The sequence below is a fragment of the Lotus japonicus genome, chromosome 1, assembly GCF_012489685.1.
Source record: "Lotus japonicus ecotype B-129 chromosome 1, LjGifu_v1.2".
Lineage (NCBI taxonomy): Eukaryota > Viridiplantae > Streptophyta > Magnoliopsida > Fabales > Fabaceae > Lotus > Lotus japonicus.
This window is the reverse complement of record NC_080041.1, coordinates 7,105,534-7,243,082: the sequence shown is the minus strand read 5'-3', so window position 1 is coordinate 7,243,082 and position 137,549 is coordinate 7,105,534. Positions and strand designations below refer to the sequence as shown.

Below are 137,549 nucleotides of genomic sequence, written 5' to 3'. Positions count from 1 at the left end.
GGGCATGTGCCGCACTTCTGTGTTATACATGAAACATATCTTATAACGGTGTCTCGTAGGTTTATAATCCCCGCTGCTATCCACCAAAACGAAAGAGGACAAACTGTAGGCATTGCCCTCAACCAGTAACTTCTCAAACTTGTACATCAGGGTCTTCTTGATAATCGCATGGATCTTGGAACCCTGAAATGTATAACAACAACAACCAACCATTAACCTTATTTAGAAATTAAAATTCAAACAATAAACGGAAGATTACTGTCATACCTTGTTATCCATCAGCACCAACTCAAGAGAAAGGGGCAACTTCGATGAGGCAAAACCTTGGCTGTACTAAATGCGAACCACCTTCACCAAAATCCTCCAATGTTGCTTCCCAGAACGAAGCTCATCAACATTGTGGTAAACAAACTCCATAGCGGATCAAGAAAGGTACAGGTGAACTCAAGATATAGAACACAACTAAACCAGAATGGAAGGGTGTGTAATTTTGATGAAATGTACAGCGTTATTTATAGTACAAAGAAGCATATGAAGGAGTAAAACTTGAGATTCAAATAATGGGACAAAACATATACCAAAGTTCCAGCACGAAACATATACCAGACTTAGATACCAGACTTAGATTTAAAAACCTATCTTTGTACTGGAGGCACAAAATATATACATATATATAGCCTTTGACAAATACAACCTTTGAAAGAAAAGGAAACCAAGGAAGTCTGCTAAACTGACGCGTGGCAAATTGTTGAGGGAAGGCCACGTTGGATTTTTGTCTTGGTAAAGGGCTTGTGTTTTGTATCTAGTATAGATGGAGCCCAATAATCAATATGTGCTTGGTTTCTTTAAAAAAAAAATTGATAAGAAAAATTTATGAAAATTTCAAACTGTGGTGCCAGAAATATGACAGTAGAACAAATATTATTAGATAGTTGACCAAAATAAAATTGTAGAGATAATTTGATGAAAATTTCAACGATGGTGCCAGAAATATGACTGTAGAACAATATTATTAGATAGTTGACCAAAATAAACCCAAAAATAGGACTAATACCAAACAAGCATTCTTTCATCTCATGTCACAGCTCACAAGCTACATATCAAAGTTTTCCATAGATTAAATTTTATCTTAAAATTACGTTACAGAGTGGAAGTGTTTGCTTACCCAAAAATACACAGAAACACTCGTTAACAAGGTTGTACCATCTCTGTATATCCATCTCCATTCTGCTATTTTAGGACTTTTGAGTGTTTATAAATTGGCGTTGCTCTCAGTTTTTCATATATCACTTGTGCTCTAACCTTCAAGAGATAAAGCCTATTCTATAGCATTCTTCTTGCACCATTTCTAATTAGCTTTTTACTTATTCTCATTTGACTGCAATGGCTGATTATTCAGGAAGCAACGAGGTGATTTTGAATGTGAACAATGAAACCTCCAAAAAATGTGATAGCATTGAGGAAGACTGTGTGCCACTTTTGCAGAAGGTGCCTCTCCTAATCTTTTCTTTCCTTCTCCATACAAAACAACAATTGAAATGCTATGTTTCCCAATTAATCCCAACACATATGGTTTCATAACATAAATTATTGTCTAATGTCTATTATAAAATTCCAATAGTTTTTAGAATGTAGTCTCTTTGGCATTCAGTTTTTGATTATATGGAGCTGGAAATTTTGGTTAGAAATTACAACAACAAAGTAATGCTTTTGTTGATTGTTGAATGCAGTTGGTAGCAGAGGTGTTGGGCACATATTTCTTGATATTTGCAGGTTGTGCTTCGGTGGTGGTGAACCTTAATAATGATAAGGTGGTGACACTTCCTGGGATTGCAATTGTTTGGGGACTTGCTGTTATGGTTTTGGTTTACTCTATTGGTCACATCTCTGGTGCACATTTTAATCCAGCTGTTACTGTTGCTCATGCTACCACCAAAAGATTTCCCGTGAAGCAGGTGAACCAAATATAACCTTTTTTCCACTTTCACTTTGGTTTTTTTTTAATTGAACCAAATATCCTCCGATGATCAATCATATTCGCGCTGGTCTGGTGGACCCTTATGGACACCAAATCTCTCCTTACCAAGATTTAACATAGTTGCATTCACAACAGAGACCTGAACCTTGACATTTGCATAAACTAAAGCACTCTTGCGGCATTTGATCTATGTGTTTGCTGGTTTCACTTAGGTTATTTAAAGTGCTATATAGGAGAATGTGATTTTCTTTTTGTATTGATACATAATAGGCACCTTATTTTGGTACCTCTTTAATCTTAAATTATTGAATTTTGTTTTCTTTGAATCACATTGCAGATACCAGCTTATATAATGGCTCAAGTTATTGGATCCACACTTGCAAGTGGAACTCTTAGACTTATATTCAGTGGAAAGGATAACCATTTTACAGGAACACTTCCTGCTGGTTCTGACCTACAAGCTTTTGTGGTGGAATTCATAATCACTTTCTTCCTCATGTTCGTCGTCTCCGGAGTTGCCACAGATAACAGAGCTGTAATGTCTCATGTTCTTACATTAAACAAAAAATGCTTTTATTGGTGATAATATATATACTAACTTTATAAACAAAATTTCCATAACTTTGCTTAATTATTCAATTTTTTCCTTGAATCCTGCAGATTGGCGAGTTGGCTGGGCTTGCAGTTGGATCTACCGTACTGCTAAATGTGTTGTTTGCCGGGTAATTTAACCTATCTCAATACCTAATTGAATTAGACAATTTTAGTGTAGGTTTTAACCAAGAATTCAATAAAATAAAGATGTTACACCCTTTTGGAAACGAAGTTAAGCTAAGAACTTACAGATAATTATGCGTGAAATTAAATCTGACAGGCCAATTACTGGAGCATCAATGAATCCTGCAAGAAGCTTAGGGCCTGCAATTGTCCATGGTGAGTTCAAAGGATTGTGGATATACATGGTCGCACCACATCTGGGTGCTATTGCTGGTACATGGGCCTATACTTTCATCAGATACACAAACAAGCCTGTGCGTGAGCTCACCAAGAGTTCCTCTTTCCTTAAAGGAGCTGAATGATACCCAAGAATTTATTATTTTCTCTTATTCATTTTGTTGTTTTGAAGATCACCATGTATTAAGGTTCATCTGTAACTGTAAGAAAGAATCACTAGCTAGTGTCTAAGAAATAATCAAGGGGATTTTTGCAAATATATAACCCTGTAATACATGACAGCTAGTGAAAATGTACACAAATGGTTCTATGAATTTTTGGTTTTGTTTGTTAATTACACTGGATTTTTAATTTTTCTACTTACCAAGTATGTAACGCGAATGTATTCACAATGACTCGCTCGACTCGAGACCTCTGCTTAAGCTTAAGCTAGAACAATCTGAAGTTAGTTTACGCGTTTAGTCCAATCCCCTTACCAATACGTGGGAAAAATGTCCGATCTCTGAATCTCTCTGTTGCTTGCATAAACTCCAGTGCTCTTCGAGACAAAGCAAATCATTCTTCTGGCACCATATTTTTTTAGCTTTTAAAATGGTACCAAACAATTTGGGCAACATCAAATGAGAGTTCTCTAAAACATTAGATATCTCCTCATTTTCTATTTTCTGCTCCAACTTGCAGCACCTATTAATATATATAAATCTTGAAGCTGAAGCCTGAAGTAGAGTTCTAGCAGCAGACTTTATTAGGAACAGGCACTCCTTCTATAGGCAAATGAGAAACCCAAGCACTCCTTCTATAGCATTGTCCCAAGTTGTAAAACTTCTCATATTGCAGTGTGCCACTTCTAGGCCCTGCAGGTATACAAGTTGCCATTGCGATGCCTCTGTACAATTACCAACAACCATGAGCTATGCAGAATCAAGTACCACTGAAATTCATATAAAACACTGATGGTGGGGGGTTGAAGAAGAACAAAAAATCAATTTTTTACCAACAAACAAAAAACAAAGCAGACATAAAAAGATGACTTTTTAGGATTAAAAATTGACATAATATAGATTATTTTATTTCCCAAGAAGAAGCGAGATTGGAAACAACAAATACAAGTTGAGTTTTTTGAATCATGAACATGAAATAGAATGCAGAAATGATAAACGCTGAGAGGGAAGAAGTCACTGCATACCATACTTGAAGCATTTAGAATTTCACTGTGATTCAAAAACATTTTAAGTGAGACCAGGCTTCATATCCATATCCATGGCCAACTATTTTCCATCTAACTTCATGATCATCAATTTGTTGATTCAGAAAAATCAACAGATTGATTTGCAGTGGTTTGGAAAGTAGCTGGGGAAGATCAAGGAAACAGTTGGAATATACCACCTTAAAACTGTTGTTGTCTTGGCATCTCTAAGTCCCACACCGCTTAAGTTCTAACACAAATGAGTCTTTATAAACCTCTGACAAGGACTGCTGTTCGCCGAGCTAAGTAACGAGAGCTTGTAACCCAAGTGGGGGCACCAAGGTGATGGAACATGGCTCTGGTGTCGTTGGGCTGGGCTGTTAGCTGCAATAAGTGGCCTGCCCACTCCAAGTTGAGAGTTGGGCCATGGGGCTTTAGCGAAGGCTCTAGCTTCCTGGTTCCTAAACTGGAGGGCACGGCGTGAGGCTGGTTTCACAGAGCAGCGATAACCTCCGGCTCCTGACAGTGGAGGGATAACGGGCCGCTGCACTCTCAGCCCACTACGCCCGGTGAGCCTGGCCTCTTGAACCATCATTTTTTTTCAATTCCTTAGGACTAATAAAAGCCCACATTGCAAAACTTTCCTTTGCAAACTTAATTGTGATCTGGAGGAAGCATACCAACCCCACCATAAAGATTGTCATAGGCCATATCTATCTGCCTCAATCACCTTCTTCTTATGATTTAATGTCATTATTTGGAAAAAAAACTAAGCCACACACTATCACATAACTTTTAAGTGCATGTTTGGAAATCATTCTATAATTAATTTTAAAGTCAAAACTAATTTTGGGAAAAATGTTTTTGTAAGTAGCATATATAGAAGACAATGGCCAAATCAATTTTTTTTTCAACACAACCTTATAATCTTAGGATAACGTGGTCGTTTGTTTATCTACCACGATCGTTGACCAGGGGGGACTGATTGGGCTATCGTAATTATCAGTGATTTCCAACAATTTTTTCTTCAGTCATGGTGTTGTGTGATAGTTAATTTGCCATTCACATTGCTTCGAATTTTACATTTCATAAAAGGGCTAAGCATATTTGTCAGGATCCTCTCTCGTGATTTATCTTAACTTTTATACAGTGGACATTTGTGGCGGTTTCTAATGGCCATAAAATGTTGCCAGCTGCCACAAAATGTTGCTGTAAAAAAAATTGACAAAATTTGTAGCGGTCTGACAACATTTTGAGAGAAATCCACGGGAGAGGATCCCAACCCCTAAGCATATAGACAGAGATTGTGTTGTGTGCAAAAGAAAGTTCAATCAGAACTCATTAAGCTTATACATGTTCAGTTTTATCATCAATTTCTTAGTATCCTATGCTCTATCCAAGATGGTCTTGATCAACATCTATATTCCATTTTGATGGGGAGTACTGAAATACAGTGTAAAGTTAAATAAGAGATTAGTTGTTAATGAGCTAATAATCAATTAGAGAGGTTAGTTTTGTTAGTTCCTTTTTATAGTTACTAAGCATATTGCTACCTATCACTTAGTTATAATTGTTGAGCTGTTGAAAAATGTATATAACCATGTAAGTCACAATTTATCGATGATAAATTTAATTTTACCTTCTTTAATATATATTTCCTATTCTCAATAAGAGCAAATTAATTGTCTCATATAACTTACGGTACAATCAAACTGAGTAATCATCAAATTAACCGTGAAGACGGTTTACCGTTGACAAGCATGTCATCTAGTTGACATTGAAGCTTTATCCTTGGTTGACCATAGTTCTATCAACTTAATTACCTTTGTATCTAATAAGTTGGTGAGAAAAATAAAGGTCATGCTTTGAACTTAATTACAAGTGTACTTGATCGTCTTGGTCGACCAACTTATCTGATAGTGATTGTGTCATTTAGACTAATTAAATTGATAATGTGTTATTTCTTCGTTTCGGCTGACGCGAATACCTTTCGTTTTAGAGTTAATTTAAACCTCATATTGTACTTGCTCTAATCCATTTTTCTTTAAACAAACTTTTTCATGTGCCACCGTTGATTAAGGCCACGAGTGGTAATGGTGTCGAGTGTGATGGCTTGGGTACCAGTGATTGCAAAAGCTACCCAAAAGACAAAGGCTGGCAAGTGTTGCAACACTCATTCATTCATCCTTTCCTTGTTCTAACCGAAGATGACAAATTGTCCAGAGCAGCAATCCACCTGCTACTTACAAAACCGGTCACCCTTCAACTGCTCTATCATATCATTTCATGTGTTACTACTTGTTTTCTTCCCCCACAAAGGGGACCAATGAAATGCTCTCTATTGTTATCACAATGTATATGATACTCCCTTTCTTCTAAGTTCTAATTTATATATCAATATCAATGTTTTATTTTTGCAGTACAAGCCAAGGTTCCATAAATTGATGATTTTAATTTAACTTTGACAACTTTCTTCACGATGAAGACCATAAAAGAAGCACACAAAATAAAGAAGGGTATAATATTCCTGCCTCTTATGTAAAGCTACAATTATATATAATGTTTCTTTTCCATCACTTTTTGCCTTTTGATTTTTTAATGTGTAAGTGCGCTTCTTGTTACTGTCTGTCTTCTGGCATCATGATTGAAAATGAGAGAATCGACTTGGATAGTTCAAAATCATTTATAAAAAAAGGGGCTATATATATTAAATCAAGTTTGCAAGTTAGTTGCTGGTTATATTTTGCCATCTAAAGTTATCACATGCATATTCTTAAATGCAATTTCAATATTTAAGTTTTTTGTCACTAATTATATCTGTTTACTTTATATTTAATCTCAAATTTTAGGGTCATATATATGCAATAGAATGTCTCAATTTCATCCCCTGCATTGCATAATTAATCATAAACACTACTGATGTTAAACATCAATCACTAACCAATTAGTTGATTCTACTCACCATAAACTACAAATTTCCCTTTTTAAACAAACTGGATTAAAAACACATAAAACATATAGCATGTTCTAGTAGTAGAATCATAGGAGTTCATCATAGAGCTTAGGCTTAGCTAGTCATATGCAGCACAGAAGAGGCAATTAATCACGGAATAACAGGGACATGTTCCCTTCATTATTTATCCCAAGTCCCAACCCTCCTTTTCTCCCCCATAATTAATTCCACATATTCTCCACATCTACAAAATTTAATCCCAATCAAATAAATTAATTGTTTTTCAATAATTTTAAACATGAAACTCAACCTACAAGTCTCTTTTAAAAAAAAAACCTACAAGTCTGTTTGGTTACACGTTTCGTTTTTCTTTAGTATGTTTACATATTTTTTTTAAGAAAAAATATCTCAAAAATTTATTAATCTCTCTAAAATAAAAAATAACGATCGAGAAATATCTGTTTAAATAGAACTACTACCTTAATATGATCTCATAATCTCAAGAGATTAGTGCTGCCGGTTGTTGGTATATCTGTGAAAAATAAAATAAAATAAAAAGTAACACATTTTTTTTTGTTGCAAAAAGTAACACATTTTTAATTACCAATATATGTATTTCCATTTACAAAAATATATGTATTTCAATATTTTTCAGTAAAATACATATTTTTTTTGAATAGGGTAGAGAATGAATGAATTTGAATTACCAACACAAACCAAAACCCAACCATAGGATTTATGTACTTAGGTAACATTCATAATTTACAGGCACAAACTCAGCTTATGTTTGTGACGTGTCACATTCTCATTGGTCAACCACCTGACAAGACTTAAACTTGACTGTTTCGGACCCTCATCTTCTCTCTCTACCCTTCTTTCTCTCTCTACCTTCCCAAGCCACTCACAGACTCCAGAAGTAGGTGAAAAGCAAACAACCCCTCAGATTTTTTACATTACCATCTTCACCATAACCACTGTTGCTTCTTCCTCTTCCAAGTTCCAACCTAATTCCCTCAGCAACCGCGAGAAAATCGCCCAGAAAGTGCGAGAAAATCAAGGTAGAAGGGGTTACCTACCCTTTTGTGGGGGTGAATCAAGTTGGGATCTTTGAGTCACGGGTGAATCATCAGATGTCACCATTGAGCGTGGAGCAGTGAAAGGTTGTTGCTTTTTGGTCAGATCTCGGTGATTTTTGTGGTGGGGTGGATCTCTCTGATGGGTTGACTGAATGAGGAACTGGGATTGGTTTTCTGTGGTTTGAATTTTGAAATGTTGTGGGTTTTCTTCAATTCGTAAACTTGTGATGATATGGGGTTGAATTGAACTCAATGTTAGTGGTTCAGTGATAGTGTGATACTGTGTGTTGTATGTGTTTGTGGAAATGTCTGCTTCTTTGGCGGCTTTCGAGCGACCTCGACCTGTGGCATCCAATACGGTATGTGTTCTTCTGGTGGGAATTAGTCAGATTCAATGATTGTTTGGATTTGTTTAAAAAAATTGGATTTTTAGCTAATGCTGATTACTTGTTAGTGAAAATTGGAGTTTGAGGGAAAAGTTGTGTTTTTTGGAGGAGATGGGTTATTGCATGAACTGGGATGTATTTGGATTGATTAGTGTTTGCTAGTTTTGTTGAAGGAGGGGAGGAAGTTGAGTTGGCCTTACTGGTTTGTTCTCCTATGTTAGAGGTTGATGAGGAAGTGTGTGCAGACTGCAGAGTGTATTTAGCTTGTTCTAGTTGTAATTAGGATTGTTAATTGTACAGGAAGCAAAGCACCAGCTTAGTTTTGTTAGATTTTACCCTATGTGATTATTTGTTTTAGTTTCCTTTGGATATTTGTTCGGAAATTCCAGAGCATGTCAGGATTAGTTTATGATGAAGTTTTGCATTTAGAATTTCGTGACAATGAAAGGGGTTTATGTGGGGATAGTAGCTGGGGTTTTGGAGGCTGTGATTTGCACCTTGCATTCATTTTTTCTATCTGCTTACCCTTTTGTCAAGTTTAGCATTGGGATTACCAATTTGGAGGATGAAATTATATGAATTGCAGATTGACGACGAGACAATGTAGACTCATTTGCTGAACTGTGTTGCCGAAAAGTGGCTAAGCTAGTAAAATAATATAGGAGGATTGATACTTGATATGTCTGAATAAGTGATACGGTTCTTGAATGATGACGATCTGTTTATCACCTTTTCTTAGATTTCTGGTGCTGTTGGGGCTTACTAAAGGAAAAAGCGTCTTTTTGTCTTTTTGTTTTATTTGTTGGATATGTATTTTGGACACAATTGTTTGATTGAATTTCAAGTTGAACTTACCTTGTGGTTCTTAACATATGTTACTGTTTTGCAGGTTTTCAAAAGTGGCCCACTTTTCATATCTTCCAAAGGTTGGTATCCATATCCTCCCAAGTATTCTTGTGAGAGGATAAATGATTTTTTTTAAACTTTGGTTGATCCTGTTTTCTCTCAAATGTATTTACTTTATCCAATAAATCGATGATATAGTAACTTATCTTTGTTTTATTGTTTTGAACTTTTGTAGGAATAGGCTGGAAGTCTTGGAAGAAGCGGTGGTTTATACTTACACGGACATCATTGGTTTTTTTCAAAAATGACCCTGTTAGTATCACTCAGACCTTTCCCATTCTTGTTAAGATCTTTGCTTGGATATTTTCTGTGTTAATTTCTTCTTTTATTGTTTTGTATGTTTCAACTCTCTGATTAAGCAGATATGGTTATAGTCTAGGTATTATTTTGTACAAGAGCAGTGACATAGTGATTGATTAAGCTTACTTCTTATATGAACATCATTTATGGATATACTTTGTGGCGCTAATTTTTTTTTTTGAAAAATATCATTTAGTTATTGGAGATTAAGTTGTGACTGTAGACCTTAGATGATTGGATAATACTACAAAAAGAAAATTACTTAGCTGATGCTTTTCTTCGTTTACTCAAATATATGTGAGTTACTTTTGTCATATCTATGATTGTCTCCCCTTTGATTGGTCATGTAGAGTGCCCTTCCCCAGAGAGGTGGTGAAGTAAACTTGACTCTGGGGGGTATTGACTTGAACAATTCCGGGAGGTATGTTTGGCAACTTTACTTTTTGTATTTTTAAAATTTCATGATCTGTTTTCTAATTGTGAATTTTATTTTCCAGTGTTGTTGTTAGAGAAGACAAAAAGCTACTTACGGTATTATTTCCAGATGGACGTGATGGGCGAGCATTCACCCTTAAGGTGATTCATTTACTACTATATTTTTAATCAGAACTCAGAAGGATTAGAATTAAGTTATCCCTACTTGTAAATTGTATTTTAATTGTTGGGTTGTGTGAATTCCCTTTATTTTTTTAAAATACCAGGCTGAGACATCGGAAGACTTATTTGAATGGAAGACAGCTCTTGAGCAAGCCCTTGCACAAGCACCAAGTGCTGCCCTTGTCATGGGACACAACGGGATTTTTCGGAGTGACGCGAGTGATTCTATTGAAGGGTCTTTCCATCAATGTTTGTACTCATTACATATTATATCTTATTCATTTGTTTTATGTTTATAACTTATGTTAGTTATATGTCAATACTATTGTTGTAGTTGTTGATGTTTTTGTTATTTTGGGTTAGAACTTCTGCAGTTCGGAGCTTTTTTTATATGATTAGCATTTATTTATTGATTTATGTAGATTTTTGACATCCTAATTTTATATTTTATGCAAAAGAACCTGCCTTCATGATGTTCACTATATTTCTTCTTGTGCTTCTAGGGAGGGACAAGCGTCCAGTTAAGTCTTTGGTTGTTGGAAGACCAATTCTTTTAGCACTGGAAGATATTGATGGAGGTCCATCTTTCCTTGAGAAAGCTCTTCGGTTTCTGGAGAAGAATGGTAAGTTATGATCTTCTATTACCCAGTGCATCTGCATTTCATTTTATTTATTATCGTCCCATGCTTCAAATTAGTAATTACTTGTTAAGTTTTATTTCCTCAGTAAGCTGTTTGTTCAGAACTAATTGGCTAGTAGGCCTAGTGAACCCCATGCCTTTTCTCCTATGGCTTGTTAGCTGGAGAGCATGTTGTGTCGGTCTTTTATCTTGGTTTTTTTTATTATATTGTTTTGACTAGGTTAAAATGCAAATTAGCTCTTCAACTTTCGCCCTTTGACAAATAGCCTTTGATTTCAATTACAGTAGTTGAACTTCTTAACCTTTAAATAACAACATTGGAGAAAATTGCTTAGTTGATAAATTGGAGTTCCTTTTCACGCCATGTTTTCTAACTTGGACATGCATCCGACTGTACAATGGGAAAAACTGTTAAATGCATAAAACATGTTCTGCCCTATTTTTCAGTAAAGGGTTTATGGTGATTTTACTAATTTTCATTTTCAGGAACTAAAATTGAAGGAATACTGCGGCAGTCTGCAGACGTTGAGGAAGTAGATCGGAGAGTTCAAGAATATGAGCAAGGTAATTAAATTCCCTACCACTAAGTGCATTTAAAGAGAGTAGTTTATAGGCACATATAACATCAATATAGTTAATTGAGCCTCAAAGGAACAGCTAGCAAAGAACAAAAAATATGGAGGAAAGGAAATCTTGATTTCATAAATCCAAACTATCTAATATTGGTTAGAGATTTCTAATCAAGCATAGCTTCGCACTTGTTCTAGGACTTTGAATTGTTCTGATCATCTGATGTAGTTATTCTTTCTTGCCTTCCAAAAATCCATATTTTAAAGTATGGACCCACTCTTCATATCAGTCACCCTTTGTATTAAACCAATATTGTGATGATTTTCATTGTTCAAACTTTTTTTTTTAAAGACGGCATCCACGTTTAAATACTAAGTTTATTTTTTGTGAAACTTATAAATCTCTTATTTTTAACTGATATTACCAGGCAAGACTGAATTTGGTCCTGAGGAGGATGCCCATGTTGTTGGTGACTGTGTCAAGGTATTTATCTGGGTTTTTGATAACTGTTGCGTTTATGACTACATGAAAAATGAAACAAACTATATGTTGAACATACTGTACTTAAGATTCTCCTCAAGCTATGGTATCCCTAGAAACTCTGGGAAAGTTGATGGATTCTAAGAAACACGACATTCAACTGTGGATTTGTGTGATGGAAATTTTTAAGATATCCGGAATTTTAGTTATTTTTCCCCTGTCAATTTTATCATGTAAAAAGAAGGATCACAAAGAAATAGGATTTGAAATCGTAATTAAATAACGGCAAAAGATCACAGAACAGAAAACCATAAAAGCATGAAATGACAATGAAATTAATTCAAAAGATCTCTATCCCTCTGATTATCTACCCAGTAAAAACTCTGAGTTTAACTGTATGCTGAACAGGGAAGAGAAGGCATTACATAAACAAGTTTAGATTTGATAAGGTTTCCCATACTTAGCCTTCATGTTCTTGCAACCAGTGTTCAAACTACCCATTCTCCCTCTGCTTGCACCATGGATATCGTAATAGTTCCAAACCTGCCTATGATCCTGTTGTGTGCTTCTACAAGGAACCTTGCTGCATCAATTAGCTGAACAAGAGCAGTGTTAGTGAAACCTAATTTTTAATCATGCAAATCTTCCCCTCGCAATAGCAAACCCTAGTTTTTTCGTAGTGCTTGTTACCATTAGCTACAATACAAATATACGACCGTAGAGTGTAAACTGAATTCTGGTTCACTATAGAAGTTTTATTCACATATGTGAGCATTTGCTTTATCAGTTATTTTCTACTGCTTACGGTTAAGAACCTGAGTCTTGAGGCCATAAACAATCACATTTAATATATCCTGGATTTTTCTGAACTGACCATTCCTGCACCATTTTATCAGATTTAAGGATTTAAAACTCTGATTTGGAAGCAGTTATTATTTCGTACAATAATATAGATCTTGGAATTTTCTAAACTGAATCATTGTTAGTAATTTCCCTCATAATCTGGTTTTTGATTGAGCTCAATGGCATAGTATGATCCATATAGCCGACCTCACTTAGTGTGATAAGTCATTTGTTGTTATTTTGTTGTTGTCTATGCATTTTGTTTAATGGCACTCTACTTGATTAATTTACAGCATGTTTTAAGAGAGCTGCCCTCATCTCCAGTTCCAGCTTCATGCTGTACTGCTTTGTTGGAGGCCTATAGTAAGTTTAGCTCTATGTTTTCTTTATGACGATATGCTTCGAAGTATAGATGGTATTTGTTTGCTGGTCTTTTTAAATGCTGCTTCTTGCTCTATTTGTTTTTCGCTTTTTCTAATTTGTTTTAATTTTTACTTTTTTATGATCATATCAGTAAAGAAACTTCTATTGAGACCATATTGATTTGTATAATGGAAATTATAGAATGGAAGTTTTAATGTTTATTAAGGATAAACTACTTGTGATACTAAGAACTATCCATATTGGTACTAGGAATATTTTATGCGCTTTTCTGTATATTCGGTTATTGATGAATAATTTTACATTTTGAAAATATGAATTTGCCTATCATTTGGTGCTATTTTTTTCTTATATGGAGTATGTTTGTACTTTTGAAAAATATAATTGAACTGTTATTTAATCTGAAGGTTTGCTGCTAAATACTGAAATGTGTAGATAACTTGAGTTTTTTAGCGCAATTTCTTAAATGTGTTGTCACTTAACACTTGTTTTAGTGAACGAAAGCATTCATATAATAAGCAAAACATGTGTCTTTTTTCTATTGAGCAGTTTTTGCAAGTAATTGAAGTAATGTTTTGGTATAAACATGCAGGTCAAATGAGTGTTTGGTCTCTGTTATTTTCCTTGACAATCCTGTTTGATTCTTCTCTTTCTTCCTCTTTCCTCACCTTTATTGCTTCTTGTCTCTGCTGCACATAATTGCTGATGTTGATATGTCAAAGACTTTTGTTACTTTTTCTTCCTGAACTTTCAGTTATCAAGTTTTGTTTTATTATTCTAGTTATTTGGATGTCAATCTATGCATTAGAAGTTCATGTTATTGTTGCCCTTTTATTTTACAAGAAATTGACCGCAAGGAAGCTAGGATTAATGCAATGCGCTGTGCAATTTTGGAGACCTTTCCAGAACCAAATCGACGTTTGTTACAGAGGTTTCTGTCTCTTCTCTCTGCTACCTTACCTCTGCCCCCTCTAGTAGATGATAAATAACTTCATTCTTTTCTTTATTTGCATATTGTCATCCTAGTATTTAAGTTTGCAGTGGAATAGTTTTCATTCATGGTTTATAATATATATGCTTTTTTAAACAATAGTAGAATAATCTTAAAATATTGGACTTTAAGAAAGTAAATGCTGGGGTTTTTCTTAATACGGGTTGTTTTTGTTATTTCTGTTTTAGTGTGCTTTTTATGAGATACGAATCTAGGTGTTTTGGGAGTTTCAATATTTTATATAGGTTTTTATGTGGCCTTAGAAGAAAAAGCTGTGAAAGATACATCTCAAGCTCTCCGTTTCTGTGAAATCTTACATAGTTACCTCTGATGATAATTTTCTAAAATGAATGATAAGCAATGGCCTTCTGTTGTAAATAAAACCTTTGATCTGCTTGTAAATTCATTTTCAGAATCTAAAATGACAAATATATCGATTGTAATGGCACAAACAAATACCTTAATTTTTATCTAATTGTTGTAATCTCTTCATTTACAGAATTCTAAAGATGATGCACACAATTGCTTCTCATTCTCAAGACAATAGGATGACTGCTTCTGCTGTTGCTGCTTGCATGGCACCCTTGCTTTTAAGGCCTCTACTAGCTGGAGAATGTGAACTGGAGGATGAGTTTGATGTCAATGGTGATAGTTCAGCTCAGCTTCTTGCTGCTGCTAATGCTGCAAATAATGCTCAAGCAATTATTACCACATTGTTGGAGGAGTATGAAAACATTTTTGATGTAAGAAAATCTCAATCAGACTGATTTTTATTTATTTATTATTAGTTGCTTTCATGTTTATTGATGCATTTTATGTTGCTTTTGTTGTAACTTGTGAGTTATCCTAACTAGTTTCATTCTTAAAGTTCATTTTTGTTCGTTACATCGCCTTTTTTTAGCTTGCATAAAAGTAGTAACGGTAAAGTTTTACCATGGGATTGAGTCATTAGCTTTTGCTATATATTTCTAATGCATAGTATACTGAGGTAAAAGGGTTTGCTCTCTTGCACTAGACATCGTTCCTAAACAACTAAAATTAAATATGCGTGAGTCATGATTTACCCGTGTTCATTTGGCAGATGTTTGCTAACTTGTTGCTTCTAGGAACAACAATTTCTCATTCCTTGATTCAATTCCGGTACCTAATTTATATCTACTGTTTCAGGAAGAAAACATTCAGAGATGTTCTATGTCAGCAGACTCTCGGGTTGAAAACAGCGGGACTGAAGAGTCGACTGACGATGATAATATAGATGTGAAAGAAAATGGTTACCATGATGCGGAGAATGAAGTTGATCAAGAGACAGATGATGATGCTGATCGTGTTCACAGTGGAAAATCGAGTGAAAGTAGTGGTTATGCTGGTAGTGATCTTTATGATTATAAGGTTGTCTTATGCTGCCTCACATTTATTTTCTTCTTCTGCTCCTGTCATTTATTCCAATCTATTTTTATTTTATTAAACAAAAAATATTCAATGAGTAGTCAATTTTTGCTCTCTTCCACTATGCAAATCTCTACGCTCTCATGAAAATTCCCACAGAACTCCTTTTTACTTATAAAATGCTAAAATTCCACAATGCTGTGTCAAACCTAACAGATTCATTAACAAAGCAGTTGGGTTATAAATGTTTTCTTTGTTCAGTCTTCTATTATAATTAGAGGGGAAGTTTAACTATATTTACTTCACCTGAATTTACTCTTTATTTGATGCTGCCGTTTTAATTGACTGTTCATCTACCATAAAATAATGCATTCCTCTCTTCTCCCCAACATGATACTCGAGTAGACAAAGATATGAATGGCATTTGACCACAAACATCTATAAGCTAGTGGTGGAGTCAATAAATCTGTTAGGCTTTACAGCATATTGGGTTTAGTTGTACAAAGGAGTTCTATGTTTACTTGATAAGGGAGGGATCTGTGTAATAATTACTAAACCCAAAATATGGGAGAGGGTAGTTTATTTTTCTGTTACTTTAGCCGTATATTCAAATTATTAGTGTTTTTCTTATATATTTTTTCATCAAATATCAGGCTAGGAAGAGAGATTTATGTGAATGTCAGAAATATGATTTAAAAAAGCTCACATGTCTTCACTCTTCACTCAATTGCTTAATCTTTCAGGATAGTTGGTTCATGACATGGTATTTGTGCTTCAGGACTTCCATCCTTGTTGCCCTCATTTTTGTAGTAAAAAGTTAAATTTCAGCACAAAGTAGGTAGCCGTTTGCAATGTTCATGCAGCAAGCCAAAATGGCTCTTGCGGAGGTGCTTGTTAGAAATATGGTGTAAAACCATTTATGTGTCTATATCCAATAGCTTAAGCTTTAGGGATTAATTAGCAGTGTTTCTTGTATCCTGCAGTGATTAGCAATAATCATTTTACTGTTTTCCTCATAATTTTTTTTTTGTGTCCTTATAGGCATTTGGAGCTGATGATTCCGATGTTGGATCCTCCAGTAGTAATCATGTTAAGGCTGGAAATTCAAATTTGAATGCTATTCCTGATATCCAACTGTCTGAGGATCAAAATAAGCAAAGAAAGAGCAAGGAGAACTCTGTTGATGAGAAGGATGCTCCAAATGTGTTGCCTTCCACAGAGTCATATCGTTCTATGGGTGAGATTTTATCTTCAATGGACCCTGGCAACCATTTACCTGTGCCTGGGATTGAATCAGGTTCTGGAAAGCAAACCAGTAAAGCTAGTAGCTCAAATTTAAGTTCTAAGCGGTCAACATTCTGGGGAAGGAGCAACGTGAGTTGTTATTTTTTGAAGATTAGCTACTAACAACTTTGTAGGATACGTTAAATATTATAAATGTGTTATGTGACTATCTCAGTAGTTATTAGATTCATGGTGACAATTCGATAACCATTTAAAGGAGAATGCTATTTTTTCTGCTTGAGAATTTGTGGCATGAGACTATGCAACATTGATAATATACTTGCTATGATCTTGCAATTAATATATGCTGACTTAATATGTTAGCACTAGATTTACTTAACTTTCATCACGGGAGGCAAAACTGATTATTCTGTCCCAGTTTTTGTAGTTGTGTCTCCAAGGTCAATATTTGCATCTGATAATTTTGTCTTATTTGAGCAGCCGAGGAAGACACCGTCCGTGGATTCCGTTGATTCTTCCGGTGAAGAGGAGTAAGATACTTGGCTTTTTACTTGTCTTTTCTGTTGTAGAATATGATGTTGTAATGTGATTTTTGATATAATGGCAGAATTTTTTTCTTGCTTAACAACCATTCATTGCTAGCAATATGTGGTTTGCTTCATACATGTTTCCCTTTTTCACTTTCTTTCTTCCCCCTTGAGAGTGAATAACCATAAAACTTTGATGTTTGTAGGCTTGCTATTCAGAGACTAGAGATTGCAAAAAGTGACCTGCAACACAGAATAGCAAAGGAGGTACTTTTCATTTTCCAACTCATTTTATGCCAAAATCATATAATGTGGATGTTCCTACTTAACGGTGTTTGTTCTATTTTCGTTTTAGGCGAGAGGCAATGCAATTCTGCAAGCAAGCTTAGAGAGAAGGAAGCAAGCTTTGCATGAGCGGCGCTTGGCACTTGAACAAGATGTACTATTAATACATCTATCTCTCTGAATAAGACATTTTAATTGGATTTGCTGTTTTAACCTACTTTTTGATATATTATTGTTTAATATGGAGTCCTACATGCAATATTTTCTTACTTCCTTTTTCATTTTGTTTTGATTTCCTTAGTTTTATTTTAATTCTTATCTTCTTCCACCCTCATGCTGTCATATTTTCTCAAACCTTTTCAAATTTGAAGTGGATATACATTGCCAGTTGCCACATAATTCTTTTTTGTTCCTCCATAAATAAGATCTAACTAAATTTTTTATATAAAGGTTTCAAGATTACAAGAACAGTTGCAAGCTGAGAGGGACCTTAGAGCTGCATTGGAAGTTGGTTTGAGCATGTCTACTGGACAGCTTTCGAGTTCACGTGGCATGGATTCCAAGGTTCTTGCATATTCTTTTGAAATTTGCTTTTCTTTTGATTGCTTTCGTAGTACACATAATCTTACAAAAAAATTGCCTGTGTGAAGACTAAGGCTGAGCTGGAGGAAATTGCACTTGCTGAAGCTGATGTGGCCAGGTTGAAGCAGAAGGTTGCAGAGCTGCACCATCAACTTAATCAGCAACGACAGCATCACTATGGTTCACTTACCGATGTGGGTGATCGGTACCAACATGCCCAAAATCAACCTCAGCCGTGAGTATACAGACATGTGTTATCTTTAGGCATTGCTTAGATTATCATGCTGAACCTTGCAAGTCATCAAACAACTTTTAATCCTAGGTATTCTCATAATGTTGAAAAAAATAGAAAGAAAGAAAAGGAATACATGCATTAGGTCTCCAGAGTGTATATTGTTATTACTGTTTTTGAGGAACTTTAAGTTGTGCAGTTCATTAATTTGACAACTAGTCCAGTTTATATGTCAAAGAGTTTACTGGTTTAGTGGATGCAATGTGAATGGACTTTTATCAGTCTCGTTCACTTTTTGTCTCGAAGTAAGTTGCTAACACTCGTGTGCACGGGTGCCAACGAGTATCCAACTTCAAACACAGCCTTAGTACCTACTTCAAAGTGTTATAGTCACTACCATTGATATTAAGTATATTCCAGTTGTCATCCAATAATTTTTCCTGAAAAAGAGAAAACATGTTGTAATCTTATAGTTCTCTGTGTTTCTTCGGTTCCTTATCGAGGAATTCTTGGTATGCACTTTGTGCTTGGACTCATTTTAAATTTTTAACCAACATTTGTGATTACTGGAACTGAACACTTGTCTTATGATATATTTTATTCACCTTTATGAGACCTCCCTCTTAATTGAAAAACCTTTTGAAATTATTAAGTTCGATAGTAGCTATAATAAAATTTATCCGACTTCTGCAGGAGATTTCTTCAGCAAGATTTTGATTCAACCCTTGCGTTTTGTAATCATGAAAGGAAGCAAAGGACTGAGGTATGTTTTTTAGTCAACATGTCTTACTCACTAACTAACTAACTATTATTCTGTTAACTGACTAATTCTTATTAGCTGACTGTACCTATCAGAATAGTCCGGTGCTTGTGGATGATCTATTCTTAATGGTTATGACTTGTGAGCGCTTTTTCATCAATAACTCATGTAAAATTTGCCTTTTCATTTCAACAGGAGAGTGTATTGGGCACTGATTGGAGAAACATCAAAGGACAAATATTGGCATCTGGTAATGGTAGTAGGCAGCCTTCTCGCAAGCAATTTATAGATTCAAGTCCTAGCGATTCGAAGAGTACTGAAGCATCAACAAGCATGTCAGTGGATGAGCTTGGTGTTGTTGATTCTGCAGCCTCGGTGCCCTCCACCTCAAGAGCTGCAGAGGTAAGAATTCAAGAAATGTGCTTTGCATAGTTGTCCGTGTTTGGATCAGCTTTATCTCAATTGATTTTGGATAAAATTGATTATGGTAGAAGTGAGGTAAAAGTGAATGTTTGGATACATTTATGAAAAAAGAAAATTATGTGGAGCAAAGTTGTGAAAATTCAGTTGTAAAATTTTTCAATTGATTTATTAACTGCAGAATATAATTCTACGAGATATTTCCGAAACATCTATATTGTCATCCTAAAGGGATTAAACTCAACTAGAATTTATTTTGAGGTTCCTATCGGGGAACCAAACTCTTATTCAAAAGTCTATTGACATCATTTTATTCATTTGTTATAAAACTGTTATTTCCTTCTAGGTTAAGTAATGTGTGGTTAGTACATTCTGCAGTAGCATCTTTGTTTCCAATTTATTAGGAACTAATCTTGCAGCATTGGTTTCAGGTGACTGAATTTGCAAGACATCCTGTAGCATCTTCGACATTAGTAGAGTTAACCACTCGTCTCGATTTTTTCAAGGAACGTCGTTCCCAGTTGATGGAACAGCTCCATAACCTTGATTTGAATTATGGTTCTACAACTTCCCAAGACTTTGTTTATAAACCATCATCACCATCATGGAGTTGACTTGGCCAAATAAGGTGCTTCATAAAATCCATGGGAAAGAATTTTTTGCTGACATGTTTGTATAGCCTTTGTCTCATTGCATATATTTATATCCTTTGTGGTCCATGGATTGTTTCATTCTCTAAGTTCCTATTTAATTTCTTTGTTCTTGTTTTCTTTTGCTAGTGAAAGGTCATTGGAGTTGAAATGAGAATCTTTACTTTAGTCTTTTTGCATTCCTTTTTCTCGTTAGGTAAGGAGTGTTGGAGTTTGGTGTAATTATTGTGTTATAGATAGGGGAATTTTGTTGAACCAAAAAATCACACTGAGGAAATTTTAGTATCGTTTTGGCATATTCTTTGTACGTAAGGAGATGCAGTTCCAAGGATATGTCACTCATGTTGAAATGATTATGATTGTATATCTTAGAAGGTTATTTGTGAATTGTGATGCTATTAATAACAAAGTTCTTACCATTGTCAATGAAAATGAAAAAGCGGGTATTTATTGAGTTTTGGTATTTATTGAGTTTTGATTCATTCACATCTTACCTTCTTTTGCATTTCATTTCCACAAGTTTTTTCTTCTCTCTCTCTTCTTTTTATATCTCATCATTTATTAGATTTCTTCTTTTTCTATCTCTCATGGTGCAGTGTTTTTGAACTGGGAAGAAAACATTATCAACAATGTATTTGTTCTATATTCATCAAATAAATAATCATCAATCCCTAGCAATCTTCCAACCTTCGTTCCTTTAACTTTAGGCTTGACCCCTATCCATGTTTCCGGCTTTGCCGAACTTACTGTCCAAGTATGCTCCAATTCGGCCAACATAGCTATAGTTGAGGAGTAATCTTCCACATGTAAATCACTCCCTCCAAATCGATTTTTCGAATATTTTGAGCTTGCCCTTTGACGGTTGTTTGGCCGCTTTCTAACAGCCCTGTTTTCCCCAGTTCCTATTCCCTTTTTTTGGTTCATATTCAACGTCTCGCAAAGCTCCTTAAAGTTAGGGAAATAAAAAGAAGCTCAGTGACTATTGGGTTTTATTATATTTTTCTTTACGGCTCGCCGAAATCTTGTCAGAGAGACATGGAGGGGAAAGAATGAATGAAATCCTCTAGAGTATTGGGTAGCAATTGTATGTATGACTATAAATTTAGCTAACTTGAACATTATATTTATGGTTAATGGCTAAATTAGTCCATGATTTTGTAAAAGATTTTGATTTTAGTCTCTCGGCGGAGAAATGACGTTTAGTGGCGGTCCATTTTATAATTACTGGCTGTTTTTTACTGTCCTAAGGCTAAAACGTCATTTTTTCACCGAAGAGCCAAAATCAAACTCGCTTATAAAATTAGGGACTAATTTAGGGACTAATTTTACCATTAACCATTATATTTAGTTGTCTAAGACCTTGATTCGACTGCATACTATAATTTATTAAGTGATCAAGTTATTTAGTCTAACTCAGGCATTTGCTCACTTCTATTCCGATTTTTTATGCTACAGTTTTTCCTTTCCCTCTCAACGTGTGAAATCAATCAATGACCCGGCCATAATTTATTTGTAATTTACGCTAGTATAGTAAAATTTTTTGAACTCGCTAGTATAGTAAATTAGTAACACATCAATTCCATGTTGACATCATTCTTTATGTTGAGTATAAAGGGGGCAAAGTATAGTTACGTATGTTATATTAGACTTTTTCTTTGAAATCTATATTAGATATTTGTTAAAATAATGTATAATATTTTTTTGAAATAAAATAATGTATAATAATAATAATGATTACTTCAATTTATTATCCGTGTTCTTTTTGAGAAAATATAAGCGAAAAGTAATTTGAGATTTTTTTTTTCAGCCCCTACCGCTTAGTGCGCTGACCGTGTGATGAGGAATTAGTCTCACGGATGTCGGTTGTGGGGATACTTTGGTCAAGACCAAAAAAAAGATTATTTCTTTTTTCCATAAATCTGAAAACTAATTTGAGATTATTTCTGTTAGATATTAATACCATCATGATTATCGGAACTTTTTCTATAAGTTTTAAAGCATAAATCAAATTTTTCTAAAGATTTTTGAAAGGAAATTTGAGAAGTGTAAATGAAGTGGAACTGTGAATGAATCATAATTGCCCTTATCCTCCTGCTAGTTAATATTAGTCAAACACAATAGAAATACTAATGTAACAAGAAATTAGAGATTAAGTTACACCATGACTCACACTGGTGAGGTGGGTTGTTTAATAGAGCAGTGAGCTTGGGCAGATTTGAAGGCTTCAGATTTGGAAACACTGGTGAGGTGGAAGTGTCAATGTTACAATTTGCAGATGACACCATTTTTGCGGGTAAGGCAACAACTCAAAATGTGTTTACTTTGAAATGTGTCCTGAGGTGTTTTGAGATGGTGTCAGGACTCAAAGTCAATTTCTACAAAAGCAAACTAGCAGGCATTGGGGTGGATGGTGGCGAGATGAGGAGGTTTGCTTCAATCTTACACTGTAAATTAATGGCAATCCCCTTCATCTATTTGGGAGTTTTAGTTGGAGGGCGATCAAATTCGCTAGCACTGTGGGAACCAGTTATTAAGAAGCTAAAAGGGAAGCTTTCAGCGTGGAAACAAAAACACATTTCCTTCGGGGGCCGGATTTGCCTCATTCAAAGTGTTCTTTCTGCAATTCCATTATTTTATCTGTCCTTCTTTAAGTTACCGTGTGGGGTTCTCAAGGAATGCACTAGAATAATGCGTAATTTCCTATGGGGCGGTAAGGAGAATGAAAGCAAGATTGCTTGGGTGAAATGGGCAAAGATTTGTTTGCCTAAGGACTATGGCGGTTTGGGCATTAAGGATTGGAGACTGTTTAACATGGCTTTACTCAGTAAATGGCTTTGGAGGTACCTACGGGAGCCACATAGTTTATGGAGTAAAGTGATTCAAGTGAGGGCTGCTGAACAAGGGGGCTCTCCATGGTGGAATGACGTCCAGGCTTCATGTGTACTTGATGGGTGGAATTGGTTTGACACATGTATTCAGAAGCGAGTCTTGAGCGGCAATCATACAAAATTCTGGGGGGAAAATTGGACTGGTGACGGATCCCTAGACCTGCGTTTCCAAAGGTTATATAACCTTTCAAGACAGAAACGAGACTCTATTGCTAGTATGGGACTCTGGATTGAAGGGGATTGGCAGTGGAACTTTAAGTGGAGAAGGGACTTGCGAGGTAGAGAGGTGGGCTGGCTGGCGGAGATGGTGGGTTCATTGGGGAGTATTCAGTTGCAAGAAAACAAAGAAGATGAGTGGAGTTGGAAGCTTGAGGGGGAGGGAATTTTTTCGGTTAATTCTTCTTATAATTTTTTGCAGGAACAATTCCTGGAGACTAGTGATCCAGTGCTCAAGAAGATTTGGACAATTCCAGCACCTTCGAACCTGCGCGCATTCACTTGGAGAGCATTACAGGACCGCATTCAAACGAGAGACAATCTTAGAAAGAGGAATGTTATTACTAGTGATGAAGATGCACTATGCTCTTTCTGTTTGCAGGTGGAAGAATCAGGCTCACATCTATTTTTTCAATGTCCAAATGTCGTTCGAATTTGGTACGGGATATATGCTTGGAGAGGGATATCTGTAGTACCCCCGTCCACTGCAAGGGAGCATTTTCTACAATTTCCCTTACCTGGTTCTTCTAATTCGCAGCAAGTGGGGGACTTCACTATATGGATGGCTACTCTTTGGTGCTTATGGCTGTTAAGAAATAGACATGTTTTCAACGGGGCAACAGCGGATTTAGAGAAAACACTGGAGAGCATTCAACTCTTGGCTTGGAAGTGGTTGAAGACAAAGGTGAAAAACTTTAATTATTCTTGGTATGAATGGCTTTCAAATCCTGGTATATGTCTGCAATCATTATAATGGCCTGGGAGATGTCTGATGAGGCATATGAATTTGAATGTGTTGGAGCTGGGCATATCACATGGTATCATGGTGGTACTCTTGGCCTTTTGAATGATTCGTGGTTTTCAAGCCTTTCTATTTGTACAAGTTTTCGATCTGGTACTCGTGGGTGGTCAAAGCTGGCTCTCATTGATGGTGATAAGTCCACGCACAACCTGATATGTGGATATGGGGGTGGTTTTTAGTTGGGTTCATTCTCTAATTGTAAACCTCCTTGGAAATTTCATTTTGGCTTTACAATATTGATACTCTTTTTCCTTGCCAAGGTTTTCCCAAAGGGGGTTTTATCCTTGGAAGGTTTTAATGAGGTCTGTATTATAAAGCCCATTTCCCCGGAGGTACGCGGTGGGGTTGGGTTTGGTAGTAGCATGTTTTTCTTCTGTCTTTGCACTTTCTTTCTCTTTTCTTCTATCTGCTTCTTTTATCATTTCTCCTTTTGTATTGGGTTGAAGTACCCCTTGTACTTCTATTCAATATATTTCTTATTGATTATAAAAAAAAAACACCATGACTCACACTTAATAATTTTTTTTTCTCCATCGGAAAGCCTTTATCATGCCATCTTGACACCATAAAATCATGATTAAACTATATTAAAGCAATAACATGAAATTCCACATCAATAGCTAATCAAAATAAACGTCAAATGTTAATGAAACTGAGCATATCTTTAGTAGAATGAAAACAGGGTCAACAACAAAAAAATTAACACAAGATCGAAACTGAAAGAATAGATAATACGGTAAAACGGGGAGGGGGGGGGGGGGGAATAGTTCCAAATTGCTCCACTTAACATATAAAATCACTATCCATTTGATGATTGTGACACAAAAACAACCACCTTAATACACCGCAGAAATGCTTCCAAAATGTGTTTTCCGATTGGAATTGTAATGCAAAGGAAGTTGCAGAATTGACAACTCCCAAGATAGATTGATTTTCCACTTAGCATTAGAACCAAAAGGAGCAAAACGAGTAGTAAAGTTAAAACCAAAACCTCTTCCCTAAGCTATTTTCTTTGTAATAAATGATTATCGTGATAAAACGACAATCATTTTCTCCCATCAGAATGTGAACTCAATTCAGGTCTCCAACATGAGAGTAGTTTCTTTACATGAACTTACAAAAGCACTTGCCAGCAGTTACATATGGTGTCAATAGATTCCTCTGTTACACAGGCATTCGTTTGCCTCTATAGCGATCAAATAACTGCAAAGAGAACAGAGAATTACCAAGGCTCAGATTGAAATTAGCATGTTTGCAAAACCATTCACACATTATGAGGCACCATAAATGAAAACACACTTTGTAATGCAATAAACATAAAGTCGATTTGCATATTTGGAAATCCTTCTACAATTGATTTTATAGCCAGAATCAATTACAGGGAGGAACTTTTGTGAGTAGCTTCTGGGTTTTAGAATTGATTATGAGGAAAGAGAAGCTAATCCAAACATGCTAGTAGGTTGGCTGCTCCATCGAGATAAAAAGTCAGTGATCCTACGGTAACAAAAACACGCTCGAGGAAGTGAGGCAAAACTTCCACATTTAATTGAGCAATATATCTAGAGATTGCTCAAACAAAATATTAACACCAGATTTTCCGTCTCGTCCTACCAGGAAATTTATTTTGTTGGGTATTCCAGGAAGAAGTTTTATAATACATGTAAAAATCAGTGGATTTGCCACCTAACTTGTAGCTCAACATAGCCTTATTGAAAACGTTAATGTTATTAAACCTAAGCTTAAACAGTACTTTTCCAACTTCAGAATTGTAATATTGTAGTTTGACATTCTCTTCATACTGCTACTTCTACTCACTGTCCTGTATCATTTTTTACATCTATTAATGTAAATTAAGATGCCCCAATCAGTCACAGCAAGTCAGTGACTAAAGATTTCTAAATGACGTTGATAATTAATATGGTAGCACCCAGACTAGTAAATGCCTAAGATGCTTCTGAGAAGATTTAGATGGAAGACATTTCAATTTATCACAAATGCTTACCGATCGGATAAAAGGAAGTTGAAACACCCAACCAAGAACAGGAATCTTCTGTGCGAAAACAGACAGTGTAGGCCAGAAACCACTGCACAGCATAATCCATCATTAGCTTTAAGCACATTAACATAAAAATATCAAGGAGTTTCTATAAAATTCCACCAAACCTGAAAAGTACAATGAACCCATAAGCCTCAACAATCATGCCCAAAATTGGCCATCCCATTATGAGAATGAAGAACCCAATACCAAATGAGATTGTTCCCTTGAAGAAAAGAAAAAGGTGAGTGGGGGGAAATTACCATAAAGAGAGCACAAGATATGGAGTAAAAAAACAGTAAATCAGTCACAAATTTACCTTGAAGTTACTACGTTTCATGAAAAACTGCATAGTGGATTTCATCCCAATGGTTAAGGACACTCCCGAAATGAACAGGATCTGATTTGAGTGGCAAAAAGACATCATGGCAAAAGAAAATATGTCATTAAGCAAAATCAAATTAGAAGCAATTACTTAAGCAAGAAAACTGTAATAAAATGAAACTTACATTTCCCATTGCTAGCAATCCCTTGTCAAAGAAGAAGATAACCCCAAGGACAGAGAAAAATATACCAAAGCCAGTTAATCCTAATCCAATCTCTGTAGCACATGCCAAAAACATACATTAAATAGACAATACAAATGAAAATAAGTTGACAACTAGAACATTAGTATACCAAATATGCAGTGCAGAAAAATAAATAATACACAGTTAAGGTAAAACAAAGCTACTGCCTGCTTGTATGATACCACAACATAAAGGCATTAATATATATCTTGAACACTGTATCATTTTATCATTATGACAATCGAATAACATATTATGTGTTAAGAATGTTTCTTCCTCCAGTCTAATAACATATAAATCATAATTCATAGTTCATAAGAATTTCAAGCATAAAACATGAAGTATTGAAAAGCCTAACAACTCAAAGCATTAAACATCAAGTTTTTGACAATTCACAAGATATAGAACTTAAACACCAAAACTAAGTAGACAGTGATATCCTAACTAGAATCTAGATGTCTAATTTAGAAAATGTTCAACACGTTATAATCATAAGGATCAGTGTTGTTAAATAGCGGTTATAGCGCCGCTATGCCGCTATAACGTAGCGGAAATTCGCCGTGCCGCGATCGCGACGCCGCGACGTAGCGGCAAACGCGATAAACGCAATAGCGCCGCAAAACTGAATAGCGCCGCGACGGGCAAAGCGAAAATAGCGGTGGAAGAGAAGATCACGTGTGATTTTAGGACTTTTTTTCAAAAAGGCACCGCTTGGGAGGTGGGAATCAGCCACCGACTGAATTAATTGTACCCAATTAATGGAAGAAAAGTTTTATAACTTAAAATCTTCACTCTATAAAAGCCTCAAAACCTTTCGAGTTTTCCCTTCTCTCTTCCTACTTCTACATCAAGCTTCTGACCCTCATCTCCGGCAACCCCAATAGCTTTTCTGATGACTTTTCCGGTGAGTTTCTGGCTCCCATCTCTTCACTCTGCCATGCTCTGTTTTTTTGTTTTTTTTTTTATTTCTTTCTTTTTCTTTTACGTACTCTTCCGTTTTTTGTTTTTAGCCTCTGTTTACTTTTTTCATACCCTGTTTTCTTTACTTTTCTTTTTCCCTTCCTTCTTTCTGCACATTTTCAGACTCTCTTTTTCTTTTTTTTTCACACTCTGTTTTCTGTTTTTTTCCGTCCTGTTTTGTTTCTAATATCTGTTCTTCCTTTTTCTCGTCTCCCATCATGATCTGTTCTGTTTTTCTTCTTCCATTGTGAATGTGAACCTATGTTTTTAATATTTGTTCTTTCTTCACATCATCTTTTGTTTATTTTTGCCATTACATACAATGTTTTTTTATTTTCTGTTTTTTTTCCCCTGTTTTGTGTCTAAAATTTGTTCTATCATGATCATTTTATGCATTTCATTAGATGTCTTAATTTTATTTATTTTTTGCAACTGTTTTTTACTAGCACAAACAGCACAACAAGCTGTTTTTCTATAATTTTTTTTACTTATTTTAACCGCTATGCGGATACCGCTATTTGCCCGCGACGCTATCCGCTAAATGAAATAGCGGATTTTGGCCTCGCCGCGATATTCCGCGATCGCGATTTGACAACACTGATAAGGATCAATGTTGTCAAGATATGGATCTTACTTAGGATTGGGAGGGGAGTGAAAGAATGTAAATCGGAGAACCGTAAATCAGAACGTAAGAGCCGTAGCTAACTTAACAACAATTCATTCTTACACATAAGCATTAAAGACAGAAAATCACTTAATATAATATACTTGTTGTTGATACAAAAACGGAAAAATATCATATTCACTTACTTTTTCGGTCATTCATCTCAAAGGAAACCATTTTACCAACAACCCAGATGTTCAATCTCGCCTTCTCTGAAATACAAAATAACCGAACTCGTTAATTCATGACTGAGAATCATCTTCTCTATGGACAGTTTAGTTAAAAGATCACACTGCAACATCACCACCCAGGAAAATCTTAATCCAAGGAAAAATGCCAGGAAATCCAACTAGTAAGAAATCAGAGAAGAGAATATATTTACACAGCAAGTGAACTCGAAACTTGAATTTATCCACCCATAAAAATCAGATAATTTTCAAACCCTGGAATAAATCTGAAATATAAAGAACCTTGCTTTCAAAGAAAGTAAAGTACAGGCAACAATATACGTCCAGGTGTAACAGTAAAAGAAAAGAGCAATCACAACCACCCATGAGGACAGGTAGGAACATACATACAATGTAAAACTTCCTAACAAACAATTTTAGCTGGTTTGAATTAATAAGCCCAAAGTGAAGCTTTGGTGCAAAATTTGAAGTTTCTGCCTTGTGAATTGTGTTTTGGAGATTACAGGTTCCGAGGTTCAAATGGTGGAATCAGCCTCTTACTATCGCAAGGTAGGGCTGCCGACAACAGACTCATAATGGTTCCAACATTTTCCAGAACCCCACCTTGACTTAATAAGCCGACATCAGTTAGTCAACCTAAATAAATCATACCATTATGCCATTCGCTAGAAATTACAATCTATGAATTCTGTAAGAATACTCCTAAGCTTTTCCATACTTAGGAGCCCCAATATGAATATGTATTAAAAACTTCTAACCAACACTTTCTTCAGTTAAATTCCACCAGTTAGCATCTATTCACCTTAGGGCAAAATGCAAGTCAAGAAATCAATGAAAATCAAACCACTTGTCAAATAGCGGTTATAGTGGCGCTATAGCGCAACGCTCACCGCTACTCTGCTATTTGCCGCTATTTTCCGCTTTGAGGGTTTGAAATAGCGGATTTTCCGCTATTTTCCCCGCGATCCGTGATTAACAACACTAAATCAAACATAAAAACACCGACAATCCTGATAATCCAAACCTGTCGGCAAATATACATATCATGGATATCGTTCGTATTAACAAAACTATCAACTTCAACATAAAATTCATACAATGAAAAAAAAAAACCTCACAGTACTACTAAACACTAGATCTATCAAACTAAAATTCAATATCCGCTACAAGCGCATTACTTAAAAAAGGAAGAAAAAAAATTAACAAATAAAGTAACAAACTAAGAGCTGAAAGCTTTTATGCCAAAATACACAAACAAAACATTTTCTACTTTCTAGCTTTCTTCGATTTCAAAATACTCGAAGTTGAGCAGAGTCGTCAAACGCCGCGGTTTCTTAGCATTTAACGAGGAATGAGAAAATTATTCTACTTTTCTTCTTCAGTGACAAACACTGATGACAACTACGATCGAAGTATGGAAAATTCATGCAACAATTGTGGAATTGAACCGAATGGTACAGAGAAAGAGGAAATTCGAGGTTTGTGAAAAGCAAAACGATGAGAAAGTGAAGATGATTGAAGCAGTGAGATCTTAAATCTTAGTTTCTAGCATCAGAAGGAAATCGATTCGAAAGTACAAACAAATATAAATTAAATATTCACAGAGAGAGAGAGAGAGAGTTGGAAAGGTTACCGGTGTCAAGAGCGTAACGTCACCGGAATTCGGAGGAAGGGTCGCCGGAATTGGTGGTGGTGGTGGTGGTGGTGGTGAGGTTCGGATTCTGAGATGGAGGTGGTTACGTTACACTGGTTGGGAGGAGCATGTGATGTGAGCTTCAGAGAATATGTATATATAAATTGAAATTTCATATGGTGTTTTTTTAATTTTCTATGATTTATTTATTTTTTAAAAGATTTATGTGAAGAAAATTGAATTCGATTTTTTCAAAAAAGTGAATTTACAATATATCAAGGAAACTTAAACTTGTAATAACTATAAAGATAATATTATTCGAGTCGAAAACAACAACATTATGACTTATAGCTAGTTTTCGAGCCCTATTATAAATTTTGAGGTTATATATATATTATGGTATGAGTGTAAGGTTTAGTTGAAGTGTCACTTTATGCTACAAAGTACTAGTTCAGGTTAGTTACGATTATAACTAACTTTGTATATTTAGGATTCAGTTGGCTTCTTTAGCACACTACTGCTAGACTATGAAGAGTTTATGTTGTAAATGTTAGCATTCTTAATAGAATATGAAAATACATTTATTATTTTTCGAGATTCAATATCTCTCTTTCTTTCACATTGTACACATGGTAACATAAGCTAGTTTTTCGACCCATACATGACTTCTCCGCACAGTCCTTTTTATTCTAAGGATAATCGTTCTTCTGAGATATGGATCGACTATGTTTTCGTATCAACTCTTCGATCAAGCTTTGATAAAAAGAACTTCTTCGCTTGGAAGCCGCGGGTATAAAGTGTAATTCGAGTTCATCATTTGTAGAATTTTGTTGTCAGCCCAACAATTCCATTGCGATTCTTAATAGATGCAAATCACAAGCCCGAAAAAGATTAATCCTAGGTATTCGACTTGAAATCAACCATTTTTGTTGCTCTCTATGTTGTTTGATTACATCATCCCTCACGTTATTACCTACGTGCATTCATGGCAAATTTGGGATTAATTGCACATCTACTTTCATGAATTGTCCAAGGCAAAATTTGGTGAATTGCAACTGATCATCAAAGGATCTCCATCCAATGAAGGAGTAACTTCAGCGCATCAAAATCATTGTGAATACTATGTATGGCAGCCATTGTCAATGGACTTCTAGAGGAGCATAGCTCCATTCTTGTTGTTCTTCAAGGTCTTTCGAATGCTTCATCTATTACAAAGGATAGTGTGATGTTTATTGTGCCTGAATCACGTCTTGAAAAGCATTGCATGAAGATCATCTCCGACACCACAACTTTGTATGTAAATGTTGCTCAGATACCTCTATCTTATTCGCCCTCACCAGATTTTGTCCTTTTACGATAACAATCAATAAAAACAATCCATGGTTAAACCTAGTTCCCAATTCTGTGGTACTAATCGCGGCAGAGGACGTTGTGGCTTTGGATGCGAAAGTGGTCGCTTTAGTGTTCGGTATAATGTCCAGTATCAGATTTGTCACTGTTTTGATCACGATGCAAGTGTTTGCTATTATAAAGACCCAACATAAAAAGGGAATGAATCATTGAAAAGAGCAATTCCACATTACTTAAACATATATATCAATATTTGTCTACTTTTCAATTATTCTTGATGCTCCTTGATTTCTACGCCTTGTTGGCTTCGCACCACAACTACGCCTTTTGGCAGAAGAATGGGTGGCTCTATCGCAGAAGAATGGGTGACTTTATCATCAAATGATCTTCATCCAATGAAGGAGTAACTTCAGCGCATCAAAATCATTGTGAATACTATCTATACAATTGGAGATCCGATTTCGATTCGCACTCATATGGAAGCCATTGTCGATGGACTTTTGGAGGAGCACGACTCCATTCTTGTTGTTCTTCAAGGTCTTTCGAATCCTTCATCTATTACAAGGGATAATGTGTTGCTTATTGTGCCTAAATCACGTCTTGAAAAGCATCGCAAGAAGACTTTTTCTATGAATGTTGCTCAAGTACCTTTGTCTCATTCACCCTTGTTATCTTCTAATCAGGTTTTGTCCTCTTTCGGTAACAATCAATAGAAACAATCCCTGGTTGAACTTGGTTCCCAATTCTATGGTTCTAATCGCGATAAAGGACGTTGTGGCTTGGGACGTGGTTGTTTTGGATGCAAAAATGGTCGCTTTGGTGTCCGTTATATTGTCCAGTATCAGATTTGTCACTGTTTTGACCACGATGTGAGTGTTTGTTAATATAAAGACCCAACATGAAAAGGGAATGAATCCTTGAAAAGAACAATTCTACATTACTTAAACATATATCAATCTTTGTCTACTTTTCAATTATACTTGATTCTCCTTGTTTTCTACGCCTTGTTGGCTTTGCACCGCAACTACGCCTTTTGGCCAGAAGAATGGGTGGCTCTGTCGCAAATCTCCGAGACAACTTGAGGAATGACACGCGCGACAACCTGATTGAAGAAGTAGAACCCTAACAGAAGCACAAAATTTAAAATCCTACATAAGAAATAGAAAACTCTCACATAAAAAAGGGAAAAAGAACCAAAAAAGAGTAAGAAAGCCCCCATAAAGGGGAATAAACCACATAAGAGGTAGGTGATAAAAGGGAAATAAATGTTTTTTTAACGGTCGGGAAATAAATGTTATCTTCGCATATTTAACTAATTTCATTATTAGCATAATCAAATGCTATCTTCACATATTCTTTTTTGATTTTATTATCAACTTGATTGAAAAAACACATTATTTAAATAATTAATTGTCGACATAAAACACTTATATAATTTATAAAAATACTAATTCTTATTCATTCACCCAATTTTGATGAAAAGCAAATTTACTTTTACTATGACTATAAAAAGAGAGACAAAGAGGGTGATTGAGTCAATTGGATTCAAAGTTTGATTTCTCATGAAGGTCTAAACGGCGTCGGTTGACCCCTCAACGCTTGCAACTTAAGAAAGAAACGAACACGAAATTGATTCATATCATATTTTTGTATCTAATCTATTCTATATATCCTTTTCAACACAAACCACCCACGCCTCTTCCTCCACCAAACCCTACACCTTCCCTGATTTCGCACTGCACAGGTTCGATTTCTCTTCCCCTTTTTCCACAATTCCCTCTTTCTCTTCGAATTCGCCATGCTTTGATTATCAATTATCAATCGTTTTCGAAGCTAATTGATCAGTTTTTTCAATCTGTTCATATGTATCGATTTCACCGACCTGGTCTCGTTTTTCGCTATTCATCTCACTTTTTTTTTTGTCTAATTAGGCATTGGGTGGTGTCAATTGTCAATTTTTGAGAATATTCAAGTTGATGTGTTAAGTTGAATTTGATTGAGTAGGGTTTTCATCACAAATTCCGTAATTGTAATGATAAATAGAAAAAAATAGATTCTTGAATAGTTTGTAGTTGTACTGAGTTTGTTTTGTTGTCTCTTTGGACCAGCTTCATCAAGTAGGGTAAATTGGTTTTATTGAATTCTAGTTTTGAGTTTTACTTTTAGTGGGGGCATTCAATGGGTGATCGTCTTATTGTGTCGGTTGCGCGGGAATTCGGTGAATAACAGTGTTACTTTTTTTTCAATTTGTAGTTACTTCAAACCTGATACTTGGAAGTTGGAACTAACCTATTTCTTTGGTTTTTGATTTGTAGGTTTTATGTAGCTTGAGTTGTGTCGGTGAATATTTGATGCATGATGATAGTTGAGATGGATAAAAAATCTGCTTCCCCATCATGGGAACGTGCAAAACGCCTTTATGAGAAGGTACTCTCTCTCTCTGTATACGCAGACTAGGTCATGAATTTGATCACCGAATAAGGGCTTATCTTATCTGTCTGAATCTCTGTTAATCTGCCAGTTATTTTCCCGTGTTATAATATCTCTGTCAGTGTTATCAAATAGCGGCTACGCCGCTATAGCGTAGCGGATTTTTGGCTAATCGCGACACCGCTAGTGCCCACTATAGCGGCCGAAATAGCGGATTTTTGGCTCACCGCGGTGGTCCGTGATCGTGATTTGACAACACTGATCTCTGTATATATAGTAGGTTACAATTTGGAGGATATGGCCTGATTTTCGTATATCTGTTTAAAATAATGAGTTTTTTTTGATTGGGGAAATTCTTCTTCCACTAATGGCAAGATAACTCCATTTTGCAATGTTGGTTTTGCTGTCTCTGCTATGGTTCCATTTTGGAATTAGTGCTATACCTTATTATCAGTAGTTCAGTACCCTCTGGTGTTGTTGCCTAGTACTGTCACATATTTTGGTGTTTTTGTCCCTTTGAATTTAGGTGGCCTTTTGCAACCAGCACTAGAGATGGCAAGAAAACCCAAACCCACGGGCCCCAACCCGAACCTGACCCAAAATTGTAGGCGAAACCCGATTTCTTTGGGTTTCACCCAAATTTTAAAACATGTTTGGGTTTGGGTGTGGGATTGATTAAACCCGCACCCAAACCCAAACCCAAACCCGAAGTCTTATGCATGTAATTACCAACCCTCATATATATACTATTAAAGCTACTAAGTAGAGTTTTCTTTAAAGTTACTAAGTAGGCTTATGTTCATGAACTATATTATTTCCTTTGTATTGGAATGATAATGAGGTTTAATCAGCTTATGTTCATGTTGTTCTCTTATGTACATGTTGTTTCCAGGTTGATATTTTTGATTTTTTGTCAGTTCGGTGCTCACATTGGGTTTTGGGTTTGGGTTCGGATAACCCGAAACCCAGGGGTTTGGGTTTGGGTTTGGGTTTAACTTTTGCACCCATATTGAATTTGGGTTTGGGTTTGGGTTTGAGTGGTAAGTTTGGGTTTGGGTGTAGGAATGGTCAAACCCGCACCCACGGGGCCCATTGCCAACCCCACCACACTGGTGGCATGTACTTGTGAAGTTTTGAAATTATAAATATAAATTTAGTTTAAAATTTAGAACCTGTTATAACCTGCTTTTTATACCATGGCAAACCGTGAAGATTGCAGAATGTATAATCCTGTTGTTTGTGTGCTGTGGCTTACTTGTTCTTCTAATTACCTCATACGCAATTTTTTTCCTGTGGAATGAATTCATAAGGCATCCCTGCAATCTAATATACATATTTTTAATTTAGAACCTTGAATTGGAGAATAAGCGCCGAAGATCATCTCAGGCGCAGGTCCCATCAGATCCAAATGCTTGGATGCAGATCCGTGAGAATTATGAAGGAATAATTCTTGAGGATTATGTTTTTTCTCAGCAGCACAATATTGAATGTGCTCTGTGGCAATTACATTATAAGCGTATTGAAGAATTACGGGCAAACTTTAGTGCTGCTGTTACTTCTGTAAGCTCTAAATCATCTCAAGGTGGGAAAGGTCCTATTCGACCGGATCGGATAACTAGAATAAGGCTGCAGTTTAAGACTTTCCTTTCAGAATCGACTGGATTTTACCATGATCTTATTATGAAAATCAGAGCAAAGTATGGACTTCCTCTTGGTTACTTCGAGGACTCGGAGAATCGGGTTGTGATGGAGAAGGATGGAAAGAAATCTGCTGAGATGAAGAAAGGTTTAATATCTTGTCATCGTTGTTTGATATACTTGGGTGATCTTGCTCGCTACAAAGGATTGTATGGCGAGGTTGACTCCAAAAAACGCGAGTTTACAGCAGCTTCGAGTTACTATCTACAAGCTGCATCTATTTGGCCTCCAAGTGGGAACCCCCACCATCAGGTATTTTGCATGTTTTGTGGTTTTGTTTTGGTTATTTCACGTCTCATATTTTGAACTGTGGTTTATAGCTATTGTAATCCATTTTGATGAATCTGTTAATTTCAGCTAGCTTTAGTGGCTTCATATACTGGAAATGAGTTGGCTGTTATTTATCGTTATTTTCGTAGTCTAGCTGTGGACAGTCCATGTACAACTGCCAGGGACAATTTGATAGTCGCATTTGAGAAGGTAATACGACCATGTACTTGATTTTGAAATGCTCAACATTTTTAATATTCAGAATTCTCCATTGTTTTATAAGTATATATCTTGTGTTTTTGTTTTTTATGTGCTATTCAACTTTGGTGCTCTTTTAATGTCCTGGCAACCTAAAGTGCGATTATTATGTTTCAAGTTCGGTCATTTGTACTACTTCTACTGTTTGATACTCAAAGCTTAATCCATTGAAGTTTAAGTTGTAAATTTCAGACAGGCTCGTCCATTAATTTTCATATGTTATTAAGACATGTGTTAGGCAGAGTTTGCGCATGTATTACTGGTGATACTAAACAGTAGTGTTTGAGGAAGTGTGAGAAGTTAAGGGAAAAGAAAGAAAATGACATGAGATAGTTTTATGAATTGTCCCATTTTACAACATAGACCAGCTTTATAGAGAATTAGGGAGGAAACTAATTGCGTAACTACTCAACTACCTATCAGCTGTTAGTCTGTTACAACAACCTAGTAACTACTCAACTACCTAAAGCTGTTATAACAACCTAGCCGACTCAGCACGAGTCTAGTATAACAGACTTCAGTAACTACAATCCCAAATATATAATTATACACAATGTTCTTAAAAACTGTGATGTTCACATAAAGAAAGTCTCGTTTTTCTTTATACATTATGTATAAAGAACGTCCATTTGACTCTATACTATCGAACCATCCAATTTTACAAGCATTCTATAACATATATTGTCGTCATGAAATTCACAACTTGATAAATGTTATGGCAACTTGATAAATAAAGAAAATCTTTTTATTTGGCAATTGCCTGTTGGGGATGAAGAATTTGCCTGAGCTTGATCCTCTGTTTATTGCTGTGGTGTATGGTGCTGGCCATTTTGCCTTATTTATTGATCTTTTTGACATTCTTTTATTGGTTTGCTAACTATCTAATTTTATAATACCATGATAGAATCGCCAAAGTTACTCTCAGCTTTCTGGTGACGTTAAAGCTCTTGCAGTCCAGGAGTCTTCTGGGAAATTAGCTGGCAAAGGAAGAGGAAAAGTGGAAACCAAACATGTGACTAAGGGTGATGGTGTGGAACCTTTACCTAGAAAGGCAGGAGCATCAAATATACAAGTGACCTACAAGTCCTTCTGCACTCGCTTTGTCCGTCTGAATGGAATCTTGTTCACTCGTACAAGGCACATATCTTGATGCACACTCTATCTTACCTTTTATGAATTATACCATTAAGGATTAATACATTCTGACCTTTTCCCTTTTCTTTGTTTCTCATTTCATGACGATAGCCTTGAGAACTTCACTGAAGTACTCTCTCTTGTTAGAAATGGCCTGCGTGAGCTTCTTTCTTCAGGTCAAGATGAAGAGCTGAATTTCGGCATGGATATTCTTGAGAGTGGTCTTGCCATTGTCAGAATTGTTTCCATTATCATATTTACAGTTCATAATGTAAATAAGGAATCTGAAGGTCAAACCTACGCAGAAATAGTACATCGTGCTGCACTACTTCAGAATGCATTCACAGCAGCTTTTGAGTTGATGAGTTTCATAGTAGAGAGATGTTTGCAGCTGCAGGATCCTTCCTGTAGTTATCTTTTACCAGGAATATTAGTTTTTGTTGAGTGGTTGGCATCTCATCCAGATCTTGCTGCAGGAAATGATGTGGATGAGAATCAAGCAATTGTTAGATCAAAATTTTGGAATTCTTGTATTTCCTTCTTGAACAAGCTACTTTCAGTTGGGGCTATTTCTATTGAAGACAATGAGGAGGAGACTTGCTTTAATAACATGAGCCGGTATGAAGAAGGGGAAACTAAAAACCGACTTGCTTTGTGGGAGGACTTCGAGTTAAGAGGATTTGTTCCACTTCTCCCTGCACAAACAATCTTGGATTTTTCAAGGAAGCATTCCCTTGGAAGTGATGGTGAAAAGGAAAGAAAAGCTCGAGCCAAAAGAATTTTAGCTGCAGGAAAGGCTTTAGCAAATGTTGTTAGGATTGATCAGAAAATGATATATTTCGACTCCAAGGGAAGGAAATTTGTAATTGGTGTGAAGCCTCTAACTTCAGATGATTTTGTTCTTGCCTCCTATTCGAGCATACCTGATGTAAAAGATCTATTGAAAGAAAATACAGCAGACAAGACAAAGGCAGGAATTGTTCAGCCAGACCACCACCAGCATACGGAAGAAGAGGATGATGATGAGATTATTGTTTTCAAACCTATAATGGCCGAGACACGAGCTGATACAGTGGTTGTCTCATCATGGGCATCCCATGAAGGCTTAGAGTCAGTTTCAACAGCTTCCGGAGGGAATATAAAACTTAATGCTATTTGTACTTCCAATGCTCTCAATGATGTGAACCATCAAACTACTTTACCTGTTTCTGTTAGTGGCATGGTGCCTCAACACTTACAACCAGTTCAGCCACATTATTCGAGCTGGTTAGAGGAAGAAATATCTCTTGCCAACAGTTTTAAAGGTCTTGGGTTTTTGGAGAATGGGCACATGATGAAACCTGACCTGACACTTCAAGAAACTGTAGCAATCTCAAACCATGCTGCAACTGGAGTTCCTATCCAGCAATCTAAAAGTACTGCCACTGGTGTATTTTATGGTATCTCAGGAGCTGAAGACTTAACAATATCATCCAAAGTTGATAATATCAATACTGATAACTCTGTTGTGAAGACATCATCAGCCTTGCAAGCTGGTTTGAAAAAATCTCCTGTTAGCCGACCTTCTAGACACCATGGACCTCCTCCTGGTTTCAGCCATGTACCTCCTCCTGGTTTCAGCCATGTTCCTCCTCCTGGTTTCAGCCATGTTCCTCCTAAACAAGTTATGGATGATTACAGTTGGATGGATGGATATCATTATCCTGCATCAACCAAAGATTTAGGCCCCAATAGTACTCTTACTTACTCTCAGTCAAATCCTCAACAAGTCAGTAACAATGGATTGAGTGGGTCAGTCTGCTTTCCCTTCCCTGGAAAACAAGTTTCATCTGCACTGCAGGGGGGAAAACAGTATGGTTGGCAAGATTATCATACTTTTGAGCTTTTAAAAGCACACCAGAATCAACAGCTGCAGCCACAACAACCACTCACAACAGAAAATCAGCATTCCACTCAACTGCCTGAGCAATTTCAAGGACAGTCAATCTGGACTAGTCATTCCTTTGTGTGATATCAGTATAAGAATATTGATGGTATGTTCTGATCTGGATTCATTGCTTTTGTTTGATGAATACCTTATTTTTTGTTTAAATTTTGTACATCTAACATAATTACATATTGGAGGTCCTTGAAGGATTATTACAAATGTGCCATGCCTTCTCTGCCCATTCAAACTCCAATTCTGATGGCTTGTCATTGAATGTTGTTGGAGTTTTTTTGGCCTAGACTTGGTTCCAGGAACTTGTTACTACATAAGGTGAGTTCCAAATTATTCTTCGCACTGATAATATCTGTATTCTGTAGTGAACACAGCTTGAAATTTGGACAATCTTGTATGGCAAACTTATCCACTTTCATTGAATTTTAGAATTCCCATCTCGTGTTATACCTGACTGAATGAGCTACTGCTTTTGTTTTAGCCTGTCCTATATACTACTATCTTCTACAATATTGCTGGTTTGAAGTCTCAAGTATCATGGCCTTTTCTCCTCAACTTCTAAACTGGTGATTGATTGTTGAGTGGCACAATTTTCTTGGAAATTATTGCAGGTTTTACTGAGCTCTCAAGCCTGAACAAGGAAGATAAGCATGTTGTTTGCGGTTCAAATTTCATAACTAAAATGCGTTGTCTGGTTTGGGGTTGGATAGAAGGTGATATATAAAAGATTATCCAGCATGATGGAGCTTCTATCTTTTAGTATTGGTGCGTATGACTATGGTTTGTTCACTTCTCCAGTGGAAAATTTTCATAACAGTGCTCCTATACGAAATATTACCATCATCTAGGTACCAATGATCCACTCTGCTAGCCCCTTTTGTTGTCTGAAGTTGCGGGGCATGTTCAAGTAATTACATGTGTTTAGTGGTTGCAACTTCATTAAGTTCTTATAATGTGTTCACATTATCCATGAGATACGGTTCACTTGTTTTTTTGCCAAGTTGGGATTTACTCAATCTTTTAGCTAAATAATGCCTGTTGGATGGTTTGATTGTTGATGTCGAGGTTTATATGAACAGAATATATCTATCTGTAATGATATTTAATTGCATCTATTTTCTCTCCTGGTGTGTTAAATTATTCACTATACCTATTGAAAAAATGGTTCCTAAATATTTTTGGGGAGATACTAACCTCTTAAAGCAATTTTACACAAAATAGGTTGCCGTCAGCCTTGCGTATAAAGATATTCGGGTCATCGGGTGCATAAGTTTGTTTGCAATCAATGAACAAAACTAAAACTGAATCTTTGAGCTAAAAAAATGTGTTAATTAGATATGTTCCTACACAAAAACGTACTTCGTTTCCATTCTAAAAAAATTGTCACCATGAATGTCACATGTTTCTAATCAACCTTGTTTTGCAAGTAACTGGGGGGAGAGGATCGTTGCTGCAAAACAGGTTTAGTTAAAATTTCATTTTATGCACATTCGAAAAATCAGTATTTTCCGTTTTTAACTTGTTTCTGTTTGAATTCTTTCTCCTTATACAGTCAGCAAATCGAGCAAATTTTCAGTAATATAGTAGTATTGAACACTCAATACATCTTCCTCGCCAATATTCAGTTTTCTTTAATTTAAAAAAAAAAAATGAAAATGTGGGAAAACTAGTGGTTGTGAGTGTTAGAAGTTAAATCAAAGCAAGAAACGGGCTCAAACAACTAGTCATCTGAGCATCCACAAGGTTATCTATAATGAGGAGGAAAAGACAAGGTTTCAAAGTTGAAGAAAATGCTTGGAATGATGAAAGCCATGTTTAAGGGAAGATGCTGGAGATCAAACTTTTTCATCATGTAGTCAAAAGCAGGGACGCACAATTTAAACAAAATTTACAATAACAAGTTTCTTATATTAAAATGGTACTTTATTCGCTTCTATTTATAAGTTACTTTTTAAGAGTGTTTTTCCTATATATAAGTCACTTTATATTATCAATAAAACATTTAATGATTGTTTTCCAAAAGTTACAGTCATAATTTAATAAGATAGAAATAGTGTATTTTTGAGAAAAATTCATGAGTAATCTAGAAAAGTTAATAATTTTTTTACAATTTTTTTTAATAATTTCTTTACTTAGTCCTAGAGAATTAGTTAAAACTTAAAAGTGACTTGCAAAAAGGGACAATGGGAGTGTAAAAGTTAGTTGAATAAAAGATAAACTATAGAAAATGACAGACTTCTTTTTTTCTTTTTCTTTTTCAATTTTAATATTTAATATTCCTTAGTATTTTATAAAATTCATTTAGTTTTCCTTAAGTATTATTAATTTTAGTTATAATCATATTCAAACTATTTCTTTATTTAATTTAGCTTACAATTGTTTTTTGAGAACAAACATATTATATTAATGATAAAAAAATCATGAGAACAATCCTTTCATGTAGATTGAGAAAAAAAGACATAACAAGGGAAAGCAGCCTACTCTCACCCACCAATCGTACAAGCCTTTGAGCTATTTAGGTATAAAATAACCCTAAGGGGGAAAGCTTACAAAAAATTTAAAACTATAAAAAGGACATGAACGTTTTGTTTTGTATTATGATATATATATAATTTTATTTATTTATTTCAATAATTTTAACAACTAAATATTTTTTGAATTTCTTATAGTAGCTTTTCTTTTCGTTAGAGTTAGAGGTCAATGTATAAAATATAAAATGTGAGATTTTATTTGTAAGAAGAATAATTGAAATAAAAATTAGAAAAAGCCTGAAAATTATGAAATATCCATCAATAAACTAAAAACAATCTCTGGATTAAACACGTAACGAGCTATAGGCTAGACTTCGAAATTGTTTGTTCTGTCTATTAACTTTGTATGTTGTGAGTTTTATTGCTTCTAGGGAGATAAAAAAATGAGGTTACACCTGAATGTTTCTTGTCCAAGTTAAAAAGAGTTTGAACACCTGTCAAATGTAAATTTGTAAAGCAAACCGTGTGAAGCGGTAGTGTATAAGGTAATCCTATGAGTTGTAACTATGAATAGTCAAATGTTTTATTTAGTAATATTGTCGGTTAGGAAGAATGTAACCGATTTGTTACTAGTATAAATAGGTCACATTGTGAACAATGATATGCACAATGAATTTAAAAGAAAAGTGAGAAACAATGTATAGAGTTGAATGTGTCACAGCTTGTCAGGTTCATATACCTGAGACACATATAAGGTGCAAACAAAACATGCGTCATCCATCTATCACAGAAGCTATCACAACCGCATTATATTCAAAATCAGAATCCATGAATTTTCCGGGAAAAGGATTTGAGGTTGGGTGAAGTGTCTGACAAAGAAAAATGCAATATATAGTTGCATAAACTCCGGTAGGAGATTGTAGATCCAATGCAATTATAGATGAATTTATGTGTCTCTGTTCTAAACGGAAATATTTTGGTAGAGTTTATAAAAAATCCTCAATATTGCCATGAAAAACATCAGCACATGAGATGTTTCATCACGCATTGCTGTTTTTTGTGACAATGTTGGGTTATAAACTTCATCATAATTTCCTTTAATTAGGGCATAGACACGTAAATGCATTTATAGTTTTGTTGGACCGACATTCTGCCCCGGATTTTGTGCAATTATCACATTTATCTTCATCGACACTTCACCCAATCTCAAATATTCCTTTTCCTACAGGAAAATTATGGATTCTAATTTTGAATGTAGTTGTAGTCAGAGATTGATGCATGTGTAATGGTAAGGGAGTAATTTTCCCGTAACATTTCTCACTTCTAATACATATATGCTATATTATATATTGTATGGTTAGAGTGTTAAGTATTTAACTGCTCCCACAAAATAATAAATTTCCTCATTCCTTTACATTTTCGGTTCTACATATATATCTTTACAATTGATAATTATGAAATTAATCACTCGAGACTCTAAGGTTAAATTAAGTGATTCGACATCTTCAAACAAATGCTCCCATGCCCTCAAAATTTTACTTTCTCTAAAAAGTTCAAACTTTTTACTTTATTTACTTCTATCATGTCTTCCAAGAAAAACTTTTTTATGATTTTTGTGATCATTTGAGCAGAGCTTCCAAAAGAAGAATATCTGAGTAATTATTTTTTCCTCAACCTTAGTCACTTGATAAAAAAATTGGGTAAGTTCATGAAAAAAAAAACATATTTTTGGAATTTCACAGAGAGAAACTTACTATTGAATAAGAAGGAGGGAGAAGAGGATTAAGAGAAGTAGGACGCCACCACGGAGGGGCTTTTTGCAGAAAATTAAATTGCAGAAATTAAAACAGGAATTAAAACAGGAGGCTTAGCCTTCCATAAACAGAAAAATAAAAACAGGAATTAAAACAGGAGGCTCAGCCTTCCATAAACAGGAAAATAAAACTTGAACAAGATATATATTACATAAACATAGATTACAAAACTGAAACTTAAAAACTGAAAAACTTAAACTTAAAAACAGAAAAGATTGAAAGAAAGGAAAACTGAAGGAGAACTTACAGAAGGAATTCTCTCAGTGTTTCTCTCTCTAAACTCTCTATCTAAGCTCTTACCAAACTCTCCTTAACAAGGTTCAGAATGAGCCTATTTAAAGAAAAGATTGGGCACTGTTTGAATAGTTCCGGTTGAATAGTTCCGGTAGACGGTACTATTTGACTGGCACTATTTGCTACAGTAAAAAGTCAATTTTACTATTTGCTACAGTACAAAAATTGAATTATTACAGAATAAAAATGATTACAAGACGACAAACTTAGCAGAAGTCATCATCATCTGATTCTGTGGTTTGGACAAAATCTGACGACCCAAGAGAGGATGGCTCGGAGACTTTGTGTTGAGGGGCCTTTGAAGATGAGGCTTGCTTAATTGGTTCCTTCAATAATTGAAGAGCAGATTGAAGATTTCTTAGCAAGTCTTCTTCTGTTGAAGCTCCTGCAAGGGCCGCTGTGATGTGGGCCTTTTGATTTAGCAAGAGGCTGGTTTGCGGACTTGCATGCTTGAGATATTTCTGGTTGTTTTTGAACCATTGAATTACTTTATCCTTGTGAGCTTTGGAAGCATCAAAAGCCTTCCACCACTTGATAAGGGCATGTTTGTTGAGAATTGGTTGGGGTTTGGCTTTAAGACCGTACCTCCAAGAGAATACCCAAGAAAGGGAAAAGATTGTATAAAAGTTTAAACAATCAGGATAATTGTTAAACTCTTTGTCCCAATGTTTCAGGAAAAGATTGTATCCCTCCAGAACTTCAGGGGGAAAGATTTCAGTAGTTGGACCAAAGAAGCTCCACCAAGAATGGAACCAAATTGGAAAGGAATATTTGTTGGTCCATTTGAAGTAAATGAGCCAAGAATGCTTGAAATTTTGGTTTTGCAGGCCAAGGATTGTAAATTCCCAAGCTTTGATGTAATCCCAATAATTAAAACCTATAGGGTCAAAATTCTGGGAAAATTTTCTGTAGGTGTTTGGATTGGGTCCAAAGTCAGTGGGACGAAGGACACGGAGAATTTGGAGTGTGGAGTGGGTAATTAGGGAGTTGTCATTTTTATCCCTAAAATGCTTAATATCCACACTGTTTGTATCAACCAAGATAAACTCATAGAATCTCTGGGTTTTGTTTGGGTGGATTGGATCAAGATAACCAGGGAAAAGTTTAGTACCAATTTTATTGGCGAGGTTCCCTCCTGAATGGTCCCACCATTCTGGTTCAATCAAGGTTTGGAATTTGGAGATAGTTTTGGTCAAATATTCCGATTTTGGGTTAGATTGGGTAACTGGGCTAGATTGGGCAACAACAACTGGTTTCTTTCCATCATGAGTTGCTAAGCTTTTTGTTCTTTCAATAAAAGATTGGAGGGATTGGAGATCTAGGTCATCATCTTTATCAGCGATGCTGGCCCAAGATTTATTTGGTAAATTGATGAGTCCCTGAGGAACATTATCCAGGCCTGCTTGTTTGAAGGCAAGGAGAGTTGGAATTGATAAAGCATAATCAGCTTTGGTTTGTTTTGGTTGTGAAGATTGGTTTTGAGCAGTGGGCTCAGATTTTTGGACAGTGGGTCCAGATTGATGGGCAGTGGGCCCAGATAAGATTAAAGAGTCAGAGATTATAATACCTTTGCTTTTTTCTTTGTTTCTTCCTCTTCCTCGGGAGGAGGAGGATCCTCCTCTGGAGGACATCTTATGATCTTCCCTGCAAATATTCACGAGTGAGGAAATCAGGGAGAGAATTGTTAGATCCTTTTATATATTCAATATCGAAGTCAAAAACGCTTAAAATAGCTTGCCATCTGGCAAAGATATGTTTTGAAGCTAAGTTTTTGACATCTTTTTGTAAGATTTCTTTCGCAGATTTGCAGTCTACACGGACTAAGAATTTTTGATTAATCAAATCAGATTGAAATTTTGAAATAGATAAAACGATTGCTAAAACTTCTTTTTTGACAGTAGAATAATTCTGTTGAGCAGGATTCCAATGTTTTGAAGTAAAAGCAATAATTTGTTCCTTGTCAAAAACCTTTTGTTTCAAAATACCACCAAAGCCAATATCAGAGGCATCAGTTTCAATAATTTTGAAAGCTTGAGGATTAGGGAGATAAAGACAAGGGAGATTCTTGACACGAAGTTTGATTTGTTTGACCACATTGGTATGAATATCGGACCAAGGTGGAGGATCCTTCTTGAGTCTATCATGAAGGGGTTTGATTATGGTACTGAGTTGAGGACAGAAGTCCGCAACATAATTGAGACAACCCAGGAATCTTTGTAGTTGGGTTTTGTCAATGATTTGATCAGGGAATTTATCCGTGAACTCGATGGCTCTATTGATAGGAATGATGGTTCCTTGGTGGATGTTGTGACCAAGAAATCTGATTTTGGTTTGGAACAAACTGACCTTTGTCTTGGATACAGCCAAGCCATTCCTTTTGATTACAGAGATGTTTGAAATGTTGATCTAAAGTTTGGGAAAAGATTAGAACATCGTCAATGTAGACAATAGTGAATTTGGAATAAGGATTGAAGATTTCGTTCATAATCCTTTGGAATTCAGATGGGGCGTTCTTTAGCCCAAAAGGCATAACGTTCCACTCATACTGCCCAAAAGGAACAGTAAAAGCAGTTTTATACCTATCCTTCTCTTGCAATTGGATTTGCCAGAATCCAGATTTCATGTCGAATTTTGAAAAGACCTTAGCATCATGCAGTCTGGCTAAGAGATCTTTCTTGTTGGGGATAGGATATCTAATCCAACAAAGGGCTTGATTGAGAGGTTTGTAGTTAATAACCAGCCTAGGGGTTCCCCGTTCTATCTCAGCTTGTTTGTTGACATAGAAGGCTGCACAGGACCAAGGGCTCTTACTCCTGCGAATAAGTTTCTTTTCAAGGAGATCATTGATTTCCTTTTGGCAGAAATGAAGAAGTTCTTCATTCATTTGAATAGGCCTAGCCTTGGTTGGAATCTGTTTGTCTGAAAAATCTTTTTCATAAGGAAGTTCCACCATATGGCTCCTTCTTTCCCAAAAAGCGTTGGGTAGATCAGAACAGATGCTGGATTGAATATTTTCCAAAATATTCTCAATCCTTGATTTAACAGAAGGTTGTTGCAATTGATCCTCAATGGTTCTGTAAGAGATTTCTTCCCTGAGGAAGTTGATCTGCTTCTCCTTGTAGGATATGACGTTCAAAGTCTTATCTATGGGAGGTTCAGAGAATTTGAACAAGATAGGCTGTCCAAGATGCTGAACAGTGATGCCGTTTTCGTCAGTATTATAGGGGAAGAGCTTCTTAATGAAAGGGGTCCCTATAATGATTTTTTGACTCAAATTTCTGACTAACAGAAATGGAGTTTCGATTTCAAGACTACCATTTTTTATGATAGCTGAGGGGATTTTATACTTGATCTTTAGTCTAGATCCTTCAGCAGCGCTGAGCTTCTCAGTGGTTTTCTCAAAATATCTGGTGGGAATGAGTCCCTCCGAGATACAACTGGAATCTGCCCCTGTGTCAAAGAGGGCAGGGATTTCGAGAATAAAATCTCCTATGAGGATTTTGACATGGATGAAGAATTTCTGAATGGTGACCTGGTTAATATTCTCCAGAAAGTCTTCGCAATTGTTGTTAGGAGCAGGATTGGAATCAGGTACAGAAGAATCATCTTCCTCATAATTTCTAGTCAGTTTTTCTAAGATAAGCTGCTGACTATTTTGGATTTGTTTGAGACTTTTAACCTCAGTCTTGAGGGAATTGACTTCAGATTGAAGGTCTTGAATAGTGACGGGTTTGACCGTAGATTTCTCAAGACGCTTGAAAGTATCTCTAAGATTGAATTTATTGGTGGTTATAGGACTTTTGGGAGGCCTATCTTCAAGAGTAGACCTGAGGCGTTCCAAATAGATTTTCTTTTCCTCAGGATCAGGGATAGAATTAATGGCCCTGAAGAGAAGGTCTTGTTCATTGGTCAAAGTGTTGATGGACAAGGTATTGACGGAAGATGATGATTGAGAATCATCATTCTGAATTTGATTTAGGTCTTCAGAGACCTCAGAATCCGAAGGATTAGATTCTTCTTCATCAGAAGTTTGAATGAGGAGATTATTGATCTTGTCCTCGATCTCAGGTTCAAGATGAAGCTCAGAGATTCTCCTTTTGAGTCTGCAATACCTGCTAATATGGCCCGGCTTGCCGCAGTTGTAGCAGGTAACATCTTTTCCTTGAGAGGGTCTAGTCTCAGGAGGGTTCTTTGGAATTTGCGAAGATTGGGGTTTTGATCTAGGCTTGGGTTTCCTATGATCATTCCTGCTAGATCTCTTTCTCCATTGTTGTTTGGGAGGAGGATCTTGCTTTCTGGGTTTAGGTTTCTTGGGACAACCTTGAATTCCGAATTGTTCGCAGAAAGTACCCAAATCCCTGCGATTCTGAGACTTCTCCTTAGTGAGTTGCTGTTGGATTTTGTCATCCTGACAGATTTTGAGAGCAACTCTTTGAATGATAGCTATGAGCTGTCCATAACTAAGGGTGTGATATGGGATTTCTCCCCCCGGATTTTGGCTTCTAAGTTTCTCACGAACTTTGTCGCCAAAAGATTTAGGAAGACCGGCCAGGAATTTCTCTTTCCAGAAGGCTTGTTGGCTGTCTTCACGGGTGTAAACCCTGGTCAGGAAGGTATCCTTATACCATCTGAAATCACCCAAAGATTTGCACTTCAGATTGGACAAAAGATCACCAGATCTGTCCTTGATGAGGGAAGGATCTCCAACAAAATGTTGGGCTATGGTAAAGATTAAGGAGTTGACAGCATCAGAGATGAATTTGCCATCTTCCATGATAGGATTACCTTCTTCATCAGTCTTGACAGCGGTCAAGATCTGATCCTTCTCGTCTTCAGTGAGATAATTATCCCACCAACCTTTGAGCTGGCCACAGAAACCAGCAACCAAGACTTCAACGATAAGAGATTCAGGACAATTGTTGGCGGTAACATAGGCAGTGGCTACCATAGTCATATTTTGGAGGATTTTGGTGATGCCATACTCGTTTTCACCATCAATATTCCATTCATAGACATTGTTGGCACTGAAGCTTTTGAAGTTTGAAGATTCTTCTAAAAGAAGATCAGGAGCAGTAGCTCTAGGATAGTAGAGCTTGGTTTCTTTTCTCCACTGATTCTTAGAATTGTGAATGACAGTATTGACCGGAATACTCTTGATAGATTGAACGTCAGACTTCATAGATTGAATATCAGAATCAGACTCAACCTTACCATCTTCAATATTATTTAAAGAAGTAGAGGTATTACGAGTAGAAGTACGAGTTTTTGGAGGAGGAGGAGCAGTAATAGTGGGATTAGAAACTGCTTCCGGAGTAGGTTCCGGAGTCTCAGGAGGTTCCGGAGTCTCAGGAATAACTTGTTTGAGAAGCTGAAGTTGCTCTACCACCTTTTGGAGGAGCTCATTGTCAGATTCCTTTTTTGCTCGAAGAGTTTGAGCCGAGTGTCTGGAACGGCTACTGATTTGAAAAGGTTTGAAAAGAGGTTTTTCAAGTTGACATCCTTTAGGGATATCAAGATTAGAAGAGGAAGGTTCAATCTTGACCTTTTCTTTTCCTTTCTTGGAAGAGGAATCCTGCACTTGGGATTCTCCAAGAATTTGAAGATACTTATTGGTATAATTGGATTGTTCCATGAGGTCTTTGATGTCTTTACCAGTGACATCACCTTCTTCTTTCCTAGTCTTGAAGGGAGAAGCTAGGACAGGTGTAGATTGAGCTCCTTTAAGAAGGAAAGGAGTTTTAGGTGGCAGGTTAGAAAGGGTTTCTTTTCCATCCTTATGCTGCCATTTAACCATGTCAATTTGGAAGGGGTAAGATTTCCAATTCTTGTTGGCATAATCTTGAAACCATTCAAAAAAGAAGATGTTTTGCTGGGTTTTCTCAAGGAACCCATAGAATTTTTCTTGGATCTTCTTTCTCTTTTCACCCTGATACTTTGCAAAGAACCATTTTCTTTGCTGAGTCCATCGGTCAGAGTAGAAATCTGCCTTGATACTTCCTTTGTCGATGACGAATTCAGTAGTGATTGCTCCAATGAAATCAGAAGTTTCTCCAGGGGTTTCTAGAGAAGAATATGTTGGAGATAAGGTGGATTGATGATCTTCATCACCCTTGTCATAGGTAGTCTTGACAGGAGTGGTATTGACATATCCAGCTAAATGGATAGTAGATCCGTCATGAGAGAGGGAAGGTCGAGCACTAGACTCAGGCTGGTTCCTTCTAGTCATAGAAAAAGATCTTCTAGACATGGCGGATTGGAAATCATTTGAGGACGTCCTAATAGATCTAGGGATAGAGAAGGAATTTCTCCTATCAAAGATGAGATCTACTTGACCAGATTGGTGTTGGATGATTTCACGAAACTCAGGAGTTTCAGCAGGTTGGGCTGGAGTAGCCTTTTCCAAAGACCATTTTTCTGGAAGGGTGATATCACTCCATTGGATGGTTTTGGGCACAATAACATTGGCCTTATCATAATCTGTGAGGAAGAGGGTAGTTTCTCCAGATTTCTCACAATTGGTTCGCAAGAAATAAGATTTGATAGAGTTCATTACCTTGTATTGAACCCTGTAGATCAAAGAGATTGGAATGGAATCTTCTTTCATATCAAGGCCGTGAAGCTTGATATTTAGGAAGAGGACATCAAGGATGTTTTTATCTTCCAGACTAACAGTTAGATCTGGGAAGCAATTGAAAAAGATTGGTCCATTACTCAGGCTGGTTTCAACCGTTCCTAAGAGGGAGTCATGGAATTGATTATGTCTAACATCCCTAAGACAAAGGAGTACAGCGATGTCAAGAGATTTCCTGGTTAGGGGTTTAAGACCAACTTGAACACTACCTATATGAAGATAGTTGAAGTTCTTGCTGATATGTTCTTTGATGCTTTTCTCGGAAAGCAGATGGATTTCTTCATCATCAGATCTGAGCTTGTAGGTTTGCTCAACGGTTTTGATAATGAAATCTGATCGTTTGAAAAAGGATCCGTTTGGTTTGTAGATCTCAGCATGAGAAATTTTTGGAATTTCCCAGTTGTCAAGATCTTGATTGATATCTTCAAAATGAATTTCTTCTTTGAAGACAGATTTGGATAATTGATTGGATTGATGAGGATGATCGATAGAAGAAGAAGAGGGTTGGGAACATTTGAAAGAAAGCTTGGAGGAAAAAGAGCGAAGCATCATAAAAGACAAATCTTCCTCACCCGTAAGTATCATCGCCATCACCTGGTTCTATAGAAACAGATAAATAAATTAGAAATATAGGTTAGGTTCTGTGTTGTTCTTAATAGTTGAGCAGTATAGATCTGGATCAGACTAAAGCCACCACAAAAGAAAAGCTAAACAAGGACATTAAAAATATTCTGAACTTAACATATCATATCTGTAGTATGGCCAATATAGACTTACTGCCACACAGGGACTTACTGCCTTCAACGCCTCCGCTGCAGATATGATCATAAGTCTGAATATAAATAATCCTGAGAGATCTTCAAAAAGGATTTCATTTTAGTTTAGCTGAGTTGTGTACTTACCAGTCCAGATCCCGACCATAGTGCTTAATTATATAAGAACAGAACAGAGAAATAACTTATATCTAACATATTTAGCATGTTCCTACTTCCCCATCAGGCTCTGATACCAAGAGGGGGTCTGTTAGTCTGGAAGATAAAAACATCCTTGATGTCCTCTTCCTAAATATCAAGCTTCACGGCCTTGATATGAAAGAAGATTCCATTCCAATCTCTTTGATCTACAGGGTTCAATACAAGGTAATGAACTCTATCAAATCTTATTTCTTGCGAACCAATTGTGAGAAATCTGGAGAAACTACCCTCTTCCTCACAGATTATGATAAGGCCAATGTTATTGTGCCCAAAACCATCCAATGGAGTGATATCACCCTTCCAGAAAAATGGTCTTTGGAAAAGGCTACTCCAGCCCAACCTGCTGAAACTCCTGAGTTTCGTGAAATCATCCAACACCAATCTGGCCAAGTAGATCTCATCTTTGATAGGAGAAATTCCTTCTCTATCCCTAGATCTATTAGGACGTCCTCAAATGATTTCCAATCCGCCATGTCTAGAAGATCTTTTTCTATGACTAGAAGGAACCAGCCTGAGTCTAGTGCTCGACCTTCCCTCTCTCATGACGGATCTACTATCCATTTAGCTGGATATGTCAATACCACTCCTGTCAAGACTACCTATGACAAGGGTGATGAAGATCATCAATCCACCTTATCTCCAACATATTCTTCTCTAGAAACCCCTGGAGAAACTTCTGATTTCATTGGAGCAATCACTACTGAATTCGTCATCGACAAAGGAAGTATCAAGGCAGATTTCTACTCTGACCGATGGACTCAGCAAAGAAAATGGTTCTTTGCAAAGTATCAGGGTGAAAAGAGAAAGAAGATCCAAGAAAAATTCTATGGGTTCCTTGAGAAAACCCAGCAAAACATCTTCTTTTTTGAATGGTTTCAAGATTATGCCAACAAGAATTGGAAATCTTACCCCTTCCAAATTGACATGGTTAAATGGCAGCATAAGGATGGAAAAGAAACCCTTTCTAACCTGCCACCTAAAACTCCTTTCCTTCTTAAAGGAGCTCAATCTACACCTGTCCTAGCTTCTCCCTTCAAGACTAGGAAAGAAGAAGGTGATGTCACTGGTAAAGACATCAAAGACCTCATGGAACAATCCAATTATACCAATAAGTATCTTCAAATTCTTGGAGAATCCCAAGTGCAGGATTCCTCTTCCAAGAAAGGAAAAGAAAAGGTCAAGACTGAACCTTCCTCTTCTAATCTTGATATCCCTAAAGGATGTCAACTTGAAAAACCTCTTTTCAAACCTTTTCAAATCAGTAGCCGTTCCAGACACTCGGCTCAAACTCTTCGAGCAAAAAAGGAATCTGACAATGAGCTCCTCCAAAAGGTGGTAGAGCAACTTCAGCTTCTCAAACAAGTTATTCCTGAGACTCCGGAACCTCCTGAGACTCCGGAACCTACTCCGGAAGCAGTTTCTAATCCCACTATTACTGCTCCTCCTCCTCCAAAAACTCGTACTTCTACTCGTAATACCTCTACTTCTTTAAATAATATTGAAGATGGTAAGGTTGAGTCTGATTCTGATATTCAATCTATGAAGTCTGACGTTCAATCTATCAAGAGTATTCCGGTCAATACTGTCATTCACAATTCTAAGAATCAGTGGAGAAAAGAAACCAAGCTCTACTATCCTAGAGCTACTGCTCCTGATCTTCTTTTAGAAGAATCTTCAAACTTCAAAAGCTTCAGTGCCAACAATGTCTATGAATGGAATATTGATGGTGAAAACGAGTATGGCATCACCAAAATCCTCCAAAATATGACTATGGTAGCCACTGCCTATGTTACCGCCAACAATTGTCCTGAATCTCTTATCGTTGAAGTCTTGGTTGCTGGTTTCTGTGGCCAGCTCAAAGGTTGGTGGGATAATTATCTCACTGAAGACGAGAAGGATCAGATCTTGACCGCTGTCAAGACTGATGAAGAAGGTAATCCTATCATGGAAGATGGCAAATTCATCTCTGATGCTGTCAACTCCTTAATCTTTACCATAGCCCAACATTTTGTTGGAGATCCTTCCCTCATCAAGGACAGATCTGGTGATCTTTTGTCCAATCTGAAGTGCAAATCTTTGGGTGATTTCAGATGGTATAAGGATACCTTCCTGACCAGGGTTTACACCCGTGAAGACAGCCAACAAGCCTTCTGGAAAGAGAAATTCCTGGCCGGTCTTCCTAAATCTTTTGGCGACAAAGTTCGTGAGAAACTTAGAAGCCAAAATCCGGGGGGAGAAATCCCATATCACACCCTTAGTTATGGACAGCTCATAGCTATCATTCAAAGAGTTGCTCTCAAAATCTGTCAGGATGACAAAATCCAACAGCAACTCACTAAGGAGAAGTCTCAGAATCGCAGGGATTTGGGTACTTTCTGCGAACAACTCGGAATTCAAGGTTGTCCCAAGAAACCTAAACCCAGAAAGCAAGATCCTCCTCCCAAACAACAATGGAGAAAGAGATCTAGCAGGAATGATCATAGGAAACCCAAGCCTAGATCAAAACCCCAATCTTCGCAAATTCCAAAGAACCCTCCTGAGACTAGACCCTCTCAAGGAAAAGATGTTACCTGCTACAACTGCGGCAAGCCGGGCCATATTAGCAGGTATTGCAGACTCAAAAGGAGAATCTCTGAGCTTCATCTTGAACCTGAGATCGAGGACAAGATCAATAATCTCCTCATTCAAACTTCTGATGAAGAAGAATCTAATCCTTCGGATTCTGAGGTCTCTGAAGACCTAAATCAAATTCAGAATGATGATTCTCAATCATCATCTTCCGTCAATACCTTGTCCATCAACACTTTGACCAATGAACAAGACCTTCTCTTCAGGGCCATTAATTCTATCCCTGATCCTGAGGAAAAGAAAATCTATTTGGAACGCCTCAGGTCTACTCTTGAAGATAGGCCTCCCAAAAGTCCTATAACCACCAATAAATTCAATCTTAGAGATACTTTCAAGCGTCTTGAGAAATCTACGGTCAAACCCGTCACTATTCAAGACCTTCAATCTGAAGTCAATTCCCTCAAGACTGAGGTTAAAAGTCTCAAACAAATCCAAAATAGTCAGCAGCTTATCTTAGAAAAACTGACTAGAAATTATGAGGAAGATGATTCTTCTGTACCTGATTCCAATCCTGCTCCTAACAACAATTGCGAAGACTTTCTGGAGAATATTAACCAGGTCACCATTCAGAAATTCTTCATCCATGTCAAAATCCTCATAGGAGATTTTATTCTCGAAATCCCTGCCCTCTTTGACACAGGGGCAGATTCCAGTTGTATCTCGGAGGGACTCATTCCCACCAGATATTTTGAGAAAACCACTGAGAAGCTCAGCGCTGCTGAAGGATCTAGACTAAAGATCAAGTATAAAATCCCCTCAGCTATCATAAAAAATGGTAGTCTTGAAATCGAAACTCCATTTCTGTTAGTCAGAAATTTGAGTCAAAAAATCATTATAGGGACCCCTTTCATTAAGAAGCTCTTCCCCTATAATACTGACGAAAACGGCATCACTGTTCAGCATCTTGGACAGCCTATCTTGTTCAAATTCTCTGAACCTCCCATAGATAAGACTTTGAACGTCATATCCTACAAGGAGAAGCAGATCAACTTCCTCAGGGAAGAAATCTCTTACAGAACCATTGAGGATCAATTGCAACAACCTTCTGTTAAATCAAGGATTGAGAATATTTTGGAAAATATTCAATCCAGCATCTGTTCTGATCTACCCAACGCTTTTTGGGAAAGAAGGAGCCATATGGTGGAACTTCCTTATGAAAAAGATTTTTCAGACAAACAGATTCCAACCAAGGCTAGGCCTATTCAAATGAATGAAGAACTTCTTCATTTCTGCCAAAAGGAAATCAATGATCTCCTTGAAAAGAAACTTATTCGCAGGAGTAAGAGCCCTTGGTCCTGTGCAGCCTTCTATGTCAACAAACAAGCTGAGATAGAACGGGGAACCCCTAGGCTGGTTATTAACTACAAACCTCTCAATCAAGCCCTTTGTTGGATTAGATATCCTATCCCCAACAAGAAAGATCTCTTAGCCAGACTGCATGATGCTAAGGTCTTTTCAAAATTCGACATGAAATCTGGATTCTGGCAAATCCAATTGCAAGAGAAGGATAGGTATAAAACTGCTTTTACTGTTCCTTTTGGGCAGTATGAGTGGAACGTTATGCCTTTTGGGCTAAAGAACGCCCCATCTGAATTCCAAAGGATTATGAACGAAATCTTCAATCCTTATTCCAAATTCACTATTGTCTACATTGACGATGTTCTAATCTTTTCCCAAACTTTAGATCAACATTTCAAACATCTCTGTAATCAAAAGGAATGGCTTGGCTGTATCCAAGACAAAGGTCAGTTTGTTCCAAACCAAAATCAGATTTCTTGGTCACAACATCCACCAAGGAACCATCATTCCTATCAATAGAGCCATCGAGTTCACGGATAAATTCCCTGATCAAATCATTGACAAAACCCAACTACAAAGATTCCTGGGTTGTCTCAATTATGTTGCGGACTTCTGTCCTCAACTCAGTACCATAATCAAACCCCTTCATGATAGACTCAAGAAGGATCCTCCACCTTGGTCCGATATTCATACCAATGTGGTCAAACAAATCAAACTTCGTGTCAAGAATCTCCCTTGTCTTTATCTCCCTAATCCTCAAGCTTTCAAAATTATTGAAACTGATGCCTCTGATATTGGCTTTGGTGGTATTTTGAAACAAAAGGTTTTTGACAAGGAACAAATTATTGCTTTTACTTCAAAACATTGGAATCCTGCTCAACAGAATTATTCTACTGTCAAAAAAGAAGTTTTAGCAATCGTTTTATCTATTTCAAAATTTCAATCTGATTTGATTAATCAAAAATTCTTAGTCCGTGTAGACTGCAAATCTGCGAAAGAAATCTTACAAAAAGATGTCAAAAACTTAGCTTCAAAACATATCTTTGCCAGATGGCAAGCTATTTTAAGCGTTTTTGACTTCGATATTGAATATATAAAAGGATCTAACAATTCTCTCCCTGATTTCCTCACTCGTGAATATTTGCAGGGAAGATCATAAGATGTCCTCCAGAGGAGGATCCTCCTCCTCCCGAGGAAGAGGAAGAAACAAAGAAAAAAGCAAAGGTATTATAATCTCTGACTCTTTAATCTTATCTGGGCCCACTGCCCATCAATCTGGACCCACTGTCCAAAAATCTGAGCCCACTGCTCAAAACCAATCTTCACAACCAAAACAAACCAAAGCTGATTATGCTTTATCAATTCCAACTCTCCTTGCCTTCAAACAAGCAGGCCTGGATAATGTTCCTCAGGGACTCATCAATTTACCAAATAAATCTTGGGCCAGCATCGCTGATAAAGATGATGACCTAGATCTCCAATCCCTCCAATCTTTTATTGAAAGAACAAAAAGCTTAGCAACTCATGATGGAAAGAAACCAGTTGTTGTTGCCCAATCTAGCCCAGTTACCCAATCTAACCCAAAATCGGAATATTTGACCAAAACTATCTCCAAATTCCAAACCTTGATTGAACCAGAATGGTGGGACCATTCAGGAGGGAACCTCGCCAATAAAATTGGTACTAAACTTTTCCCTGGTTATCTTGATCCAATCCACCCAAACAAAACCCAGAGATTCTATGAGTTTATCTTGGTTGATACAAACAGTGTGGATATTAAGCATTTTAGGGATAAAAATGACAACTCCCTAATTACCCACTCCACACTCCAAATTCTCCGTGTCCTTCGTCCCACTGACTTTGGACCCAATCCAAACACCTACAGAAAATTTTCCCAGAATTTTGACCCTATAGGTTTTAATTATTGGGATTACATCAAAGCTTGGGAATTTACAATCCTTGGCCTGCAAAACCAAAATTTCAAGCATTCTTGGCTCATTTACTTCAAATGGACCAACAAATATTCCTTTCCAATTTGGTTCCATTCTTGGTGGAGCTTCTTTGGTCCAACTACTGAAATCTTTCCCCCTGAAGTTCTGGAGGGATACAATCTTTTCCTGAAACATTGGGACAAAGAGTTTAACAATTATCCTGATTGTTTAAACTTTTATACAATCTTTTCCCTTTCTTGGGTATTCTCTTGGAGGTACGGTCTTAAAGCCAAACCCCAACCAATTCTCAACAAACATGCCCTTATCAAGTGGTGGAAGGCTTTTGATGCTTCCAAAGCTCACAAGGATAAAGTAATTCAATGGTTCAAAAACAACCAGAAATATCTCAAGCATGCAAGTCCGCAAACCAGCCTCTTGCTAAATCAAAAGGCCCACATCACAGCGGCCCTTGCAGGAGCTTCAACAGAAGAAGACTTGCTAAGAAATCTTCAATCTGCTCTTCAATTATTGAAGGAACCAATTAAGCAAGCCTCATCTTCAAAGGCCCCTCAACACAAAGTCTCCGAGCCATCCTCTCTTGGGTCGTCAGATTTTGTCCAAACCACAGAATCAGATGATGATTCCAACCGGGACGGATCCAAATTAAAAATTCTAGCTTGTGAGGGCAACATATACATATTAATCTATCGCATAAAAAGTATAACATATTATTGTCAAAAGTTTGAATATATATATATATGTTTGGAAATTATAATACTACCATAGCTAAAAGTTTATGTGTACTGTTCTGCATAACAATGCATATTAATGGCAAATGGATGGAAGACCCATGGAGCACAAGAGGTTCTTCCCTTCGGATCATAAAGTGATCAGAAGCACTGAAGCAGCAGTGAAACAACAGGCTGCTATTTGTACGAGACTCTCATAAGATGGAATAATCCTATGTCATATATAGAATTAGCTCATGTTACTTTTCTGTTGTTGAAAGTGTGGTTGGTTAAATTGTTTCAACTTTAAGCTTAGAAATCTTTGTTAGACTTAGACTTGGATGATTGTGGTTGATGTTGAACGAGTTATGAACTTATGATACATACACACTGACACACACCTCCACCTCTTTTTCACTTTCATTTTTTTTTATCTATTTTTCTCTCTTCTATTAATTAAATCATCTATCTCATTTATCACATCTTTACATTTTCTCTCATTTCTTCCTATTTCTCTCTTCCTCCACCTCTTCACCCCTCACTGAACAAAACATTATTCATGTCGGACAATAGCAGTACTCATGTTTTCAAGTAACACTGAAGTTATTGTAATGCTTTATGATATTGCTATTGGCTTTCAATGATTGAAGTTTTGGTTTCATGTTGGTAGAGGGTGTGATGTTGAAAAGCGTCCGGGTTCATTTTGCCATTAAAATGAAGGTTGAAAAGTTTGAATTATTACATTTTGGGCACACATTTGCTCTTTCGATCCAATGATTTATGATTCATTCAAACCTTCAGTTTATTTTCACTTTACTTTTTATTTATTTAATTTTTTTTCAATCGAATCACATATCACTATCTCTTGATTAATTTCTCCTTTTTTTTCCTTCCTGTCTCCCTTTTTTCACCACTCTATTTTCATTTTTCAGTGAGTGCGAATGAAACTTTACTCTTCTGCCTTTAATAACTTATAACTTTCAAGTTTAGCATAAAGATAAAATTATAACTTTTTGTAGTGAGTAACAAATTAAGGCAACAATATGGAGGTCATTGTTGTAGAACTGTTATTGTTTTTTTTTCCTTCTTCTTTTTCTGCAGCTTGCAGAAATCTATTTTCATTTTTAGGAGAGGAGAGAATGATTTTGAGCATATTCATATATACTACATTGGTGCAAACTTTGGAATTGCCCACATATTTAACAGTGCTGAGGTAATCCATTTAAAGTATAATTAATTAAATTATTTTTGAATTATGATCATACATCAAGGTGAAAAATTTAAGGATTTTGTTTTTATCTTATAAAGAAATTATATGGTTATGTTCATTTGGTGGTGAAATGGAGTTAAGGTTGCCACATTTGGAATAGTCCTCCTTCTTATAAGGTAATCAGGTGAACTATCTTTCTAGAATCATATGATTTCCCTGTTCAAGTTATAATTGTTAGATAAATCGAGCCAAACAACAACCTCATTGAACAGAAAGAGCAACAACACGAATATAACCCGCAACAAAACAAGCTGAGTCATCAGCCAAATCTCATGCAAGCAGCTCCACTTGACACTCATATATGTGATTTCATCAAGTATATGCCGCACTTCATATACCACCCACAAGGACTATGGAAATCATTAGAAGCTTTAAGCTTATCCTCTCAAAACGCAGCACAACACTTACACCCTAGGAATGAACTATACAATAAAATTATTTAGTGTTGTCAGATCAATATGAATAACCCGAACCTTCATTATGAGGTCTCCAATCAAAGGTTGGGTTACCATTACTCACTTGGTTCAAGTCTCATTTCTCTCGATGAGTCAATAATCAATTTTCTACCCAAGTGTTTTGTCAAAGGTTCGGCCAACTGATTTTACATAATTTATGGACCAAGTTCCTCTCAATTGCTAAGGGCTTAATCCAATTTAATGTTCTTTTATTTCTTCAATGATTAAACACAATTAATCAATGGTGAAATGGTGAAACTCAACATGGTCAATTTTTTATTTTTTTTTTATAAAACAGGAAGTACAAGACAAAACACGAAAAGGAAAAAGAATAAAATTAAACCCCTAGACGAACTTGTAGAAGCAAGGCCTCAAGCTCAATAACATTTAAGCAATGACAATCAGTTGGCAAAAATTGTAAGTGTCTTGTACATGTTTGAATCCAAAAGAATTAACTGGCTATTAAAAATAAATAAAAACAAAAAAAACCATTTCCACTTTCCAAGCAAGCACAATATCATCCTTTGTATTCATCATAATTCCTCTTTGCGTAAGCTAAACTAATTTGACATGTATTTTTGGTCCTCATCTTAAAGTCACTAGCATAAGGAAGTAAGGTATAATGGTTTATTATTATCTTTCCCTCAGCTTCTATTTAATGAATCCCATTCAGGTATGTTTGCAGTGGCCTCATTGACCATCTTTACAAGCCGCACCTACAAATTTGATCATTGTAGAATCTATTAATTGACAAAAACTAGCAACCGCAAAAGTAATACATACATGTTTTAGGCCCCGTTTGGAGAACTTAATTTGAACATGTTTTATAGCCTAAGTGGCTTATGAAAGAGTTTGAGAAAAGCTTATGAAAATAGCTTATGGCCTACCCATAAGTTGTTGCGAGCTTATTTTCACAAGTTGCTCATATTAGCTTATGAATAAGAACTAATGCTTATCCACAACCTACTTTCAACTTATTCAATAAGTTTCGCAAATTAGTTTATGAATAAGCCCTTATGCGATAAGCGCTTAGTTAAGCTATTTACCCAGACGCACCTGCGCCCGTAATGGCATAAAAGAGTGAATCACCATTTTGGTCCCTGAGATTGTAAGCGTCGGTCATAGTAGTCCCTGGGTTTCATTAATGGTGAAAAAAATCCCTGAGTTTGTCTCCGTCGGTCATAGTAGTCCCTAACCACGTTGGGCCGTTAGTCCCTAGGACAAAATGACGTTAAGTGACACATAAGATCACACACGTGGCTGCCACGTGTGTAAAAGAAAAGTTAAAAACATGAAATCCATCAATTTGGTCCCCGAAATAAAAAACCCTTATGTCTTCATCTTCTTCAAACATCTTCCTCATGAAACCCAGAAACTTCTAAAAAATAAAAAACAAATCTCCTCAAACCTACCCATCATCAAACACATGAATGATATATATGAAATCTAAATTTTTCATCAAACCAAACGTTTGAATCCCAAACATTATACAATTACATCTTTATGTCCACCTCAGATTCACAGAGAAAAGGAAAGAAACAGTGGTATCAATCTCTCACCTTGTCTCTTTTCCACCTCCATGCTTCCATTGGGAGGAGACCAAGGAGACCTCCAACCAAAAATCCAACAAAGTGGAAAGAAAAGACAAAAAGACAGCCGCTGGAAAGGAAAAGCAACGCTGGCAATGTGACATGCTTCCATTGTTGATTCTTCCTCCTCCTCCTCTCTCCAATTGAAGAAAAAACTCTGCCCTCCTCCTCCTCTCCGGTCAGATCTGTACAAGTTCACCCAGAGAAGACAAAAAGAAACCCATGTTCACCTCTTCAAACCCAGATTCAACCCTAGAAAAAAAGCCCAGAGTCAATTCAACACTTGAGGTTGGTGGAAGGAGAGAGGGAAGCAGATCTGAGGCTCAAATACACTTGTTGGGGTTTGGATCTGAGTCTTGAGAAAGAGACCGATAGAGAAAGAGACCAGAAAAAACCCATCTTCACCTCTCCCCTTTTCTCCCGCCGCTATCTTCAATAGCTCTCTTCGTCACGATCTCGCTCTCTCCATCTTCAATCACTCTCTAAAGGTTGTGCCTTTTTGAAGGATTTGTTGATATGGAGATGAAAGGTTGTGGCTTTGGTCGAGAGTTGGTGACTGGGTTTGAGTTGATGACTTAGAATCCTACTGTGTTGAGAGAGTAGCAATGAGGGATCAAAGAGAGGGAGAAGAAAGATGCAGGTTGAGTGGCTTCGGTGTTTTGGTTGGGTGGGAATTACATCGATTTGTTGCAGAAGAGAGTTCATAACAACAACTGGATTGAAATTTGAGGCTTTGAATTTGGTTCCTTCGTCACTAATTTGGGATTGGAAATTTGAATTTTAGTTTTCTGTTTTGAATGATTGGGAACTTTGATTTGTTTATTTGTTGGTGTCTGGCGTAGAAATTGAAAAAAAGTTTCAGTATATCTTCAAATCTGAAACGTTTCTAGAAAAGTATAAATAGGACTTTCCTAATTGATTTATGAGAATTTGGGATTGTTTTTTTTTTTGAAACGTTTCTTTTACACACGTGGCAGCCACGTGTGTGATCTTATGTGTCACTTAACATCATTTTGTCCTAGGGACTAACGGCCCAACGTGGTTAGGGACTACTATGACCGACGGAGACAAACTCAGGGATTTTTTTCACCATTAATGAAACCCAGGGACTACTATGACCGATGCTTACAATCTCAGGGACCAAAATGGTGATTCACTCGGCATAAAAACTAGCAAAAAGTTAAAATGATGGAGGCTAAAATATAAGGGCAAGTGTGAAAGATAACTACAAAGAATGCCAAAACTCCTCTTTTTGTTTTTTAGAATTTAGGAAACAGAAAAGGCATGATAGTAGAGGATTGATCAGTAAATCAGTGTTAAGGAGGATGATTTAGGAGACTACACAGGCATCATCAATATCTGTAATTATGATCAAGCTTAATATCAGTTAGCATTCTTAAGGTGAGATTATAGTTATTTTCGAAGGATAAGGCTCCTCCAAAGTGAAATTGCCTATGAAGAGCGCAAATATATGAAACTATTTGAAAATCTTTCTACAATTAATTCTGGAGCCAAAATCAATTCTGGGGAAAAGCTTCTGTGAGTAGCTTTTGGGTTTTAGAATTGATTCTGAGGAAAAAGAAATTGATCCAAACATGCTATAAAATTCAAGGGTGGATAAACTCTTACTTAAGAGACCATTTAAGAAATTGCAACTTTGAAACCTCAACTCCTCACTAATATAGATTTGATTAATAATTTCAAAGCAAGATACCCAGACATTCGAAGGACTTACCACACTTTCAGGAACTCCAGGAGGTGGTAAGGAAAGGTTTTTGGGTGGAGGACCCATAAGATATGATCTCTTGTCGAAACGCCATTCTCCAATCTTCCCATATGTCAGTTCCCCCTGGATGAATAAGGAGCAAATAACTAATGCATCAAACAACTAAGCACAGAAGATTCATTTTTTTTTAAAACAAAAACACAGAAGATTCATTTTATACATGATCGACAGACAAAAGCAAATGGAAAGCCAAGGAAATACAAGGCTTGTTTGATTTCCTTCTCAACTTTCTGAATTTAAAAATACTATTTTCAGAAACAAATTTTAAGACCTAATTTAATAATACTATTTACAAAACTGAAATACGTTTGAAAACTAATCTCTGATGTGTTTTGGGATTTTAGCTTTAAAAACTGAGAATAAGAACTGTTTTTTAGAACAGCTTAATATCAAACAAGTTTTTCTTAATTATCTGTTTTTAAAAACTAAAAACTGTTTTACAAAACAGTAATCAAACAGAACCACATTCCTCGACCTTACTTTAATATCAATCAGGAAGTAAGGAGAAATGAACTCACCTTCAAATTGTAGTCACATCCATATGTATAATGGATGATGAATGTCTTCCCTACATGTCTGTCCCAAGGTGGCTGAAAAATTCAATGACGCATGTTATGAACTTTGTGTGACTTCCTTAAGTAACAAAACAATCCCCCTTTCACAAAAGAAAGGGAAGAAAATGAAATGAAAATACAAGAGGAGATGAGAATTTAAACCTGCAGCATAAAGTCTTTTCGAAGAATATGCTTTACACCATGCAATGCAGATGCCACAGCATAAGCATACCTTTACTCAACAGAGTTAAAGCAGTAGAAGGTTAGACCTATCAATACTGACCAATGTCCATGAGAAATTATAAAATGAGAAGAACATTAGTTAATGATAACGAATAAGAAATAAAGCCCTCACATCTTAAATTTCTACAACAACTACTCATACTCACATTTCAAGCACCCATCCAAAAGCTTTATCTGTCTCCGGATCATCTTTCATTCTCAATGAAACATTCACCCAGGTGGGAGCTATTTCCTCAATCAAAGACTGACGGCAAAGGTCAAAGAAAAATCAATGCCTTAAAGAAAGACTTTGTTGCTTGCAGGAAAACAGGTAAATCTGATAATAGTTCTAATAGTAAAGCAATCAACCACCTTATGCAAGCAATTATTAGTTGAGACTTCACCTTCTGAATGATTACAGGAGAATTGCCAATCGGATCAACGTCAGTAACGGGACCCTTGTCCTTAGGATAGAACTTTCTAATTATTTTTTCATTTTCAGCAGGTTTTATGTAGAAAAATGGATACCCTGCTGGTTGGGTTCTAGAAGCCAAATTAGGCAAAGGATTTACAAATATGTGGTCAGGTTCTGCCATCAGAATATATCTGCACCAATCATAAAATGCACTAAACCTCAGATTTCATTTATGGAGAGCATAAAAGTTCTAGAAAACGAAAATTGAGATACATACTCTTCTTCAATATCTGCCTTCTCCAACCACTGAACAAAAGCCCATGGTCTATTTAGGACAATATAACCCTGGACCACAAAAAAAATTGATGACAGCATGAACAGCAAGGCCAAATATAGAAAGGTCACAAATGATTGACATTCATGATAGAGTTGATAACTGTAAACAGTTAAGTCACAAACTTGCCACTGGAAAGGTAAAATCCATCGACATAGAAAATGCAATCATTTCATTGTATGAATCAAGTATGAAATAACATCTATGACCATAATATGGTTTCCAAATATATCTGTTCCCCTTCTGTTAGAGACTTCAATGTTGCTTTCACGTTTAAACATCTTTTAAGCATACCAATCAAATCTGAACCAGTGAGTACACGCACCCCAGCCCAACTTTGACGGGAAAAACCTATTTTTACTTAGTTTGGGGAAAAGTCAAACCTTGGGACGCAAATACCCACCAAGCCCTGAACTTACCCCGATATATAATTTAAATTGTAGTAAAGTGATATCCCTGCCATATCTACATCTGTTTAGATTAAGGTGATATCCCTGCCACATCGTGACTGCAGTCATATGAATCCAAATCAAGTTCATACAAGCTCATTGTTCAAATGCAGCTTATTTGGGCATTCACTCATAGAAACATGTGAGCTAGCATCCTAATCTCAGCTAAAAGTCACCTTGTGTGCAAAACACTAACAAACACAACATGTACATGTTTGAAATTTGGAATAAACAAGGTGAGACACATTAAATAGGATAATGCTCTTTTGATCTGAAATTGCCAAGCTTAGAAAAACTACACAAGTTTGAGAAAAGAGTGAGAATACATGGATTTAAACCAAACAATTTTCTAACTCTTCCCTCCTACTGTTCTATCTCTAATTCTCTATATTGTGAAAGGATACATGATTGTTTTGTTTGTCCAGATTTGTAAGCTTTCAAGCATTCACCAGAAGAAACATGATTAAAAGGTACAAAAATAGAAACAAGAGAATTATTTTACCCGGTCCAAGCCCTCAGGAAGAGGATCAACCACAAAAGTTGGAATTTCATCCATCAACTGGTCTGTCCTTCCTGAATGCAAAATCCGAGTGAACTTCCCCATGTTTGATCCAGGCATGTCCTTCACCTTCTTATACCAATAGTACATGATCCGGCATTGCCATTGGCTGTAAGCAGCATCAGTTGCAGTCAGGGCAACATGGTATTTCGCATTAGTGCTTGCCGAACCCAACATTTTTCTATCAAAAGATTCCAACCCATCTGCAACCCAATTTCCAGCCCTATGGTCCATGATCATAGACACCAGATTATAAGTGGCGAAGAAAAACCCAAGCACCATGAGCAGCATAAGAAGTGACTTTGCCCTTCCCATGTTTTTCCTCACAATCATTTTTACTATCTTCACCTATTCAGTTACTCAAGTTATGAATACTCTAAATCTCCAAAAGTCAACCCTGCCTAATTCTGCTATCAGCAATTGCTTAGAACTAAAATTAAGATTTCAAAATCACAGCTTTAGTTTCATAGCTATAGTCTTTTGCTCCACAAGAAAAACCAGCATAACAGCAAGTAACAAAAGCAATTACATATCAACCAATGTGCCACTGAACCCCATAAGCCTCTGCACAACAAGAAGTTGAAACCAAGCAAGCAGAATTAATTAAAATCACAACATAAGACCCCAGAATTGAAAACCCAAATAATAAAACAAACACATACTAAATTAATACAGATCTGATCTTGTGCATCAATTCAAGGCACCCCAAATGGAAAAGACTGAAGCTTTAAGCCTAAACAGATGTAAAGGGACGAAATTTTGTAAGGGGACAAAAAGGGTAGCAAACGTTTGAATGAAGCAAAGAACAAGGAACAGGTGAGAAAAAAAGAATTGTGGGGTTTTGATTTTTTCAACGAGGAACACAAGTGGCAGCTGGAAAACGCGGAGGTTTGAAGATTGAAGAGTGTGAGAACATGAATCAGAGTGAATGTGTGTGTGAAGGGTTGATGATGATGATGGTGGTGGTGGAAGAATGGAGTGGGAGAAGGGTCAGCAGTCAGCAGCAAAAGGAACAAATGAAAATATAGAAAGCAAAAGAGAGGTTGGATTTTGACACAAATCCTCGTCAGTTTACAGATACTTACATTGGAGTTTGTCTCCATCTGAATCTGAATATTCAAAAAAGCCACTGACTGAAACAAAGAAAGGGTGCAGTTGCTGTTCACAGGTGTAGCCCTGTCATGTTCTGTGTTGCTCTACTTTTGGTGTGCATTATAATATTATGAGCAACTGAAAAACTTGAGTTATAAGTATAAGTATAACATCCTAATAATGAAATTTATAACTTATCAATCAATATATATTAGAAAAGAAGAACTTCTAGCATGACGTGTCGCTCTCACAGGCCAAGTTAGTGACGTGTCGCTCCGAGATTAATTCTCACTTAATTATTTACACGTCAGCTTTTCCACCTATTAATTTTCATTTAATAATTTACACATCAGCTTTTCCACCTTGGCCCTATTTGTCACATTAAATTTTAGATTTGATTAGGATTTATGTTGTTTATTTCTTGATTTAATCTTAATTTATTTTTAATTTATTTTTAGAGCATTAATTAATTTTTATGATATTTTTATTGAATTTTCGGATTTTTAATTAATTCAGAATTTTATGAGTTTTTATTGTGATTTGCTAGATTTTGATAGTTTTTATCTATATTTATTTAGTACCTTTTTAAATTTTAAATTTGATTAGGATTTAGGTTGTTTGTTTTTATGTATCTTTGTTAGATAGTTTCTGTTAAAAAAATCTTCCTAAAAAATATTGTTTTTTATATAGAGTATCAATATCAATCTATATTAGAAAATAAAAAGGGTTAGTAGAGCAAAAAAAACCTTCATACGTTCTCTATCTCTAAATACTCACACAATTTTCTCTATTTCTCCCTTCTTCATCTCAACCATGGCAAACCTCAAATCATATATGCTTCAAAAACAACATGGACCTTCACTCACTTCAATTAAAATTTTCATTATAAATTTATCCCCATCACAATTGAGAATTTTTTTTTATGGTTACCAAGGGAAATCACAATTGAGATTTGAGAGTGCATGTTCTTCAAACTCAAAAACGAGTTTCTCACTTCTTGCTTCAGCCTCTTTGTTCAAGGTTTGTAAAAAACAATGCTTTGTGGCTTTGTAGACTAAGAATTGTTATCACTCAAAAGTCAAAGGCATATCATTTTCCTCATATCTCTGGTAGTCCTTCTTCTTCAATTTTAATGATTCTTTCATGTAGTTCTAGAAGTGTCTTTTGTTCGCCAAAGCATGTTAAGGGGGGATTAAAAGTTTTTTTTGATGTTGTAAGCTTATGAATTAGGCTAACCAGATCTTACTGCAGTGTGTTATCCAAATCTTAAGGTTAATGGCCATAAGTACGTACTTTAATTTGAGGCATGAAAGATTGAGATATAGGTGCATTTGAATGTATGTGAACATTTATACAAACATAGTCTTAGTGACTAACATAAGCAAGGTGAGATCAATAAAAAAAATATTGTGCATATAAAATAAAAATCAGAAAAATTCACTAAAAATACCATAAAATTTAATTAATACTCTAGAAATAAATCAAAAATAAATTAAGATAAAATCAAGAAATAAACAATCTAAATCATAATCAAATCTAAAATTTAAATAGGTATTTTTTATGAGAATATAATTAACTTGAGATCAATAAAAAAAATATTGTGCATATAAAACAATAGAAAATATATATTTTTTAATTAATCGAGGTATGTGGAAAAGTAGTGTGATTCATTTCACCTTGCAATTTAGATTTTTTCATAGTTTTGGTGGGATTCTTCTACAACTGAATACCTATAGGTTAGTGTTAATTTGGAATTACCAAATCCTATTGCTAGGTTGCATTTTTTTTCTTCTAGAATGGTGAATTTTCTTTAGAATTTTATGGTCCCTTATTTGCTTAAGCTAAATCTTGAGAACATTTATTTGTTTGCATATGAACTTTTTGTTGTATATTTTATTAATATTTCAAAAGATTTAAAGTGAATTTAAATTAAAAATATTTATCTATTTATGATTGGCATCCCGTTTATGTTTACAATTAAAATATTGATTACATGGTTAATATGTTACCATTCAATATTTCCCTCTCTGTTCTTATATAAGTTTTCTTTGTGCCAAACGTTACCTTCCCTCTCATAATGTACATGGTAAAAGGTTTTCAATTCTCGTGAAAAACATACCGCCAGTCTACCAGCACCTTTCATAAGTTCTAAACCATATAGTTACATATTCCCTTAAGAGTGTTAATTAATTTTTATCGTATTTTTATTGAATTTTCGGATTTTCATTTAATTCAGGGTTTTATGAGTTTTTATTGTGATTTGCTAGACTTTGGTAGTTTTTATCTATCTTTAATTAGTACCTTTTTAAATTTTAGATTTGATTAAGATTTAAGTTGTTTATTTCTTGATTTTAGCTTGGATCTTTTATTTTATTTTGAGAGTATTAATTAATTTTTATGGTGTCTTTATTGAATTTTAGGTCTTTATTTAATTTATGATTTTATAAGTTTTTATTGTAATTTGCTAGATTTTGAGAGTTTTTATCTATCTTTAATTAGTACCCTTTTAAATTTTAGATTTGATTAGGATTTAGGTACTTTAATTCTTGATTTTTTCTTAATTTGTCATATTTTTATTTATTGTGAATCCAGGAAAATGGAGCTGATCTAGGTCTGAGGGACCACAGAGCTACCATGGACACGCAGAGATTTGATGGTTGCTAGGTGAATTTGACAGAGTTTCTCATTAACTGCGGACTAGAGCTCATAGGTTACTGCATATAAGGTTTGATGTACATTTATGGAGGGTGAAAGGATATTACTCCGGCAAATCAACCATTATTAATGTGAATGCAATCATTATTAATTTTAAAATCTTATTTTTAATTATAGAGATTTTTTTATGTATATGTAACGTGAGATTTTGTTTTATATAAAAACTATCATTGTAAAATCTTCTTTTTAACTTTAGAGATTTCTTTATGTATATGTAACGTGAGATTTTGTAAAACCCCAAGGATTTCTCTATACAGTTAACTTCTTTATTTCTCTGATAAATGAGTATCTATTTAGTAAGATGATTTGCATCTAAAGCTGCTCTGAAATCTAAAAGCTATTGTTGTTTGTATTTGGGTTTACTTTTCAATTTATATGTTTTAATTTTAAATTACAATAATGCTACCTACGTGAGATTTTGTTTTATATAAAAGGTATCATTATATTTTTTTTAAACAATCATTATATTCTAAACTAATTGATTGATATTATGTCAAATTTCAAATAAAATCAAATGAGATACCAACCGAATGCATCCAGTTACTCCCTCCGTCCCCTATTATAAGTCACTTTTACCTAATTCTCTAGGATTAAGAAAAGTGGTTAGAATTAGTTAGTTACAATAAATTTGTATCTTTTTTCCTAAACTGACCACATTTAAAAGTATATCAATTCAATGAATCTCATCTACCTCTCTCTCCATATTAATGTTACACTATCTTGAAAACCCCCTTCCACCAATAAAAAATAAGTTTTGGAAGTTTTTTGAGTAGATATAAATGAAAGTGACCTCGATAATAAAGAAAAATATTGGAAAGTAGGAAAATTCTTTAAATGCTACAAGGTAAACATGGAGAGAAAAAATTAATGTTGCATAGATATTGTAAAGTGATTTATATTTTGGGACAAAAAAAACTCACAAAAAGTGACTTATAATAGGGGACGGAGGGAGTATAAATGACGAGGAGAAATTTCTGTACCTAAAATTCATTTCCAAAACAAATCTATCTTGGCTAATTTGAAAATTTTAAATCTATATTGATTTATGAAATTTATAAGATTTTGTTTCTCTGATAAATGAGAATCCATTGAGTAAGATGATTTGCATCTAAGTCTGCTCTGAAACCTAAAAGCGGTTGTTGTTTGTATTTGCGTATAATTTTCAATTGTATGTTTTAATTTTAAAGTACTATAATGCTATCTACGTGAGATTTTGTTTTATACAATCATTATATTCTAAACTAATTAATTGATATTATTTTAATAGAATAATTTAATATAATTAACTTTAGTATTATTTTCAAAATTTAAAGAGTGTATATTTATATAAGTATATAACTATAATAATTTGATAGTTAGAAAAGTACGAGGAATACAAAATATTAATACATATGGACTATAAAATTATGACCTGAATTTATTAGTGCTAACAAATTAGAGTTACGAGATCTCACGGGGAGAAACATTTTACATAAAAATGAAAATTGTACGAGTTAAAAAAAATAAAATTCATTTTCTATAACTTAAGTGTATTTTTAATAATTTAAAAAATAATTATATATTTGTGTATTGTTATATATCTAAAACACAAAAACATTACCCTTTATGCAACACGAGTATACATCTTCACAAACAAAATTCAGTTATACCTCACATATGCAAAAATTAAAGCTTTTGGTTTATTAACTTCTGTGTTTTTCAAAATTTGTGCTCTTTAAATATCTACATCTTTATTATGATTATTCTTACATTCTTAGCATCTTAAATATTTATAATTTAAAATATGAATCGATGTATCAAATACAATAGACATATTCCCCGTGCAACGCGCGGGTAAAAAAGCACTAGTTTATCTTAAAATCTATTAGTCCACTTAAACTTACGGTATTTGTAGGATAGCTCAAGTGATAGGAGTTAAAGACATATGGGTTGGGTAGGAGGAGGTCCATGATTGATTCCTGGCGTAAATGTTCTCGGTTCGAACAGATCATCACAAAAAACCCTTAAGGTGATTTAATTCAAATTTTTTTAGAATCATTTAGATAACTTTTATTTATTTATTTTATTATATTACTGCTACTAAAATTTTATTTGCACTTGATGAAAAAAAAATAAGTGTCATTGGAAATTTTTTGAATTTTAATCTAAGCATCTTTTATTTTCTTTTAAAAAAATCAAAGTGAGAGGATAGTGCCTAATTTAAGGTAGGAAAAGTTGTAAGGTTTAAAAAACACTAGTGAAAGTTTAAAAGTAGAACCTATTGGGTATGAGATTTCGCCGTATGAAATTATTAAAACTGTATTACTCATAGGGTTAATTCCATTATCTTATATATAAAGTATAAATTTGTGAAGGCTAGACATAGTTCTTGCCTCACAACCCTAATGGAAAATTTTATTTAAAGACCGTAGCCACCCTACAGAGTGAAGTGAGGCACATCTATTGACCATGGTAGTAAGTATCGGCCGATACACCGATACGATACGCGATACGATACATTATTTTAGGTAAATGATACGTATCGTACCTGTGTATCGAATTGTCCTTGTATCGCGTCTGTATCGGTTGTATCGTATCATGTATCGTTGTATCACGATACGAAGTTGTATCGCACGATACAGAAACTGGGCAAATAGGGTCGGATATTTGTTTTTCTAGCGTTTTTTTACGGGTTTTTTTTTTAATCTGGGCCAAAGTGGATTGACCCACCTGACCTAATCTATTTAGGCATTGAAATTACCCTAAATCCCCACTTTCAACTCTTAGACAAGGGTTCAATTTCAACTCTTTATTAAGTTATAGCTTTGTAGGATCAAAGCATAGTTTAGCAAGTATGGAAGTGCTTTGCATTTGTCCTGTTATTGATGATTTTGAAGGAGATGAAGACTTGCATTTGTCATATTTTGATTAATTATATTATATATATCATATATTTTTCATTTATGACTTATTTTTGTTTGTGTTTGTATCGTACGATACATAATACGATACGATACATGATACAAAAAATAGATCTTTTGATACACGATACGATACACGATTCAACTACCATGCTATTGACTATTGTTCCTATAATTCTTAAAAAAAATCTCGGTAGCCACATATATTATTCTTGGTAAAATTTCAGGTTTCATTACCTTTTTTCTTCATGTTTGCATGTGCTCAAATCATGTTTGGCTAGTGAAAGATATTGCAACTTCAAACTCCTTTTCATCATCAGACACGATCATATTCTAGGCTTCATGGTTTCAAAAAATATTCTAGGCTTTATGATCTGCTCTCCATGTTACATTAACTTTATTCTTAGCTCTTCATTTTCGGTTTTAATTGATTTTCATATATTCATGTCATCATTTCTACTTTGGCTCTAGATGTTAGCTATAAATTTATCCGAAGTATCGTGAACGTGGATACTTTATTGAGTCTCAAATCTTTTATGATTTGTTTGGTTTAGGGAGGAGAAAATAAGAAGAAAGAAAATAAACAGAGTGAAAATGATTAAAAAAAAGTATATTTATAAGTTCTTTTAGAATTAAAAAAAGAGAAGGTAAGAATTTGAATCCCTAGTATTTTTTATTATTAATATTTTTAATTGTGTAAAAACTAAAAAATAAAGAGTATAACTGGAAGTTTAAGAATTTTGAGATGGTTCTCTCTATTTCTCTCCATTTTGGAGAAACCACTAAAATTAGTTGGTCTCACCACTCAAAATGGGCTCTTCCCAAGCTTATACAATACATTATAGACTTATCCATTGTTTGACGCTCACATTGTATTGTATAAGCTTATACATCAATTCCTCTTATACATCAAAATGATGAATTATTTAATCCACTCTATAGATGATGGATAAGACATGATAAGAGTGCAATGTATAAACTACTTGAATATATTTAATCAACCACCACCACAATCACCCTCCACCACCACCGTCACCACCACCATCACCACCACAACCACCGACTCCACCACTACCGCCACCACTGTCACCGCCACCACAACCATCCTCCACCACCACCGCCTTCACCACTACCGACACCACCACCACCGTCGCTGCCACCACCACCACGCTCTAGTCATCGTTATCGCCACTACTACCACTACCACCGTCGGCGCTGCCACCTCCCTCCACCATCACGGCCGCCACTACTGCCACCACCACCGCTACCACCACTGTCGCCGTCACCACCATCATATCGTTGATACCTTCATACTACCACTGCCGCTGCTCCCACCCTCCACCATCAACGCCACCGCCGCCACCAACACCACCCTCCACTACCACTGTCACCACCACCCTCCACCACTTCCACTACCGCCACTACTACCACTACTGCCGCCGCCACCACCATCCACCACCACTGCCACGATCATCACCTTCCAATACCACCACTACCACACCACCAATGTCGCCACAAATTATACAGTGTATGACCAAACGCTGTATAATATTAAAATTTTATTAGGCTTTATCCTATCAGGCCTAATACAATCAGGCCTTATATTATCAGGCCTTATAATATACAACGTACCAAACGAGCCCTTAGTGATGGTCCAAACGAATGTGGTTTGGTCTCTCATGAGTCATGCCTATTTTTATCGCACATCTTTCTCATTTTGGTAACTCTAAAATGATGCATTAATGTTAAAGTGAAATACATGTTTTTGTCTATCTATGTTTATTTAAATATGCAATGTTTAAATGGGTGGCAAGCTCAATGTTTTTTTTTTTTTTAAATGTTCCGTTTAGAAGCGTTTATTTGAGGTTATTTTATAACATAAGTATTTATGTAAGTTTTTGAGAGAACTTATGACACTTGATAAGTAATTTTGAACTTATTTTCATAAGTTGTTCGAATTAGCTTATGTAGAAGTTAATGCTTATCTATAGCCTATTTTTAGCTTATTCAGTAACTATAAATTTAGCTGATGAATAAGCGTTCAATTAAGCTGTTTATCCAAACAACCCCAAATGTAGAAAGAGAAAAAATAAATGTTAGGAAGTAAAGACGGATAACTCACCTTTTCCAGCTGACCAAGAGCGGATCAAGGCGGGTTGAGCCGCTAGAAAATAAATTAAAAATGTCAATTCATTCATCACTAAAAAAACAATAAAAAATTAGTAAATAACAAACATTAAAGAATTATTAACTCAACATATCTAGGCTTAATCCTCAAATTAGTCTATGTCTTTGTCTTGCCGTCTAATTTAAGTCCCTCGCCGAAAAATTTTGTGGAAAACGTCCTCATTTTTGCAAAACACGTGGAGTTAGTCCTCGTCGGAGCCCGGAGCTCCGGCAAGTGATGAAATGACATGATGACTGTATTTATAAAGCTGACGTGGCATTAAAAAAAATAAAAAATTACATATTAGAAAAATAAATTAATTTAAAAACCCAAAATTAATTAAAAAATCTAATTTCCCAAATTAATTAAAAAAACCCAAAATTAATTCATCTCCCCCTTCATCTTCTAAAAAAAACATAATTTCCTAATTCTGCAGAACCCCCTAATTCTGCAAAACCTAATTTCCTAATTCATGTCCTCCTCCTTCATCTTCTTATCCTTCTTCACCATCATCATCATCAAAGGACTCAGAAAACCTGCAACCCCACCCTCTACCCCCAACCATGTAAACCTGCAACCGACTGTTTGTGCTTTCTTCTCTCTCGTTCGCAGACAATGATTGTTTCTGAGAGAAAAAGGAAAAAGTGGAAGGAAATGGCGAGCGGTGCTGTTTGGCGACTCCGCGGTGGTGGTGAATCATCAGATCTGGGCAAGGAGCAGCGGAGGTAGAAGAAGGAAATCGCGTCGTCTCTCGTTTCTCTTCCCTTCGTTGTTGAAGGTGAAGATGAAAGATTGATTTTTTGGATTTTTGTTGTTAATTCTGGGCTTGTTTTGGGTTTGAGGAATTTAATTATTTGGAGATGGTGATGAGAGTTATTAGTTAAGGGTGCAAGAAGTTGAGTTTACTTTCACGATGTGATCTCCATCATCTGATTTACTTACCCGGATTAGATTTTCATTGCAACATGTATTATTTTTCTTCAAAAAAGAACAACAGTCTATTACTGAAGAATAGTTTGAATTCAATTTTTTCCATGTATAACCAAATAGCATTGTTTACCCTTTCAAAAAAAAAAAATTATTTGGAGATGGTGATGAGAATGGTGAATATGAAGATGATTTTTACGAAGATGAAGATGATTTGGGGTTTAGTTTTGGGGAATTGATTTTGTTAATTGATTTAGGATTATATTTGTTAATTAGTTTTATTTTTATTAATTAAATTAAAATTTCTGATATGTTTTTTATTTTATTTTTTTAAATTCCACATAGGCTTTATTAATACAGTCATCATGTCATTTCATCACTCGTGGAGCTCCGGACTCAGGCGAGGACTGACTCTACAAGTTTTGCAAAAAATGAGGATTTATTCCACAAAACTTTTCGGGGAGGGACTTAGATCAGACGACGAGACAAAGACAGAGACTAGTTTGAGGATTAAGCCATATATCTAACTCTATTATAATTCACCAATTTCTAAGTCTTTATTTTTCATCTATAAGAAATTCCTTAACTTATAATTAGTATAACTGAACTTTCAATAATTTTTTTTAATATGGTGAATTAAAATTATTTACAATTAGTAAATAATATTGATGTAAAGGTAAAGCCAATTATACTTAATTATTTGTTTTTATTTTTTAAAATTACTTTTTTTTTCTTCATCGGAAAACTAACAACAAAAATGACTAAGCGCAAGCAAAGGAGTCACTCAACAGATGATGCTCCAACTCAAAAAAAGGTAAATCTAGGAGTTGAGTCTCTGTCTTGTCGAGAAGCGACACCGCTCTTGCCATGCAAATAGCGACTGCATTATAATCCCGAGGAACCTAAGCAAGCGCAACCTCCCAATCACGCTGAAGGAGCTCAACAATGTCAGCAACCACTGAGAAAATTTGCAAGTCTTGACGACCCTTAACGAACCTCACCAGCTCTTGGTTATCTGATTCACAGTAAACACACCTGTGACCCCGCAACCAAGACATTTTCAGCCCTTCTCGCATGGCCAAAGCCTCCGCTAGCAACGCCAAGCCTGCACGCTCCATTCCCATGAAACCTGCTAGCCAAATACCTTTCTCATCACGAAGCAGCCCACCAAACCCCATCTGATTCTCCTGCAACCGATAGCTACCATCGATGTTTAACTTCATAAACCTGCATAAGTCATCATGATCAATGCACAACCTATGCCACGCTTCCTGCAGACTCCACGGATTAGATTCAAAGCACATATTATTGCGCCACTTCCACACTCCTCACAAACCTTCCAGGAACGATGTACTGTGGTTGCTACGAGCTAAATTCACCACCCACCTCTCCAAGTTCCCGATGCCAAAACCAGGCCAAGAAACCGCTCCCATCCTAAGCCATAATTCCTTCGAGTGGGGCACTCCCTAAGGCAGTGCATCAAGTCCTCTTCTGGTTCAGAGCATCGAGTACAAGCAGGAGAGGTAGCCAAATGACACACAAAGCTCTTGGCATTCGTCTGGATCGCATCTTGCAAAATCCTCCACACAAAAAAATGAATCTTTTCTGGAACAGGTAATTTCCACAGCCAATCCCAGGACCTGTGATTATTAACCTCTCGACCCTTAGCATTCAACCACCCATAAGCGTCTCTGATAGTGTACACATTACTGTTACTTTCCTCCCAAATCCAAACATCACTTATGTTGACAATCTGAGGAGGGATTACGAATAGCTTCTGTTGAACTTCCATGGGGATCTCTGTGTACAAGTGCTGCAGGTTCCAAGACCCATCCCTCACCACATCTGCTAGCGTAACCTGCGTGTCTGCAATGTTCACAAACGGAATCCTACACGCCAAAGGCCCTTCCCTACTCCAGTCCGAGTACCATAATGAGGAGTTACCATCACCTAGCCGAAATTTAAACGCAGCACGCAAATCATCCCTCACCTTAAGAACCTCTTTCCACACCATCAAATATTTTTGCTTCCTCTCAACCTGCATAATTGATTTCCACGCAGATACTTGTGCTTCCAAACCTGTACCCAAAGTTTTGCATGTCTGTGTAAGATGCCCCACACTGTCTTCCTAAGTAAGGATGTGTTCGCTATAGACATGTCTCTCAGCTCTAGCCCACCCTTTTCCTTCTCCAACATAAGTTTTCCCCAGTTTGCCATGTGCCATCCTCTGTTGTTGCTACTTCTGGCCCAGATGAACGACCCCATAGCCTAGTTCAATTTGCTAATAAGACCCCGAGGAAGCCAGAAAACTTGCATCACATAGCCAGGAATAGACGCCATAATTGACCTCACCAAACACACCCTTCTCGCCATATTGAGCATATTAGTCTTCCAAGAAGCAAGCTTCTTGATAATGTTGTCTAGCAAGAAGTTGAAGGTTGATCCTCTCATACCCCCACCCTTTAGGGGAAAACCCAGACACCTCCCTAAATCTCGAACAAACAAAATGGGAGAAATACGAACAATATCATCTCTAACCTCCGGACGAACCCCTTTAGAGGTATTGACCTTGGACTTAGAAATGTTCACCTTGAGCCCTGAGCTATTACAAAAAATCAACAAGGAGGAGGCCACCAAATTCACCTATATCATCGTTGCATCACAAAACAAGAGCACTTCATCCGCAAAAAACAAGTGGGAGATTGGGGGGCCATCTTTTGACACCCTTACAGGTTTCCACCTCCCAACGTCCACCAAGTGTTGAATATGGACCGAAAGCCTTTCCATGCACATGACAAAGAGGTAAGGGGACATGGGATCCCCTTGTCTAAATGCACCCCATTCCACAAGAGAGAAATTGTAGAAGAGCTTACACAACACACAATGAGGTCAACGGTTACCCTAGGAAAGCCAAAGAGCTCTAGAGTCTCCCTCAGAAAAGGCAAGGCCACACTATTATACGCCTTCTCCAAATCAATCTTGAAAGTCATGCTTCCTTTTTTAGAAGTAGACACACTCATCTGGTGAACCACTTCTTGGTCCACCAAGGAATTATCCATGGTACCCCTACCGGGAAGAAAGCTACTCTGCATAGGCCTAATGAGATCATTCAGAAAAGGTCTTAGCCTATTAACCAACACCTTTGTGATCAATTTGTACGTCACGTTAAAAGGCTAATGGGCCTAAGCACCTTGACTGTGGACGGACGATCAACTTTGGGGATCAATACAATAAGCATGTCCACCTGACCTTGCTCAAACGCCCTCTTGACAAGGTTCCAAAGAGAATCCCCAACCTTGTCCCAGTATTTATTAAAGAAAAAAGGGTGGAACCCATCCGAACCAGGAGCAGCAAAGGATTTCATGCTCATTAGAGCACTCTTCATCGTGAGGGAAAACATGAGGCTCAAAGGAAATCGATGCAGCAAACAGGGCACTATAGTAGAAATGGACCCCCTCCGATAGCTTACCCTCATCACTACACCAAATTCCATCCTCCAATTTCAGCCTATCTATTCGATTTCTCTTCCTTCTAATCACACACTGCGCATGAAAATAGGAAGTATTACGGTCTCCAAGCCTCACACGGTTATCCCTAGAGTTTTGGTACCAGAGGAGCTTTTCCTACTTGAGAATGTTGTTGTACTCCCTTTGCAAATACACCTCAAACTGAACTAAATCAGAAGTGACCTTCCTATCCATTTCTTGTTGCACTCCTTTAAGTCGAGCCTCCACCCACCTTTTTCTTCTCTGAATATTTCCAAAAGTATCCTTATTGAAGCTCTCTGAATCGACTCTCAACCTCTCCAATTTCCTAGAGATATCTTCCTCACGTCAAGCATTTTCAACTAGGAGGTGGTAATCAGGATGGTCTACCCAAGCAGCTATAAACTGAAAGGGACGGTCCCCATGGGAGGATCCATCGGCTCCACAAGAGACAAGGAGTAGGCAATGATCTGAGTGCACACGATGGAGCGTTTGGACAACAACATCAGGGAAAACAAGCCTCCAATCTACATTGCCGAGGCCTCTGTCTAATCTCTTTGAGTGAATAAGCCTGTTCTTCTGCTTCCTAAACCAAGTAAACTTATTTCCTACCACTCCAAGATCCACAAGCTTGCAGCTTGCTATCATGGAGGAAAAACGATCAGCTCTACTGTGCACAAAAGTTTCTCCCTGCGTCTCACTAGCATGCAATATTTCGTTAAAGTCTCCCACCAAAAGCCAGGGAGAAACTATGCTACTTCTCAGATTAGTTAAATGGGACCATAGAAACTCTCTTTGGGCAGGAATAAGGGAAGCATAAATCACATAACAAGCCCAGGAGAGGTTATCATGCCACACTTCAAAGGTCAAAGCCTGGTGAAACAGATTCACCAGCCTAAATGAGGCATTGGAGCTAATGTGACACAATACCCATATACCACCTCTGAAGCCTTCTGCTTCTTCAATAAAGCAGGGAGCGAAGTTGAGCCCACTCCAAAACTGTTGCACCCTTGCGAACTGACATCTTGTGTCCAGGAGATTGTTGGTAAATCCGCAAGTGTACGAATCCACCCGGTTTTAAATATCGAACCACAGGGATTGTGAGTGAATAAATTCAGCTTAAGCCTTGAGTTTGAAGGTTTGCTTTATTGGATAAGAGATATGTCGAAGTAGTAAAATGGAAAATAAACATAAACTCATAAAAGAACATGCTTTGGGTTCTTGTTCAACTAGTCAATTCAAGGACATCATTCTAAGCACATGTTCTCATGGATCTCTCCTTGATGCTATAGCCTAGTTACTCACTTATTGATTCCTCACATAAGCAATTCTCCCATACTAAAAGCTAAGCCCAATTCCTTGTGTACTTAGTCATTTATATGAGGTTTTAGATCATGCAAATTCAGGCCAACAAACCCCAACCCTTCCTCTATTCCTAGTAGCAAGCAAAGAAGGGGTAATCCCAAATCGGTTCCCTAATCTATAACAAACTTCCGTTCTGATTATAGAAAAGCAAAAAGCAAGCATGCATACAAGCTTAGATTGAAATTCAGAATATGGGATTCAAGGAAAGAAGAAGAGCATGTGGGAAAGAACTTAAGATTATAACTCAAATATGAAAAGTCTTACATGAAAACCAAAGCATAAGAAGAGAGATTATGCTTGGCTAAGAACCTGAATTACAAGCTTGGAAGCCTTCTCTCACTCTCCTAGATGTTCCTCTACCTCTAAACTTATGTAAAAATGGAATGGGTATCAAGGATTATGACTAGAATCCTATTTATAGGCAAAATAGTCGAGCTGGGGCGCTCAAGCGCTGCCCTGGGGCGCTTGAGCGCCCATAAGGCAGAAGCCAACTTCCTTGCTACTGGAAGGCTGGCGCTGGAGCGCCCATGCCTGGCGCTCGAGCGCCAGACACACGTTCTGATGGTTTTTTTGGCTTCTTGTAACACCCATTTGAATGTTTCCATCAATTCTTCAAGCTATTTGGCCTTCCCTCTTCATGAGTTACCTGCTGAAGCACTTAAGGACCAAGACAAGGAAAAATATCAAGAAATTCAAAGGGTTTTTAATAACAATAGTCTTCACAATTCCATGGAAAACAAATGCAAGTCCTAAAATCTATAAAAATACAAGAAAAACCCTTATAAAACTATATAATTACTAAAACCAAACAAAAACTCAAATAAAGATAAAAATGCATGAGAATGCATGAAACACTACATGAGACGAAGAAAAAAGACTCAAAACCTACAAAGAAATGACCCTAAAAACACTACTAAACCCGGGGCATCAGAGATCAACTTGAAATCATCTTGGCTTCTGGATTCTCACCAGCTCTTTAACAAACAACTTGCCACTCTCATTGAGGGTTCCGCGCACATTCCAGGAGATCAACTTGGAATCATCAAACCCTATCATAAAACACTTGACAAGAGTGAGGGAGCTACCTCTCGATGCCCACTTGTGGGCATTAACCTTGCTAGGGGACATTTAAACCTGCATGCTTGTACAGGCTTGGGTCATGTGCAGCTCCTCCGTCAATACGTGATCCCTGCCGCCACTTGTCGTAGTCTCTATGCAGTCTTTGACCATACCGCCAAAAATCATTAGCCCATCATGGCCGGGTTGGGTCCCAAGGTTACTCCGAGTGGGCCTTGAATCTTGGTGCGGAAATTGATTGAAAATCGAATCCTATGTCCCTTGCTCATCACGAGTCTGTTTTTTCTCAGGAAAATCAAGCTCCTTGATTACGGGCCCACCACTTTTCCCCACATTAAAATATGGGATATCTTTAAATTTGAATTCATGTGGGGCCTTCTTAGCTTCCGTTGGTTTCCGCTGCTCATCATGAGCCATTAAGGCCTTGCCTCCTTTGTTCCTAGCAACTACCTTCGGTGGGCCCCCTTCCTCTCGTCACTTTTAGGTTTGTTGCTTTTTTCCTCGTAACTGTCATCTAGTCACTAAAAACCTCAATCTCCTGCTGATTTTTAGGACCTACCAGCTTTTCACTTTGTACTTCCTCACGATTGGCTCCGAGATCATTGTGAGATTCCTCATTGACTACATGTACCACATGATTCCTAGAATCTCCTGGAATGGTGCCATTCTTTTCAGTGATTTGACCTACCTACCTAGCCGCTGCCACAGCCGCCGAAGTGTTTTCTTTCGGTAAACCGCCTATCGCTTATGGCAACCCTGATTTAGCAGTTGGCACCTCCTTCCTTTCACCACCTTGTACCACCATAGTGCCCTTACGAAATCGATGACCATAACACCCGTAATTTGTGCATATTACGTGGAGTCCCTCGTACTCGATCTTATACCAAAACTCTTTAATCATAATCCTTCCATAGACCGGTTTTGAGAGATATAGTTCCACACATATCCTGGCATATTTTCCCCGTTCGCCACTCAGAGTGTTCAAGTCAACCTTGATTGGCGTCCCAATAACCTATGCCACCAACTTGTGAAAACTCTCATTGTAGAAGGCTGCGTTCAGGCCGGGAATACGAATCTAGGCTAACGTTTTGGACCTATTTGCCTCTAGTGCAATGAAGTCTATGCTCCTTGTTGTCACTGCTAGGTAGTGATCAAAAACCATCTAGGGGCCACCCCCAATGACCTTCACCCTATCAGCCTCCATATCGAATTTCACCAAGTAGAAGCCATTGTCCATATCCATGAGTGTAAAATTCCCTACCAACTTCCACAACTGAGTCAACTTGGCCTTCATGGTGCGGTGGCCCAGCTTCTTCCCCAACAAGCTTACCACCAAGGCATCCCTCCATGGCTCACACATATCCTCCATAACTGCCTTGTCCACCCGGATCCTAGGCAGCATCAAGTTGCCATTATAGTACTCCACCCTCATCTTATTCTCCTTAAACTAGTCTACTCGTTCCCGTTGTGGGAACTTCGTGATACCCCCCATAAGCTTACCCCGAAAGGTCGCAGATCCTACACCGCCTTTGCCGTCAGGTGGTTTCTGGCGGCCATGCTCCCCCCATGAGAGAGCGCAGCTCCCGTAGTCACACTCTCCATTGCTTCTACTTTTTTAAAATCACTTAAATCTCATATAAATTTCATTTAATTGTCGAATTATTATTTAAAAATATTTTCCTTAACTATTGATTAAAACTGAAATAATTTATATGTTTAATTTTAAATATGAGGAGATAAAAAAATTACAATTAGTAATTGTTATAATAAATAATATCATGTAAAGGTCAATCAATTATACTTATTTATGTTTTTATGATTTTTAAAATTTCCTTAACATGTAACTATTTTTTTTTAAATTTTATAATATAAGGAATTAAAGCTTAGAAATTAATAATCAACATTTTCCCATGTATAAAAAAAAGAAATTAATAATCAACATAATAAATAATATTAATGTACCTGTCAAGTCAAATTTACTAATTTATGAATTTTTATAAAATATTTTCATTAAATTTTGATTATTAACTAAAATTTAAATAATGTTTAATTTCTATTTTAATATGAGGAATTAAAATACTATTTTTTTTACAAGTGTCTTGACTCAGTTTTGATTAACTAGATTGAACGGTCTATTTACAACCCAAGTAAAAAACAAAAGGTGCTTGCTATGGTACCTTAAATGATATAGATCAATAGAAAACATACAATTTAAACTTAGAGGAAGAGGATGGAGGAAGATTTAGAGGTTTAATATAGGTGGAGCATGAAAGAAGATGATCCTGACATGAAAGGAATTTAGATGATCTCTCGAAGTTGCAAGTTTAACCAAAAACCCTAATTTTTAAATTGTGCATTACATAACATAAACAAACTTAAGAACTATATGTTATTAATTCATTAAGTCGATCATTGAACTTTTTAAAATTGCAATATTAAATCCTTTTGTAACACCCTCTAAACCCCGAGTAAATATTATAGCATAAATCAAAGTAAAATGCATAACAAAGAGGGTATCACATTTATTCTCCAGAAACATAAATCAAAACACCTGTCATGCTCACAATATATAAATATAATTTTCAACTTTGATGTCTCAATATCATATGTATAGCACAACAGATTTATTTCAACTCCAAAATTTAACATAATCCAAAAATAAAATAAAGTGAATACATGAAATATTTCTTAACATCCAGGTACAATACTAAACGTTTCCCCGTGTTACATAACAAAGCATGATTCCCATCACTAAAAACATATCTAAAGACTAGCTCCTCCGACTAACCCTTACGAGAAGCTCCACTATCCTCGGTACCTGAGCGATGTCGCATAGAACATCATTCCAATTGAAGGGCGAGAACTCATATCATATGGATAAGCATAATAATAAGTAATTCAAAAGCTTGTAAAAGTTATCCATACATACATCATACATAATTAAGAAAATAAATCATGAAAATTAATATAATCAATCAATTTAAAAGTATGCCAATACTCCATAATTATAGCTCAGATAAAGCAAATATAAATATCTCCAATTACCACAACAAAAAATTCTCCAAAAATATCGCAGTTATCATTATTTAACATCAACAACTCCCTACAATAACATATATTGACTCAAGTGTGACTCCGTGCAAATGCCTTTGGTACCAAAGTTGTTATCCTTAGCGGTATCACCGCGTCCACTCCAGACAGATAACCACCAATAAAGCCCTCACTCTAGGCTTTCAAAACCACTCCAGTTTTGGGACAAGTCACTAGCCTCCACGAGAACTAGCAAACATTGCCTCTTGATAACTATGCAGTGTATTGTGCAAAACTCAACTAACATATGCATATTCAGACCATCTCCAAGTCTTAATTATTTTAGCATATTCGTCACCAGTTCAACAATACGAAATCATCTCCAATTTCACAAAACATAGCTTTCATGTTATCAATTACACAATTTGCAGTCACAATAACTTAGCAACTCAACACATAACATAATTCAGAAACAACACCAGATAATGAAATTTAAAGTAACACACTCCAAAAATTCTAATATTTTTACCATGGGTTTGTTTACAAGTTTTATAAATCCCTGTAAATTTTCAAGTTGAAATTCAAAGTATAAATTTCAGGAAAAATCTAACACTAACAGCAGTTCGTGAGAAACGGGACAGCTTAACCCATCCTCACTAAAATGCATATAACTTGAGCTACAGACGTCGGAATGACGTGAAACCAGCGGAAAAAGTTTTATAACAAAATGGGCTACACCTTTCTAGAAGACTATTTCTTCAAATTAGGTCACTAACACAGCTCAAAAAAGGGTTCAAGAGCTCGTAAATTTATGCTGAGTTTTCCCTTTCAAAACTGTGACCCTCCACGCGCTGCGCAACCCGCGCGCAACCCGCCCATCAAGCGTGCGCCATGCGCGCTACCCCCTCTTTTCCTCCTACAATTCATAACCCTAAATTCAAACTATCCACTTTCAGTTTAGAAAAATATGCATCCTAGGGTTCCTAAATCATGCTTTCTATCACTACCCACTGCTATACTAATCCAGAAAATATGAATTCAAACCATTACCTCTTGTAGATCAATTCTAGGTTTTATCCACTTTTTCTCCTCTCCTTCCCTTTTCACGTGTTCTGTTCTGCTCTTCTAATCCTTATTTTTATTTCTTTCTTTCTATTTATTTCACTCCTAACCCTAATACAGTAGTACCAGTGGGCTCCACTTCATATATCACCTAAACCCAACAACCTTATATAATTTAATCTTATCTCACTCAAATACAAATTAAATAAATCACCATATATCATAATAATAATAATTAAAATGCAATAGTAAATAACCTAATAACAGAAAATGAAATGGGGTGTTACACCTTTCACATTTTTTCAACAGAATAACAAAATTGTAACTTAAAATATCACATGGGGGTACCACACCCAAAAACAAATATGGGTACAAGTATCCATATCAAAACTACGATAACTAAGTTCAAATGTCTATGGACATGAAAAGCATCAAAGTTCCAAACTGAAGAAATTAGATGATTAACAGATCACTCACAAGCAAGAGCTACTTGACACAGTTTGTCTATCAGAAGTTAACCCTCCCTGCTAATTTCTAACCATTTTGGTTGTGGCTCACATTTGGACTCGGCTGCTGCATAGGAGGAGCCTCTAACAACCCCACTTCTTGGCTTAAACGAAATAAAGTAACTTGCAGCACTACATCCCTCGTTCTAAGCAGCTCAAACACACATACATCCCCTTCGCCTAAATTGTTCTCTAAGGTGAAGTCAAACCAACCCTGACTTAACTTTGCTCGACCTCCTCTATATAGGCAGCGAACTGGCCACTGTCTCCCATCGGCAACTTGAAGTTTGATGAATCCCGAAACCCCATTCAAATTCATTTCTGCAAAGCAGGAAGGCAAATACATTATGCATCCCCTATATAAATAGGAGGGTCGCAGGACAACTCGACAGAAAGGATTAGCTGGTTCAAATGCTTTCGCTTCATTAACTGCCCTCTCTCTTTCCTCCGCAGTTACGGTGGCTCTCTTTCTAGCAGAAGCACTTTCATAAAACCTATAGCGCATTTCTTCCTCCTCTTCATTTTCAGCAGAGGGTTCCTGACCATCTACAGTTTTTGGTTCAGACTTCCTCTTCCTTTTCACAGTTTTGCTAACCCCTTCCCCATTGTTAGGATAACGCAATTTCAATTCTTCAAAAGACCTTTTAAATTCAACAACATTAAACTGAACACCTATATCTCTGGTTGAGTGATTGCCCTGTGAATTAAACTGAACACCTACATCCTTTGAAGGAAAGGCACTCTTCCCAGGTGCAGGAGATTGATTCTTCCCAGGTGTCAGGTGACCAAGAACCTTGTTTTGCAATGCACTAGGAGTAAGGTTTGAAGGTGAAGAATCCATGAATTCTAAGGAGTCTGTATCTTCCATGTCGTCAAATATATGATGATAATTCGTAATGATAGGCCCTTCATTATGGCTTCTCACTGCAGATTGATAATTCACCTCAGAAGTGCTCATATTAAAAATATGAACAATGAAAGATGAATTCCCTTCATACAAGAATACTAAAAAGTATCCAACGCCAATGGTGTAGCGTTGAACAAATTCTTGCCAACCATCAACAAACCAAATTCTGTTGTCGGCCTTCTTTAACCCTACACGCCAAACATTACCATCAGGAACAGTGAGGGTAGCAATTGTCGAAAGCTGGCCGCCATATTTCCTCAGAAAATTGTCCGGAACCCTCAGTTGTTTGGATTGAAGGGTTGAGGGTAGAACAAGCTTGTGGAAACTAGGGCGTGACATTCTGGAGAAATCACACTGAGCCAGAAAGCAAGAAGGTTCAAAGCTTGATTGAGATTACTCACACTAATTGAAAGTTGAAACCTTTGGAGGAATCAGATCTAGTTGTTGTTGTTGTTGTTGTTGTTGTTGTTGTTCACCTTTACTATTAATATATAAATGCCTAGTCAACTTTACTTATTGATTTTTTAATTAATTTTAAAAAATTTCCTTAATTTTTAATTAAAAGTTCAATAATATTACTTTAAATATTAAATATGAGAAATCAAATTTTGTAAAATTTTCAATCAAAATAATAAATAATATTGATGTAAGTTTGAAGGAAATTTTCCATTTTTGTTATTTTATAATTTTTTAATATTTTCCTTAACTTGTTATTATTAATTAAAATTTATATAATAATGTTTATATTTAATATTAATTATGAGGAATTATAAATTTTTACAATTATTACTACTATAGTAAATAATATTAATGAAAAGGTCAAGTCAATTGTACTTATTTCTTTTTTTAAATATTTAAAAAAATTAAATTAGTTATTAATTTTTTTAATATTATTTTATATTTAAATTATGAGGAATTGAAAAACACATTAATGAGTAATCAACACAATAAATAATATAAATGTAAATAGAAATTTTTTTTTGACGGGATGTAAATAGAAATTCAATTTTACTTATTCATTAATTTATTGTTTTAAAATATTTCCCTTAACTTTTGATTAGTAATTAAAATTTGAATATTAATAATTTTATTTAAAATACGAGCATGTAAACAAAATTAAAATTAATAATTAACATAATAAATAATAAATAATTTATTAATAAATAATTAATATTGTTCTTAATATAAATTTCAAGTCAATGCGTTTAAATATATATAGATATATTGTGATATATTTAATAATATTATAATATTTTTAATCATATGGCATTTCATAAATTTTCACTAAATATATATATTTTCCTTACACTGTAACGATTAATTAATATTCAAATAAAATTATTTTTTTATTTTAAATATGAGGATTTTTATAATTAATAATTAATTGACATAATAAATAATAGCTAATTAGTATTGTTGTTGATGTAAAAGTCAAGTCAATATGTATAAATATATATAGGTAGATTGATATATAGATGAATTGTGATATATTTAATAATATTTTAATATTTTTCTTCATTTGTTATTTTATAATTTTTTACTAAAATTATTTTTTATTTTTTCAATACATTCATTCAATTTTTAATTTAGTAAAAGTATAATTATGAATAATTGTTTTAATATAGTTGAAGAAAGTTATTAAGTTTATTATTTATCATAGAATATGATATATTTTGAAAATTATGATAGAATATTGCTTTTGAAATAAATTCATTTCCATTGATATATATTCAATACAATATTATTTTTTCATTATATGTTATTTTATTCAAGAAAATCTCAAAGGTTCAAAAAATAGTAGTTATGATATATGATAAGATATAAGAGATAAGAATGACACTCACATGAGGAGTCATTACTCTTGTGGTGTTTTTTGGATTTGTGCCGGTAAAAACCGCCACTAACACATTTTGTGACGATTTTTGTGCATTAGTGGCAGTTTAAATTGTCGCAAAACCACATCAACACTAAATGGATAAAGGAACCAAAACCTAATCTTTTTTCATAAATGGGGACTAAAATCAATTGAAAAAAGTAAAGGAGGTTAAAATCAATAATTCGCTATATTAGGGTAAAAAAAATACTCAACCCTATCTTAAAAGAGGACTTCTAGAAACAATCACTTTAATGTTTTTTTTTTCAAAAATATCACATTAATTGGTTGAAATTTATGTGGGTCTTACTAAATTAGAAGTGAAACCAATATTTTCAATGGTCTACACATGAATTTCAACAAATTAATTAGATGTAATATTAGAAATTAAGTATTAAAATGAATGTTGCTAGCTAGCATTTCCCATCTTAAGAAAATATATTATTTAAATAATGTTTTTATATAAACTAACTTACATTTTTGTTTCTTAAAAAAAAAGTTAAAAGCCACAAGATAATAAGCACGTGGCTAGCTTGTGTTTTATCTTAACCTAATAATGCTCTTATCGTCCATATAAATATACATCCAATCCTCTCATTTTCCTCACCCACTTCCTCTTCTCTTCTCTAACTGTTGTTTCCTTCAAACAACACTGGCCACCATGTCTCGTCACCGTCGTCAACCCTCCCAATTCTTTCCAGAAATAATCATTACTGATGATGACCACTCAAAGTCCTTTATTAGGTTGTCAGACCTACTCCTTAAATCAACTACCACCGCCACCACCACTTCTTCTCCCCCGGCCAAAAACAACCAAGAGATCAAAGAGACTCCTCTCAGCACCACCACCACTCCTCCGGAGAACATAGATGACCCAAAGACTGAAAAATCTGCTTGAATGAACCACCTTATGCCTGTTTGCTTTCCCTTTGTTTCTTATAGTTTGTCCTTGTTCCAAATAAGTGCAAGATGAAGCCTTGTCACATGGTCATCATCTATGCTTAATGTTCTTACTTTTTTATTTGAAATAATTTGAATAATTCATGCATCAGATTTTACTATCATTTTTGTCTCTATTAGACGTTTGATTCTTCTCTTTGTATATATGAAAGCGCTTTAGAGGTTGGATCTGACACGTGAAATTGTTTTATCTCCTATGTCACACTTATAATTTCGATAACAATGTATTAACACCAGAGACACATGAATAACATAGAGAGAAATGTGACATGTGATGGATAATGAAACTGAATCGGAAAATAATAAGAGAATTGAATAAAAATAAGATAAAATATAAAATATTGTGAATGAATTATTAAAACACTGATAAGCTACCCATCCTCTTCACAACTGTGAAAATAAACTTTGACATCTACACCTTACATGTAGAGATGAATAAAAGAGAAGAAAGTGAAAGATATATATGCATGATTATCGATGAGATGGGTGTTGGAGTGATCAGTTCTCTTATGATGTACTGGCACTTGTATTGTGCTATGATCATTGTACTATGGTCTATGACCTCTTCAATTATAATATCATTTGATCTTTCAAAAAAAATCGATGAGATGGTAAAAGAAAAGAAATATATGAAAAAAAAGTGGAAATAAGATATATGGAAGAGTATATGTAATTATAACTTTAGATATTATAATAGTTGCTTACAAGCACAATATACCTCCATCTATTTCAATTTATACCTTTTCACTCATTTTCTCTTCATATTTCTTTCTTCCTTTTCTAACATATCACTCACTTTGATCTTCTATTTTTTTTTGTCTTTTTTGAATGTGGATGGATCTGGGTGTTTATGAATTAAGTTATGACTTCATATATTATCAAATATGGTTTTTACAAATCTTTTAATTTTTTTATATTCAATGGCTAAGGTTTTGTTCGACCTGAACTTCAGCCGCCGGAAGTGGCTGTTGAAGGACGACCAAGCTCAATGAGTCGACTCGAGGGATATGCTATTGGTCGTGAAGGGGATGATGCCTCTTGCGTTGTTGGAGAAAACAGTCCTGCCATTGGGTTTGATAACAACTCTGAATATTGGGTTGAGAGGTTTGGTTTTGCAATTTTGTGTTCATTATTTTGATGTTTTTTATTTTCTTTTGTCTTTCATGGTGCTGTATTGTGTCATTTGCCGATAGGACTTTTTTCTCGACTTGAATTCAATAAAAAAATTCTTTTGAAAATTAGTTTTTTCAAACATTTTTTTACAAGCAAAAAATACCTCCATCTCCCCCATTTCAATTTATACTTTATTTATATAATATGACTTGTTATTTTTCACTCATTTTCTCTTCAGGTCTCTATCTTATTTTTTAAACATATCACTCATTATCATCTCTCATTTTTGAAGGTATGAAAAACGGTAGAAAGGGGGGGGTTTGAATAACGTTTTCAGTATAAAACTTCAATCTTAAAGATTTTGACAAATCTTTCGAGAACTTAAGTGCTAAAGATAAGAGATAGAAAAGCACACAAGGATTTTATCCTGGTTCACTTGATAAATCACTCAAGCTACTCCAGTCCACCCGTTAAGGTGATTTCTTCCTTCTTAGAATGAAGGCAATCCACTAATCAGGTAAGAGTTACAACTGCACTTGAAACCTACAAGTGACTAACAATTATACTGACTTAGCTCACACTAAGATTCACTCTCTTAGTCTTCTCTAGGATCCGATCAACCTTGATCTCCTAAAGGAACTAAACAAAATGTTTATCAAAGAATTGTTTACAAGAGATTTGCTTCTAAAAAGCTAATAGTAAACTCAATGAATTTCAGATGAAAGAAAACTTAGAAGATTTTGAATATGTCTTGCGCGTATGTGAATGCTTCTTTTTTTTTTCTTTCAGTCTTCAGCCTCTTTATATACTCCAAGGATTAGGGTTGAGCGTTGCATGAGAAATGCTACCGTTGGAGGGCAGTTCAGGAAAATCCAGCTTCTGCTGTGTCTGAGACTGTTAGGTAGGTCGTCAGGAAGGTACAGTTGCTTTTGTACTTGGATAGCGACGCGACCTTTAAACCTAGGGGACTTCTGATCAGGGGAATGCTTCATATTGGAACTTGTGAAGCCGGTTGATCAGAGTCAGAGGGAAAGCACAGATCCTCTGACCATTGTATCTTCTGATTCTGAACTCAGAGGGAAGAACATGGCCTTCAGAGTTTCTTGCTTCCGGACTTCAGAGTTTCCACTATTCAGCTTCTGCAACTTCAGAGTCTTCTACACCATCAGAACATCTGAACCTTCAGTGTTTCTTGGTTATCAGAACTTCTGGATCTTCAGAGCTTCTAGTGACTGAGTCCACATCAGAGTTTGTATAACTTCAGAACTTCTGAAGCTTTTCCACTGTTCATACTGAACATGGTGAATGCGAAAGCGTTGCTTGGGTTGCTCTTTATACACAGTGCTTCTGATTTGTGTGAGATTGAGTTGAGGTCAGAGCCTGCAAATAGCACACTCAGAAAAACACGTTAGAGTACCACAATTGTTCATATCAAAAGGTTAACTTGTAATCATCAAAACATAGAGTTGTACTACTAGATCAAAACTTGATCTTACAATCTCCCCCTTTTTGATGATGACAAAACTAAGATTTTTGATTAACAATTCTTAAACATTAAACTGAATTCACTCAGAGTTTAGAGATATAGAATAAGACTTATCCTGATGTGAATAGTTTATCTTGCTCATTCTGAATTCAAGTCACTGCTTGATTCTGAGCTTAGCTCCCCCTGAATCTAATACTTGATGAAAACGTTAGTAAAGTCTAGATTCTGAGCTAAATGATATAAGAGTTCAGAGTGAAAAACTTATGACATAGATGAAAATCGAGTAATCAGAGCGCATAAGTAATCAGAGTCACGGACAGGGTATCAGAGTCTTGGGTATCAGAGTCAACTTAGAATCACTTCAGAAGAAGTGAAATGTATTCCTTGTATTTGCCCAGTGACACATCTATGGTCATGAAGGTGGAACTCTTAAATTCTCCAAAAGAAAAATAAATCACACTAACACATCTTACACATCAAAAACTGGGTTTACTCCCCCTTTTTGTCATAAGCAAAAAGCTTGGGGTGTGAAAAACTTAGCTTGAAGTACAAGGTACTCCCCCTTAGAGAAGGTCTAAGTTTAAAGAAGATGAAAACGATGCAAGAATCAGAGTTAGGCGAAATAAATAGAAGAGTTAATGCAAGAGCAGAACGTTTTTCAAAAGTGAAATGGATAACTCATATCATATGGATAAGCATAATAATAAGTAATTCAAAAGCTTGTAAAAGTTATCCATACATACATCATACATAATTAAGAAAATAAATCATGAAAATTAATATAATCAATCAATTTAAAAGTATGCCAATACTCCATAATTATAGCTCAGATAAAGCAAATATAAATATCTCCAATTACCACAACAAAAAATTCTCCAAAAATATCGCAGTTATCATTATTTAACATCAACAACTCCCTACAATAACATATATTGACTCAAGTGTGACTCCGTGCAAATGCCTTTGGTACCAAAGTTGTTATCCTTAGCGGTATCACCGCGTCCACTCCAGACAGATAACCACCAATAAAGCCCTCACTCTAGGCTTTCAAAACCACTCCAGTTTTGGGACAAGTCACTAGCCTCCACGAGAACTAGCAAACATTGCCTCTTGATAACTATGCAGTGTATTGTGCAAAACTCAACTAACATATGCATATTCAGACCATCTCCAAGTCTTAATTATTTTAGCATATTCGTCACCAGTTCAACAATACGAAATCATCTCCAATTTCACAAAACATAGCTTTCATGTTATCAATTACACAATTTGCAGTCACAATAACTTAGCAACTCAACACATAACATAATTCAGAAACAACACCAGATAATGAAATTTAAAGTAACACACTCCAAAAATTCTAATATTTTTACCATGGGTTTGTTTACAAGTTTTATAAATCCCTGTAAATTTTCAAGTTGAAATTCAAAGTATAAATTTCAGGAAAAATCTAACACTAACAGCAGTTCGTGAGAAACGGGACAGCTTAACCCATCCTCACTAAAATGCATATAACTTGAGCTACAGACGTCGGAATGACGTGAAACCAGCGGAAAAAGTTTTATAACAAAATGGGCTACACCTTTCTAGAAGACTATTTCTTCAAATTAGGTCACTAACACAGCTCAAAAAAGGGTTCAAGAGCTCGTAAATTTATGCTGAGTTTTCCCTTTCAAAACTGTGACCCTCCACGCGCTGCGCAACCCGCGCGCAACCCGCCCATCAAGCGTGCGCCATGCGCGCTACCCCCTCTTTTCCTCCTACAATTCATAACCCTAAATTCAAACTATCCACTTTCAGTTTAGAAAAATATGCATCCTAGGGTTCCTAAATCATGCTTTCTATCACTACCCACTGCTATACTAATCCAGAAAATATGAATTCAAACCATTACCTCTTGTAGATCAATTCTAGGTTTTATCCACTTTTTCTCCTCTCCTTCCCTTTTCACGTGTTCTGTTCTGCTCTTCTAATCCTTATTTTTATTTCTTTCTTTCTATTTATTTCACTCCTAACCCTAATACAGTAGTACCAGTGGGCTCCACTTCATATATCACCTAAACCCAACAACCTTATATAATTTAATCTTATCTCACTCAAATACAAATTAAATAAATCACCATATATCATAATAATAATAATTAAAATGCAATAGTAAATAACCTAATAACAGAAAATGAAATGGGGTGTTACACCTTTCACATTTTTTCAACAGAATAACAAAATTGTAACTTAAAATATCACATGGGGGTACCACACCCAAAAACAAATATGGGTACAAGTATCCATATCAAAACTACGATAACTAAGTTCAAATGTCTATGGACATGAAAAGCATCAAAGTTCCAAACTGAAGAAATTAGATGATTAACAGATCACTCACAAGCAAGAGCTACTTGACACAGTTTGTCTATCAGAAGTTAACCCTCCCTGCTAATTTCTAACCATTTTGGTTGTGGCTCACATTTGGACTCGGCTGCTGCATAGGAGGAGCCTCTAACAACCCCACTTCTTGGCTTAAACGAAATAAAGTAACTTGCAGCACTACATCCCTCGTTCTAAGCAGCTCAAACACACATACATCCCCTTCGCCTAAATTGTTCTCTAAGGTGAAGTCAAACCAACCCTGACTTAACTTTGCTCGACCTCCTCTATATAGGCAGCGAACTGGCCACTGTCTCCCATCGGCAACTTGAAGTTTGATGAATCCCGAAACCCCATTCAAATTCATTTCTGCAAAGCAGGAAGGCAAATACATTATGCATCCCCTATATAAATAGGAGGGTCGCAGGACAACTCGACAGAAAGGATTAGCTGGTTCAAATGCTTTCGCTTCATTAACTGCCCTCTCTCTTTCCTCCGCAGTTACGGTGGCTCTCTTTCTAGCAGAAGCACTTTCATAAAACCTATAGCGCATTTCTTCCTCCTCTTCATTTTCAGCAGAGGGTTCCTGACCATCTACAGTTTTTGGTTCAGACTTCCTCTTCCTTTTCACAGTTTTGCTAACCCCTTCCCCATTGTTAGGATAACGCAATTTCAATTCTTCAAAAGACCTTTTAAATTCAACAACATTAAACTGAACACCTATATCTCTGGTTGAGTGATTGCCCTGTGAATTAAACTGAACACCTACATCCTTTGAAGGAAAGGCACTCTTCCCAGGTGCAGGAGATTGATTCTTCCCAGGTGTCAGGTGACCAAGAACCTTGTTTTGCAATGCACTAGGAGTAAGGTTTGAAGGTGAAGAATCCATGAATTCTAAGGAGTCTGTATCTTCCATGTCGTCAAATATATGATGATAATTCGTAATGATAGGCCCTTCATTATGGCTTCTCACTGCAGATTGATAATTCACCTCAGAAGTGCTCATATTAAAAATATGAACAATGAAAGATGAATTCCCTTCATACAAGAATACTAAAAAGTATCCAACGCCAATGGTGTAGCGTTGAACAAATTCTTGCCAACCATCAACAAACCAAATTCTGTTGTCGGCCTTCTTTAACCCTACACGCCAAACATTACCATCAGGAACAGTGAGGGTAGCAATTGTCGAAAGCTGGCCGCCATATTTCCTCAGAAAATTGTCCGGAACCCTCAGTTGTTTGGATTGAAGGGTTGAGGGTAGAACAAGCTTGTGGAAACTAGGGCGTGACATTCTGGAGAAATCACACTGAGCCAGAAAGCAAGAAGGTTCAAAGCTTGATTGAGATTACTCACACTAATTGAAAGTTGAAACCTTTGGAGGAATCAGATCTAGTTGTTGTTGTTGTTGTTGTTGTTGTTGTTGTTCACCTTTACTATTAATATATAAATGCCTAGTCAACTTTACTTATTGATTTTTTAATTAATTTTAAAAAATTTCCTTAATTTTTAATTAAAAGTTCAATAATATTACTTTAAATATTAAATATGAGAAATCAAATTTTGTAAAATTTTCAATCAAAATAATAAATAATATTGATGTAAGTTTGAAGGAAATTTTCCATTTTTGTTATTTTATAATTTTTTAATATTTTCCTTAACTTGTTATTATTAATTAAAATTTATATAATAATGTTTATATTTAATATTAATTATGAGGAATTATAAATTTTTACAATTATTACTACTATAGTAAATAATATTAATGAAAAGGTCAAGTCAATTGTACTTATTTCTTTTTTTAAATATTTAAAAAAATTAAATTAGTTATTAATTTTTTTAATATTATTTTATATTTAAATTATGAGGAATTGAAAAACACATTAATGAGTAATCAACACAATAAATAATATAAATGTAAATAGAAATTTTTTTTTGACGGGATGTAAATAGAAATTCAATTTTACTTATTCATTAATTTATTGTTTTAAAATATTTCCCTTAACTTTTGATTAGTAATTAAAATTTGAATATTAATAATTTTATTTAAAATACGAGCATGTAAACAAAATTAAAATTAATAATTAACATAATAAATAATAAATAATTTATTAATAAATAATTAATATTGTTCTTAATATAAATTTCAAGTCAATGCGTTTAAATATATATAGATATATTGTGATATATTTAATAATATTATAATATTTTTAATCATATGGCATTTCATAAATTTTCACTAAATATATATATTTTCCTTACACTGTAACGATTAATTAATATTCAAATAATATTATTTTTTTATTTTAAATATGAGGATTTTTATAATTAATAATTAATTGACATAATAAATAATAGCTAATTAGTATTGTTGTTGATGTAAAAGTCAAGTCAATATGTATAAATATATATAGGTAGATTGATATATAGATGAATTGTGATATATTTAATAATATTTTAATATTTTTCTTCATTTGTTATTTTATAATTTTTTACTAAAATTATTTTTTATTTTTTCAATACATTCATTCAATTTTTAATTTAGTAAAAGTATAATTATGAATAATTGTTTTAATATAGTTGAAGAAAGTTATTAAGTTTATTATTTATCATAGAATATGATATATTTTGAAAATTATGATAGAATATTGCTTTTGAAATAAATTCATTTCCATTGATATATATTCAATACAATATTATTTTTTCATTATATGTTATTTTATTCAAGAAAATCTCAAAGGTTCAAAAAATAGTAGTTATGATATATGATAAGATATAAGAGATAAGAATGACACTCACATGAGGAGTCATTACTCTTGTGGTGTTTTTTGGATTTGTGCCGGTAAAAACCGCCACTAACACATTTTGTGACGATTTTTGTGCATTAGTGGCAGTTTAAATTGTCGCAAAACCACATCAACACTAAATGGATAAAGGAACCAAAACCTAATCTTTTTTCATAAATGGGGACTAAAATCAATTGAAAAAAGTAAAGGAGGTTAAAATCAATAATTCGCTATATTAGGGTAAAAAAAATACTCAACCCTATCTTAAAAGAGGACTTCTAGAAACAATCACTTTAATGTTTTTTTTTTCAAAAATATCACATTAATTGGTTGAAATTTATGTGGGTCTTACTAAATTAGAAGTGAAACCAATATTTTCAATGGTCTACACATGAATTTCAACAAATTAATTAGATGTAATATTAGAAATTAAGTATTAAAATGAATGTTGCTAGCTAGCATTTCCCATCTTAAGAAAATATATTATTTAAATAATGTTTTTATATAAACTAACTTACATTTTTGTTTCTTAAAAAAAAAGTTAAAAGCCACAAGATAATAAGCACGTGGCTAGCTTGTGTTTTATCTTAACCTAATAATGCTCTTATCGTCCATATAAATATACATCCAATCCTCTCATTTTCCTCACCCACTTCCTCTTCTCTTCTCTAACTGTTGTTTCCTTCAAACAACACTGGCCACCATGTCTCGTCACCGTCGTCAACCCTCCCAATTCTTTCCAGAAATAATCATTACTGATGATGACCACTCAAAGTCCTTTATTAGGTTGTCAGACCTACTCCTTAAATCAACTACCACCGCCACCACCACTTCTTCTCCCCCGGCCAAAAACAACCAAGAGATCAAAGAGACTCCTCTCAGCACCACCACCACTCCTCCGGAGAACATAGATGACCCAAAGACTGAAAAATCTGCTTGAATGAACCACCTTATGCCTGTTTGCTTTCCCTTTGTTTCTTATAGTTTGTCCTTGTTCCAAATAAGTGCAAGATGAAGCCTTGTCACATGGTCATCATCTATGCTTAATGTTCTTACTTTTTTATTTGAAATAATTTGAATAATTCATGCATCAGATTTTACTATCATTTTTGTCTCTATTAGACGTTTGATTCTTCTCTTTGTATATATGAAAGCGCTTTAGAGGTTGGATCTGACACGTGAAATTGTTTTATCTCCTATGTCACACTTATAATTTCGATAACAATGTATTAACACCAGAGACACATGAATAACATAGAGAGAAATGTGACATGTGATGGATAATGAAACTGAATCGGAAAATAATAAGAGAATTGAATAAAAATAAGATAAAATATAAAATATTGTGAATGAATTATTAAAACACTGATAAGCTACCCATCCTCTTCACAACTGTGAAAATAAACTTTGACATCTACACCTTACATGTAGAGATGAATAAAAGAGAAGAAAGTGAAAGATATATATGCATGATTATCGATGAGATGGGTGTTGGAGTGATCAGTTCTCTTATGATGTACTGGCACTTGTATTGTGCTATGATCATTGTACTATGGTCTATGACCTCTTCAATTATAATATCATTTGATCTTTCAAAAAAAATCGATGAGATGGTAAAAGAAAAGAAATATATGAAAAAAAAGTGGAAATAAGATATATGGAAGAGTATATGTAATTATAACTTTAGATATTATAATAGTTGCTTACAAGCACAATATACCTCCATCTATTTCAATTTATACCTTTTCACTCATTTTCTCTTCATATTTCTTTCTTCCTTTTCTAACATATCACTCACTTTGATCTTCTATTTTTTTTTGTCTTTTTTGAATGTGGATGGATCTGGGTGTTTATGAATTAAGTTATGACTTCATATATTATCAAATATGGTTTTTACAAATCTTTTAATTTTTTTATATTCAATGGCTAAGGTTTTGTTCGACCTGAACTTCAGCCGCCGGAAGTGGCTGTTGAAGGACGACCAAGCTCAATGAGTCGACTCGAGGGATATGCTATTGGTCGTGAAGGGGATGATGCCTCTTGCGTTGTTGGAGAAAACAGTCCTGCCATTGGGTTTGATAACAACTCTGAATATTGGGTTGAGAGGTTTGGTTTTGCAATTTTGTGTTCATTATTTTGATGTTTTTTATTTTCTTTTGTCTTTCATGGTGCTGTATTGTGTCATTTGCCGATAGGACTTTTTTCTCGACTTGAATTCAATAAAAAAATTCTTTTGAAAATTAGTTTTTTCAAACATTTTTTTACAAGCAAAAAATACCTCCATCTCCCCCATTTCAATTTATACTTTATTTATATAATATGACTTGTTATTTTTCACTCATTTTCTCTTCAGGTCTCTATCTTATTTTTTAAACATATCACTCATTATCATCTCTCATTTTTGAAGGTATGAAAAACGGTAGAAAGGGGGGGGTTTGAATAACGTTTTCAGTATAAAACTTCAATCTTAAAGATTTTGACAAATCTTTCGAGAACTTAAGTGCTAAAGATAAGAGATAGAAAAGCACACAAGGATTTTATCCTGGTTCACTTGATAAATCACTCAAGCTACTCCAGTCCACCCGTTAAGGTGATTTCTTCCTTCTTAGAATGAAGGCAATCCACTAATCAGGTAAGAGTTACAACTGCACTTGAAACCTACAAGTGACTAACAATTATACTGACTTAGCTCACACTAAGATTCACTCTCTTAGTCTTCTCTAGGATCCGATCAACCTTGATCTCCTAAAGGAACTAAACAAAATGTTTATCAAAGAATTGTTTACAAGAGATTTGCTTCTAAAAAGCTAATAGTAAACTCAATGAATTTCAGATGAAAGAAAACTTAGAAGATTTTGAATATGTCTTGCGCGTATGTGAATGCTTCTTTTTTTTTTCTTTCAGTCTTCAGCCTCTTTATATACTCCAAGGATTAGGGTTGAGCGTTGCATGAGAAATGCTACCGTTGGAGGGCAGTTCAGGAAAATCCAGCTTCTGCTGTGTCTGAGACTGTTAGGTAGGTCGTCAGGAAGGTACAGTTGCTTTTGTACTTGGATAGCGACGCGACCTTTAAACCTAGGGGACTTCTGATCAGGGGAATGCTTCATATTGGAACTTGTGAAGCCGGTTGATCAGAGTCAGAGGGAAAGCACAGATCCTCTGACCATTGTATCTTCTGATTCTGAACTCAGAGGGAAGAACATGGCCTTCAGAGTTTCTTGCTTCCGGACTTCAGAGTTTCCACTATTCAGCTTCTGCAACTTCAGAGTCTTCTACACCATCAGAACATCTGAACCTTCAGTGTTTCTTGGTTATCAGAACTTCTGGATCTTCAGAGCTTCTAGTGACTGAGTCCACATCAGAGTTTGTATAACTTCAGAACTTCTGAAGCTTTTCCACTGTTCATACTGAACATGGTGAATGCGAAAGCGTTGCTTGGGTTGCTCTTTATACACAGTGCTTCTGATTTGTGTGAGATTGAGTTGAGGTCAGAGCCTGCAAATAGCACACTCAGAAAAACACGTTAGAGTACCACAATTGTTCATATCAAAAGGTTAACTTGTAATCATCAAAACATAGAGTTGTACTACTAGATCAAAACTTGATCTTACAATCTCCCCCTTTTTGATGATGACAAAACTAAGATTTTTGATTAACAATTCTTAAACATTAAACTGAATTCACTCAGAGTTTAGAGATATAGAATAAGACTTATCCTGATGTGAATAGTTTATCTTGCTCATTCTGAATTCAAGTCACTGCTTGATTCTGAGCTTAGCTCCCCCTGAATCTAATACTTGATGAAAACGTTAGTAAAGTCTAGATTCTGAGCTAAATGATATAAGAGTTCAGAGTGAAAAACTTATGACATAGATGAAAATCGAGTAATCAGAGCGCATAAGTAATCAGAGTCACGGACAGGGTATCAGAGTCTTGGGTATCAGAGTCAACTTAGAATCACTTCAGAAGAAGTGAAATGTATTCCTTGTATTTGCCCAGTGACACATCTATGGTCATGAAGGTGGAACTCTTAAATTCTCCAAAAGAAAAATAAATCACACTAACACATCTTACACATCAAAAACTGGGTTTACTCCCCCTTTTTGTCATAAGCAAAAAGCTTGGGGTGTGAAAAACTTAGCTTGAAGTACAAGGTACTCCCCCTTAGAGAAGGTCTAAGTTTAAAGAAGATGAAAACGATGCAAGAATCAGAGTTAGGCGAAATAAATAGAAGAGTTAATGCAAGAGCAGAACGTTTACCACCGGTCAAGTGAGTAAAGAGAAGGGTCAGTTACCAAGAACTTAACCTCGAGAAACCGTAGGAGCATTAACTTTCAGAGAGAAAGTGAACCCTATATAAAGCGTTGGAGAGAAAGGTAAGCTTCACACTTCGAACAATTTTTAGTAAAAAATATGGCATCATACATCGTAGCACTAGAAGAGCTGAGGAAGAAGGCCTTTGAGGAGGACTTGTTCCTGAACATCAGGCATCCAGAGGGTACAACGACCATCGCGGAGCTGACACGGACACTGCTGGAAGAGGACCTGCGTCCAGAGGTGAAGAGAGACCTGAGGGAATTTCTTGCCTTCGTGGAGGAGGTGCAAGAACTCAGCCGGCTTGAACTCAAGCTGCTGGAAGAAAAAGAGAGGTTGGAAGAGAAGCTCAATACCGCATAAGAGATTCTGGAGAGGGATGAGCTAAAGGACAGGCTCAACAACATCCAGTATGCACTGGAGCGTCTGGAGAAGGATAGGTCAGAGCAGCGCCAGGAGTGCAGAAGAATGAGGAGGGATCCTCCATTCTAGATTTTAGGGAAAGAATGTATGATGTAAACATAAAGAAATGATGAATAAAAAGATTTTTGCAAACATATGTGACACAAATATATATATATATGCATAGATAATCACAAACGAACAAAGTAGAATAAGTAAATAAAAAGAAAACAGAGTTTAACAAAAATAAAACAACGTTAAAGAAAAAGAAAAAACGAAGAGATCCTAAAACTAAGGTTTATCAGTTCGTCTCAGAAGTTCCATCATCATGTGCTTCATCTCAATGAGCATGGATTCATGAATGTCAAGACGCTGTTCCATGATGTCGAGTCTGGATGAGCTTGACTGAGCAGAACCGGAAGGAACATTCTGAGCAGCTTGAGGATCTGGAATGGAAGCAGAAGCAGCAGGAGTAAACACAACTGGTGCAAGTGCTTGGCATCTAAGAGCTTCAGCCTCAGCTTCAAGTCGCTCTGCCTCTAATCGGGCTTGTTCAGCTTGAGCTGCTGCTTGACGTGCAGCTTCTTCTGCTTGAGCTTTCTTTCTCTTGGCTTCTTCAATAGCTTCAAGAAGCTTGTGTCTCTGTTCTTGTTCATGAAGAGCCACCCTTCGAGCAAACCTTTGCTTTGCAGCCTCAATGCTCTGACTTCCCTCTGCATGCAGGAGCTGCATCATAATTGGAACTTGAGTAGGGGAAGGTTGAAAGAATGAAGATCTTGGGGAATGTGGTGGAGAGGTGGTTTGTGCAGCTGGTTGGGATTCAGGAATAGGAGTGAGGGGATTTGAGGAGTGTTTGAGCATGGCAGATATAGGGAGTGCATCAAATAAATTCAAATCATCATCAGACGCAAGTGCAGACTTACTTGAATGTGCTGATGATCTAGTCACTCTGGCAGGAGGTTCAGTCCTTCTGACCACTTCAGCAGCTGGTTCCACCCGAGTAGGCTTCACCACGATTCTGACCTTCTTCTTCTTTTTCTTAGGAGGACCATCCTCATTATCACTATCATCACCATCATCAGGCTTTCTCTTCTTCTTTTTGATCAGAGGAACATCTGATTCCTCAGAAGATTCTTCGAGGATCATCTTCCTCTGAGCTTTCTTCTTGGGAGGAGAAGGAAACTCTGGAGCTGGCGGCAGTCTGCTGACGAAATCATCAAGATCAATTTCGAATCCTTGAGCCCTTAGGTCATCAACATAGCACCTAATGGCGTCAGGATTGTCTGCCTGTGTCCACAGAGGGTAGTCATTCAGAGGCATCCTTCTACTTCTGATTTCAGAAGATGTGTCTTCACGAGCAGGAGCAATCTTCTTCTGGACCAAACCCATCTTCTTCAGAGAATTTGCAGTGAAGACATCACTGACAATGGTGCTCAGATCCTCTACACATCCAGCATTGACCAGATCTTGCACCAGGTTGCTTTCAATGAGAAAGTCTGAGAGCAGTCTCCCAAAGGGGATATATTTGATTGCTGACTTGATGGAGGCAGTGGTGCGAGACTTCCGGATGCATTCCTTCAAGTAGGAGAGCAGGAAGTAGGGAAGGCAGATCTTCTTCTGGTCTTGGATGAAGAACAACATCACCTTCTGGTTGAAGTTGATGTAGTCTGGAGAACTGCCCTTCGGTCTCTGGTTTATGCAGTGGAGCAGGATCTTGTGCCAGATCCTGAGCTTGGGGTGAAGGTCCATCACCTTGTAAGTCGTCTTGCCCGGTTTGAAAGTGGTGTACAGGGCCTGGTTGATTGTATCCTTGGTGCTGGGTTTCAGCTTCGATTCCGTGAGTTGAAAACGATACCCATAAGCAGTGTCTGCACCCAGCAAGTTCACGAAGGACTTCTCCGTGATGATGATCTTTCTTCCAAGAATGTACGATACCACCTGAGTATCGTCGCAGTCGGCATGCTTCCAGAATTCCTTTACCAGTTTCTCATACACCGGTCCTCGAAGTCTGTTGAAGTAATTTCCCCAACCTTGAGCTTGGACTTCAGGACGAAGATCATACCCATTTGCAGCCAGGTTGTCGAGGTTGAATCTCCATTCTGCCAGGACTTGGAGTTCCTCAGGAGCAAATACGCAGTGAACGGCACAGCCCCGTTCTGCAATTGGAAGAATCTGCTCTTGAGCTTGACCTTGATCTGATGTCGGATTCTCAGGGCCCCTTTGACCCGTTACTAGACCAACTACCATGTGAGGGAACTGAGGTACATCTGCAGTAGCTCTTCTGGTTTGTCTCACCATTTTTGAAGCGGTTGAAGGTTTGAGGTAGAAGATGAAGGTTGAAAGATGAAGAGAGATCGAGAGAGAAATCGAGAATAAGCGGTTTTGAAAAGCAGAGAGAGCGAGAGTAAAAACCGGAAGTGATGGAGATCGTGTGTGTATAGTGGGTTTTGACAAATAACCGTTGTTAATTCAAAAAGCACTTTAAGATCAACGGTTGAAAATTAAAGATAGATAGTAACAGTAAAATACACAAATCACACACAGGAGAGAAGCATATCTACACGCAATCATAACAGACTGTCACACGGGAACAAGGAACTATGCATCAGAAATACTGACGCACGTGTTGCTGTCTCAGCTTCAGAGTCAGTACCAGTGGGTACACACACTCTGATTGAGTTACCTTCTGGACTAGACATCTTCTGATCAAGAAGTATCATAGTCAGAGGTTCTGATCCATCTTCACTCTGGACAAAAGTCCATGTTTAGATTTTTCAGAATAAAATTAAATCTATCCTCTGCTAAGGGCTTTGTAAAGATATCTGCCCATTGATGGTCAGTATCAACAAACTTCAGAAGAAGTACGCCCTTCTGTACATAATCTCTAATAAAGTGATACTTTACCTCAATGTGCTTTGCCCTTGAATGCAAGATAGGATTCTTACTCAATGAGATTGCAGCAGTGTTATCACAATAGATTGGGATATTGCTCTCAAGGATCTGATAATCCTCCAGCTGATGTTTCATCCAGAGCATCTGAGTGCTGCATATTGCTGCTGAGATATATTCTGCCTCTGCAGTTGATAGTGCAATGGTTGATTGCCTCTTGCTTGCCCATGAGACTAGATTGCTTCCCAGAAATTGACAATTTCCGGAAGTACATTTTCTATCTGTTCTATCTCCAGCATAATCAGCATCACAGTAACCTGAAAGCTTATACTCTGATGTTTTCTTATACATCAAGCCAAGGTTAGTGGTGCCTTTCAGATACCTTAGGATCCTCTTAACAGCAGTTAAGTGGGTTTCCCTTGGATCTGATTGGAAACGAGCACATAAATGAACACTAAATAGTATGTCTGGCCTAGATGCAGTTAAGTATAGAAGTGAACCTATCATGCCACGATAGAGCTTCTGACATACTTTACCACTTTTATCTTCTTTCTCCAGAATGCATGTAGGATGCATTGGAGTCTTGGCCACTGTAGATTCCAGCATATTGAACTTCTTCAGAAGTTCTTTAGTGTACTTGCTCTGATGGATATATGTTCCTTCTGGTGTTTGATCAACTTGTATTCCCAGAAAGTACTTTAATTCTCCCATCATACTCATCTCAAATTCAGCCTGCATCATCTCAGAAAATTCTTTGCATAGGGATTGATTAGCAGAACCAAATATAATATCATCAACATAAATTTGCACAATTAAGATATCATCTTTATAAGTCTTGCAAAAAAGAGTTGTATCTACTTTACCCCTTACAAACTCATTCTCCAGAAGGAATGAGCTAAGTCTCTCATACCATGCTCTGGGAGCTTGCTTCAGACCGTAGAGTGATTTCTTCAATTTGAACACATGGTCTGGTTTCTTCTCATCTTCAAAACCTGGGGGTTGATGAACATAGACTTCCTCTGAGATATAACCATTTAGGAAGGCACTCTTCACGTCCATCTGATGTAGAACTATGTTGTGATTTACTGAGAAAGAGATCAACAGTCTGATTGCCTCCAGTCTTGCTACTGGAGCAAATGTTTCAGTGTAGTCTATTCCTTCCTGCTGGCTGTAGCCTTGAGCAACTAGCCTTGCCTTGTTTCTGACTACATCTCCTTTTTCATTCAGCTTGTTTCTGAATACCCATTTCGTTCCAATAACATGGACCCTCTCGGGCTTCTTCACTAAGCTCCAAACATCGTTCTTGGAAAATTGATTCAATTCTTCTTCCATGGCCAGAATCCAATCCTTGTTCTGAAGAGCTTCATCTATGGACTTGGGTTCAATTAAGGACACCAATCCTTTCAGACTGAGCAAGGTCTCTTCAGAGGGTCTGAAGGCAGATCTGGTTCTGACTGGTTCGTCTTTGTTGCCCAGAATCAATTCCTTAGGGTGAGCTGCAGTGATTCTGCTCTTCCTCAGAGTTTGTGAGTTAGAGGGACCAGCTTCTTCCTCTGGTTCATCTTCCTCTGGCTCAGCTTCCTCTGGAGCTTTGCCTTTGTCAGAAATATTAATGCTTAAATCTGCAAACTTTTCAACTAGCTTTGACTGGTCAGAGTCAAGCTTATCGTCAAATCTAACATGAATAGATTCTTCAATAGTCTTAGCATCAGTATTATAAAATCTAAAACCTTTAGATCTATCAGAATAACCGAGTAATAGACACTTAGAAGACTTAGCATCAAATTTATGCAATCTATCCTTAGTATTGAGAACATAACAAACACAGCCAAAAGGATGAAAATAAGAAATGTTGGGTTTTATGTTCTTCCACAATTCATAAGGAGTCTTATTCAGAATTGGTCTCACAGAGATTCTGTTCTGAATGTAACATGCTGTATTTACTGCCTCTGCCCAAAAGTGCTTAGCCATGCCAGTTTCTTGGAGCATGGTTCTAGCCATCTCCTGAAGAGTTCTGTTCTTCCTCTCAACAACACCGTTTTGTTGAGGAGTTCTGGGACAAGAGAAATCATGTGCAATTCCATAGGAATCAAACACACTCTCAAACTTGTCATTCTCAAACTCTCCACCATGGTTACTTCTGACACGCACAATCCTACAAGCCTTCTCGTTTTGCACTTGAGCAATGAAGGTAGAGAACACAGCATGAGACTCATCCTTGCGGGTTAGAAACTTTACCCATGTCCAGCGGCTATAGTCATCAACGATAACCATCCCATATCTCTTGCCACCTATAGACTCAGTTTTCACTGGTCCAAAAAGGTCGATATGCAGAAGTTCTAACGGCCTTGAGGTTGAGACAACATTCTTTGCCTTGAAAGGGACTTTTGTGAATTTGCCTTTCTAACATGCTTCACAAAGAGCGTCTGAAGCGAACTTCAGATTGGGTAAGCCCCTGACAAGGTTTAGCTTGCTCAGCTGAGAAATCTTTCTCATACTGGCATGCCCTAACCGTCTATGCCATACCCACTGCTCTTCATTAACAGACAGAAGGCACTTCACATTCTGAGCCTCCAACTCAGATAATCTGATCTTATAAATGTTGTTCTTCCTCTTGCTGTTAAACAGAACAGAGCCATCGATCTGACTTACAGCCCGACAGGACTTTTGATTGAATATAACATCATAACCCTTGTCAGCTAATTGACTTATAGAAAATAAGTTATGTGTTAAGCCGTCTACCAATAACACATTATCAATGCATGGACTACTATCTACACAAATAGTACCAGTACCAACAATTTTACCCTTTTCATTTCCTCCAAAGCCAACTTCGCCTCCAGGCTTAAGTTTCAGCTCTCGGAACATACGCCTTTCTCCCGTCATGTGACGCGAGCATCCACTGTCCAGATACCATGATTGGTGTTTCAGTGGAGCTATCAAGGATATCTGCAACATAGATAATCTTGTCCTTAGGTACCCACTTTCTGGGTCCTCTCTTGTTAGTTACCCCAGAGGTTCTGATCACCTTGGGTGTCTCAACATGATATTTTAAAGGAATATTTGCATGATATTTAGTCATAGAGAAAGATCTCTTTTTAAGAGGGTTTTTAGCAACTTTAGCAGGTACAGGATCAGGCAATATGGTACCAGAGGGAACAAAGCATTCATACAAGGATTTAGCTTTAGACACAGAGGGCTCATTTCTAATTGGTTTAGAATAGCCAATGCCATGCATTCCATTTCTGCTTACGCCATAGATCATTGAAGCCATTAAGCTTCTATCCACGCTTTTAGCTAGGAATCTTTGAAAAGACTTTTCATACTTAGATTCATTTCTACAATCAGAGGCATCACAGGCAACAATTTCTTCTAACTTAGCAATCTGGTTCTTAAGCACAGAGTTAGAATTGATCAAGGCATGATTATCATTTTTCAAATCAGAAATAATTTTCTCATGCTCAGAAGGAGTCTTGGAAACAACTGAAGGTATGAAAAACGGTAGAAAGGGGGGGTTTGAATAACGTTTTCAGTATAAAACTTCCACCTTAAAGATTTTGACAAATCTTTCGAGAACTTAAGTGCTAAAGATAAGAGATAGAAAAGCACACAAGGATTTTATCCTGGTTCACTTGATAAATCACTCAAGCTACTCCAGTCCACCCGTTAAGGTGATTTCTTCCTTCTTATAATGAAGGCAATCCACTAATCAGGTAAGAGTTACAACTGCACTTGAAACCTACAAGTGACTAACAATTACACTGACTTAGCTCACACTAAGATTCACTCTCTTAGTCTTCTCTAGGATCCGATCAACCTTGATCTCCTAAAGGAACTAAACAAACTGTTTATCAAAGAATTGTTTACAAGAGATTTGCTTCTAAAAAGCTAATAGTAAACTCAATGAATTTCAGATGAAAGAAAACTTAGAAGATTTTGAATATGTCTTGCGTATGTGAATGCTTCTAGCCGTTTCTTTCAGTCTTCAGCCTCTATATATACTCCAAGGATTAGGGTTGAGCAATGCATGGGAAATGCTACCGTTGGAGGGCAATTCTGGAAAATCCAGCTTCTGCTGTGGCTGAGAACATTAGGTAGGTCGTCAGGGCGGTACAGTTGCTTTTGTACTTGGATAGCGACGCGACCTTTAAACCTAGGAGACTTCTGATCAGGGGAATGCTTCATATTGGAACTTGTGAAGCCGGTTGATCAGAGTCAGAGGGAAAGCACAGATCCTCTGACCATTGTATCTTCTGATTCTGAACTCAGAGGAAGAACATGGCCTTCAGAGTTTCTTGCTTCTGGACTTCAGAGTTTCCACTATTCAGCTTCTGTATCTTCAGAGTCTTCTACACCATCAGAACATCTGAGCCTTCAGTGTTTCTTGGTTATCAGACTTTCTGGATCTTCAGAGCTTCTAGTGACTGAGTCCTCATCAGAGTTTGTATAACTTCAGAACTTCTGAAGCTTTTCCACTGTTCATACTGAACATGGTGAATGCGAAAGCGTTGCTTGGGTCACTCTTTATACACAGTGCTTCTGATTTGTGTGAGATTGAGTTGAGGTCAGAGCCTGTAAATGGCACACTCAGAAAAACACGTTAGAGTACCACAATTGTTCATATCAAAAGGTTAACTTGTAATCATCAAAACATAGAGTTGTACTACTAGATCAAAACTTGATCTTACAATCTCCCCCTTTTTGATGATGACAAAACTAAGATTTTTGATGAACAATTCTTAAACATTAAACTGAATTCACTCAGAGTTTAGAGATATAGAATAAGACTTATCCTGATGTGAATAGTTTATCTTGCTCATTCTGAATTCAAGTCACTGCTTGATTCTGAGCTTAGCTCCCCCTGAATCTAATACTTGATGAAAACGTTAGTAAAGTCTAGATTCTGAGCTAAATGATATAAGAGTTTAGAGTGAAAAACTTATGACATAGATGAAAAACGAATAATCAGAGCGCATAAGTAATCAGAGTCACGGACAAGGTATCAGAGTCTTGGGTATCAGAGTCAACTTAGAATCACTTCAGAAGAAGTGAAATGTATTCCTTGTATTTGCCCAGTGACACATCTATGGTCATGAAGGTGGAACTCTTAAATTCTCCAAAAGAAAAATAAATCACACTAACACATCTTACACATCAAAAACTGGGTTTACTCCCCCTTTTTGTCATAAGCAAAAAGCTTGGGGTGTGAAAAACGTAGCTTGAAGTACAAGGTACTCCCCCTTAGAGAAGGTCTAAGTTTAAAGAAAAAGAAAACGATGCAAGAATCAGAGTTAGGCGAAATAAATAGAAGAGTTAATGCAAGAGAAGAACGTTTACCACCGGTCAAGGGAGTAAAGAGAAGGGTCAGTTACCAAGAACTTAACCTCGAGAAACCGTAGGAGCATTAACTTTCAGAGAGAAAGTGAAGCCTATATAAAGCGTTGGAGAGGAAGGTAAGCTTCACACTTCGAACAATTTTTAGTAAAAGATATGGCATCATACATCGTAGCACTAGAAGAGCTGAGGAAGAAGGCCTTTGAGGAGGACTTGTTCCTGAACATCAGGCATCCAGAGGGTACAACGACCATCGCGGAGCTGACACAGACACTGCTGGAAGAGGACCTGTGTCCAGAGATGAAGAGAGACCTGAGGGAATTTCTTGCCTTCGTGGAGGAGGTGCAAGAACTCAGCCGGCTTGAACTCAAGCTGCTGGAAGAGAAAGAGGGTTTGGAAGAGAAGCTCAATACCGCAGAAGAGAGTCTGGAGAGGGATGAGCTTAAGGACAGGCTCAACAACATCCAGCATGTACTGGAGCGTCTGGAGAAGGATAGGTCAGAGCAGCGCCAGGAGTGCAGAAGAATGAGGAGAGATCCTCCATTCTAGACTTTTAGGGAAGGAATGTATGATGTAAACACAAAGATATGATTAATAAAAAGATTTTTGCAAACATGTGTGACACAAATATATATATATATATATATGCATAGTTAATCACAAACGAACAAAGTAAAAGAAATAAGCAAATAAAAGGAAACAGAGTGTAACAAAAAATAAAACAACGTTAAAGAAAAAGAAAAACGAAGAGATCCTAAAACTAAGGTTTATCCGTTCGTCGCAGAAGTTACATCATCATGTGCTTCATCTCAATCAGCATGGATTCATGAGTGTCAAGACGCTGTTCCATGATGTCGAGTCTGGATGAGCTTGACTGAGTAGAACTGGAAGGAACATTTTGAGCAGCTTGAGGATCTGGAATGGAAGCAGAAGCAGCAGGAGTAAACACTACTGGTGCAAGTGCTTGGCATCTAAGAGCTTCAGCCTCAGCTTCAAGTCGCTCTGCCTCTAGTCTGGCTTGTTCAGCTTGAGCTGCTGCTTGACGTGCAGCTTCTTCTGCTTGAGCTTTCTTTCTCTTGGCTTCTTCAATAGCTTCGAGAAGCTTCTGTCTCTGTTCTTGTTCATGAAGAGCCACCCGTCGAGCAAACCTTTGCTTTGCAGCCTCAATGCTCTGACTTCCCTCTGCATGCAGGAGCTGCATCATAATTGGAACTTGGGCCACTAGCCAAGTGCCCAGATTGTTCCACTCATCAGCCACACGTTCAGCATTCTCACTGAGGTCAGTCTGACCGTGCACATTGCGAAGCATCATAGAAGCTTCATGATAGAAAGTATTGATGCACTCAGAGAGAGATGTGGGTCGGAGGTGAGTGTAGGGAATTATGGAGAGGTTGGGTTCAGGAGAGGTTGGGTGATTGCTGCTGTGGGCTTCAGAGGCACCTTGTGGAGAACCAATGTTAAATGGTTGAGCATTGGGTTCAGAGGTTCCAAGGTGAGGGTCTGAAGTTTCAACCAGAGGATGGGGTGATCTAACCGAGGATTGGTTAGATACTGATTGTTCGGGTTCAGGTTCTGGTTGAATAGGCTCTTGTTGGTCTGGGGCAGGGTGAGCTTGTTGAGCCAAAGGGTCTGCCTCTTGTAAAGGATTGGCCAAGATAGGTTCATCTGGGTCAACTAGACGTTCAGGTCTAGGGCCAGGATATCTCCTAGGGCTTGGACAAGTGAGGTAATACTCCTCTAAGGTAGACACCTTTTCTTTTCTGACCTCCATGAACTTTCTAATGGATTCAGAGTTATTGGAGGGAGAAGAATCAGCAACATTGGTTGGGAAGGATACGGGTGTATAGGCTGTGGAAGAGTCTGTATCCGTGGTTCTGGCAGCAGGACGTGCTGATGCTCTGGGAACAGAGTGATCAGACGTTCTGGGTTGTGGTTCTGTTTGGTTGGGCTCTGGTTGTTCATGGATGATGGGTTCAGAAGATAATGGGTCGTACGGGATGGTAATGAGAGAGGTTGGATCTTCTGACCTAGAGGGTTGGTTCTGAAGCAAATTCCAGAGAGGTGCTTCAGTAGGGGAAGGTTGAAAGAAGGAAGATCTTGGGGAATGTGGTGGAGAGGTGGTTGGAGCAGCCGGTTGGGATTCAGGAATAGGAGTGAGGGGATTTGAGGAGTGTTTGAGCATAGCAGATATAGGGAGTGCATCAAATAAATTCAAATCATCATCAGAAGGCAGTGCAGGCTTACTTGAATGTGCTGATGATCTAGTCACTCTGGCAGGAGGTTCAGTCCTTCTGACCACTTCAGCAGCTGGTTCCACCCGAGTAGGCTTCACCACGATTCTGACCTGCTTCTTCTTCTTCTTGGGAGGACCATCCTCATTATCACTATCATCACCATCATCAGGCTTTCTCTTCTTCTTTTGGACCAGAGGGACATCGGATTCCTCAGAAGATTCGTCCAGTATCATCTTCCTCTGAGCTTTCTTCTTGGGAGGAGAAGGAAACTCTGGAGCTGGCGGCAGTCTGCTGACGAAATCATCAAGATCAATTTCGAATCCTTGAGCCCTTAGGTCTTCAACATAGCACCTGATGGCGTCAGGATTGTCTGCCTGTGTCCACAGAGGATAGTCAGTCAGAGGCATCCTTCTGCTTCTGATCTCAGAAGATGTGTCTTCACGAGCAGGAGTAATCTTCTTCTGGACCAAACCCATCTTCTTCAGAGAATTTGCAGTGAAGACATCACTGACAATGGTGCTCAGATCCTCTACACATCCAGCATTGACCAGATCTTGCACCAGGTTGCTTTCAATGAGAAAGTCTGAGAGCAGTCTCCCAAAGGGGATATATTTGATTGCTGACTTGATGGAGGCGGTGGTGCGAGACTTCCGGATGCATTCCTTCAAGTAGGAGAACAGGAAGTAGGGAAGGCAGATCTTCTTCTGGTCTTGGATGAAGAACAACATCACCTTCTGGTTGAAGTTGATGTAGTCTGGAGAACTGCCCTTCGGTCTCTGGTTTATGCAGTGGAGCAGGATCTTGTGCCAGATCCTGAGCTTGGGGTGAAGGTCCATCACCTTGTAAGTCGTCTTGCCCGGTTTGAAAGTGGTGTACAGGGCCTGGTTGATTGTATCCTTGGTGCTGGGTTTCAGCTTCGATTCCGTGAGTTGGAAACGTTACCCATAAGCAGTGTCTGCACCCAGCAAGTTCACGAAGGACTTCTCCGTGATGATGATCTTTCTTCCAAGAATGTACGATACCACCTGAGTATCGTCGCAGTCGGCATGCTTCCAGAATTCCTTTACCAGTTTCTCATACACCGGTCCTCGAAGTCTGTTGAAGTAATTTCCCCAACCTTGAGCTTGGACTTCAGGACGAAGATCATACCCATTTGCAGCCAGGTTGTCGAGGTTGAATCTCCATTCTGCCAGGACTTGGAGTTCCTCAGGAGCAAATACGCAGTGAACGGCACAGCCCCGTTCTGCAATTGGAAGAATCTGCTCTTGAGCTTGACCTTGATCTGATGTCGGATTCTCAGGGCCCCTTTGACCCGTTGCTAGACCAACTACCATGTGAGGGAACTGAGGTACATCTGCAGTAGATCTTCTGGTTTGTCTCACCATTTTTGAAGCGGTTGAAGGTTTGAGGTAGAAGATGAAGGTTGAAAGATGAAGAGAGATCGAGAGAGAAATCGAGAATAAGCGGTTTTGAAAAGCAGAGAGAGCGAGAGTAAAAACCGGAAGTGATGGAGATCGTGTGTGTATAGTGGGTTTTGACAAATAACCGTTGTTGATTCAAAAAGCACTTTAAGATCAACGGTTGAAAATTAAAGATAGATAGTAACAGTAAAATACACAAATCACACACAGGAGAGAAGCATATCTACACGCAATCATAACAGACTGTCACACGGGCACAAGGAACTATGCATCAGAAATTCTGACACACGTGTTGTTGTCTCAGCTTCAGAGTCAGTACCAGTGGGTACACACACTCTGATTGAGTTACCTTCTGGACTAGACATCTTCTGATCAAGAAGTATCATAGTCAGAGATTCTGATCCATCTTCACTCTGGACAAAAGTCCATGTTTAGATTTTTCAGAATAAAATTAAATCTATCCTCTGCTAAGGGCTTTGTAAAGATATCTGCCCATTGATGGTCAGTATCAACAAACTTCAGAAGAAGTACGCCCTTCTGTACATAATCTCTAATAAAGTGATACTTTACCTCAATGTGCTTTGCCCTTGAATGCAGGATAGGATTCTTACTCAATGAGATTACAGTAGTGTTATCACAATAAATTGGGATATTGCTCTCAAGGATCTGATAATCCTCCAGCTGATGTTTCATCCAGAGCATCTGAGTGCTGCATATTGCTGCTGAGATATATTCTGCCTCTGCAGTTGATAGTGCAATGGTTGATTGCCTCTTGCTTGCCCATGAGACTAGATTGCTTCCCAGAAATTGACAATTTCCAGAAGTACTTTTTCTCTCTGTTCTATCTCCAGCATAATCAGCATCACAATAACCTGAAAGCTTATACTCTGATGTTTTCTTATACATCAAGCCAAGGTTAGTGGTGCCTTTCAGATACCTTAGGATCCTCTTAACCGCAGTTAAATGGGTTTCCCTTGGATCTGATTGGAAGCGAGCACATAAGTGAACACTAAATAATATGTCTGGCCTAGATGCAGTTAAGTATAGAAGTGAACCTATCATGCCACGATAGAGCTTCTGACATACTTTACCACTTTTATCTTCTTTCTCCAGAATGCATGTAGGATGCATTGGAGTCTTGGCCACTGTAGATTCCAGCATATTGAACTTCTTCAGAAGTTCTTTAGTGTACTTGCTCTGATGGATATATGTTCCTTCTGGTGTTTGATCAACTTGTATTCCCATAAAGTACTTTAATTCTCCCATCATACTCATCTCGAATTCAGCCTGCATCATCTCAGAAAATTCTTTGCATAGAGATTGATTAGCAGAACCAAATATAATATCATCAACATAAATTTGCACAATTAAGATATCATCTTTATAAGTCTTGCAAAAAAGAGTTGTATCTACTTTACCCCTTACAAACTCATTCTCCAGAAGGAATGAGCTGAGTCTCTCATACCATGCTCTGGGAGCTTGCTTCAGACCGTAGAGTGATTTCTTCAATTTGAACACATGGTCTGGTTTCTTCTCATCTTCAAAACCTGGGGGTTGATGAACATAGACTTCCTCTGAGATATAATCATTTAGGAATGCACTCTTTACGTCCATCTGATGTAAAACTATGTTGTGATTTACTGAGAAAGAGATTAACAGTCTGATTGCCTCCAGTCTTGCTACTGGAGCAAATGTTTCAGTGTAGTCTATTCCTTCCTGCTGGCTGTAGCCTTGAGCAACTAGCCTTGCCTTGTTTCTGACTACATCTCCTTTCTCATTCAGCTTGTTTCTGAATACCCATTTCGTTCCAATAACATGGACATTCTCAGGCTTCTTCACTAAGCTCCAAACATCATTCTTGGAGAATTGATCCAATCTTCTTCCATGGCCAGAATCCAATCCTTGTCCTGAAGAGCTTCATCTATGGACTTGGGTTCAATTAAGGACACCAATCCTTTCAGACTGAGCAAGGTCTCTTCAGAGGGTCTGAAGGCAGATCTGGTTCTGACTGGTTCGTCTTTGTTGCCCAGAATCAATTCCTTAGGGTGAGCTGCAGTGATTCTGCTCTTCTTCAGAGTTTGTGAGTTAGAGGGACCAGCTTCTTCCTCTGGTTCATCTTCCTCTGGCTCAACTTCCTCTGGAGCTTTGCCTTTGTCAGAAACATTAATGCTTAAATCTGCAAACTTTTCAACTAGCTTTGACTGGTCAGAGTCAAGCTTATCGTCAAATCTAACATGAATAGATTCTTCAATAGTCTTAGCATCAGTATTATAAAATCTAAAACCTTTAGATCTCTCAGAGTAACCGAGTAAAAGACACTTAGAAGACTTAGCATCAAATTTATGCAATCTATCCTTAGTATTGAGAACATAACAAACACAGCCAAAAGGATGAAAATAAGAAATGTTGGGTTTTATGTTCTTCCACAATTCATAAGGAGTCTTATTCATAATTGGTCTCACAGAGATTTTGTTCTGAATGTAACATGCTGTATTTACTGCCTCTGCCCAAAAGTGCTTAGCCATGCCAGTTTCTTGGAGCATGGTTCTAGCCATCTCCTGAAGAGTTCTGTTCTTCCTCTCAACAACACCGTTTTGTTGAGGAGTTCTGGGACAAGAGAAATCATGTGCAATTCCATAGGAATCAAACAGACTCTCAAACTTGTCATTCTCAAACTCTCCACCATGGTCACTTCTGACACGCACAATCCTACAAGCCTTCTCGTTTTGCACTTGAGCAATGAAGGTAGAGAACACAGCATGAGACTCATCCTTGCGGGTTAGAAACTTTACCCATGTCCAGCGGCTATAGTCATCAACGATAACCATCCCATATCTCTTGCCACCTATAGACTCAGTTTTCACTGGTCCAAACAGGTCGATATGCAGAAGTTCTAACGGCCTTGAGGTTGAGACAACATTCTTTGCCTTGAAAGGGACTTTTGTGAATTTGCCTTTCTGACATGCTTCACAAAGAGCGTCTGAAGCGAACTTCAGATTGGGTAAGCCCCTGACAAGGTTTAGCTTGCTCAGCTGAGAAATCTTTCTCATACTGGCATGCCCTAACCGTCTATGCCATACCCACTGCTCTTCATTAACAGACAGAAGGCACTTCACATTCTGAGCCTCCAACTCAGATAATCTGATCTTATAAATGTTGTTCTTCCTCTTGCTGTTAAACAGAACAGAGCCATCGATCTGACTTACAGCCCGGCAGGACTTTTGATTGAATATAACATCATAACCCTTGTCAGCTAATTGACTTATAGACAATAAGTTATGTGTTAAGCCGTCTACCAATAACACATTATCAATGCATGGACTACTATCTACACAAATAGTACCAGTACCAACAATTTTACCCTTTTCATTTCCTCCAAAGCCAACTTCGCCTCCAGGCTTAAGTTTCAGCTCGCGGAACATACGCTTTTCTCCCGTCATGTGACGCGAGCATCCACTGTCCAGATACCATGATTGGTGTTTCAGTGGAGCTATCAAGGATATCTGCAACATAGATAATCTTGTCCTTAGGTACCCACTTTCTGGGTCCTCTTTTGTTAGTTACCTCAGAGGTTCTGATCACCTTGGGTGTCTCAACATGATATTTTAAAGGAATATTTGCATGATATTTAGTCATAGAGAAAGATCCCTTTTTAAGAGGGTTTTTAGCAACTTTAGCAGGTACAGGATCAGGCAATATGGTACCAGAGGGAACAAAGCATTCATACAAGGATTTAGCTTTAGACACAGAGGGCTCATTTCTAATTGGTTTAGAATAGCCAATGCCATGCATTCCATTTCTGCTTACGTCATAGATCATTGAAGTCATTAAGCTTCTATCCACGCTTTTAGCTAGGAATCTTTGAAAAGACTTTTCATACTTAGATTCATTTCTACAATCAGAGGCATCACAGGCAACAATTTCTTCTAACTTAGCAATCTGGTTCTTAAGCACAGAGTTAGAATTGATCAAGGCATGATTATCATTTTTCAAATCAGAAATAATTTTCTCATGTTCAGAAGGAGTCTTGGAAACAGCAGATAAGTTCTTTTTCAGCTTCTTATGCTTAGACAATAAGGAGTTATACTTATCCATAATATCAGACAATGCATGTTTCAGTTCAGAGGTAGAGAAAGAAGCGAATACCTCATTTTCATCGTCTGAGTTAGGATCTCCTTCTGATTCTGAGTCAGAGTCAACAACTTCCTTTGACTCTGCTTCCTTGTCTTTGACAATAGCCATGAGTCCTTGGACTTCACCATCAAAGTCAACATCCTCTGACTCTGATTCATCAAATGTCACCATCAGACTCTTTTTTGTCTTGAAGTGCTTCTTTGGCTTCTTGTCCTTCTTCAACTTTGGACAATCACTTTTGTAGTGCCCTGATTCTTTGCACTCAAAGCATGTGACTTCCTTGATTGAAGACTTCTTCTGGCCTGAGGACTCATACTTTCCTTTTGCCTTTCCAGAGCCTTTGTACTTGCTCTGCCTGTGCTTCCAGATGCGGTTGAGTCTCTTGGAGATCAGAGTCAGCTCATCTTCATCAGAATCTTCTGATGCTTCTTCAGATTCCTCTTCTTCAGCTTGAAGAGCTTTTGACTTCTCAACCTTAGCCTTTTCGGATTTAGATTTCAAGGCTATGGACTTTTTCCTCAGATCTTGCATCTCTGAGCGCTTCAGCTCATGGCATTTCAAAATGCTGATGAGTTCTTCTAAACTCATATTCTCAACGTCTCTCGTGAGCTCTATTGAAGTCACCAAAGGCATCCAACTTTCAGGAAGACACCTGATGACCCTTATGACATGATCTTTTGTTGTGTAGCTCTTGTTGAGAGGTCGTATGCCAGCTACAAGCAACTGAAATCTGGAGAACATTTCTTCAATGGACTCATTTGGCTCCATGATGAAGGATTCATACTTTTGGATCAAAGACAATGCCTTTGATTCTTTGACTTTCTTGTTTCCTTCATGAGACATCTTCAGAGATTCGAAAATGCCTTTTGCAAACTCACGATCTGTAATCTTCTGGTACTCTTCATAGGAAATAGCACTTAGAAGAATTGCTCTTGCTTTGTGATGTTGTGAGTACAGCTTCTTTTGATCTGCAGTCATCTCTGACCTTGGGATCTTCTTGCCATCTGCATCAACTGGACGCTCGTAGCCATCCACAATAATATCCCAGAGATCTGCATCGAAACCCAGAAAAAAACTTTCCAGTCTATCTTTCCAATATTCGAACCTTTGACCGTCGAACATAGGAGGCTTTGCATTGTAACCATCTCTTTGAGTTTCACTGGTGGTGGCAGCCATTGTTTTTCACACCGGCCCGGATCACTGAACACTGTTAGGTGTGGTAATCAGAACTTGCGCTCTAATACCAATTGAAGGTATGAAAAACGGTAGAAAGGGGGGGTTTGAATAACGTTTTCAGTATAAAACTTCCACCTTAAAGATTTTGACAAATCTTTCGAGAACTTAAGTGCTAAAGATAAGAGATAGAAAAGCACACAAGGATTTTATCCTGGTTCACTTGATAAATCACTCAAGCTACTCCAGTCCACCCGTTAAGGTGATTTCTTCCTTCTTAGAATGAAGGCAATCCACTAATCAGGTAAGAGTTACAACTGCACTTGAAACCTACAAGTGACTAACAATTACACTGACTTAGCTCACACTAAGATTCACTCTCTTAGTCTTCTCTAGGATCCGATCAACCTTGATCTCCTAAAGGAACTAAACAAACTGTTTATCAAAGAATTGTTTACAAGAGATTTGCTTCTAAAAAGCTAATAGTAAACTCAATGAATTTCAGATGAAAGAAAACTTAGAAGATTTTGAATATGTCTTGCGTATGTGAATGCTTCTAGCCGTTTCTTTCAGTCTTCAGCCTCTATATATACTCCAAGGATTAGGGTTGAGCAATGCATGGGAAATGCTACCGTTGGAGGGCAATTCTGGAAAATCCAGCTTCTGCTGTGGCTGAGAACGTTAGGTAGGTCGTCAGGGCGGTACAGTTGCTTTTGTACTTGGATAGCGACGCGACCTTTAAACCTAGGAGACTTCTGATCAGGGGAATGCTTCATATTGGAACTTGTGAAGCCGGTTGATCAGAGTCAGAGAGAAAGCACAGATCCTCTGACCATTGTATCTTCTGATTCTGAACTCAGAGGAAGAACATGGCCTTCAGAGTTTCTTGCTTCTAGACTTCAGAGTTTCCACTATTCAGCTTCTGTATCTTCAGAGTCTTCTACACCATCAGAACATCTGAGCCTTCATTGTTTCTTGGTTATCAGACTTTCTGGATCTTCAGAGCTTCTAGTGACTGAGTCCTCATCAGAGTTTGTATAACTTCAGAACTTCTGAAGCTTTTCCACTGTTCATACTAAACATGGTGAATGCGAAAGCGTTGCTTGGGTCACTCTTTATACACAGTGCTTCTGATTTGTGTGAGATTGAGTTGAGGTCAGAGCCTGTAAATGGCACACTCAGAAAAACACGTTAGAGTACCACAATTGTTCATATCAAAAGGTTAACTTGTAATCATCAAAACATAGAGTTGTACTACTAGATCAAAACTTGATCTTACAACAACAGATAAGTTCTTTTTCAGCTTCTTATGCTTAGACAATAAGGAGTTATACTTATCCATAATATCAGACAATGTATGTTTCAGTTCAGAGGTAGAGAAAGAAGCGAATACCTCATTTTCATCGTCTGAGTTAGGATCTCCTTCTGATTCTGAGTCAGAGTCAACAGCTCCCTTTGACTCTGCTTCCTTGTTTTTGACAATGGCCATGAGTCCTTGGACTTCACCATCAGAGTCAACATCCTCTGACTCTGATTCATCAAATGTCACCATCAGACTCTTCTTCGTCTTGAAGTGTTTCTTTGGCTTCTTGTCCTTCTTCAATCTTGGACAGTCACTTTTGTAGTGCCCTGATTCTTTGCACTCGAAGCATGTGACTTCCTTAATTGAGGACTTCTTCTGGCCTGAGGATTCAGACTTTCCTTTTGCCTTTCCAGAGCCTTTGTACTTGCTCTGCCTGTGCTTCCAGATTCGGTTGAGTCTCTTGGAGATCAGAGTCAGCTCATCTTCATCAGAATCTTCTGATGCTTCTTCAGATTCCTCTTCTTCAGCTTGAAGAGCTTTTGACTTCTCAACCTTAGCCTTTTCATATTTGGATTTCAAGGCTATGGACTTTTTCCTCAGATCTTGCATCTCTGAGCGCTTCAGCTCATGACATTTCAAAATGCTGATGAGTTCTTCTAAACTCATATTCTCAACGTCTCTCGTGAGCTCTATTGAAGTCACTAAAGGCATCCAACTTTCAGGAAGACACCTGATGACCCTTATGACATGATCTTTTGTTGTGTAGCTCTTGTTGAGAGGTCGTATGCCAGCTACAAGCAACTGAAATCTGGAGAACATTTCTTCAATGGACTCATTTGGCTCCATGATGAAGGATTCATACTTTTGGATCAAAGACAATGCCTTTGATTCTTTGACTTTCTTGTTTCCTTCATGAGACATCTTCAGAGATTCGAAAATGCCTTTCGCAAACTCACGATCTGTAATCTTCTGGTACTCTTCATAGGAAATAGCACTTAGAAGAATTGCTCTTGCTTTGTGATGTTGTGAGTACAGCTTCTTTTGATCTGCAGTCATCTCTGACTTTGGGATCTTCTTGCCATCTGCATCAACTGGACGCTCATAGCCATCCACAATAATATCCCAGAGATCTGCATCGAAACCCAGAAAGAAACTTTCCAGTCTATCTTTCCAATATTCGAACCTTTGACCGTCGAACATAGGAGTCTTTGCATTGTAACCATCTCTTTGAGTTTCACTGGTGGTGGCAGCCATTGTTTTTCACACCGGCCCGGATCACTGAACACTGTTAGGTGTGGTAATCAGAACTTGCGCTCTGATACCAATTGAAGGTATGAAAAACGGTAGAAAGGGGGGGTTTGAATAACGTTTTCAGTATAAAACTTCCACCTTAAAGATTTTGACAAATCTTTCGAGAACTTAAGTGCTAAAGATAAGAGATAGAAAAACACACAAGGATTTTATCCTGGTTCACTTGATAAATCACTCAAGCTACTCCAGTCCACCCGTTAAGGTGATTTCTTCCTTCTTAGAATGAAGGCAATCCACTAATCAGGTAAGAGTTACAACTGCACTTGAAACCTACAAGTGACTAACAATTACACTAACTTAGCTCACACTAAGATTCACTCTCTTAGTCTTCTCTAGGATCCGATCAACCTTGATCTCCTAAAGGAACTAAACAAACTGTTTATCAAAGAATTGTTTACAAGAGATTTGCTTCTAAAAAGCTAATAGTAAACTCAATGAATTTCAGATGAAAGAAAACTTAGAAGATTTTGAATATGTCTTGCGCGTATGTGAATGCTTCTTTTTTTTTCTTTCAGTCTTCAGCCTCTTTATATACTCCAAGGATTAGGGTTGAGCGTTGCATGAGAAATGCTACCGTTGGAGGGCAGTTCTGGAAAATCCAGCTTCTGCTGTGTCTGAGACTGTTAGGTAGGTCGTCAGGAAGGTACAGTTGCTTTTGTACTTGGATAGCGACGCGACCTTTAAACCTAGGGGACTTCTGATCAGGGGAATGCTTCATATTGGAACTTGTGAAGCCGGTTGATCAGAGTCAGAGGGAAAGCACAGATCCTCTGACCATTGTATCTTCTGATTCTGAACTCAGAGGGAAGAACATGGCCTTCAGAGTTTCTTGCTTCCGGACTTCAGAGTTTCCACTATTCAGCTTCTGCAACTTCAGAGTCTTCTACACCATCAGAACATCTGAACCTTCAGTGTTTCTTGGTTATCAGAACTTCTGGATCTTCAGAGCTTCTAGTGACTGAGTCCACATCAGAGTTTGTATAACTTCAGAACTTCTGAAGCTTTTCCACTGTTCATACTGAACATGGTGAATGCGAAAGCGTTGCTTGGGTTGCTCTTTATACACAGTGCTTCTGATTTGTGTGAGATTGAGTTGAGGTCAGAGCCTGCAAATAGCACACTCAGAAAAACACGTTAGAGTACCACAATTGTTCATATCAAAAGGTTAACTTGTAATCATCAAAACATAGAGTTGTACTACTAGATCAAAACTTGATCTTACAATTTTGATCTTATATTTTTATGTCTTTTTGAATGTGAAGGGATCTAGGTGAGTTAAGTTATAACTTCAGATATTATTAAATATTATTTTTAACAAATTAAATCTTTTAATTTTTCTATTCAATGGCTAGGATCTTGTTCGACCCTAAGCTTCAGCCACCGGAGGTAGCTATTAAAGGATGAACAACCTCAGTGGGCCGACGAGAGGGATATGCTATTGGTCGTGAATGGATAGCGAATGTTGCCTTGTTGGAGGAAATGGTTCTGTCGTTAGGTTTGATAACGACTCTGACGCTGGGCTTTGAGGTTTGGTTTTGGGATTTTGCGTTCTTTGTTTTGATTTTTTACTTGCTTAGATTGTCATTTTCCAAGAATTAGCATCATTTGCGTTGCTTTCTTTGTTTTTCGTCTTTAATGACATTGTATTGTGTCATTTATTGAAAGGACTTGTTTCTAGACTTGAATTCAATAAAATCTTGCTTTTGAAAAAATAGTTTTTTTAAAATTCAATTTTTACAAGCACAAACTACGTAAGTACCTCCATTTTCAATTTCAAACTTTATTCATATCATATGACATAATAATTTTCACTCATTTTCTCTTCACGTCTTTATCTTCTTTTTCTAACATATCACTCATTATCATCTCTCATTTTGATAATATTTTTATTTTTTATGTCTTTTCGAATGTTGACGGATCTGGGTGTTTGTGAATTTTTTTTCAGTTATAATTGTCTATTAATATTTTTTCATAACTAATCTTTTGAAGCAGTAGTTTTAATGTTTGTTAAGATCATTTTTTTTTCCAATGTTAACTAGGGTAACCCCACAACTGATTACCGAGAGACTACTTTCCCACCCCACTATCTCCGCACTAATCGGTATGACGCTAATCATTGAGTTTGTTAATATAATATTATCGATCTTAGTTTAATTTTTTTTTCCTCTCCATTCTTATGGATCTCCTAAAGGCTATAGAAAATCAAAATTTTAGTGTGTGTATTTGTTTTTTCAATTATTAGTGAATTCGAGAAGAAGTAAAACTGAATTTATTTGTGTCAAATGGCCAAGTCTTGGGCCTGTTTCCTTAGCTCTAGTTATACCTTTGGCTCTTTTCCTCTTTGTGTTTGGGTGTGACACAACTTTCTTGGCAATGGATGGTACTCCATATATCATCTCTTTGACAATCTTGATCGTCTCCTCCTTTTCTTGTGTTGGTTCTCTTGTTGTTCTGTTTTTATTATGGTTTGTGTTTGTTTGCTTTTGTTTGCTGTTCCTTTAGGACTTTTGTTCTGTGTTGTTTCGTCGTTTCGGGCTTCGTGTTCTCACTTGGGAGAGCCTTGTTCCCAAATTTTTATTCATCTAATATATTATCTTTTGTTTAAAAAAAATACGATAACACAAATTTATGGGCGTTCTTTGTTATCTTCAGCACCAACAATCACCATTAATTTTCATCTACTTTGGTTGTTACGGACAGAGCAAGGCACGAACGCATCAATACATACATCTGATTTGCTGGTATGTTCATCGCCTCAATTCGTAATGTTTGGTTATCAAATTCGCTAACTTTGATATTCTTTTTTATAAACAAAAACAAATGTATTATATGGAGTTGTTGGATTTTTGTCTTCATTACACATAAATATTAACATTTTAAATATGGAGAAATATCAAGATAAATGTATAGCTCTTGTGTTAAATGATAACATGTTTAAGTCTCATTAATGACTTCTAGATTATGCGAATATATTTTTTTCATATTAATTTTTCACCATTATCCTTCTCTCCGGAGCAAATTATTTCGTTGGTATGTTAATATAAAAATGATTTTAGTAAATAATAGAAATATCTTTTATTGTATTTTTGTATGAAACCAACATGTAGATTCAGATTTTAATCAAGGATGAAAATTATATCTAAATTTAATGATGATAGGGTTTTTATGTATTAAATGGGTTTGTATGAGTAACCATCTCTATTTTTTTGTGTATTTCTATAATGCACAATTTTTTTCGAAAACAAATATTATTGAATGAGAAAAGCTGCATGAGAACAACCTCTCATGATATAGGGTAAACTACCAACAAACATAACAACCCCTTCTATAATGCACAATACTTGATCACTATCATCTATAATTTTAAATATATAGGTGGAAAACTGCATAAAATGTCAATATTATATTTAATCTTATTTTTTAAATTTTCAGAATATCCTTTCACTTAATAAAGGAGAGATTATTCTCATGAGAGATGATGAAGGTCAACGAGCGTGTGGACTCTTACAAACAATAGAACTACATATTTAAGGGATTATGGTCATTTCACTTGAATCAACACCCTTGATTCTTTCAGGTAATGTTCGTAGGTTATATATTTTAATTTTTAATTATGTTGTGCCTATTAAAATGCATGAATATGAAATACTCTCATTAATTAATAGTCTTGTTAGTCCTTCTCACATAAAGTAATTTATTTTTGTTTATGTTAAATTTAAATTTTGATTTATATATCTAGTAGAAGATCCTAACAATTGTAAGAATCGATGATTTATATGTCTATATTAAAAATAAGTGATTAATTAGTACAATAAAAAGCTAACCACCATTAGCGAAACACAGTTCTCAAAGAACCCTAGAAAGAAAACCAAAAAAACCACCCTATCAACACCAATCTAACAATCAACGCTAAGGCCCTCATCGATCTAGTCATAACAACCTAAGATTCCTAAAGACTTGAAGGAAGAACCATCAGTTGATTCTCCCGAAAATGAGCATTATCACACACAATGCATAATAGTCTGGTCATGCCTTCCACACATTGGACAAATGATATCTACCGAAATACTTGGTTATCCAGAATAAATATTGTGGGAGTAGAACTCAAGATTTCCAAGCAAAGAATCGTACATTCTCAAGCAAGGAGTGATGTTAGTTCCAAGTGTAGAGCTACCAACGATGGAGGACAACCAATGATAATCATTTCTGGTTGTATAAATACCATCTAAGTTTTTGTACCACACTTTTGCTTCCTAGACTTCATCAACAATAATCACCTGGGCACCTAACAAATAATTCCAAACATAATCCGGAAGCCCATGATATAGAATACATCTCCCTCCGTCATAAATAATGTCATGAGCACACAGTTGTGAATCATTCATATGAACAAAAAGAATAACACTGAAAAGGGGCCAAGTCCCCAAGAAAGGTACCAAAGTGAGAATTCGCCATGACGAATTCGCCCAAAACCCCCAAGGAATATGATCTAGAGCTTTGCAAATGGAAGGTCTTGAAGCAGAGGTGCATGAATGTTTTTAATAGTTGAACCTTTTAATTTGAAGGTCGTGTAGCAACAGACGACATCTACACTATTTTTTTCTTCTGTAGAGTTCATTTGCATCCTCCTCGTGGGCTGGTTCGTGAAGGATTTCTTGGGAACGTCCTTCGACAGGATTGTTAACTCTTAACATTGATGAGAGTCTCTAGGAAATCCAAGTGCTCAAGGGGGCTCTGCGAGATGATTGTGTAATATGGATTTGTTGTTTTTTGTCTTTCTTTGGCTTCTCTAATGTGTTGTAGGTTGAGCTTCTTGCTATCTTAAGTGGTCTTCGTGTTTGTCGGGATATGGGCTACTGATGCATATTGTTACTCTCGCCTTATTTTTTTGCTCTTTATCTCATTCAACAAAAGTGTCACTTGTTTCACATTTAAAGTAGTAATCTTAGTTCTATTCAAATATTGTTTCACCCTGCTTGTCTAAAAAAAACATTTGTTGATAGGGTCGTATAGAAGTGCAGTTTAATGCCATACATGATTAATTTTTTAAGCATCCACTTATACTCATTCGCGTAGAATCAAACATAAAATCTAATTTGATTTTCATTAAGTTCATCATTGACATAAGACAAAAACAAATGATAAAAGAAACAATGACAAAAAAATGATGAAGACATGAAATCTGAGATACAAATATAATTCTCAAACTCACTTTTAAAAGATCTTCCATGAAAAATCACATCAATTATTCATAATCTACTAGAAAATATTAAAAATACTCAAAAAACCACAAACTGGAAACATTGAAACAACATTTGAAGAAATTGATCTTAACACCCACATCGATATCTCCTAGCAACCATTTGGGTGAGTGGAGTGGTTCAACTTCAAGGGATTCAAATCACCACAAGTAGAAAGTTGAGAGGGAAGCTAGGAGTTCAACGGGCTTGAACTGCCACCGACAACAACAACATAAGTAGACATGCTGAAATTTACAAGCGCATTATTGTTTCCAACCCCCATTCTAATGGAGCTATTTGAATGGTCGTTGATGAATGTAGAGGAATACTCATCTACTTCATCAACCTGAATGTTTACATCAAAGTATGGCGCCATGTGGTATTCAAGATTCATGAATAATTCGAGCGTGATCACAACAACACTTGAAGCTATGAGCTTCCCTGCAACAAACCCACCATAAGTGATACCTTGACCTGTAGAGAAGTAAATCATGAAGTTATTTCGATATGGAAGGTTACTAGCGGTGGTGGACGAGGAATGGAAATGGGAATACATGTAGGTTCCATTGAGAGAAATTATTTCATAGACTTCGCAATAGGGAAGAACAAGGCCATTGTGGGTTTGGGGATGGAGAATAGAAATGTCAGACATGGTGGCGAAAGCATCGATGATAGTGATGTTGACTTGGCGGTTGCATGCAAAGTTGATGATTGTTGCAATAACATCATTTCCAGAAGGTATTTCAATGGTGATGGGCTCGTCCTTAGAACCAATGGGTCTTCCCCCTGGCCTCTTAAAGGGTGGTTGGGTGTTAGATAGGTCTTTGTTGGTCAAAGTGGTGTACTTAGAGGTGGATGGTGGTGGTGGTAGCTGGGAGATTGGTGTAGGAATCAATGTAATGTTTGTTGTGGTATGTTTTGGTAGGCCAACGATGAAGAGCCTGACAACCACCTTAAGCCCATTACCATTGAAATCCCTTCTGGAAATGATGTTGTTGCAACAATCTTCCACTTTATATGTAGCCTCCAAGTCAACATCATTGCCCGTGGTGCTTCCGACACCGTGTATGACATTCATATTCTTCATCCTCTAACTCGCAATGAGCTTGTTTTTCCTTATCGTGGAGTCTATACAATAAATTCTCTCAATGACACCTACATGTATTCCAATTTCCTTTACTCCTCCAGAACTGCTATTAACCCTCCCTATTGGAATAACTTTAGGATTTACTTCTCTGAGACTCAAGGTGTCTTTTATGGTGGGATTGTTTTAGGGATGTTCATAGCTTCATGTGTTGTTGTGGTCTGGTCGCAGTATTCAAGAATCTTGAATACCACTAGGCCATACAATGATGGACACATTCAGGATGATGAAGTAGGTGAGCATTCTTCTACTATCATCAATCACCATTCAAATAGCTCCATTAGCATGAGGGCGAAATCAATTATGCGCTTGTCAATTTCGACATGTCTGCTTATGATGTTGTTGGTGGTAGTTCAAACCCATTGAATTCTTAGCCCCCTCCTGAACCTCCTACATGTGGTGATGTGAAAATCCTGAAGTGGAACTACTCCAATCACCCTAATGGTTACTAAGACATATCGATGTGGGTGTTAAGATCAATATCTTTAATTGTTGTTTCAATGTTTCCACCTTGTGATTTTTTGAGTATTTTAATATTTTCTAGTAGATTATGAATTATTATTGTAATTTCTCATTTAAAATATTTTCAAAGTGAGTTTGAGAATTAAATTTGGATCTCAACTTGCATGTCTTCATCATTTTTTTGTCTTTGTTTCTTTTATGGAGTGTATCGGTCTTGTGTAAAAAAATGACGAACTTCATATAAATCAAATGAGATTTTATGTTTGATTCTATATTAATTAGTATAAGTGGATGCTTAAAAAAACAATCATATATGACATAAAACTGCACTTCTATACTAATCTATCAACAATTGATTTTTCTTAGACGAGTAAGTATTTTTATTGTACAATAAGAAAAAGAAAACAAAATTAACTCATAAGAGACAAAACACCTGAATAATCAACAAAAGAATAGGTGAAATGCTTACAAGATTCTCTCGATGAATGTTAAAACCAACCGTAGAAGAGGGTTGATGCTTAGCTAAGAAGTTAATCACAACCTCTGAGTATCCCTCCCACATATTATGTTGAAGAACTTCTCTAAGATCGCTAAAGCAACACCAACACTAAGAATACTAGCATAAATGTCAGGCTAACATTTCTCCGACTAGAAATTTGCTCAACTTTCACTGGATATTTGTGATAAATTTGCTCAGTTTTTACTGAATGTTTGTGATTTTCACTAAGTTTTGGAATATCAAGACTCCGACCTTCGACCTGGAGCTTCGATGTAATCTAAAAACTTAGCAAATTTGTTGATTTGAATCCAAGAATCCCATCTCATGGCCTTGAACTATTAAGGTCTTCCATGAATTTTACCTTCGACCTAATCTTAGGTCTTGGTAAAATTTTAGGCTAATAGATGCCCACAAAATATTGTGCTTCAGAAAGTTGTAGAGAAGCATGATATTTTCAATTGAGTCAATGAAAAAACTTTCATTTTAAGTATTAGAATTAGAAAGGCCTAACTCAACCCGAAAGCTAGCTCAAGAGTTGAGGTTTGCACTACCCTTTATAAACACTTGATTGACCATATCTCTAGCCAATGTGAGACTCTAACACACTCTAACACCCCCTCACGTCCAGGGTTTGACATCTGGAGCGTGGAATGAAACGAGTGACTCAAATATGGGGAGTCAACAAATAGATCTAGGATAGGCTCTGATACCATATTAGAATTAGATAGGTCTAACTCAACCTAAAAGCTAGCTCAAGAGTTGGGGTTTGCACTACCATTTATGAACACTTGATTAACCACATCTCTAGCCAATGTGTAACTCTAACCAGAAGAAAACTTAGACAAACATTACTCTGAAGGCTTTATATAAACAATGTTACTCTAAAGACATGTCACTTCACGTGTCTTTTGGCCGCTCTTCCTAATGATTAAAACTGTAAAAACTTGGTAACTTCCTCTGTAAGGTTCATCGGTACTGCGTTCCTCTAGCTTTCCCACATAGGCAATCATGGCTGAGCCACCTTCGAACCTTCATAGCCTCCAATGAACCTTGCTAATCCAGCAACTTTAAGACTCCAAAGCAGCATGGACCAAAAAAAAAGACTCCAAAGCAGCCACCGTGATTCCTCTCAAGCCGCCACAAAGCCATAGCCCAAAGTTCCAGCCTCCACTCACAGCACCGTGACCAAACCACCATCAGAGTCGCTGCGCCACCGTTCCTCTCCTCTGTTTTTACGGTTCAATCTCTGCCTCTCTCTTTTCAATTAAGACTCCAAAGCAGCTTTTACTACTTATGTTAATGTGTGTTAGTAATGGGCCAATAGGCCCAACGTGAGTTAATTGTGTGTGTTTTGGGCTGATATGTTTTAGTCTATATGTGTAATCTAGTCATTAATTTGTGTTTTTTTAACATATTAATTTGTGTTAATATTAGAATTAAGGGTTAAGAGTCATATTAGTCCCTGTGTTTGTAAAAGTGTTTGATTTTGGTCCCTTAGCCAAAAAATGACGATTAGTGACAGTTTTTTTTATAGTTAGTGGCGGTTTATAATACAGTTACTGGCAGTTTTTTGACTGAGGGACCAAAATCAAACGTGTTTACAAACACAGGGACTAATATGATCCTTTGTGTTTATTACCATTTTGTTGACAGTTTTTAGTTTTGATATTGTTAGTGTTCAAATTGATTTTCCATGAAATTATTTTATTAGCATAAAATTCAAAAACATGTAAAATCTAATGAAATAAAATAAAAACACATTTCACAAAAATATTAAGCTCAATTTCTCTCATTAACCTCTATAACTACGTAAACCTTGAGTATTTCGATAGAGGTAAATAGGAGTCGGACACCCCGTCAAACTATGCAATCAATTTCTCTCTCAAACCTTAGAACTTTATAGTCTTGATGTCTGCTTGCTTATAGAGAATGTGTGGGTTGAGATTTAATTCCCAACATGCACTCTAAAAATAAAAACTTTCAAGGCTCTCTTGTAAATAATATTTTTCTTTCCTTTGTATATATTTAAATTATAAAACATAAAAATAAATCTTCTCTTTGTTTGGTAAAATGAATATTTTTTTAAGTTATTGAATTTTGTACAATTAATCAGAGATAGCTATTTTTACGGACATCGTAAGGTGCTAATACATTCCTCACATGTAAATGACTCCGAAATTTAGACTTTGCCGCAAACCAAATTTCTATTTATTTTGAGAGTTCTGATTTCCCTTAAAAATTGGTGGCCAATCCATATATATACACATATACATATTCCCATACATAAGTATACTCAATAATGGAAGAAGAGGCAAGATAAAGATAAGTTATCGAAGCCTTCTATTATGTAGTCCATTAGAAACTAGTCAATGACGATCGAATTACAGGGACACAATCCAACGCACCCTTTTTGTGTCCCTATGATCTTTAACCCTTTAAAGTGTGGAAGGTGGATTCCTAGTTTTTCGTCTTTCTTGGACTACCGTCACATCTTGTTAGTCTCACCTTCTTTGTTAGCTCTTAATCTCATTCAACAAAAGTGAAACCATTTTCACATTTATGCTAGTATTCTTAGTGTTGTTCAACTATTGCTTCAACGGTCTTGTACTGTTGTTCTTCTATATACTATTTGGGAGGGAAACTCAGTGGCAACGATTGATTTATTAACTAAGCTTGGATCATCTTTTACGACTGGGTTTAACATTCATTAGGAGGCTCACGCTTTTCTTCTTCTTTTTTTCTTCATCTCCTCCCTCACGCTTTCATCTTCAGCAAACCCAGAACCCAACCTTCTTGTTCTTTCTCTTCCCCACCCCAACCCCATGACCCAAATGCAAACCCCAAATCAGAATAACAAACCCCCATCTCCCTTCTACCCTATGCAAACCAAGAGAAATTTCGCTCCACTCATCTACAAGATCTGCATCCCCCATCACACCCCCATTACAGGGCTCAACACAGGGTTCAAAGGAGGGAGATAGAGAGAGGATAGATCATGGGAGGCTGTTTGGGTGGCGCTTGATCTGTTGGTCGGGTTGTGACCCTCGTCTTTGAAGATGTTGTTAGGAGTTTGAACCAAAAATCACAGTTACAAACTAGATGGGGTTTTGTGTCTTGACGATGGTGGGTTCTGATATAGTGGGTGGATGGCATCAATTCTCTCCTTATTTCGCTCTCTCAATTTCCTGTCTCATTCTAGATTGTGGTTGTGTTTGTTAGAGGTGGATGTGAAGGTTCGGTTCTAGGTTGTGGTTGTGCGATTTTGGCTGAAAGTTGGATTTGCGGGAATGGATTGTTGAAAGATGGGGTTTTGAGGATTGTTATGTAACTTTTGGGTTGCTTTCCAGACAGTGAAGATGTGGTTCGGGGTGGTGGTGGTTGGTGCGGTGTAAAGAATCAGAGGGTGAAGATGGGGTTGGATGATGGGTTGGTGGCGTGGTGGGGTTGAGCGTGGTGGTGAAGAATCAGACACTGAAGATGGGGTTGGGTGGGCTTTGGAATTTTTTTGTCTGTAATAAAGCAGAAGATGAGGGAGGGTAATGAAGATGATGATAAAGAAGAAAAAGAACAAAAGGAAGAAGATGTTGTGATGAATTTCTGGGTTAAATTTTTATTTTTTTAAATCATTTGTTTTATAAATTTATGTTTTAACAGTTTTATTATCTCCTTGGAAATACATTTTGGATGCCGCATCATTTAATGATGGCCACGTCACCTCCTTCCGTCCATAATTTAACGGGCGGACTAAAACTGTTGACGACACAAACATGAGGGAGGGATGTAAATTGCTCATTTTAAATTAATGGAACCAAAATCGCACAATTATGATAGATCGGGGATGAAAAGTGGAATTAAGCTTTTATCTTAAGTCCATCACTGTTTGACACAAGACACACACATGACAAAAGAAACAAAGACAAAAAAAAAACAAAGACAAAAAAAAAACATGATGAAGACATGCAAGCTGAGATCTAAATTTAATTCTAAAACTCACTTTGAAAAGATCATACATGAAAAATCACATCAATTATGCATTATCAACTAAAAAAATTAAAATACTCAAAAAAAGCAGTTGAGGGTAAGAAATTGATCTTAACATCCACATCCATATGTCCTAGTAACCATTAGGTTGAGTGGAGTGGTTCAACTTCAAGGCATTCACATCACCACAAGTAGGAGGTTGAGGGGGAAGCTCTGAATTCAACGAGTTTGAATGGTGGTAGATTACCGTAGAGGAATGCTCACCTACTTCATAAACTCCATCAATGCATGACGCCTTGTGGTATTCAAGATTCCTGAATAATTCGACCGTGACCAGAACAACACTTGAAGCTATGAGCTTGCCTGCAACAAACCCACCATAGAGGCCACCTTCAGCTGTAGAGAAGTAAATCATAAAGTTATTTCGATATGGAAGGTTACTGGCGGTGGTGGACGAGGACGGAAAATGGGAATACATGTATGTGCCATTTAGAGAAATTATTTGATAGCCTCTGCGATAAGGAAAAACAATGCTTTTGTTGGTGTGAGGATGGAGAATAGGAATGTCAGACACAGTGCCGACAGCATCGAGGATAGTGATGTTGACTTGGCGGCTGCGGGCAAAGTTGACGAGTGTTGCAATAACATCATTGCCAGAAGGGATTTCAATGGTGATGCGTTTAAGGTGGTTTTCAGACTCGTTCTTGGTGACTATAGGTGATTTGGGCTTGTTCTTAGAGCCTAAGGGTCTTCCCCTTGATCTCTTAGAGGGTAGTTGTGTGTTACTTAGGTCAACGTTGGCCAGAGTGGTGTACTCAGAGGTGGTTGGTGGTTGTGTTGGTTGGGAAGGTGGTGTGGAAATCGATGTAATGTTTGTTGTAGTTTGTTCTTGGGGTCCAATTCTCACGCACTCCCCTCCTCCTGGGCTTGAATCGCACAAGGTGGAGGAGCTTCCAGGAAGGGTAGTGGAGCTCTCAAGGATTTTCCCTAAGGAGTCATTCGCAGAGGCCAGGGATACAAAGGGTACATGACCATTGCTAGCCATTATTACAAAGAGAAAGAAAGATGTAATTGTGCATTCTTCTTCTTTCATTTGCCACAATTTATAGGAGTAACAAAGCCATTGTGGATGCAAATTTAGATATTATTATAATTATTATTAAAACAAAAAAATTAATGACTATAACTAAATAATATAAATGAAAATTATTAGTGCATAAAGAAATTTTTTAACAATTGTATTTATTTGTTGTTCTAGTAACTTTATTTAAATTATGAGTGATGAGCCGTTGAAATATAATTAGAAGTTTAAATAATTTTTTTCTAATACTGTAATAAATAATTTATTATTTTTATTATTAGAAAAAAATTAAATCAATGAATATAAATACATAATATATATATAAATATATTTATATATATATAAATATTATATATATATGTATAAATATTATATATATGACTTGAAAAAGATTGAATAAAGCAATGACCTTTTTTTGTATTAAATAAGTTAAATAAACAATATTGAAAACTAAAAATAACAACTACATCCACTTTATTATTCATTATATTAAGTTTTAATTTTTAAACTTTTCAATTTATCATATTTAAAATTAAATATTTAAATTTTAATTATTATTAACAACTTGAGGTGAATTTTTAAATAATAAAAATAATTAAGATTAACTACCTTTTACATTAATAACAATAATAGATGGTTAATAATAATTTTTTATAATCATTACCAATTGTCACAATTTATAATTTTTTTTTCTCTTGGTGTTTTTTATTATTCATAAATAAAATCTTCTGTTTTAGAAAAAAAATTCTTATTTATTAAAATTAAAATTAGAATTTAATATTAAAAAAACTAATATAGTCAATTGTTCAATGCCTTCTGTAAATATTTATTTTTGTAATTATTTTAAATAACTTAAATTATTATTATGTTGTTTGATTGTACTCTATAGTGTTGTTTCGTGTTATTGTAGAAAATAATTTTAAAATTATCTTGAGCTTTATCTTAATAACTATAGGGCGCGTTTGGTGGACATGATAAATAAACATGATAGGATTGCAGTAATCATATCATGTTGTAATATGTTGTTTGTTGTGCCAGCAGGATATGATAACACTATCCTGACCCTTATCTTATCCTGTCTATCATGTGTAAAAGTTATCATGAGGGGGGAGTAAGGATAGAAATTATCGTGACAGGATAGGATATCAGTTTATGAATATTATGAATTTTTTATTTCAAAGAAGAATTTGATACATTTTTCATTGTTTCTATCTTATCCTATCAATATCATGTCCACCTCAAACGCAAGATAGGATAAGAGTCTATCGCTCTTATCTTATCCTGTCCTTATCCAATCATTTATCATATCATGCTCTTATCCTATCCTGATCACCAAGCGAGCTCATAGTAATAAATTATTGACAATTATCTTCGAATGATAGCTCAAGCAGTGACAGATCTAGAAATTTTATGTAGTGGGGGTAATATATACATATAAATTCGTAATAAAAAAATTAATATATACTATTAGAAGTGAGAAATTTTTTTTACCAAAGGAGACGCAAGTGAAGACATTTTTTACCTAAGGGGCCACTAAAAACCGCATACTTTTACTACTCAAGTGAGAACATTTAGCAATGTGAGACATAAGTGATTAGGGAAATTTTTATCAAAAAAAATATCAAAAACCACACACTTTTACTACTCAATTTTTTTTTTCTAATGCATTTTTCCATATTCATGTGAGGGCACTTGCCCTCATACTTCTCAACTTGCATCCGTCACTGAACTCAAGTGTTAGGAGACATATAGGTTGGGGTGAGGGAGGTCCAGCGATCGAACCCTAGAGGGTGGAATTTATCTTTCCATGTACCAAAATAAATTATTGACAACTATTTTATAATGTTAACTTTATTAGCTATTGAGAATTTTCAGTTTCTTAAAAAAACATATTTATTATTATTTTTTTGAACAGATTAATTATTATTTAAAACTACATATAATGTTAATTTTTATTCATAAATTGAAGAAAGTATTAAAATTATAAAATAAAACTAATAAATATATTTATATGTAAATAGTATAAAGTTTTTTAATTAATTAATAATAGTAATAATAATTTTTATTAATAAATTAATTCAAAAAAATAGTTTAAAAATTGGAAAGATGTCTCTATAGGGTATTTATTATTAACAATATATAGAATGTGTGTATTATTTGGAAAAGATTCTTTAAATATTAAGCTTTCTACCTCTAAAAATTGCCCCTCTCTCTCTCTCTCGAAACAGCTCTGTTTGAGAGAAGAGGCAATACGAGTGTGAGCAAGGATAAAATGGGCCTTCATTCATGTAGGTTTAGATTTCTTCCTCATTTTGCCATTTACACTTTGTTTGGATGCATGGAAAAAAGGAGTGATAGAGAGAGGAAGCAAGGATCACGGATGGAAAAGTGTGAAATGAGTTGTTTGGTAGTGGAAGGAAACAAGGAGAAGGGGGGATTATATGTGGGTCCCACTCATCAAATTTTTGCCTTCAAGCTTGTCCGAAAAAATGACACCAAAGGGGATATAAATATGAAATTACAATATTGTCATTCGAGTAAACACCCATTTTGGTCCCTGATTGTGTTCACATATGACGGACTGATCCTCATACTTTGGAAATGGTTGTTTTTCATCCCTGAATGTGTTGCCGTCGGTCAAGTTAGTCCTTGGTTAAGTTTTCCGTTAGTCCTTGAGACGGAAAAATCCAAATGGCAAGTTTTTTTCCACACAAGCGTCCTACGTGGCACATTTTCATTTTCCTCCTAAAAAATAATGTCAAACTCGTCCCCGACTTATGCTTCTTCCTCTAGCTCTTCTTCATCATCATCATCATCATGTTCATCTTCATCATCCTTCATCTTCTTTTTCTTATTAAACCCAGATTTTCTTATTCTTCATCCCTACATCTTCATTTTCTTCATAAACCCCAGATTTTCTTTATTATCATCTTCATAAAAAATCTCACATCGAAAACTCCTATCAAAAAGAAGAGAAATCCATAAATCCACAAAAATCAGCCACCCACAACCCATACTAATCATTAGATACAGAATACATAAAACGC

The 137,549-nt window shown here is 36.5% G+C and overlaps 8 protein-coding genes across 13 annotated transcripts; 3 read left to right on the top strand and 5 right to left on the bottom strand.

Annotated features, from left to right (window-relative positions):
* Positions 1-1,359: 1,359 nt before the first annotated feature.
* Positions 1,360-3,227, top strand: LOC130731559 (nodulin-26-like). Its single transcript, XM_057583848.1, has 5 exons — positions 1,360-1,488; positions 1,731-1,955; positions 2,316-2,513; positions 2,639-2,700; positions 2,853-3,227. Exons 1-5 carry the CDS (start codon positions 1,384-1,386, stop codon positions 3,055-3,057), a joined length of 795 nt encoding a protein of 264 aa, XP_057439831.1. The 5' UTR covers positions 1,360-1,383; the 3' UTR covers positions 3,058-3,227.
* A 4,708-nt stretch (positions 3,228-7,935) lies between these two features.
* LOC130733314 (rho GTPase-activating protein 7) lies at positions 7,936-20,715 on the top strand. Its single transcript, XM_057585450.1, has 22 exons — positions 7,936-8,506; positions 9,423-9,459; positions 9,615-9,691; positions 10,090-10,160; positions 10,237-10,315; positions 10,441-10,585; positions 10,840-10,959; positions 11,463-11,540; positions 11,974-12,029; positions 13,163-13,232; positions 14,094-14,181; positions 14,741-14,984; positions 15,409-15,630; positions 16,669-17,001; positions 17,353-17,402; positions 17,606-17,666; positions 17,755-17,838; positions 18,135-18,248; positions 18,335-18,501; positions 19,192-19,261; positions 19,454-19,660; positions 20,110-20,715. Exons 1-22 carry the CDS (start codon positions 8,453-8,455, stop codon positions 20,290-20,292), a joined length of 2,610 nt encoding a protein of 869 aa, XP_057441433.1. The 5' UTR covers positions 7,936-8,452; the 3' UTR covers positions 20,293-20,715.
* A 4,283-nt stretch (positions 20,716-24,998) lies between these two features.
* LOC130733313 (vesicle transport protein GOT1-like) lies at positions 24,999-30,431 on the bottom strand. Its single transcript, XM_057585448.1, has 7 exons — positions 30,284-30,431; positions 28,609-28,674; positions 26,779-26,870; positions 26,589-26,669; positions 26,398-26,495; positions 26,237-26,318; positions 24,999-25,437 (listed from the first exon to the last, which is right to left on the bottom strand). Exons 2-7 carry the CDS (start codon positions 28,637-28,639, stop codon positions 25,399-25,401), a joined length of 423 nt encoding a protein of 140 aa, XP_057441431.1. The 5' UTR covers positions 28,640-28,674; positions 30,284-30,431; the 3' UTR covers positions 24,999-25,398.
* A 2,790-nt stretch (positions 30,432-33,221) lies between these two features.
* On the top strand, positions 33,222-40,484 carry LOC130733311 (nonsense-mediated mRNA decay factor SMG7). Of its 3 annotated transcripts, none has more exons than XM_057585447.1 (8): positions 33,222-33,377; positions 33,949-34,060; positions 35,411-36,013; positions 36,119-36,241; positions 37,194-37,426; positions 37,535-39,456; positions 39,558-39,680; positions 39,974-40,484. In XM_057585447.1, the coding sequence occupies exons 2-6, from the start codon at positions 33,989-33,991 to the stop codon at positions 39,432-39,434; spliced, it is 2,931 nt and encodes a 976-aa protein (XP_057441430.1). In that variant the 5' UTR covers positions 33,222-33,377; positions 33,949-33,988; the 3' UTR covers positions 39,435-39,456; positions 39,558-39,680; positions 39,974-40,484. The 3 variants fall into 3 exon arrangements, with proteins under 3 accessions (XP_057441430.1, XP_057441428.1, XP_057441429.1); XM_057585445.1 differs by having other exon boundaries at positions 39,548-39,680; XM_057585446.1 differs by having other exon boundaries at positions 39,548-39,680; positions 39,844-39,981.
* A 19,728-nt stretch (positions 40,485-60,212) lies between these two features.
* Positions 60,213-66,988, bottom strand: LOC130733310 (hydroxyproline O-arabinosyltransferase PLENTY). Of its 2 annotated transcripts, none has more exons than XM_057585444.1 (9): positions 66,851-66,988; positions 65,709-66,329; positions 64,701-64,768; positions 64,413-64,614; positions 64,176-64,273; positions 63,949-64,018; positions 63,751-63,822; positions 63,182-63,295; positions 60,213-60,573 (listed from the first exon to the last, which is right to left on the bottom strand). In XM_057585444.1, exons 2-9 carry the CDS (start codon positions 66,096-66,098, stop codon positions 60,502-60,504), a joined length of 1,086 nt encoding a protein of 361 aa, XP_057441427.1. In that variant the 5' UTR covers positions 66,099-66,329; positions 66,851-66,988; the 3' UTR covers positions 60,213-60,501. The 2 variants fall into 2 exon arrangements, with proteins under 2 accessions (XP_057441427.1, XP_057441426.1); XM_057585443.1 differs by lacking the exon at positions 66,851-66,988 and adding an exon at positions 66,428-66,823.
* Positions 66,989-79,399: 12,411 nt separating this feature from the next.
* Positions 79,400-81,544, bottom strand: LOC130712474 (uncharacterized). Its single transcript, XM_057562326.1, has 2 exons — positions 81,386-81,544; positions 79,400-79,924 (listed from the first exon to the last, which is right to left on the bottom strand). Exons 1-2 carry the CDS (start codon positions 81,542-81,544, stop codon positions 79,400-79,402), a joined length of 684 nt encoding a protein of 227 aa, XP_057418309.1.
* Positions 81,545-86,004: 4,460 nt separating this feature from the next.
* Positions 86,005-87,337, bottom strand: LOC130731558 (B3 domain-containing transcription factor VRN1-like). 2 transcript variants are annotated; one of them, XM_057583847.1, is made up of 2 exons: positions 86,833-87,337; positions 86,005-86,688 (listed from the first exon to the last, which is right to left on the bottom strand). In XM_057583847.1, the coding sequence occupies exons 1-2, from the start codon at positions 87,335-87,337 to the stop codon at positions 86,120-86,122; spliced, it is 1,074 nt and encodes a 357-aa protein (XP_057439830.1). In that variant the 3' UTR covers positions 86,005-86,119. The 2 variants fall into 2 exon arrangements, with proteins under 2 accessions (XP_057439830.1, XP_057439829.1); XM_057583846.1 differs by having other exon boundaries at positions 86,005-87,337.
* Positions 87,338-94,751: 7,414 nt separating this feature from the next.
* On the bottom strand, positions 94,752-96,088 carry LOC130731557 (B3 domain-containing transcription factor VRN1-like). Of its 2 annotated transcripts, XM_057583845.1 has the most exons (2): positions 95,584-96,088; positions 94,752-95,439 (listed from the first exon to the last, which is right to left on the bottom strand). In XM_057583845.1, exons 1-2 carry the CDS (start codon positions 96,086-96,088, stop codon positions 94,871-94,873), a joined length of 1,074 nt encoding a protein of 357 aa, XP_057439828.1. In that variant the 3' UTR covers positions 94,752-94,870. The 2 variants fall into 2 exon arrangements, with proteins under 2 accessions (XP_057439828.1, XP_057439827.1); XM_057583844.1 differs by having other exon boundaries at positions 94,752-96,088.
* Positions 96,089-137,549: the final 41,461 nt, after the last annotated feature.

What these genes read in the sequence shown, in the direction of transcription:
- LOC130731559 (XM_057583848.1), top strand. Translation starts at nt 1,384, where the DNA reads ATGGCTGATTATTCAGGAAGCAACGAGGTGATTTTGAATGTGAACAAT. An exon ending in GTGTGCCACTTTTGCAGAAG is followed by an intron (nt 1,489 to 1,730) that starts GTGCCTCTCCTA and finishes TGTTGAATGCAG; the next exon opens with TTGGTAGCAGAGGTGTTGGG. An exon ending in TTGCCACAGATAACAGAGCT is followed by an intron (nt 2,514 to 2,638) that starts GTAATGTCTCAT and finishes TGAATCCTGCAG; the next exon opens with ATTGGCGAGTTGGCTGGGCT.
- LOC130733314 (XM_057585450.1), top strand. Translation starts at nt 8,453, where the DNA reads ATGTCTGCTTCTTTGGCGGCTTTCGAGCGACCTCGACCTGTGGCATCC. An exon ending in AGTATGAAAACATTTTTGAT is followed by an intron (nt 14,985 to 15,408) that starts GTAAGAAAATCT and finishes CTACTGTTTCAG; the next exon opens with GAAGAAAACATTCAGAGATG. An exon ending in CATTCTGGGGAAGGAGCAAC is followed by an intron (nt 17,002 to 17,352) that starts GTGAGTTGTTAT and finishes TTATTTGAGCAG; the next exon opens with CCGAGGAAGACACCGTCCGT.
- LOC130733313 (XM_057585448.1), bottom strand. Translation starts at nt 28,639, where the DNA reads ATGGTTTCCTTTGAGATGAATGACCGAAAAA. An exon ending in TGAGATGAATGACCGAAAAA is followed by an intron (nt 26,871 to 28,608) that starts GTAAGTGAATAT and finishes CATGTGCTACAG; the next exon opens with AGATTGGATTAGGATTAACT. An exon ending in TGAAACGTAGTAACTTCAAG is followed by an intron (nt 26,496 to 26,588) that starts GTAAATTTGTGA and finishes CTTTTCTTCAAG; the next exon opens with GGAACAATCTCATTTGGTAT.
- LOC130733311 (XM_057585447.1), top strand. Translation starts at nt 33,989, where the DNA reads ATGATGATAGTTGAGATGGATAAAAAATCTGCTTCCCCATCATGGGAA. An exon ending in CAAAACGCCTTTATGAGAAG is followed by an intron (nt 34,061 to 35,410) that starts GTACTCTCTCTC and finishes TTTTTAATTTAG; the next exon opens with AACCTTGAATTGGAGAATAA. An exon ending in ATCTTGTTCACTCGTACAAG is followed by an intron (nt 37,427 to 37,534) that starts GCACATATCTTG and finishes TCATGACGATAG; the next exon opens with CCTTGAGAACTTCACTGAAG.
- LOC130733310 (XM_057585444.1), bottom strand. Translation starts at nt 66,098, where the DNA reads ATGATTGTGAGGAAAAACATGGGAAGGGCAAAGTCACTTCTTATGCTG. An exon ending in GATGTGACTACAATTTGAAG is followed by an intron (nt 63,296 to 63,750) that starts GTGAGTTCATTT and finishes TTATTCATCCAG; the next exon opens with GGGGAACTGACATATGGGAA. An exon ending in CTGGAGTTCCTGAAAGTGTG is followed by an intron (nt 60,574 to 63,181) that starts GTAAGTCCTTCG and finishes TCAAATTTGTAG; the next exon opens with GTGCGGCTTGTAAAGATGGT.
- LOC130712474 (XM_057562326.1), bottom strand. Translation starts at nt 81,544, where the DNA reads ATGTCCCCTAGCAAGGTTAATGCCCACAAGTGGGCATCGAGAGGTAGC. An exon ending in AGTTGTTTGTTAAAGAGCTG is followed by an intron (nt 79,925 to 81,385) that starts GTGAGAATCCAG and finishes CTGTTTCACCAG; the next exon opens with GCTTTGACCTTTGAAGTGTG.
- LOC130731558 (XM_057583846.1), bottom strand. Translation starts at nt 87,337, where the DNA reads ATGTCACGCCCTAGTTTCCACAAGCTTGTTCTACCCTCAACCCTTCAA.
- LOC130731557 (XM_057583844.1), bottom strand. Translation starts at nt 96,088, where the DNA reads ATGTCACGCCCTAGTTTCCACAAGCTTGTTCTACCCTCAACCCTTCAA.